We start from the raw sequence: 122,172 nt of genomic DNA on the forward strand, positions 1-122,172 counted from the left end.
GCGAGTGCCGCGGCTCCAGAGGAGCGGCCGGCTCCAAGGAGGGGAGGCAGGATGGGAAGGCCCGCGGAGGGGCGGCGGACCCCGGGGAGGATGCGAGGACCGCGACCAGGGCGACCCGGACGCGAGGGGTGAGCGCGGGCCCGGCGGGAGGGCGGCCGCGCAGCCCAGCCGGGGTGAGTGGTAAAATTCCTGGGTTAAAGCTGGGCAGAAAACAAAACTGGTCTGCTGCAAACTACCAAGAAATGCCTTTATTCCACAAGAGCATCAGAGGACTCTTCTAGACTCTAATTATAAAAGTCCTTAATGGTAGCTGGGGTCTTAACACTACGTGTCTCCAAACCTATTGGTGAAGACAGCGCTCATCTCTAGAGTTGACTCCTCTTCCTAACAACCCCTGGCGGTATTTTTGTTTGTTTGTTTGTTTAAATTCAGCCCCTGGTCCACTTCTTTTTTCCACACACCTGATGTCTTTCTTTATAGGCCGCTAAGACGCTGTGGTGTAGAGTGTAGTCAACCTACGAAATACAATCAACAAAAAATGTCTTATGGAATTAAAATCTACTTCTTAAATTGCCCACAGTGTAGTCATCTTATTAACAATATGATGTTATATATAATAGGTTTAAAAGAGAATGTAGGATGTAGCTATTACAATCTTGTTTATAAATGAGAAAAATAAATGTTACTAAAAGGCCTGGTGATATCCAGATGCAAAAGAATAAAGTTGGGCTTTTAACTTACACCGTATACAAAAATTAATTCAAAATGGATCAAAGCCCTAAATGTAAGAGCTAAAACTATAAAACTCTAAGAAGAAAATATAGGGGGAAATCTTTACGACATTGGATTTGGCAGGGTTGTCTTGGATGTGACAACAAGAGCAGAAGCAGCAGAAGGAAAAAAAATAGATAAATTGGACTTTATCAAAATTAAAACCTCTTGCACATCAAAGGACACTATCAAGAGAGTGAAAAGACAACCCACAGAATTAAAGCAAACATTTGCAAATCATATATCTGATAAGGAATTAATATCCCAAATATGTAAGAGCTCAATAACAACAACAACAAAAAACACAACCCAATTTAAAAAGGGGCAAAGGACTTGTGTCGACATTTCTTTAAAGAAGATATATAACGGCCAATAATCACATGAAAGATGTTAGTCATTAGGGAAACACGAACCACGATTACAATAAGATACTACTTATACTACTTCACACCCATTGGGATGTCTATTATTATTATTATTATTATTTAAGAGATTCATTCTTTTTTTTAATTATTATTTATTTATTTATTTATGGCTGTGTTGGGTCTTCGTTTCTGATACTCTTCAGATTGGTAGAAATTAAATCTGCTAAGTATTGACAAGAATGAAGATTCTTATGGGAAGTTTGGGAGATTTTTTTTTTTTTTTTGTCTGTGCTGGGTCTTCGTTTCTGGGCAAGGGCTTTGTCTAGTTGCAGCAAGCGGGGGCCACTCTTCATCGTGGTGCGCAGGCCTCTCACTATCGCGGCCTCTCTTGTTGCGGAGCACAGGCTCCAGACGTGCAGGCTCAGTAACTGTGGCCCACGGGCCTAGTTGCTCCGCGGCACGTGGGATCTTCCCAGACCAGGGCTCGAACCCGTGTCCCCTGCATTGGCAGGCAGATTCTCAACCACTGCGCCACCAGGGCAGCCCTGGGATGTCTATTATTTTTAAAAGAAGGAAATAGATGTTGGTGAGGATGTGGAGAAATTGGAACTCTCATGCATTGCTGGTGGGAATGTAAAATGGTGCATACTGGAAAACAATATGGCAGTTCCTCAAAAAATTAAACAGAATTATCATAAGATCCAGCAATCCCAATTCTGGGTATATACCTAAAAGAATTGAAAACAGGAACTCAAACAGATACTTATACATCAATTTTCACAGCAGTATTATTCACAATAGCCAAAAGGTAGAAACAATCCAAATGCCCATCAACAGATGAATAAACAAATGTCATATATACATACAATGGAATATTATTCAGCCTTAAAAAGGAATGAAATTCTGATACATGGTACAACATGGATGAACCTTGAAAACATCATGCTAAGTGAAATAAGCCAGACATTTTTTCTTTTGTTTCAATTTGATTAACTGAACAATCCTCCCCATATTAAATAGCCACTTTTATCATATTCCAAATTCTTTTGTTTTAAAATGTATTTCTCTAATTACTATTCAATTTAATTAATCTGTCTATTCATAAGCCATTGCCACAATGTGAAATTATTATTGCTTTATAATATATTTTAATATCTTTTTTTTTCAGAATTGTCTTAGCTTATAAGATAGATTTGAGATGGTCCCTGTTAAGGAATAAATTTCATCTTGTTTATTTCAGCTTGTGAAAATATTTTTGAATCTTAATTCTGAGATACTGTTTTGCTATCTCTCTCTTTGTATGATCATAATATTTGATAACCATGCCTATAGATCTTAATCCAATATAAAATTTTCAATAGAAAAGGGCTAGAACTAGAGGCCTATAGCATTGTCCTAGGCCTTATTACTCTAAGTATGGCCTATGGACCAACCCCACTAATATTGTTTGGGAACTTGCTATCAATTCTGAATCTCAGGCCCTAACCCAGACTTACTAATTCAAAATCTACATTTTAACAAGATTCCCCAAGTGATTTGTACACACGTTAAAGTTTGAGAGCAGTGTACAATAGAGATTTCCCTGTAGGATAGTAATTCACAACCTTCACTGCACATTAAATTCACCTGGGGGAGCTTTTAAAAAATACTGAAGGTTGGACGGTACCCCTAGAGATTGATTTAATTGGTCTAGGGTTGGGACCCTTGGCACTGGTATTTTTAAAAACCCCTAATTGCAGCCAGAGATGAGAAACAGTGCTCTAGAATTACAGCTTGCCATTGTTGGGGTCCTGGTTACTTAAAAACCAGGAAGGATGCCTTTATCATCTGATGCGGTGTCATTAGGAAAAAAAACTGTGATCCAAAAGCATTATCCATGTAACTTGTATCCCCAGAACTTAGTTGTCATGCCTACCTGGCTTGGCTTTTCCCCTCACCATTTCTTTGGTTTCCTTGATAAATGACTCTTGCTTCCGGATAACCACCTCTTCATCTTTCTGTTCTGACACCCAGGAAAGGTTTCTGACTTGTCTGCCATTTCTAATAAGCAGCCATAGATTGATTCCTGCCTGTGTTTCTGTACTACTGCCTTAAGTATTCCTGTTCATGAACCTGATATAATTTGATCCCTGCCTACTAGTTCCAGGTTTGATTTGAGAGATTTTATTTCCTTGTACAGTTAAAATTCCATACTCATGAATGGCTCTCATAGTGGTCAGCTCCTCTTACTGTTCACCCATGGTGATTAGCAAAGGCAGGCTATAGAATTCCCCTGATATACCAACCCAGTAACTTTAGCAAAAGAGGAAAGGGGATTCATTTTGAATTACATTCTGAGAGAATACATTTTAGCTTCTAATAATCACTATGTACTTCCATGTTGCAGGCTATCAGAATCAAGCTTTACGTTGTGTAATTATTGAAATACATACTATTGAAAATTTGAAAAGTGACCAGTCTACAGTTTTCCAGAAACCTGCTCACCCCTATCCCTTATTAATACACTATTTCTCAGAGATTACTAACACTGACACTGAAATCAACGGCCAAATTTTTCCAGCATCTAAATGTGTAATTCTCAGGAGTCCTGGAGTCTTGAACTCTGTTGGAATGGCTAATTCTTATTATTTCTTCACATATTGTGAACTTCTAGTCTGCCTTTAGGTTTGTTCACTTAACATACATGAATGAAGCACCAGTGTGCTGAACTTGGACAAACTTGAACAATCAAGGAGTTTACTCTCCATCTGGAGGTGGCAATATGTATGTCCCCCACCAATACACACTCTTGTGTGAATGCAGTAGATTGGATGGGGTAGATGAAATTCTGTGTGTAGCTGGCCTTAAAGTTCTGAATTTCTGATACTGATATTATGGATTTGCAGATTTTTAAAGCTTGTCCTAGGGGTGTGGATAATGCTCCGAGTTTTATCTTGAAGGGGCTGGAGACCCGTTTCCAAGTAGTATTTTGATTTTTTTCCAGCTTGAAAATATTTCTTTTTGCTTAGAAGATGGAAGCAATATAGTAATCAAGTAGCTCAACTCTCTTTTTTTCAGCTACTAAAATCATATCATTTCCCTCAAGCAGTAGGCCTATTTCTTCTTTGAAGTGTTTCTTCCCACAAGCTCTTGAAGAGAATCTGCAGGTGAAAGATAAAGAAAGAATATTTATTATCAAGACAGAAATTTAACATCTTCAGTATCTTGGGCATACAGCTAGAATGCTAAAGGCAAACTTGGCTCAACAAATATTTATCAACAAGTCAGTCGTAACATATTTTATGATCTGCCTCAAAATCTGCCTTTTCCAACTTCAGAATAGTGGTAGGGGAGAGAGTTAATGATGATGCCTGAATAGCTAATATTTACTCCATGTCAGGTGCCTATTTTATTTGATCCTCAGAACAACCCTCTGAGGAAGGCACTAACTTCCATTATTGATCAGGAAATAGGCACAGGATCAGGAAGTAAACACTGACACACATTGTTTAGTCACAGCTATTAAAGTGCCAGAGTTAGAATTCAAACCCCAGCCTGCCAGACTTCAGGGCATAATTGAGGAACCACCATACAAACTGCTCTCTTATATGCTGTTGTTCTTTGCTACACTAGTGGGTAAAGCCTACCTTCCTGCCTGCCTTCAAGTTGTCAGGGGGATATCGAAGACTCAGATTTGAAATGATGCTTGGAAGCTGCTGACTAAGCAATTTCATCTCTTGTTAATTCCATCCTTATTGTGTGTCTGTGGTGGTGGTTTTTGTTTTTTTGTTTTGCTTTGTTTTAATAAAACACTTTGATTTCCTTCAGGGAAATATGAAAAAAAGAAGGGTGGGGGGATGGTCCTTTTCTAGGTCCTCTGCTCTATTCTTTGAGGAGAGCTTCATGGGCTCAATAGTGCCCAGAGGGCCTATTGAATATAGGCTTTCTCTTCTGTCTTTGACATCCCTGCACACGTCTGAAACAGACAAAAATATGGACATATACCCTCCCCCAAATACTTTATCTATATTATGTTTTCAGATTTTGAACTCAACACCTGATTATAGCCCATATATCAGATTGTGTACAAAGAATAACTGAGAAACAGTAAGAATATGTTTTTCTGCAATAACTTAAAGGTTGAGTAATCTCATCTTTTCTAATAAAAGAGATTAAAAACACATGTATATCTTTACTTCACTGTAACTGACAGTAAATCACCTTACCACTTCAGTATTGGCTCAGCTACTGATTATGGGCAACTTTAATGGAATGTTGAGATTATACTACTGTTTTCCTGTAAGTTACTGGTTTTTAACTGCCAGAAGGAAAAAAACAGTAGAATAAATATAATACATTCACAGCAATATGAAATTCAGCCTATAACTTTCCAACGCCAAAAAAAGGTAATTATTTAAGTATTTCTTAGCTGTTTAGAACTTTTGTTATCTGTAACTGCATTTAGTATTTACAGTTTGACTATTTTGAATACTGCTTGGAATCAACTGTCTAAATACTCCAGCTTATTTGAAAAATTGTGAACTAGGTGAAGTTTTTCTCCATGAATCCTTTATCTCCTTTTCTGTGGCATCTTTCTGCATTCTCCATTCTTCCAGGGACTGCTCCCCAAACTGCCTACTGTCTCCACTGCAGATTCACTAGCCTGGCAGCTGTCCCTTTCTTTCCCTTTCCGCACTGAGCTCCTGTTTCCTGCAAGTCTTACTCGGGTTGGTAACGGATAAACTGATTCAAACTAACACGTCAGTGGCTAACAGCTGCCTTGGGAATCTAGGGAAGAGGTTTGAGAAAGGCCTCTCTCTATGGCTTTCAAATCCCACCTGGGAAACAGATTAATTAGCTTATCTCCAAGAGTGGTCTTGTTCCTAACCAAATTAATTGACAAGTACTTACATTTGGAAAGGATGTATTGTTTAAATAGAAAATAGTTCTTTATCATGGGGCTATTGCTTAGCTTTCGTTGTGTCTTCCGTGTGGGAATTTTTTTTTTTTAACATCCAGATTTGAAGTAAGAATTAGGAAACTGATGCCAAAATCACATAGCAGAAACTCATCTTTTTCCTGGCCTTGTTACTATTAGATATCCTATATGCATTCTTATATTAATCTTTTATAAAATAGGAATAAAATGTGGTCATATTCATAGGAATGTAATGGCAATTAATGATTATTCATTACATTATAAATATAAAATAAATAATAATTATGAGATTAAAATCATAATCTTGTGGTTTTCTACAATACTACCATTTATAAAAGTACACAGATTTAAATATAGCATTATAAATTTCTAATTTAAAACATGTATAATATGTTAATTCATATCAATATTAAATCAGAGTGGATAAAACTTTGGAAGTGTTAGACACTCAAAATGAATTTGCTATAGAATTTAACTTTTGTGTGTGTGAAATTTTTCCCTACTTATCAAGTCAATAAAATAAGAAAGCGATTGGCACTTTACATTAGTGCTAATTATAGGTTTTAAATCAATACTGCTGATTGATATAAACTGAGTTATAATTTTAAATTTCATACACAGTATATATATCAGTTGTAGACCTCATGAATCTGGTTTTAAACTATAGTACCTAATTTGGGTTTCTCCCTGAGGGAGAAATTGGGGAAAAAATTGACATAGCTTTGAAAGCAGAGTTGTTTTCAGTAATTACGTTGGAGGGTTCTTGTATATGTTTACCATCATCCAGATAGTTCAATTAACCTTCAGTACTTTTGTAGACAATTTGAATCATACGCATTTCTTTCAGTTAAATAAAATTATTTTTGTATTTTCCCATGAGCATGATTAAATATTGTGCATCATTTTAACATTATATTTGCTCATTTATTTTGCTCGTATGAATGCTGAATCATAACTTTATGACTAATCAGTAATATAGACTTAAATGTGAACACAGTGATGTTGCTTTTTCATTATTGCATCAAATTGTAAAAATTAAAGTGGATCTATATTTCAGAACTGAATAAATCAGAGATAAAACTCAGAGGTAATTTGTGAACTCTGCTTATTCTTTCTGATCCACTTTAAGCAGATTTTTCTGTTTACCTGTGAATTCTTCAAACATTTGCTGTACAATAATCATTCAGTTATTTAACATGGATTTATTAGGTATCTTTTATAGGCGTAGCACTCGGCTAAATGATATTTGAGTATAATGATCCTATTTTCTAAACCAAAAAAATAGGACACATGCTCTGGCAAATATATCTTTGGTGACTGTGCTTCTGAATCATAGAAATGAGGACTATCCTGGACAATCTAAAACACAATGTTGCCAAATACAAGTTACTTGAAAAAAAAAAAAAGACACCATATAAGGCAATAATAAAAAGTGATTTATTGACTATCTATTATATGTCAGGCACTTTATATACAGTGTAGTAGTATACCTAACTGTTACAGCAACCCTGCATGATAGGTGCTATTATTTCCATTTTATACTCGTAGAAGCTGAGGTTTGGGGGTGGGAGTGAGGTGGTTATGTAATTTGTCTAAGATCGAATGGCTGGTCAGTGCCACAGCTGAGTCTCAAAGTCAGAGCTGGTCTAACATAGCCTATGATGTCCTAGTACCTCTTAGTATACTGATATTCGTGGTTAAGAAATGATGGGGAAAGGAATCAGGAGTCAGACAGATCTGGGTTGACTATTGGCTATATGGCCTCTACCACTTAGTAGCTGTCTGACTGAGCAAGTCAACTTAACTTCTCTGAGCCTTAATTTTCTCATGAGTAAAATGGGTTTAATAATACCTATATCGAGGGTATTATGAAGATTAAATGAGATAATACATATATAGCACTTAACACAGTGCCTGCACATAGTAAGCATTCAATAAATGTCATGTTATTTTTATTATTATTTCATAGTAACAGTTCAAAGGAGAGAGTGACATTGATATGTGCTAGTAAAAATGTTATTGCTGGTGAAAATTTTTGTAACATAAATCTTCTGATCTCATGTAATTCTGTATTATCAGATTTAATAATTAAACTAATAAAATTATTTCTGGAAAGTGATTTCATTTTTTAGGATTCTGCTTTTCAAAATCTTTATTTATTACTTTAGTGCGGTGGTAAATCTAGATGAAACATTAATAGAATAGAATTAACAAGTATTTATTGAGCATCTATGTGCCAGACACTGTTTAGGAGCTGGGACTCTAATGGTGAACAAATGGTGCCCTCATGGAGTATACAGTCTAGTGGGAGAAGCAGAAGGATCAAATAATCACTCAAATAAATATAAAGCTGTCCTTGTGGTAAGGGCTATGAAGAGACGCACATGGTGCTCTGAGAAATTATAGAAAACAGATTTAATTTAGTTAAGGAAGTCGTGCTAGGCTTCCATGAGGAAGAGACAGATGAGCTCTGAAGGATGAGTACAAGTAACTAGCAAAAAACAGTGGGAAAAATATTCCCAGCAGAGAAAGCAGCACCAGGAAAGATCAGGAGTACCAGGGAATGAAAGAAGGTGAGTTTGGCAAAGAAGGGCGCCTGAGCAGTGATTGGAATAGGAACCTGGAGTAGGTGAGGGACCAGGATGACCAGGATTTCGAAGGCTGCGCTAAGGAGTGTGGGCTTTAAGGACAATGGGAAGACACTGAAGGCTGTAGAGTTGAAAGTGACATGATTAGGTCTTATTTAAAAAACAAAAAATCTGTAGCATGGAGAGCTGCTAGAGAGAAGGAAGAATAACTACAAGTAGAGTAAGAGGGCATGGAACTATTTCAGCCCAGAGATGATTGGTTTGCGTTTGGATGGTGATCATGGTGATAAGTAGGAAAGTTAAATTTGATTTGAGTGATATTTAAAAGAAAAGTATTTTTATGGATTGGATCATGGGAATTGAGGGACAATGAAGTGGTTTTACTATGAAATATTGGCATGCTTTAGAGATAAAGTAATTTGGGAGCTAACTGTGTTAACAACCACCTCAGCAATAAATCAAAACAAAAACCCTCCTAAAATGTAGCTGAACATTAAGTTCTGTTAACAAAGATAAAATATTTTACCCAGAAGTCATTGACTATAAAAAGCATTAGTAAAAATCTAAATTATTTCTATTTTTGGTGGTAGCTGTGATGTGGCACGTTTACATGTCTTCTTACAAAATTTGAAATGGTATTTTAGATGTACTTTCAAATTTGTGCGTGTAGATTGTGGTTGCCCTGTTGCTAATGATGCATTAGTCTTGATTGTCTTTTATCCCAGCATGGTAAAAGCCTTTGCAGATATTAAGATTCACAACCCCTCTGACAAACAGTTAATAGGTAATTAAATTCTGTGCTCTACCCACTTGATATATGAATCAGTTCCTGGTTAATAAGCTCTCTTACATATTTAAAGTGAAATTAAAAAATTTAAATAACAATAACGGCACAAGCCACAGAGAAATACAAAGGAGTTTAAAATAACCATGAATACTCCTAAATTCAAAAATAGAGCTCCTTTAGAAATATGTGAAACCTTATGCTTGCACTAGTTCAAGGTGGACCTAAGATATTGAAAATTAATTCATTCTTCCAGAAATATTTGTAGAGGCCCACTGTGCATCAGACATGTGCTGGAGGGGGTAATACAAGGATGCATAAGATATAGCAGCACTGGCCCCTCTCCTTGAGGAGCTAGCTGTCTAATGATGGAAACTATCAAGGAGGCAAATAATTATATTGGGTTGGCCAAAAAGTTCGTTCGGGTTTTTCCATACGCTCTTACAGTGAAAAGTGCTATAACAGGGGTATTTACAAAAGTGCTATTCTACTAATGCACAAGGACAATGTCATGTGAAAAGACAAAATACCTTCCTATAATTAATAACAATCACTCCAAAGACTGTTAATAACACCAATTTCTCTAAAGCACAAAGCTACATTTTTGTACTATGGAATAATGAGGGACCTCACAAAATCTATGAATCAGCTAGTTCTGTGACAAGCATCTGATTTAAACCTCTTATTTGATGGATTTGTTAACCCACCTCCAGAAGTTTGGTGAATAGAGTTAACGGAAGAGACTAAATCTCTTGGCTTCCATTGGTGTTCTTTCCATCCCACCTTTAACATGTATTTATTCCAACCTTGTTCATAATTCAAGAAAGGAAAAACTATTTCAAATTCTCTATAAATTCGTACAATAGAGATGCAAAAATACAGTCCAGATTCTTCATAGCATTCATTCATTTGTATTCCTTCCTTCAGGATCCATTAAGTAAGGGACTACAGTATGTCAGGTCTTGTTTTAGAGGAGGAAGGCACGGTCCCTGCCCACCCCTATCCCAGGATGACTGGCATATAAACAAATGGATACAATGTGTCATAGGAGGTCTGTAGGGGAGTAAGGGCAACAGGAGTATTATGTATGTTTGAGGGTGGAGGTACAGCAAGTGCTTCCTTGAGAAGATAGTGCTTAGTCTAATACATTTTCTTAATCTGTACTTGCAAAACAAGGGCTTGGGCTATGGAAGTATATCTGACTTGTACAAAATTTAGACGCAATAGTAGTTTTTATTCAGGCCAATTAAAGTTATGTAAGAACTTTCCTAGGTCCTGATTATTTTGGAAATTTTAGCCCTACTTATTTCAATTTATGTTTTCTCTGACTGTTGAGACATACTAATGAGCTTTTGTTCTTGAACAGACTGGTTGCAACAGCTTTGGAATGTGTTTGTAAAATTAAAAGGCAAACAAAAACACTACAGTTCAAAATTTGCTTTTTATTAGACCTGCTACTTTGCTTCAAGCTTTAAACTGTACACAGATAATGCAAAAAACAGATAAGTGCAAGTTGCAGAGAACCTTCTGTGCTGATTGCCTCTTGGGAATCTTAACATTTGAATATACTTCCCAAGGTCCAAACATACAGTAGGAGTAGACTCCAGAAGATACAGGAGCCTACATAGTTGAGAAACCCCATTATTATGAAGAACAGAGTTACAGCAAAATTACAGCAAAATTTTAGGCTGTCCTTGAGGACACGCATGGAAAGTTATGCTACTAATAGATGATTTGTAAGCCTGAAACCATTCAAAAGACAGAGAAGCAATATTCAGGCTAAAACAAAACCTCCTACTTTGTTAGAATAGAGAGAATATGCTTTTTGTTGGGAAGCTAAATCCTGGGAGAGTCGGAGACTAAATAAATACTCCACAGAGAGCAAGTCCCAAAGAATCTTACTTTTAAAGTGAGTAGCATTGAGCTACCATGTGACCCAAGGACCTTCCTAGAAAAGTAAAGTTTTGCTATTGCTGTAGCATAGAGGCGTCAGAGCAGGTGTTCTTAGTGAGTTAGATCAGGGGGCCTACAGGAACTCTGAGGAAGAACAGAAACAGCATAGGAATAGAGGTGAAATGTGTGAGTGCAGCTGTAACTTTGAGGGGAGGACACTAGGACCATTTCTAGAGAGGGCTGGGCCCAGATCGTGTTGAACTGGGTGCCTGCCCAACATTTTTTTTTTTTTTGCCCAGCATTTTTTAAAAGGTAAAATCAAGTTAAAATGAACATGAAACCCTAAAAGTAGAAAAGAGATCTTTCAGGTTGCAGAGATAAGGCATGAGTAGTTCCTCTCTTGGTGGGAGGGCAAATAAAAACATTGACCACTTTGAGTTTGCTGCTATGTAGAAAGGGTGGTCTATCTATCTCAGCGTGTTTGTTTTTAAGTCCCATTTTTCTCTGGAAAAAACATCCTAGGTGAGTCCGGTAAGGGTCTGGTATACCACAGACTCTAGCAGTTCATTTTCTTAGCTTCCACTTGTGGGCTGTGTAACATCTTAAACTTTTTATTTTGAAATTATGGTAGAGTCACAGGAAGTTGTTTAAAAAAATGCCAGAGAGATTCCATGTACCTTCATCCTCAGTTCCCTTATATTTTCCAAATGTTACTGCTACTATATAGGAAAATTTTCTTGTAACCAAATATCTTTCTGAACCTCTCTTGTTAGTAGTAATAGTCTTTTAGTTGACTCTTCGTCTTCTGGACAATTAGATCATCTACACATAGTGATAAATTTCTCTCTCTTTTTTTAAGACTTATACCTCTTATTTATTTTTCTTGTCTTATTTATTAGCTAGCTTCCTGAACAGATATGAAGAATAACAACAATAGTGGGGATTTTTTATTGTTCTTGATTTTGGTGGAAATGTAACTAAAGTTTTAATGTTAAGTTTGAAATTTGTTGTATAAAGCATAAGCCTTATTGTGTCTTCATTTACACTTTTGTTTGTTTACAAACCAGGAACAGACATTGAATTTGATCAAGTTCTCTTTTGTTCTCTCTCAAAGCACTCTTGGATTTTTACTCTTTTGATCCATTAATGTGTTGAAATTAATTTATTGATCTCCTAATGTTGAACAATCTATTCTTTCTCACAATAAGCCCTCATGGTTAGTGTGTGTTATTCTGTTAATATACTACTGAATTTGGTTGCAAATATTTTATTTGGGATTTTTTTGCATCAGTTTTCATAAATGGTGTTAATCTGTGGTTTTCTTTGTGTGTGTGTGCTATGTGCCTCAGAGTTTGTTCTCAAGTTATGCTAACTTTATAAAATGAGTAATAATAAAGCTTTCCATAGCATTCTATTTTCTATAATAGATTAGATATTATTGATTATAATGTATGTATGCCTCAAAGTTTTGATTGAATTTGCACAGAAACATTTATGAGCCTGGAATCTACCTCTACGCTTTATAGATGAGGAAACTTCATTTCCCAAGGCTTTAGGTGCCAAATGGAAATTTAAAACCCCAGTCTTACCAAGGCATTTGGTTTCTGCAACAGCCTATTGCTTCTCTAGCATAATTAATTAGCCTTAACTATTATAGGGACATCTGGCAAATAAGGGATTCTTCTCATCTGATAGAGCAGAATTTACCAAAATCTTCAATAATCTGACGTGGAAGGGAAATGAAACTTCTGTATTTGTGAATTTCCCATATATGATCACCCAGTGGTTAGCTGTCCCTCCCATCCCAGCCTCCACCGCAGCTTCACTTTTAGCCTATGGGGGAGGACCAGTCAGGCTTATACTCTCTCTTGAAAATATTCTTTCTGGTTATGAGACTCTCTGCTGCTACCGAAAGCCACTAGAAACTGGTTGAAGTCCATTCTTTAAGCTAATGCCTTCTCTCTCCTCAGGCCTACAAGGGGATATGACAAGAGTAGTATCTCTATGGCTGCAGCCTCCTTGTCCTTTTAGACTCCACAAAACTTACAAATGAAGCTTTGAAACATAGTTAAATTTCTCTAAAGCCTGTTGAGAAAATAATATTTTCTTTATATTTGCTGGCCTCAAGCTCAGTCAATGGAAACAATGACTCTCCTTTGTTGTACAGAGCAACTTTTGGTCTTTTCTTGCCTTGCTCAGAGAGACCAGTAGCAAAACTAAAGCACTTTAATGGCTGTTTTTTGTCCCTGTTCCACCTAACAAAATTTATTGTTTATTACCACCTAATATAAAAATCTTTTAAAATGTAAAAAGGGTATTCCAAAGAAAAATCTAAATGGCCAATAAACATATAAAAAGATAACCTCATTAGCAATCAGGAAAATGCAAATTTAAGCTACAGTGAGGTATTACCACATACTCACCAGAATGGCTGAAAAGAGAGCCAATACTAAGTATTAGTGAGGATATGCAGTTACTAGAACTTATATAATGCTGCTGGTGAGAGTGCCGATTTGTATGACCACTTTGGGAGAGTTTGACTATCTATTAAAGCTAAAAATATGCATATCCTATGACCCAACAATTTCACTCTTGTCTATACATTCACGTGTCCAAGAGACATGCACAAGAATATTCATAGGCAAAAACTGCAAACTAATATTCATCAACAGAAGAATGGATAAATTATGGTGAATGCATATGCTAGAATGCCACACAGTAATGAAAATGAATAAACTACAGCTATGTGTAACAACATAGATGAATCTCATAAACATTAGAGTACAGGCTATATTCTCTTTCTTTACCTGGGTAGTGTTTGTGTGTGTGTGTGATAATTCATTGAGCTGTGTATTTATTTTGTGCGCTGTTCCATGTAATTCACAATAGAAAGGATTTTTTTTTAAAGTGTGTGTGTATATATAGTATATATACATATATATAGTATATATAGTATATACACGCTCAGACTCTTGAATAGTATGTTAAATATAATTTTATCTTTTCTTAATGATTTAGAGGCACTAAATTGTTGGTATTACTGGGCTAGAATACACTTGATTTATGTGGAACTTTTTGTCCTACCATTAAATGACTCCAAATCCATGCTTCTTAAGTTCTTGTATCTGGTTCTGAGTGTGCACCTTGAGTCAGAAGCAGTCTGAGTCACCTTCTGAGTGGTAGAAATGAAATCTGACTTTTATACTAGCTTGTAGTTATCTCTACTTTCCAATGAAATACATGATACAATAAATATGAATTTGTATCTTCTTGTTTGTATTAGAAAGCTCTTAAAAATGTGAAAGGACAGGGAGATCAGCTCGGTGCTTTGTGACCACCTAGAGGGGTGGGATAAGGAGGGTGGGAGGGAGACGCAAGAGGAAAGAGATATGGGGATATATGTATACGTATAGCTGATTCACTTTGTTATAAAGTGGAAACTAACATACCATTGTAAAGCAATTATACTCCAATAAAGATGTTTAAAAAAATGTGAAAGGAAAAATTCCTCTAGTTGATTTCAAGAAAAAAATTCGCCAATTTTCTGACTTATTCAACATCTTACTGCGATGACAGTATTCACAGGAGATGGTCCTGTTCCTTTCTTAAAGATACTCTTATGGATGTAGAAATACAATTCTTTTAAAGCCAGGATAAGGTGACTTCTCATCAATCACGGAAGGACTTTTCAGGAGTGGTCAGAATGGCATGAGGACTGTAAACAACCTTTCGAAGGAAAATGAGGTAGCAGACGGTTAGAAGAGTGCTGTGGAATATGGGGTATGGTGTGGAGCGAGAAAAAGGAATGGAAATAGGGACAAGTAGAGTCATTTTTCAAGACGAGACCCGTGTATTTAATGTAGTTGGATGGGTCCAGTGGAAGAGACAATAATTAAGCCAGGTTTCAAAGGAGACTTGCGATAAAGGTGATAAAATCAACAACTTCGGTGGAAGGGTTAATCTTGGGAAAGTAAATTCGTCTTTACCTGTGTAGATGGGCGGCAGGGGAGAAGACAGAGGAGTTGTCAGCTAACAAATGTAGACACCAAGAATGCAGGGATCTTCTGTCTTCTTCCCTGATGTAGCCCAAGTCTCCAGAACAGTATCTAACATATAAAAGGCACTCAGAAGTATTTGTTGAATATATAGACTTTGATGGCTAATCAATCTGAATTCGAATCCCAGCTCTTCCACTTGCACAGTGTGGGGTCTTGGACGATTTCTTTACCCTGATATACCTCAGCTTTATTATCTCTAAGACAAGAATAATAATATAGAATGTAGTTCTCCGATACATATTTGTAACATAGACTTTTAATCTGAGCCATTATGACTTTATTTTTTTTGAATTTTTGAATTTTATTTTATTATTTTTTATACAGCAGGTTCTTATTAGTTATCTATTTTATACATATTAGTGTATATATGCATTATGACTTTCTTATATTATACTTAAATATTAAGCTCAGTGAGTGCTTGGCAAAGTGCTTTATACCTAGCAGTTGCTCTCTAAATGATTTTTAATTGAATTTTTATACTTAATTATAAGGAATAAACTTGCTTTATTATAGATCATAATATCTTTAGATATTTTTCAGAAGTTTTCTAGCTGCGGGGCCTTAATTTTGTTGAGATAACATAAAATACATATTTTATTGTTGTAAAATTATAAAAATAACTTTTTCTAAAAGATGGTTATACAAATTAATTAGTTTTTACATAGCTCATTCTTTAGCTCTTAAATCCCAAATACTTAGCAATACATTCTGGCATTTTCTCTAACTTCATCAACAATTAGGAAGGCAGCTATAGTGGACCAGGGTGAAAAGGTAGCTTTTTATGATAGAAGGAGAAACGTAGGTGTATGTGTAGCATACAGAGGGGAAGGCACTGTCAACTTTCCTGCTAGAAAGTTCTAAAACATAAATAACTTCTATGAAGTAAGATTAATTGTATCTAAATTAATAGTGGAAAAAAATTAGTGTTCTCAAGGTGCCTACTAGGTTTAAAACTTGACTGCCCACTTCTTATGCTAACTTCTACATTTGTTGCCGTAAGGATTACCCAAGACTCTTGCTTACAGCCTTGAATGAGTATAATTGCTATTGTTATAGACATCAGAAAAATCCTGACTTATGACTAAGAGATAACCATCACATGACAACTCTAAGTGCATTTACAATTTTAACTCCTTCGAAACAGATAAAGGCAAAGTAGTATTATATTATTTATTGTTTCTCAGAAGTCAGCATCCCAAATCTCTCACAACTATTTCTTGATTAGTCATAACTAAAAATATTTTATGATTAATTTATCACATGATTTCTGCCCTACTGAAACTTACATTTTGGAGACTATGACACAAACATATAGGACATACTCACATAAGTAAAACTGCTCCAGCAAGAATTCAAACACTATCAAGATGACATATAGTGGTAAAGTTTATATTACTTAGTAACACCAAAAAGGAGGAATAAGATGGTAGCTCTGAGGAAATCAAATTGAAGGAAAAAAGGTTTTTTACGGATAAGGTGGGCTTGAATTTGTTAGTAGGCAAAAAAAAAAAAAAAAAAAAAAAAAGAGCAACTGAAGTGGGGAGATACAAGAGAAAGAAGTCATGGAATAAGCACCTAGAGGTTGAAAGAAATATGATCAAAGGCACAGCTGTAGCCCTGGAAAGGTGAAGACAATAGTGAAGGAAAAGAAGGTGGGGTGAAAAGAAAATTTGGGTTGAGAAAAGAAGTTGTTCTCAATCTGAATGGCCCAGATTTTGTAAATAAATTAGGAGGCAAGGTGTGGCTAAGAAAGGAAGATCAGGTGAGAGGCTTGAGAAAAATGAAAAGAGGTTTAGAAAAACTGTTGTAGGGTATTCAATAGAATGTCAACGTGAGATGACTTTAAAGGAGGTTAGCGTGTCTGTGAGGCCCTAAAATGTGTCTGTGAGGCCCTAAGATTAGAGAGCACGTTTTGTAGTACCTTCCAGTGATCAATCAGGAAGAGGCAACAGAAAGCAAATGCCAGGGGTTACCCATGGTGGGAACAGGAGTGCTGGTGAGTGTCTAGAACATCCTGTTACTTGAGCTGAGCACTTGAGTAGAGGAAAGAATATCAAGAGGTTTATTTATTGAGCAAGGATTAACTATTTACTGTATACCCATCAACTTTAGTAGCTTTTAAAATCATATTTCTGGGAACAGTTCCCTAATCTATATCCTCAATCCTGATTTCTCTTTTGATTTCAGAGCCCAGTCTTCCAACTGCTTTGCTATTCCGTATCTAAAATCCAATGCTTCATCTTCCTCCCAAACCTATTTCTATACCCGATTACCCCAATTTTGTTAATGTTATTACCTTTCCAGTCTCCCAGATCTGAAATTTTTGAGTCATCTCTGACCTTTCCTCTCCTTTCTTTAATGTGTCATCAAGTTCTGTCACTAAATATGTCCACTGAAATATTTCCCCTGGCTTTAATTCAGCCTGGCAATAATTCAGGCTGTTGTCATTCCACACTCGTACTTTTCCTGTGTCTTCTCAATTGGTTTCCCTGCCTCCAGGTTCTACCCAATACAGTCAGTCTTACATACCACACCCAGTTTAATCTTTATAAAATGTCAGTTTGATGACTCATTCCTCATCTCAAAAAATCTTCAAGAAGCTGTGGTAGAGTCCCCGAGGAAACAAGAAGACCCTAGAAGAGCTCATATTCCATTGAGAATAGGGGCAGTTAATGTAGTCAGGAGGAGATACTGGTTTAGAACAGGTTTCCCTGAGGAGTGACGGGAGATGAGAAAGGATGGAAGAAAGCTGGGAAACACCAGGGTTTAGGGAAATAGGCTGAGGAGGAAGAGGTGATGCGAAAGAGACTCGGGGCAGTTCAGAGAGGTAGGAGGAAAACCAGGGGAGAGCGTGTCACAAAGGCCAAGGTAGGAGAGGATGTCAAGGAACAGAATGAATAAGGTGGACTCTTCCTTCGTTAGAGTCTATTGGATTTGGCAATTAGGGATTCAGGAATCAAAAGCAGCTTTAGGGGAGGATGGGGAGGATACAGAGGGTTAAGAAATAAAAAAGTAGAAACAAGGAGCATAGGTTTCCTTTTTTAAATGTTGGTTGAGAAGAGAAGAGAAATAGTGCTGAAGATAAAGAAAGATGTACTTAATCCTCCACCCCCCCCACCCCCATGAAAGAAACTTGCACTAGATCACAGCCTAAGGGCAGAGATCTCAATGGTGAAGGAAAGCCTGATATTGGATAGAAGGAAGATTGATGGAGCAAGATCCCTTTGGAGGTCTGAGGAGATAGAATCTAATGAGGGAAAAAAGTCTTTGTCTGTTTATAATCATCCTCTTACCATATACATGCTCATTCTGACTCTATATATGGTATGGTTGTATATGGTTAAGGTGAAGATGCATTATGAAATGACTAGATGAATTTTTTGCAATTTGGAGGAGTAGCAGTTGGATGAATCATGACAGAAAACTCTAGAAATAGGAGTTGCTAATAACCTCAGCTTGAAAAATCTAAATCTTTCATTAAAGTTCAAAGATATCATTCTTTATGATTTTCATTGCTATGAAAATCGGTTGAGAATTAAGAATATTTTCATGCTGGATGTATTCCTTTTCTATTGCGACTTTAACAAATTACCAGAAACTTAGTGGTAGGTCAGAAGTCCAACACAGGTCTCACTGGGCAAAAATAAAGGTGTAGGCAGGTTCATGTTCCTTTCTGGAGGCTTCTAGGAGAGAATCCGTTCCCTTGCCTCTTCCAGCTTCTAGAGACCACCACATTCTCTGGTTTGTGGCCTCCTTTCTCCATTCCAAATCAGCAACATCCTATCCCTCTAACCTTTATTCAATCCTCCCATCTATTTCTGACCACACCCAGAAAACGTTCTCTACATTTGAGCACTCATGCGATTAGATTGGGTCCACCTGGATAATCCAGGCAGCTTGCCCCATCTCGGGGTCCTTAACCTTAATCACATCTGAAAGTTTCTTTTGCCATGTATGATAACTATTCACAGACTCTGGGGATTAGGCTGTGGACATCTTTGGGGGCTATTATTCTGCCTACCACACCGGAACTGAGAGTGAGGTCTTTATTTTAAGAGGGAAGTTTGAAATGGTAAAAAGAGAGGTGTTTAGTATTGGGGAATTTGGTTTTTGTACTTGAAATAGGCAAGATGCTTGTTCTGGTAGGTAAACTAGTTCCTAGACGCCAGGTATGTGGTTTCTAGATGCTAAAAAGTTACTGAGAAAGAGTTTAGCTGGTAGCTAAAAAAGCTTTTTCAGCTGAAAAAGATAAATTTCAGTTGTGTCAAGACACAGTGCCAAGATACACCCAAAGATGTTTATTGACCTAAACATTTAGACTAGAGAAAATAGGATAGTAGCATGACTCCTGGGTTCTAGGTATGATGATGGCAACAGAGGTAAAAGGGAGAAAACCCTAAATATTTTATCTTATACTGCCTGTAGCATTAGCACGTGTTTCACCAGGAACTCTTAGATTAGAATTTAGCGGTAATATGTTCAGAACTGGTTTCTGAATTTTAACTGTCGTAATTCTGTCTCTTCATCCATAATTGCCAGGTAGTCCATGTATGCATTACAATATGGGGCTAGTTATCAGTGTCACACTTGCAGTATACCATGAATACCATGCTTCAACCACTTGAGCTAACTGGTAAAAAAAGACATGGTCCTAATTATAAATATTATAAATTTAATATTATAAATAATATTTATTTAAATATTATAAGAAAATAAGAAAAAGGAAAGAACTTAGTACTTTTCTATAATAGGTTTTGAGTGCCTACTGTGTTCCAGGCATGGTAGTAAATCTTTTTTAAAGGATTTAAAAAATTATATAGTAATATCTAAAATAATATCTGATAATAGGTTATAGCCTGAACACTAAAGAAAAAGAGGAACAAAGTAGTATATACCAGTATTTTATACTCAGTATTAACAGAAATTAGTAAATGAGATGGTAAATATTAGTGCAACTTTTATCTGGTAGCTATTTTACCAGATAAACTAAAACTTAAAAATTAGTTTTGCAGTTGATAAAAATAAGAAAAAGAACCCTATACTTCAAATTTTAAAACCTTCTACTTGTTCCTTGTATGTCTTATTTTAAAAAATAATAATAAATCTATTTAGCTGAATATAGTATGACTTGTTCTGTAAATTGGTATATAGCTAATAATTAACATAAACAGTCTAGAGGGAGTTTCTTGGAAATGTGTAATCTAAATTCTATTTCTAGGTTAAGATGAAATCAGCCACCCATATGACTCTGTTTCTTTTACTATAATCAAATTAAGTTTGTATTTTATATATCCATCTAAACATTCATCCATCCAACAAATTTGTATTGAACTCCTGTCATGGGAAGAGCACTATGCTAGGCCCTGTAAAATATTTAACAGACATTTTTACTTTTTATTTGCAGTTCTAAACTTATTTCCAATTGTTGCATTGAGGACTTTATTATATCAGCTATCTGTCCTGACCTGCCGCTTTAGCATCTAATCTCTGTATCTTAAAAATTTTTATCCATCTTTCTACGAAGTGAAAAGTCTTCCTTTGATCCCTGTCCCCTAGCAACTCTTTCTCCAGAGGCAACAAATGTGTTATTTTCCAACATATCTTTCCAGGTCCATTTAATATATCAAGCAAATATGTATATATATTAAGCCCCCCATACATATTTTAATGAACTTTTTTTAACTTTCTCATTCTTTCTTATGTCTGCATACCATTCCATTGTATGAACACACCATAATTTTGTTTAATCATAGACATTTCCATTAATTTTAACATTATGCCATTCCTAACAAAGCCAAACTAAAGTTTTTGTGGGGTTTTTTGTTTTGTTTTGTGAATTTTTGGCTGCGTTGGGTCTTCGTTGCAGCGCGCAGGCTACTCTTTGTTTCTGTGCGCGGGCTTCTCATTGCTGTGGCTTCTCTTGTTGCGGAGCATCGGCTCTAGGCGCGCGCGCTTCAGTAGTTGTGGCTCGCGGCCTCTAGAGCGCAGGTTCAGTAGTTGTGGCGCATGGGCTTAGTTGCTTCGCGGCATGTGGGATCTTCGCGGACCAGGGCTCGAACCCGTGTCCCCTGCACTGGCAGGAGGGTTCTTAACCACTGCGCCACCAGGGAAGTTCCTAAAGAGCCTTATATTCAAATATACTTGTGGGATATCTTCCTAGAGATAGAACGTTTATGTACATTTGTAATTTTGGATAAATATCACCAATTTGCCCTTAATAGAGATTGTGCCTGTTTCTCCGGACTTACCAACATATGATGGTGATCTTTGCAAATCTGAAGGATGAAATGTGTCATCTCAGTGTAGTTTTTTTTTTTTTTTTTTTTTTTTAAAGTATTTATTTATTTATTTTTGGCTGTGTTGGGTCCTCGCTTTTCTGTGCGAGGGCTTTCCCTAGTTGTGGCAAGCGGGGGCCACTCCTCATCGCGGTGCGCGGGCCTCTCACTATCGCGGCCTCTCTTGTTGCGGAGCACAGGCTCCAGACGCGCAGGCTCAGTAATTGTGGCTCACGGGCCCAGCTGCTCCGCGGCATGCGGGATCCTCCCAGACCAGGGCTCGAACCTGTGTCCCCTGCATTGGCAGGCAGATTCTCAACCACTGCACCACCAGGGAAGCCCTCAGTGTAGTTTTAATTTGCTTTTCTCTTATTATGAGTGAGGCTGAGAATCTTTTCATATGTTTAAAAGCCATTTATATTTCTTTTTCTGTGTCTCTTAGGTTATTGTGATTTATTAGTAGATGATAGGGAAATAGGAAATTATATATTAGGGAAATTATCCCTTTGTCAGTGAGTTGCAAATAATTATTTTCCCAGTTTGATATTCATCTTCCAACTTTGTGGTAGCTTTTGTCGTGCAGAAATTTTTAATTTTTATTTTATAGAATTATCTTTATGGATTCTGGGCTTTGTGTTATGGTACTTAGGCTTTCCCCACTCTGAGATAATTTTTTAAATTCTCCATGGTTTCCTCTAACAAACATTCTTGATCATTACAAGTTCTAAACCGTTTAGTGCATTGGCTCAAGTTTCCTGTTTCAATTTATATCTGAGCTAGATTAGCAAATCAGTCCCATGGAAATATACAGTAGTACAATAGTAAGGAGCTTGGACTCCAGAGTTGATAATTTTGGCTTTTCTGCTTCTGGGCTGTATGACCTTGGGCAAACTACTTAATTAACCTCTCTGTGCCTCAATGGCTTCATCTGTAAAATGGAAGTGATAAATAGTACTTTGTTGTAAGAATTGCATGAGATGATTCACTTAAAGCCCTTAGCACAATGCTTGACAAGCTGGAAGCATTCATTAAATGTAAACTATTACTGTGATAATGATGATGGCCATAGACATTCTTTCAACCCCTCCTACCATCCCATAATTCATGACTATCCAAGTGGTTGGATAAAAAATGAATTCCAAATTTGCCAACATTACTACTTCAGCATTAACAATCCAATCTCCTCTAAGCATAGTAGTTCTCAGCCTTGGCAGTACATTAGAATCATCTGAGTAGATTTTTAAACCCCAGATGCCTGGGTCCCTACCCCAGAAATTGTTTTAATTAGTCTAGGGTATGACCCAAGCATCAGTATCTTTCAAAAACCCCTCTGGTGATTTCAATGGGCAGCTAAGGTCTAGCACCACTATCCTAATACTAGGCCAACGGTTTCAGATATTCATTGCTTCTAAAGAACAATATATATAAATCTTTTATAGGCAAAATGCCATGAATTAGAAAGACATTAAAAAGAGATCATAGAAGAGTTGAGACAGGTGTCAGGTAAGGATACTAAGGAAAGGAGTTACGAAGTTGAAGATACTCCTTGTATATATTTATAAGACACCTTTCTCAGCTATACTCTAAATACTTGTATCACTGCTACTTAGAGGTAAGGGACATGAAGTGTTTATATTTGTTAGATGTGTTAACTGAAGCATGGAGATAGGATTTGTCAGCTCTTCAACTGGACAAATTTAAGATTCGTATTACTCCTATTGCTTTTCTGGATAATTCTCAAAAACTATTATTTCTGATCATGCGTAATATATCTTATCCCCATACACATTTTAGCAGTTCAGGAGGGATTTGTAATAGTATTTTAGCTCATTTACAGATACAGTGCAAGTAGGGTATACAAGAAAATTAGATATTATCAAATCTACAGAAAGAGCAGTGTGGTCTAAAGAGACTAGACAAGGAGTCAGGAGGCCTAGATTTCAGTTCCTGAGCTTCCATTTCCTCAGCTGCAAAATGAGAGAATTAAGAGTTCCCAAAGGTTTCTTTCGGTTCTAAGTAATTACTGTCTCACCAAACCACCTAAGTAAAGCCTTTCTTAATCAGTCAATAGAAGACAGGAAAAGTATACTAGCTCAAGCTTTTACAAATATATATATTTCATAGTCTTCTTTTATCTTTACCTATCCAAGGCAGTATACCTTCTCAAATATTAAACTAGGTCTTGATGATATTAGATTGATATATGCCCTAACTAGTATATTTACATTTTACATTTAAGTGGGGGCTACTGGTGTCTTCACCCAGAGAGGTGACAGAGGGTGGAGGGTTGCATCTTGAGACTGGGGAGGATATGCTGGAACATGAGCTTTATGTTGCCCTTCAAATCATGCCCTGCGGATAACTTCATTTAGGACCGACCCTGGGTCCCGCTTTTATTGTACATTTTCTTTTAATCTTTTCTACTTCTCTTTTTGCATTATATTACTCATGATCATTAGGACTCACACAATCCTTGTATTGTTTGTCTTTACATCATCTCTTACCTACAAGACTGTACATTTTTTGAGGCCAGGATACATTTATATTGTATCCCTTACATGAGCTAGTACAGTGTCTTGGCACATAAATGGAGGACAAATGTTTAACTGAATTAAATTATTAAAAATTTAAATTAATTTGTTTCTCCTTTTTTCCTTTGTGATACCCTAACTTTTATAGTTTCCTTTACAATATTTCCAATTTTTTTTTACACAATGTCCTATTTTATGACAGTATCCTTTACTTTCTGAATACAGCAATGAGCTTTTCACTCTCAAAAGTCTAGAAGTAGTAGTAAAGCAAGGAGGTGATCATGATACCAAAATATGAAATAAATATTAGGTAAGTTTTTAGTAGTAAATATGTAGGATAACTTTAAGAGAAGTGTTACTTTGAGGTAGCTTAGGTATGCTATCAATTTGATGAAACATTATAAACATATAAAAACTAAACCTTTTAATATATTATTTATAATTTACTAAACACGTTCTGAAATAACTATGTATAACATTGGTTAATTATCATAAATTAAAATAAATCCTATGTATGTAACTCAGAGAACCGAGTTATGATGGTATTGAAATCTGAGTATGGTAGTAGGGACATTGAGATGATAGTATTTTGAAGTAGAATAAAATTTCCATTTTAGGTTAGTATAAAAAAAAGAATCCAGTTGTTAAAAAATTTGTATTTAATAAAAGTAAAATCAACATTACTATTTTTGATGGTGATTCTAACAAGATTATTTTAGCAGCTTAGCAAATAATGAGATCTAAGAAAGATAAATACTATATAATCAAATAAAATTTCATCTATTTTTAGCTTAACAGTTAAGGTGGGATTTTGAATTGTGAGAGTGATGCTTCAATATCAGTTGAAAATTATCTATCCTCCTTGTCCCCATTTTTTGTAGGCTCTAAGTTTTTCACCTGGGAAATTACTTTCTATGAAGGGAATTCTATATTGTCACTCAGTGTACTAGTTGGAGGCCAGTTTAAAACACCAAATCTTTGCATGCATAATTTTTTGAAGACCTTATCCAGGCTAAGGAATATACTTGCTACTCAGAGCATTTCCAAGCCTCTTTGACTTCTGTATCTGTACACTAAGGTGCATTAATTTTATTAATGATTTTTGAATCACAAAATTTTATTTTGCTAGCCACCATAGAAGTATCTTAAAAGAAGTTTAAAAATAATAACTCTTGAGATTGGGATAGATTCCTTACACTTTCTGCTCCAATGTACATATGTACTTAATTTGAAGATACAAAGATGATCCCACATTGTTTTTACAACTGAGATCATTTCATAGTATTAGTAATTAGTTACATCCTTTGTTGAAGGACTTCTTCAAACTTATTGTCTTTTAGACCCATTCTTACAGGTTAGTCTGCAAATAAGCAAATGTCAAGGGCAGTAGCAAAAATGACCATTTAATACAAAGCTGGCAAACATTTGGAGTTATTTGTAGTTTTGAAAACTTTTTACTTCAAAAGTCACACGTATTATATGCATTAAAATTAGTTCCACAAATGGAAATCATAGATATGGGACAGTTGTTTTAGGGGAAATTTCACTAGTAAATTCATAATCTTTAAAATTCTGAGTGATTGAATTAAATACTGATCCCTTGCATAATATATTCAGCGGCGTATTCTAAATATTACTTTTTAAAGGTGTGGTTTTTAGTTTTAAATATGAGCGGGTCCTATAGGCATGATGACATTTTCTGACGTATACTTTCTTGGTCTTTTCCTGTGCTAAGACTTTGAATTGTCCTAAGTATTAAAGAGCACGGTGTCAAGAAAGGTATTTTCAAGACGAATGTTTACACAAGCAAAGTATTTTTTTTAGACAGGTGAATTCTAATTCTGAAGAAGAAAATTTCAAAATACTGTTCACTTCTTATTCCTCATCTCTCTTCCCATCCTTAAAATACAAGTTAAATCTTAATTGGAATCCTTTTCCCATTGTGGAACCAAGCGCTGGTGTCAGACTTGAAGAGGAAGGCTTTACTTTGTTAGCTATTTGTTTGAAACCCCAGCGCTCTTCCCAGATCTTTGGGCTGATAATCGCAAACATGGAGGATGCTTCTGATTCTTCACAAGGGGTTGCTTCATTAATTAATAATGTAGCTCTCCCAGGCTCTCCGCCGTCTCTTCCTGTATCAGTGACAGGCTGTAAAAGTCATCGAGTAGCCAATAAAAAGGTAGAAGCGAGAAGTGAAAAGCTCCTCCCAACAGCTCTTCCTCCTTCTGAGCCGAAAGTAGATCAGAAACTTCCCAGGAGCTCCGAGAGGCGGGGAAGTGGCGGTGGGACGCGATCCCCCGCGAGGAGCCAGGCCGTGGCAGCTGGAGAAGCGGCGGCCGGCGGCGCGGCGGGGCCGGCGAGAAGCGACCCCCCGGGGGGACAGAGCCTCCCCTCGCCGCCTTTGTAGTTGAGAAGGTGGAGAAGTGGCAGCCGGCGTGCTCGCAGGTGAGGGGCTTGGTGTGGTCGCTCGGGAGCCGGCCGGCGCCGGCAGAGAAGTGTAGGCGAGCGGGCGAACAAAGCGGAGCGGCGCCGGGGTCCGCCCGCAGCGAGCTCCCTCGCGGCGTCGGGCCGGCCGGCTGCGCGCCGAGCACGTTGTGAGCCCCGCGGCCGCTGCGGCGGCGGGCAGGGAGCGGGCGCTGGGGGAGGGGGCCGCTGCCGCTCACGCACCGCCTGCGCGCGGCGGGGCGTTCGGTCCCATTGTGAGCCGGCAGCCGGGCGTGCGGAGGTGGGGCGGCTCCGCTGGCTCAATACCCCGACCGCGACAGGAGCGACCTCGGCTCGGGTGGCAGCCGCGGCGCGTCAATCACACAAAAGGCAGTCGAGCTTCCCCCGGCGCGCGGACCGGCCCACGCCGCCGCCGCCGAGCGCTCCCCACCTTACCGGTTTTCCTTTCCCTCCAATTTTGATAGGGAAGCGGGGCCGGCGCGGGCGGCCGAGGGTCCGGGTGAGCCCGCGGCCGGAGACGAGATGCCGCTGCTACACCGAAAGCCGTTTGTGAGACAGAAGCCGCCCGCGGACTTGCGGCCCGACGAGGAAGTTTTCTACTGTAAAGTCACCAACGAGATCTTCCGCCACTACGAGTAAGGGCCGGGCCGGGCGCGGGGGGTGCGAGGGAGTGTGGGGACTCCCTCCCCAGCGTCCTTTTGTCTCTCTCCTTTTCCAAGCCCCGGGTTTCTGGCGGGGCGACTGGAAAGTGACGGGTGGCCGCGGGCCCGCGTTTCTCTGGCCCCCGCGTCCGACACGGTGACTGCGCGGGGCCCCCGGGAGGCCTGATCGGTCGAGGCGTGCGTGGGGAGAGCCGGCCGGGGCAGAGGAGGCTGGGGTCCCTGGCCGGCCGCGGGGACAGCTTCTAGTCGCGGCAGCCGCCCGGCCGCCGAGCGGCGGAAACTCCCCGCCTCGCCCCTCCCCGCCGCGGCCACACGCGCGCTCCGGGGCCAGTTCCGGGATCCCCGCCTGGCGGCCGAGGGGATCCCCGCTCGGGTCAGCGGCATGGAGTCGCGGTCCCCCGGTCCGGGGAGGGAATCCCTGCCCCCGGGGGCAGGAAACGGCCGGGCTGGGCGTCGTTTCCTCGGTCGGGAGTGGAGCCTGACGTTGGAGCTGCCCGGGGTAGGGGCGGGGGTGGGGTGGGAGCGGAGTTGAGATTCCGGGGAGGGGGCTCCCCGGCAAGCCCGGGACGCTAGAGCCTCCGCCGGCCGCCTCTGGTCCGGTGCGGCTAGGCCTCGGAGTGTGCGAAGCGAGCCGTGCGCTCTGTCACCGCCTCTTCTCGGTGACTAACTCCTGGCCCTGGGGAACTCGGCGTCTCCGCCCCCGGGAGACCGGGTGAGGAAGAAGTCGGGACTGGGCGGGGGAAAAGGAGGGGGAGAGAGCAGGGCCCTGGGCGCCCCCTCGTTTTCACTTTTGCGTAGCCCGGAGCGCGGCGGTGGGAGTTGGGGGAGGGGGCTAAGACAAGTTCAACTCCAACCCCAGCCAGCCTCCTCTTTATCCCCCTGCGCTTGGGGCCGCCTGACATGTGCCACTCGCTTTTGTTTTGACAAGAATCCGGAGCTGCTGCCTGTGTAGTTTCAACCCCTCAATTTTTAGTCCCTTGCCTGGTTTATCCCGAGAGATCCCCTTGTCCCGTGACACCAAATAACGGGGCGTTTTAGAGCTCTGTGTTTAAACAGGATCTCCAAGTGAGAACCTGAATTGATCAATCGCTGAAACAGCCTGATCCTCCCTTTTTCTTACGCTTTATCCTCTCCACTCAGAAGGAGTCCCTTTGTGGCTTAGAAACCAAGTGTTACAGCAACCAAATAAATTGGGTGTAGGAGGCACCTTTTCTGAGTGGGGGCTTGCTAGAGGGAGGGCGTTAAGCAAACTCTGCACCTGTCTGAGAAATGACTAGTGAAGTTAGAAAGGACAGTTCCTTTGAGCTTTTATTTTAAGCAAGCCTTCTTTTTTTTTCGGCTCCACAGAAGGAGTTACACGTAAACGTGTCATATCTAGAGAAGTTTTTCAGCAGACAGTACTTTTAAATAGGAGTGCACATCTTACTCTGCTCCTGTACAGACTTGTTTTGTTACTCAAATAGAGTTCAGTCCTATAACTACCTAAGTGAATTTGGATTAAGTAACTTGACAAGGATGATGTCTTATTTTTAAAGAAGATTTAGGTTAAAATCCTTGGTAATTCTGAATTTTTTCAAGAAGTTGTATTTAAAAGTGCCAACAAGATAGGAAATGGGCTTAAATTTAAACTTTTCTGCTTTTATGTAAGCAGTCTTATCTCTTTGAGACACTCCTCTCACTTTAGAAGGGAGCATAAATATGGCCCCTAGCCTCTTTGAATTTGAACACTTTTCAGATACTTAGGTTCTTGATGATAAAGGAAGAGATTTTTGGTATTCCAAACCTACCTTCCATTAATGTTAAGGAACTGTGTCCCCTGTAGTCTTATGACATTAAAATTTAAATGTTTTGTTTTCTCTTTGCTCTGTGCTGAAGCGTTTGGGTTTTTGGAAATTACAAGCAGTTTAGGAGAGGTGATTGGTTTGGGAGCAAAGCTATTTAATCATTTACCCTGACCAAAGCAGAACTACTGATGTTCTTAGCTATTAACGTTTATGACTTGGAATTGGCATAAAACTGGAAGAAGACTGCCATTTAATTGTGTTAAAATTTGGATTACTTTCTCTTAGATGATTACAAAGAGATCTTTCTAAAAATGCATTCATGGTGGATGGTATATGGTGGTCTGCAGATGATGGTAATCTGACCCTTGCCACAAGTCTGGAGAAACTATGAAGGAAACATCTGTTTTCACTAATTCGTTGAATCACAAATTGGTTTATGTGAATTTGTTTGAAGATTATCCTTTAAGTACATTATTTTGAATATTTTTCTTTTGTATTTGTCTGAAGATCACTATGCTCACCTATTTGCTCATGTTTTTGATTTCTTGAATATAACTTTCTCTAATCAGTCTCAAAGAGTTTTACTACACCTCCGCACCTTTTTCACTTCCCAGCATAATGCAAAGTAACTGCCTCTAACTCTGGTTAGTACAGGTTGCCAGTGACCTTTTAATTGCTAAATAGTGTTTTGTGTGTCTTACCTGATATTATAGCCTAACACTTCCTCCTTTGTCCTTCTAGCAGCAACGGTCACCCTCCATTTTATCTAGTGTAACATCTGCAGTTATTGCATGGTAATACAATGTATTTGTTGCATCACATTTTCTCTTTTCCTAGACCCTGAATTCTTTGAGACAGGGACTATGACAAAGATGGTTACTTGGTGATTATACAGTTCAAACTCCTTCATTTTGTTTTTGTTTTTTTTAACTATATGCTCTTTAACTAATTGCTAGCTCTTGTTTGACCTGCTTTCCATAAATAAAGAAGACTTATTAAAAATAGCACATTAAGTGTAGGTGAATGCATAAAGTGCAAAAGAATGAAACTGGGCCACTGTCTTACACCATACACAAAAATTAACTCCAAATGGATTAAAGACTTGAACATAAGACCTGAAACCATAAAACTCCTAGAAGAAAACATAGGTGGTAAGCTCCTTGACATACGTCTTGGCAATGATTTTTTTTTTTAATTTGACACCAAAAGCAATAAAAGCAAAAATAAACTAGTGGGTGGGACTACGTCAAACTAAAAAGTTTCTTCACAGCAAAGGAAACCATTAATAAAATGAAAAGGCAGCCTACGAAATGGAAGAAAATATTTGTAAATCTTATATCTGACAAGGGACTAATATTCAAAATACATAAAGAGCTCATATAACTCAATAGCAAAAAAAAACAAAACAACTTGTTTTAAAAATGGACAGAAGATCTGAACAGATATTTTTCCAGAGAAGATATTCAGAGAGCCAACAGGTGCTCTACGTCATTAATCATCAAGGAAAGGCAAATCAAAGCCATAATGAGATATCACTTCACACATGTTAGAATGGCTGTTATCAAAAAGACTAGAAATAACAAGTATTGGGGAGGATGTGGAGAAAAACAAACCCTCATGCGCTATTGATAAGAATATAAATTGGTGCAGCCATTATGGGAAATAGTATGGGGGTTCCTCAAAAAATTACAAACAGAACTGCCATATTGATCCAGCAATTCTATTTCTGGGTATTTATCCAAAGAAAATGAAAACACTAATTCGAAAAGATATATGCACCCCCATGTTCATTGCAGCATTATTTATAATAGCCAAGATGTGGAAACAACCTAAGTGTCCATTGATGGATAAATGGGTGAAGAAGATGTGGTACATATACACAATGGAATATTATTCAGTCTTAAAAAAGAATGAAATCTTGCCATTTACAGCAATACCTATGGACCTCAAGGGCATTATGCTAAGTGAAATGTTGGACAGAGAAAAGCAAATACCGTATGATCTCACTTATATATGGAACCTAGGGGAAAAAATATAAGAAAAACAAAGCTCGTAGATAAAGAGAACAGAATAAAGTGCATAGTTTAATCTTTTAAAGGAAATAAAAATTTATTCTGTAATTTAGTTAGCAGACAACAATTTTGTTTAAAAAATTTTTTTTTCTTTTTTTGTCTGTGGATTGTTCAAATAAGGAGTAGTCAAGTCTGAATACCAGAAATTCTAGATTTGTGGGCTAGGAAAATGGTTTGTATTACCTAGTGACTTTAATCTCCTTAATAAAATGACTTCTTTTTTTAGGCATTTAGACTCTTGGAATTGGAATGTATTTCCCATCTGTGAGTGAATCACACTTTTCATATACAGTGTAGGAGTCTCTTCCACAACATCACTGACAGACCAGCTTATGTTTCAACCTGGCTGTCCAGTGAAAAGTGTTTGACTAATTTATAAAGCATCCTGTTTTCATTGTTCATCAGCTCCTCACTTGTTAATTCAGTCCTTTCAACTGTCCTCTTTTTACAGATGAGGAGGTTGGGATTGAGGAAGGAAGAGTAAGTCCAAGATCAGTTCAAAAACTACCTATCTAGCAATTGGCGACACTGGAGTTCTCACTCACATACCTAAGACTCTAGAGTTTGTGTTCATATTTACCATCACGTAGTGCTTATTATAGAGTATTCTTCCTAATATTTGTTAAAGTTTGCATAAGTATGCACCAAAAACATAGGGGCATTGCTTGGAATTCAAGCTGGCTGCCTAGATCTTTGTGTAGGTACCATTATCTACAGTCTGCTCAGACATTTGACTTTTTTTACTACACTCCCAAGTGATTAAATTCTAGATACTATATGTAAAAACCAGAATGCCATTAATTTATAGTAGGGAAAAATGCCCTTCACATAGACCAGTCCCCAAACTGATAATCAGCTATGTATGAAATCTAGTTATTATCAGAAGGCCCTTTCGTGAGAATAGGGTTTTCAAGGAGAGTAGGATAATCTTAATAGCTAGCGTCTTCAAATTAGATGTTCAGCTCCTCTTTAGGAATAAGTCTGCCACATGGCCCAGGTATTTGGGTCTATGAGTCCTTTTTCTGTGGATGGTATAACAGAGATTCCTAAATACTTTTTTTTTTTTTTTTTTGCGTTTTAACCTTTTATCTGCTTAGCAGGCTACCATGTTTCTTTTCTGCAGACGGAATATATCTTATCAGTTATCTATAACACGCCACTCTAAAACTTAGTGGTTCAGACAGCCATGCATTTTGTTTGCCCACTATTCTTTGGGTTGCCACTGTGGTTTCTGCTCGTCTCTCTGTGCTCTTTCATTTAGGTGAAGTCAGATGAAGTCAGGCTTGGCTGAGGCTAGATGGAGTAAGAGGTGGCCTCAGTCATATGTCAGGGACCTCAGCTGGGATGGCTTTTCTTTGTGTGTGTGTGTTTTCCAGCTTCATTCAGGTATAATTGACAAATAGAATTGTAAGATATTTAAAGTGTACTATGTGATAATTTAATATACTGGGATGGCATTTCTCACCATGTGGTCTTTCATCCTCAGAAAGCTAACTTGGGCTTCTTCTTCCTGAGACCTTGGTCTCAGGGTTCCAGGAGGGTGAGAGTAGACATCTGTCAATGTCATTTCTGTATTTTGTTGGTCAAAGCCAGTCTCAGGTCCAGCCCAGATTCAAGGGGTGGTGAAATAGACTCTACCTCTTGTGAGAAGAGTATGAAAGTCATTTCTTAGGAGCCTGCACACCTTCAACCCTCTTTGCAAATAGTCTACCACTATGCAACTGATAAGATTTTACACTTGGGTCATCCAGATTGGATTTTGGATGTTCACTGATAATCCGTCTACAGTTAATTCCTTTTCCTACCCTCCTTCCCAATGCCAAACTTTCTCTTCAAAGATTCTCAGGTCTTATATGTGTTCTTCTGACATTGTTGCTCTACCATACGGGTTATTCTTCTGTGTATTCTTCTAGGATCTCTCTGTGAATAGGGTACCTAAACGGTAAGAATTGATATGTTTATTGAGTGCACATATAGTATGTTGGGCATACTGTATTATTTAATTTTCATATTAACTGTTTATGGAACACATTGTCCCCATTTTACAGAAGGGGAACCAGGTTCAGTGAAGTTTGTATAAATTACCCAAGTCATATTGTACAAGTGACAAAGCTGAGATTCAGATTCTTTCCTTTCTTCTTCCCATTCACATGTGTACTTTCTCTTTTTAGATACACATAAAAGTAAATGTGGACTGCCAATGAGAATATATTTGCTTATTCTTGACACTGTACTTTGGAAAGTCTTTGGAGATGCTGAGATAATTTGTCCCCCTCTAGTGAGAAGTAAATGTATGTCTATAACACAGTGGCATAAATCACATATGTGCTGAGGAGCCAGTGTAATGGAAACATAGAAAATGGAACTGATAACTGCTGGGGAATTGAGGAAGCCCTCAGATAGGAGATAACGTCTGAGTTGGGTCCTGAAAGATGGAGCTATGTTTCACCTTTGTTGATTTCTACTTAAGGCTTCAGTGTCTAGATTTTAAAAATCTGTATTGCTATTCCTCACCTTAATGTCACCTGCAGATTTTAAGAGCCTGCCTTGTATGTCACTATCTAAGTTTGTCTGAGGCAGCACTAAGTAAAGTGCAAAGTAATAGTAAAATGTTTTTTTAAACTAAGCTTTATAATTGAACTTTCCCCCTCACCATTTATGAATAAATGTAATAAATGTAATTTTCATCTAGCAGTTATTTCTCCCTATAAGGCATGTGTAGTCTGCCATGCCCATGATCACCTAATCTCCTGCTCTTGTAACCCCTTCAGTGAAGGAAATTGTTAGAACAACCCATGCTGTCTTTTAGCAATTACTACTTTTCTAAGCTTATAAACCATACTTCCCTTCTCTTGCATACCATATGCTGTTTTAGTCAGGAATTGTGTTAGTTTTTAACCTATGGCTGCATTTCTCAGTTACTAATTATTTTGTAGACAGAGGAGTTTGCTTATGTCCCTTAGATCTTTTCTGCAGTATTGGGCTGTATCTTTCTTACCTTGTTTTACCTCTAGTTAATACATTTTGGGGCATTTAAGTAAATAGAGTATGCTTTGCATTTATCTTTTCTGAATTGTATTTGGTTTCTGGTTTTTATGTCACTTCATTCTTAATCTTTTTCTCTTAGGTTTTTAGTTTTCCAAATACCCAGCAAGTTAACAGTATGTTGCCCTTTGTTCCTTAATTTGTTGACTTTATTTTAGAAGTGTGTTCTTACCAGTACTTGACCTGGTAACTCAGAAGCAATTTTTCCTTAAGAAATAATGGCAAAGGGCAGAGGTCATCAAACTTGTTCTTAAAGGGCCAGATTGTCAATATTTTAGGCTTTTCAGGCCATTAGATGTGTGCTGCACCGACCCAACTCTACAGATGTAGTGAGGAGGCAGTCATAGGCAATACCTAAAGATGTGGGTGTGGCTGTGTTCCAATAAAACTCGAAAAACAGGTGGAAGTCTGGATTTGACCTCCGGGCCAGTAGTACGCCCATCTCTAGTAAAGAGGATTGTTGAAGGAATGTAGCAATAAATTGGAGACATAATAACCTGTATTAGTCTAAACTGATGTAAAATAGTACTTTGTATTTTATTAAGTTTTACTCACAATAATAAAAGTGTGCTTCTTGTAAAATTTTCGTTATTTATATTCTTATAATATTGAAATTGAAGAGGCACTGTAACCTATCCCCTAGAGTTCAGCATTATTAACAAAATCCTACACATTTGAATGTGTATGATGAATGGGTGAAGAGCAGAATATAGAAGTGGAAGTAAGTGAAGGTATATAATGTTAGAGATGGTGCCATGATGAATAGGGAGTGATGAATAGGGAGAAGTAGCCTTGGGCTTTAAAATGGCCACTGTGAAAGAAAATTCCAATAAAAATTAATTTTAAAAAATGGCCACTGTGGTAGTGTGTCCTGCCTCCCTCCTCCTGAGGGTGGATCTTTGTGCACAGCAGGGCTATAATGTAAGGCCTTGTAGGGTGGATAGACACAAAGGAAGCATACAGAACAAACACTTTGCAGGAGGCTATGGGAACCTGGGTGAAGAAGGGTAGCTGTACTGTCGCTGGTTACTGTCTATCCACATGTTTAGTGGAGGTTTGTGGCACTTGTACCATTCTTCTCCTTGGTATTTTGAACAATGGTAACAAATCTAAATAGTGTTTATTGCAGCTCAGTCTAAAGTCTGTCCGCCTGCCATGGCACCAAATACCTCAGGCTATCAAATACCCACCTGCTATGGCTAGAGCTGTGCTGTCCAATGCAGGAGCCATTGGTCCTTAAGAACTTGAAATGTGACTAGTCAGAATTAAGATGTGCCGTAAATGTAAAATACATACTGGATTTTGAAGACTTGGTACCAAAAAAAAAAAAGTAAACTATTTCAATATTGATTACATATTGAACTATTTTGGAATATATTGGGTTAAATAAAATATATTAATTTCATTAGTATTTCTTTAAAAATTTTTACATGTGGTACTTTTCTTGATATTTTGTGCCTGCCTCTCCTCCTTCCCTTCCTCTGAATTCCCGAAGGATATCTGCCTCTGTTTTGTAAAGATAATCACTTTTTACTTTGTATTTTAATGACATACACCCATTATCTCCATTACTAAAGGGTACATACTTCAAAAGGATTGCCCTTGTACTGAATTAGTCATGTAAGTTGGCATATGTATATTATCTCTTTAGATCTCATTTATGTTAAGGTATGATTAGTTTCTCTTTACTTCCATAGATTTCAGTTTTTGTTGTTCTCGTAGAATCTACAGACAAATTTGCAAATGAAACTATCTTAATGGAATTACTCCAAATCTTATTTGGAGATCAGACTACTACAGGGGTAACCTGTACAGATATACTAACAAGGAAATAAACATGTAACAGTTTTAATAATTTTTAGAACGATGAGAAGGAAAGGGGTATTTCAGGAAGGAGAAAAAGTTAGAGAATAGTGAATTATGTTGGTTACATATAACTGTTGAAAAGTAGACTGAAATATAGAGGCAGGCAAAATATTTACCCATATCTTAACCACTTAGAGGCAACTACTGTTAATCTTTTTGCATATGTCTAACCTTTTCTGTTTAAAAAATATTTTTATTATAAAAACAATATGAATACATGCTCATTATAAAAATTCAAACAATATGGAAATATTTAGAATAACAAATTTTCCTCTTTCTTCCTTCCCAGTCCCTCCCTTTCTCCATAGGGAACATCTGTTTATGGTATTTGTATAAATACGAACATTTGCACATTTTTGCTATTATTATAATTAATGCATATGGAATTATGTCATTCAGTGATTTTTTTTCTCTTTAATATACCTTAGAAATCTTTCCATATAGTAGGTCTCTCGCATTTTAAAAATAACTGAATAGAGTTTTTGAAAAGAAATTAGGGCTTATAGTAAGAAATCCCAACAGTGCAGAAAAGCACTGGGTAGAATGGTCCCTAAGTCCCATCCCCATTCTGTAGCTGTTACCTTGATTTTTGTATAACATTCCAGGAATATTTTATGCTTCCTTATCTTTCTCTACTTTCCTTCCTTCCTTCCTTCTTTCCTTCCTTCTACCCTTTCTTTTTCTTCCTTTCTCTTTTTTAATTTTAACACAGGTGGGACCGTATTATATATATTGTTTGGATAAGCTTTTACTCTGAAAAAATATAGGAGGGAAGCAGACTGGAAAGTTGTTTTCCCTGTTTACATTATTTAAGAACTCTCCTTATGTTTCATGACTGTGATTTTTCATTATATGAAGTACTATAATTTATTTAACTTTTCTCTTATTGTTTGATGCTTAGATGTCCCAGTTTTTCACTATTATGTTAAAGCCTTTCAAAATTCATAGTTAAGTGCTTGAATTGACAATGTTTTGACTGCTTTGGAACAAAAAGCTTAAAAATTAGAAGGAAAAAAGAAAGGTTGAGTTTATTTTCTTTCACTTCAGTTTCAAAACTGATAGAAATCAACGTCCAATTTTGGCTGAATGTACCCGTAAATTGCAAAATATAAATGTCTAGTTTAAATATACTTTTTCTTATGTTTGTAATATTAATGTGTAAGTTGACCAGTTACTGAACTTTTGTTTGAGTTCTATGATTCTGTGTAAAATTTTGCAATAAAGGAACAATCCTTTATCAGCTTTTAATGTAAAATTTGTGAAATGATAGGTAATGGATTTTTGTTTTTGTTTTTTCATCAGTGACTTTTTTGAACGAACCATTCTGTGCAACAGTCTGGTGTGGAGTTGTGCTGTGACGGGTAGACCTGGACTGACCTATCAGGAAGCACTTGAGTCCGAAAAAAAAGCAAGACAGAATCTTCAGAGTTTTCCAGAACCACTAATTATTCCAGTTTTATACTTGACCAACCTTACCCATCGTTCACGCTTACATGAAATTTGTGATGATATTTTTGCGTATGTCAAGGATCGATATTTTGTTGAAGAAACTGTGGAAGTCATTAGGAACAATGGTGCAAGGTAAAGTACTTTTAATTTTTTCTTTTGTTATACATACATTCACATTGATCAAATTCAAAGTACACACAGGGATGAACTGAGGAAAAGCTTACCTTTTACTATTTTCCACCTACCATGTTACCCTTCCCCAAGATAGCCCTTGTGTTAACAGTTTCTTATGTATTTTTCCAAAGCTAATTTTTATAGAGACCACCAAAAACATGTACATATGCGCGCGTGCACACACACACACACACAATCTCCTGCTCCTTTCAACGCGAAAGGTAACATACTGTAGTTTATACCTTTTTTCACTCAACATCTCTTGAAGATTAGTCCATTACTTTATAAACCACCTTCCTTCTCTTTTTTATTTACTGTATGTTCTATTATATCGAAGTTTCACCTCTGTTTAAGAGTAAAAAATCTTAAAGATATCTACTGTGTTCTCATTACGTTACCTATTAGTTTAAATATGCCTGTATTTCTTGCTGGGTTTTAGTAGTTCTTTGATAAGATGAAAACTGAATTTTATATACTCTACTAAGTTCTCTTCTCTTTTACCCAGGTCTTCAAGAAAAAAGTGGGGTTTTCATATTGCAGAGTTAAATTGAGTTTATCTATGGCACTAAATTAAAAAGTATCATTGCTTTCCTGAAATCTTAAGCATTTATGATTGGCTAGTCACTGATATTTATTACAGTAATCCTTATTTGCATTAAAACTTTTTATAGCCTCCTGACTTTTGAGGCAGTGACTATTTTGGGATACTTTTTCCCCTTTGTTAGCCTGAATGAAAATTTTTTTCTTTTTGAATTTTATTTTTTAAATATTTATTTATTTATTTATTTATTTATTTATTTATGTGGCTGCATTGGGTCTTAGTTGCAGCATGTGGGCTCTTTCGTTGTGGCGCATGGGCTCTTCTTTGCGGTGCGCGGGCTCAGTAGTTGTGGCACACAGGCTTAGTTGTCCCGCAGCATGTGGGATCTTAGTTTCCAGACCAGGTATCGAACCCACGTCCCCTGCATTGGAAGGCTGATTCTTAACCACTGGACCACCAGGGAAGTCCCTCTTTTTGAATTTTAAACTTTAGCAGTCAAAAGTTACTATATATGTTCTTTTTTTTAAATTTATTTTTGGCTGTGTTGGGTCTTCGTTTCTGTGCAAGGGCTTTCTCTAGTTGCGGCAAGTGGGGGCCACTCTTCACTGTGGTGTGCGGGGCTCTCACTATCGCGGCCTCTCTTGTTGCGGAGCACAGGCTCCAGATGCGCAGGCTCAGTAGTTGTGGCTCACGGGCCTAGTTGCTCCGTGGCATGTGGGATCCTCCCAGACCAGGGCTCGAACCCGTGTCCCCTGCACTGGCAGGCAGATTCTCAACCACTGCGCCACCAGGGAAGCCCCACTATATATGTTCTTAATTATATGTCAATAATTATGTTCTTTATTATCTTATTTTGGAGAATCATCATGAGTTTTTATGTAATTTCAGAATAATGTCTTTAATATAATCCATTTTAGTTATTAAATGCTACTCTGCATGAATCTTAAAAAGCCAGGAGGTGTTTATATTAAGATCTGAATTCGCTTGGATTTGATTTTGGTGAAGAGTTGAAGAAGTTCTTTTTTTAATTGTAAAAGCAACAAATGGTAAAAATTGAAGGATTTTTCATTTGTCTCATGACTTTTGGGAAAAAAAATCTTTATTTTCAAGAGGAAAGATTGATATGTCACCAGTAATCCCACCGAGAACATACCAATCTGTATCACCAAAAGGAATAATAGGGCCTGTTTGGGGACCAGGACAATTTTTTTTCTCCTTATAGTCATTGTTTTATTTGACTTATGCCAAAAGTGTTTTCTAACTTAAAAATCATTGGGATACGTTAACCTTTAACATTAGGTTAAATATTGCTTACATCTAGAAATATAGTTGTTCAGTGTTTTTTGTATAGCTTTTTTTGGTTGTACCTTAAAAATGGGCTTCAGATAGTTGTAGCTTTAATGACAGTAGTAAACTAGGGTACATTGTAGAAATGGGAAATCTGAGAGTCACAGTTTTATTGATTATTCATTAGAAACATACTTCTTGGGACTTCCTTGGTGGCACAGAGGTTAAGAACACTCCTACCAATGCAGGGGACATGGGTTGGATCCCTGGTCCGGGAAGATCCAACATGCTGCGGAGCAACTAAGCCTGTGCGCCACAACTACTGAGCCTGCACTCTAGAGCTGGTGAGCCACAACTACTGAGCCCTCTTGCCACAACTACTGAAGCCCATGCGCTTAGAGCCTGTGCTCCGCAACAAGGGAAGCCACTGCAGTGGGAAGCCCGTGCACTGCAACGAAGAATAGCCCCCGCTCGCTGCAACTAGAGAAAGCCCGCGTGCACCAATGAAGACTCAACGCAGCCAAAAATAAAATTAATTAATTAATTTTCAAAAAAGAATCCTATAGTGGATTCAATGGGAACCTCAAAAAGAAAACACACTTCTTCTGGCTTATGAAGCTTTTAAATTGTAAAGTATAAGAAATTGGTACTTTTCTGAAAAAATTTTAAGGCTTAATTATCATGGTACATACTGGCCATTCTTAATCTTTGTGCGGGAAAGGAGAAATCTTGGATGGCTCATTGACTTTTTTGCCTTCAGCAGCTGGGTAGATGGTAAGATGCAGAGGCCTCAAAAAGTAATACTATCAGAGTCTAGCCATCTTTGCTCTCATCTCAGACCCAGATATTTATGATTGCTCTGATTTTGCCTTTCACAGACATGTTGCTTAGGTGATTCATGAGTGTCACTTAGAGGCTAGACACTAGTTACTAGGGATATAACAAGGATTAAGATGTCCTTAAAGAGTTCAGTGAAGGGAGAGACAAACATGTCAACTTGCCGGGTATTAAAATAAACGAATGAATGAGGTAATTCAGGAGCATCCAGGTCCAGAGTGCCATAGAGGCTAGACCTGGGTTCCCTACACTCACACTAACACTGGTTATTTTAGTCTTTTCATCTTTGCCAAATCTGATGATATCTCAGTGTTTATTTGCTTTTCAGGTCCTTTGCTCATTTTTCTTTTGGCTTTTTTGTCATCAGTAGATTTATGAAAGGTCTTTGTTAAATACTAGGCATATTAAACTCTTTGTCACTTTGTTGCAAATATTTTTGTTTCATTTTTTGCTTTTTCTTAAATGTGTGGTAAATGTAAAAAGGGCTTAAAAATATGTATGAAGAATAATGATAGAATTAAGGAATAATGGATAAAACTTCAATAAATACACATTCAACACTTGGTTTTAATAGAATACCTTTATCTTTGATGTTTGTTTATAGTTTGAGAAAAGTTTTTTAGTTTTATGGGAAGCAGAATTGTGTGGTAGTGAAGGGTTTAGGCTTTGGAGTCAGACTGACCTTGTTGGACAATGACATCCTTTCAGCTTATTGTGAGACTAAAATGAGTGTGTGTGTGTGTGTGTGTGTGGGGTGCACATTTTTGAATTGCTATATAAGTAGAATATAGTGGCATTTTACTAGGGGAATAATGCTCCTGTTGACCCAAGAGGGTTATATGGAAGTTAGTATTTTTCTTCTATTATTGGCTAGGTTTTCTATTATTTTATATTATAATTAAGTTTCAAGCCTGACTTGAGATTTCTGCAACTTTCGATACTAGTTCCTGCATACACCTTTATCCTTCCACCTTTTTAACTTAAATTTCAGTTAAAATAACTTTAATATATAAACTTGACTAGATTTCCTTTGGTTGGAATTGTACCTCTCCCATCTGTGTACTACTTGTGTAACTTTTGGGGAAGTTATTTAACATCACTTATCTCTTCTTTGTGTATGTAGTAGAATTATTGTGAAGATTGACTGAGATGCTGTACGTGATGTTCCATGCACACAGCAAGTATTCAATAAATGACAAGTAAAAAGAGTCCATCTTTTTCCATTTTGATTTTTTTGGTTCTCTGTCATGCTTGTAAACTCTTATTCTATTACACTGATACGAGGAGAGGACTTGGCATGATGTTTTTCATTTGGAAAGTGCTCTAGACCCCAAGGAACATGTGTCCCTTATGGCTTCACATCTGCTTGTGTAACTTTGGGATTCAGTTCAGTTTTGAGGTGATGATGCTAGTGATAAGGTTCTGGCGTCCTCAGGGGGTCAACCAGGGCAAATCCAGCTTCAGTGATGAGAGACGCTCCAGGTTGAGTTTCCTCAACATCCCTGTTGACTTTCATCTGCAGGCTCCTGTGGCCTTTGTATCTGACTGTGGCTTGAGGCTTATCCTTACAGGGCTTATTTAGAGAATTCAGTGGATTTCTCCCAGTGGCTGAGAAATAGCAGGCACTTACTATCTTCATGGGATCCACAGGATCCACAGTATGAGATGTCTGTGCTCCTACTCCCACTTTCCACTCTTTGAAAGTTAGAATGTGACGTTACAAGAATTTGCTTCCACAGGACATACATCTCCCTCTGCTTTTTAAGTTAAATGTGCTTTATTGAGATATGATTGACACACTGTAAAATTCGCCCATTTAAAGTGTACAGTTCAGTGGGTTTTAGTTATGTGCTGATTTCCACTAATTCCAGAATATTTTCATAACCCCAGTAAGTCCTGTACCAGTTAGCAGGCCCTCCCCACTGCACTCTCCCCTCAGCCCCTGGCAACCGCTAATCTGTTTTCTGTCTCTGTGGATTTGCCTATTCTGGACATTTCATATATGTGGAATCATAAAGTATGTACCTTTCTGTGTTTGGTTTCTTTCACTTAACTATAATGTTTTCAAGGTTCATCGGGGTTGTAGCATGTATCAGTATTTCATTTCTTTTTATTGAGAAACAAATTCTACTGTATGGATCTATCACATTTTGTTTATCCATTTGTCAGTTAATAGATATTTGAGCTTCCACTTTTGGACAATTATAAATAATGCTGTTACAAACATTCCTGTACAAGTTTTTGTGTGAACATATGTTTACAGTTCTCTTGGGTATATACCTAGAAGTAGAATTGCTAAGTCATTTGGTAACTATGTTTAGCATTTGAGGAATCTCCAAACTTTTCCAAAGCAGTTGCATCATTTTACATTCCTACTAGCAATGTATGAGAGTTCCAGTTTGTCCACATCCTCACCAAGCCATATGTATGAACAATTTATTATTGTCTGTCTTTTTTATTTTGCCATCCTAGTGGGTGTGAAGTGGTATCTCATTGTAGTTTTGATTTGCATTTCCCTAGTGACTAATAACGTTGAGCATCATTTTATGTACTTACTGATCATTTGTGTATCTTCTTTGGAGAAATGTCTTCTCTGGTCCTTTACTCATCTTTAAATTGGGTTATTTATCTTTTTATTACCGAGTTGTAAGAGTTCTTTGTGATTTGGGGTATAAGTCCCTTGGCAGATACATGATTTGCAGATATTTGCTCCCATTCTGTGAGTTGTCTTTTCACATTCTTTATGGTACCATTTGCAGTACCATCTCCCTTTGCTTTTTTTTTAAATGAAGCTAATATCTCTGGTGATCTTTTATTATTTATTTATTTATTTATTTATTTATTTATGGCTGTGTTGGGTCTTTGTTTCTGCGTGAGGGCCCTCTCCAGCCACGGCAAGCGGTCTCCCTTTGCTTTTAACTTTTGTGCTACTTGTCAATCACATCTACCTTTTGTTTCTATCTATGTTGGCAGAACTTAGCAGTGGTCCGGTCCTAAAGACTTCCTCATCCATTAGAATTACTGGATTAGATTTACTGGAAAGAACGTGCTGTGTTACAGAGAAGTGGATGGGCCCGTTCTTAGGCTGAATTATTTCAGTATGGGTACTCCGGATCTTCTCACTTCAGTATTCTTATTGTCTCATTTACCTTTAGAGATCCCTTCTTCTTTTCTTTTTGCACCTTACAAGTATAGATTAGGTGCTTCCCTCCCCACCAAGACTTTCTGTTTTGAAATTGGCAATCCGAAGACAGATTCTTCTAGAAGATCCTTTGTCATTGGTATTGCAGATGAAGTAAAGAGAACAGCAGACTACTTGACTGAACCACACCGGTTTAGTTCTTTACATGCCCCATCCTGATTACCACCAGCTTGCCTGCCAATCATGCTGCCATTTGTTTTCTGCTGCTTCCTTGGAGCCTATGGGAAAAGTGAGAGGATGGCTGGTCTTGTGAAGAAAACACTAAACTGGTAGTCAGGTCTGTTAATTCTTAAATAACTACCAGATGCTTTGTATATACATTATATCAGCAGATATGAGACAAGGGCTTACGGTTTCTATTTACAGATGAGGAAACAGAGATCCAAAGAAGCTGTGTTTTTTTTGATAGTTGTTTACCATGTATTTAATGATACCTGCTATTTATTGATACTTGCACTGTTCCAGACACTGGAGATACAACAGTGAACAAAGCAAAGTCGTGGAGCGTCCATTCTAATCTTACAAGTAGTAAATTGTAGGATTAAATTCAGATAGGGCTGACTTACAAAATCATTTCTTTCTCAGTATCACTGTGTCCTTGGTTTTGGATTCTGCCATTTGTGATTAGCTGTATGGTTCTTTGCAAGTAATTTAAACTCTTAAGTGTTAGTCTTTTTTCATGTGTTAAATGGACCCCCGCCTTACAGGGTTGCCTCACAGGGTAAAATGACATAATGAATGTGAATTTTTAAAAGCTGTATTATATAATATTGCCTTTTTAAAAAATATTTATTTGGTTGCGCCGGATCTTAGTTGCTGCAAGCAGGCTCCTTAGTTGCGGCGTGCAAACTCCTAGTTGCAGCATGGGTGTGGGATCCAGTTCCCTGACCAGGGATCAAACCCGGGCCCCCTGCACTGGGAGCACGGAGTCCCATCCACTGCGCCACCAGGGAAGTCCCGATATTGCCTTTTGATGTAGGTGTCTTGTTAGTATTTGAATCTGTTTATTGGTGGTCATGCAGTTTTGTTTTGTTTTTGTTTGTTTGTTGGGATATGCCAGTAGTGATGTGAGGCTGCAGTAGCTGCCTGGGACACTGTAACTTGGAATCAAATTTCTCTGTTGCAACTCTGAGCGGAAACCCCATAGTTAACAATATCAGTGTCTTAGAAAGAAATAGTTGTTTGTTTTTGAAGACAATCATCCCTCATTTGTATGTGATCTTCTAAAAATGCTACACAAACAGATTTCAAGACATCCAAGTTTCAAGTAACTTTATCTTTTTTTTTTTTTTTTTTTGATGAGCCTGATAACCATTGTTTAATAAAGGATTGGGAGGATGGTGAGCTAGAACTCAAATAATTGCGTGATAAACTCATCTTCTCTCCCCAGCCCTAGAACTGGTGAATTGAATCAGGAAAAAGGAGGTAGAAATCACACAACAAAAAACATTTTGGACTGTTGAGTCATCATTCAGTGTAAAGAAAGGACTAGAGTTTTGAAAGAATTTTTAAAAATGAGTCAGAATATAATTGTATATTTGGTAATTTTTTTTAGTTAAAGTAGGCTTTGGGCAACTTGTTTTCAGACATTTTATAAGCACAGTCAAGATGTCCTGGGAGCTGAAAGATTCATAGGAAATGTGAAGCAGCAGGTGAGAAGGGACTTCTAAAAGTATTGGGTTGGCCAAAAAGTTCATTCGGGTTGTCCTGTAAGATGTTACGAACTTTTTGGCCAACCCAACAGATACACTGACAGAAGCAAGAAGTGGGACCTTATAGCAAAGGAGGACATGGAGTAAACATTAACTACAAAGTATACTGGCCTGGCTCAGTATATAATTTGGTAACGTTAGAAAACGTTGCAGAATAAAAATATGCTAGCATTTATTGAACTTTTCCTATATGCTAGGCAGTGTGCTAGATGCTTTCATTTTAATTCTCATGATATTGATGGGTGACCCAGAATTTTTGAAAAGGTTATTTGTTTGTTGGTATTTACCTGAAAGAGTTGAAAACTTAATGTCCACACAAAACCTGCACACGAATGTTTATAGCAGCTTTATTAATAATTGCCAAAAGTTGGAAGCACCAAGATATCCTTTAGTAGATGAACGAATAAATAAACAGCAGTACATCCAGACAATGGAATATTATTCAGTGCTAAAAAGAAATGAGCCTTCAAGCATGAAAAGACATGGACAAACCTTAAATGCATATTACTAAGTGAAAAAAGCCAATCTGAAAAGGATATGTGTGGTATGATTCTTACTATATGGCTTTCCAGAAAAGGCAAAACTATGGAGACAATGAAAAGATCGGTGGTTGCCAGGGGTTGAATGGGGTAGAGGGGAGATGAATAGGTTGAGCACAGAGGATGTTTAAAGCAGTAAAAATACCCGGTGGTACTGGATACTTTTGTCCAAACCCATAGAATGTACAACACCGATAGTGAGACTTAATGTAAACTATGAACTTCAGGTGATAATGATGTGTTAATGTAGGTGCATTGATTGTTAACAAGTGTTACTCCTCTGGTGTGGGATATTGATAGAGGGATTATGCATGTGGCAGGGGCAGGGAGTATATGGGAGATCTCTGTCTTCCTCTCAATTTTGCTGTGAATCTAAAGCTGCTCTAAAATACCAAAGTTTTTAAATTAAAAAAAAATTATATGCTCTGCTTATCAAGGCTGAAGTTTATAATTTTTAAAAAATCTGCTTTTTTTTTTCGTATAAAAATTTATATACGAGAGAAAAGTAAAAGGTGAAGGCCTGGAGTGCATTTCCCAAATGCTCCTTTCAGAGATAACCACAGTCAAAAAATTAGTGCATAGTTCTCTTTTTTTCTATACTACACTAAATTAAAAAAAAAAAAGTAGCTTTTTCACTTAGTAATGATTTGGATGTCTTCTTACATTAGAAAACCACATGCACCACTTCTAATTGGTTTTGCATAAACTCGCTAAACTGTGTGTTTCTAAAAAGCTTACTTGGAATATTGCCTTTTTCTGAGGATGGAGAAAGTTAGTCCTTTTGTTAGCCCTGTGTGAATTTGCTCTTTGAAAATAATGAACTGCATTTTCTTCCACATAATCTCTGACCTATGACTTAATGACAGACCTTTTCTCCAATGTAGGTTAAATCAATACAATAGCAGAATTGGATTTGCACCGGAGTTTCACTGATAGCTAGATTTTCCCAAATATTATCCCCATACTATTTAGATTTAACATTTAGAAATGCTATCTAGTCAAGAAGCATAAGAGACTACAGTTCAGTATTGTTTTTAGAACTGCCTTGTAAAATGAAGATTATGAAATTCTTTTTAATCTTACAAACTGATATCAATTTTGGCATCAAATAGAGACCAGCCACCTAGAGCTCTTATCTATTCAGATATCAAGGTGTATTCCCTGTGGCTTTCTATGTTGCATTGGTGGAATGCTTCAAGCACTTTAGTCTAATGAATAAAAGAAAATTAGCATAAAAGCCTAAAATATAGAGAGTAGGTACTTATTATATATTAGACTTGGAAATGAGAAAATGGACTTTTTAATCTTTGAGCTCCTTTTTGTATTGCTAACCTAAATTATATTAGTGCATCATAATTAATTAAAATGCATTAATGTTGAGGACAAAGGGAAATACTAAATATATTGAGGAGATAAGATGAACATAAAAGGTGTAAGTGAGGAACAATACAGTTATTTTGATTTAAACATACATGCTTGGATATCAGTGAGTGGATCCAGGTGGGATTAATCCAAGGAGAAGTTTTTGGAAAAGGGTTATTTGACTAGAAATTTGAAGACAGAGAAAAATATAAATTAGTAGAAAGGATTGAGGAGGAAGGCTTCTTATTTAGGTGCAGATATAGTATATAACTTTTAACAACGTATATTAATTAAGTTTATTGTAGTTCTTTCAAATAGAAGGCTTTCTGTTGGTCAGCTTATACTACTGCCCTTTTAAGGTCAAAATTCCTGGTTCTTAGCCAAGGAGAGTCCTAAGGAACATCCTCAAATTGTTGTTTCAGTCTTTAGTGCCTGATGACCCTAGTATGCTGATGATATAATTATTAATAGAAATAAAAAGGCTATTTGGGACAGCTGTTCTTTCTTTGGAATTCCTAGTTAGAGTCTTCTTTAGATATATATTGTTGTATGTATCGGAGACCCAGACTTGCAGCCTGACTGACTGCTGGATTGTTGTTGCAAGTTGAACAGTTAAAATTTAGAATCCTTATTTACTTGTATAATAATATAAATTGGAGGCCATCCTGGGAAACCCTTTTTATATCCTAAAAATCCCTATTAAGTAGTCACAAAAATAAATGAAAATGAATTTGTTTTTCTAAACGTGTTTAATTCAAATAACATATAAAGCTTCTGTTGTAAAATGTCTGTATGGATTCAACTGCTCGATTCTTAACAAAATAGTTCAGTGAAGTTTAGACTGATCATACAAATGTATTCATTTTCTTCAGTGTTCTAAGGACTTTCAAATTTGCATTGGCCATTAGGAGGATCTGCCTAATGCCTCTCAAAAGTTTTTGAATGGTAAATGTTGGAGGAGGGTGGTTGGTTTCTCTGGCAACCTCTTTATTGATCCTCTGTACTAATACCAAGTGCAAAGAGTCAGCTGAGTCTCCACAAGGACTTAAGGTCTTTATTGTGGGAGTCTTACTGTAGTAAGAAAAGTGATAAAAATGGGGGATGGCAAGTAAATTGAGGTTCACCTCTTTTCTATTATAAAAGGAAAACAATGTTTACTTCAATTTGTGTCTCATTGAACTGGTTAGCAGCAGGATGGTGAAGTAGACTAGTAGTAGTCCTGAAGTTCTTAGTTCACTATGGCAGGAGAATATTAGAGACGAATCTCACAAAAGAGAGAAGACTATGTATAGCTACTTCTGTCCTGAAATCCCTGTTAGGAATAAAAGGGAAGTCCATTTCTACGTGGTTATTACACAGGTTCCGGTCTGGGAAGTTAGAGGTCTTCTGAATAAAATCTCTCTCCTACATCATCTTCTACCTCCTTTATGGTCTGTTCCATTCAGCCAATATAAGATCACAGTGGTTCTGAATAACCATTTTTAAAATGGGGTTATCTGGAGCAGAAATAGAGACACAGATGTAGAGAACAAACATATGGACACCAAGGGGGGAAAGCGGCAGGGGGGGTGGTGGTGGGATGAATTGGGAGATTGGGATTGACATGTATACACTAAAGTGCATAAAATGGATAACTAATAAGAATCTGCTGTATAAAAAAATAAATAAAAATGGGGTTATCTGCCTTTCTTAGACAAATTCAGAGATTGTCCAAAGATAAAAGTTAAAAGAGAACTAAGAGAAATGACATAAGCTAAAATAATTTTCAATGAAAGGAAAAGGAGAGATAAAAGTACAAAAAAAGTCTGCTCATCACTAAAGGCCAGGCAAAATCCTTTGTTTAACTCAAAAACATATGCCAAGAGAATAATTCCGAGTAGAGGCTGGCACACTTTTTAAAAAATAAAGGACCAGATAGGAAATATTATAGACTTCGATGTCCATATGGTCTCTGTCACAGCCAGCCAACTCTGCTGTTACAGTGCAAAAGCAGCCATAGACAATAAATGAGTGAGCATGGTTGTATTCTAGTAATTCTTTATTTATAAACACTGAAATTTGAATTCCATGTTATTTTCACATGTCACAAAATATTCTTATTTTTATTTTAAGCCATTTAAAAATGTAAAAGCCATTCTTTGCTCGTAGACCACACAAAACAGGCAGTGAGTTGAATCTGGCCCATTGGCCATAGTGTGCTGACTCCTGGTAGAGAGGAAAGATTACTGCTGAAACAAGGGTTAAAGAATAAAGTCCCCAGAGATACCCTTTTAATCTAGAACCTCAGAGTATGGCATGTAGATGTGGCTTGGTATGGTGGAAAAAGCCTTTGGAACCAAACTGAGTTACTAGTTCTGGGAATCTTCTTTACTAATCTGTAAAGCAAGTAATATCTACATTCATATAGCGGTTGTATTAGTTAGCTTTTGCTGCATAACAGACCACCCCCAAAACTTAGTGGCCTAAATCAATAAACAGTCTTATGATTCCGTAGTGGGCTGGAATGTTCTTATTGTCTGGGGCTGTATTGTCTAGGTCGCTTACTCTAGCCTTACTCACATGTCTGAGGCCTCAGACTGGGGTGGGTATTCTCATGTGGCCTCTTATCCTTCAGGAGGCCAATCCGAACTTGTTGCCAGGGTAGGAATAGAGTTCCCAGCAGCAAGAGAAGGCAAAGCTCCAATGTGCAAGCACATATCAAGCCTCAGCTTGCTCCATGTTTGCTAGTGTTCCATTGACCAAAGCAAGTCACATGAGCAAATCCAGAGTTAATGTGTGGGCAGGGGGATCAAGGAGGCCTGTGACTCAGTGGGGGCCATAACTGTAACAGTCTGTCACAGTGGTTAATATTTTTTAGGAGCCCAGCATAGTGCCTGGCACATAAAGCACTCAGTAAATGTTAGATCCTTCCTGTGCTTGTCAGGGACAAGTGAAGAGCCTGCCAGCTGTGATGACTCATCTTTTTTTGTAGCCAGTCCCTAATTTTCTTACATCACAGTCACTGTTCTTCAGAGTTCACTGTATGTCATTTTAGGGAAATGATGACAATACCAGTAAACTTTTGAGAGCTTATTATATGCCAGGCACTGTTCTAAGCTTTTCACTTATACTATCTTATTTAATTTCCACAACAGCCATATGTGGTAGGTGCTCATTTGCTCATTTTACAGTTGAGGAGTTCATACACAGAGCTTAATTAACTAAAACTTGCCCAAGGTCACAAGTGATGAAGTTATCAAGCACAGGCAGTGCTTCTGTGTGGGCGGAATGAGTGTGAAAGAAATACTAGAAGATAGCCCTTAAGCAGGATTGAAAGATTATACATTGAATGTACTTATTGATTACTCACTATTTACTTTTCACTTTATTTGCGCATTTTATAATTTCTGTCAAAGTGTGAAGCAAATAGGATTGTATATAATGTGGTTAGATTAAGCTTTTGATCATTCACTCTGAGTGATCCATATTGTTGAGTGTGTGAAAATCAGCATCATTTTATGATCATTGATTCAAAGGGAAAAAAGCTCCTTCATTTAAACAGGTTCTCCTGCTATTTATATTTTTAACCGCTGTACTCATCAGAGGGTGCCTTAATTATTTTACTTCTGCATTCTGAGCTGATTAAGCTTTCTTCTTTTCAAATATTTTGCTTGCAGGTGAAAGAATGCTATCTAGTGGCAACAAAAGGTGACTGCAAGCATGGGGAAAATAGAAATTTTTAATGTAGTTTTTTGATAGGATTTTTTAAGTATTTATTTTTATTTATTTATTTGGCTGCATCGGGTCTCAGTTGCGGCACGCCAAGATCTTTGTTGGGGCGCTCGGGTTTCTCTCTAGTTGTGGCGCGGGGACTCCAGAGCACACGGGCTCAGTAGTTGTGGCACACAGGCTTAGTTGCCCCACGGCATATTCCCCGACCAGGGATCGAACCTGCGTCCCCTGCTTTGGAAGGTGGGTTCTTGACTACTGTGGACCACTAGGGAAGTCCCAGCACTTTTATTTATTTATTGTTTTTCTATCTTTTGGCACAGTTTCCAGGGATGAAAAATGCAATTACTTATGACTTTCTCTTAGAGGTGGTAGGGAATATTCTGATTTAGTACTTAAAGTATACACAAAGCCAATTTTTTGTGATTCATTCAATAAACATTGTGTGCTCAGTGCTATTGTAGGTATTGGGAAGAGGGTAGTGAATAAGATAAGGACTAGGGACTTATATTCAAGTGCAAGAGAGAAAAACACAAATCAGGATAATTTCAGATACTGATTAGTGCTGTAAAGAAAATAAAGCTTGATGGGATAGTTTTGAGTCATTTTTTGTTTTAGCCAATTAAATTCAGTATCTTCTCTGAAAAACCACTGTGTTAGATGCAAGCAGATAATCAAATATGAGAAAAGCATTAGTGCTTATTGTTCTCAAACATTATATAGTCTGTTGGTAGTAGGAATAGAATTTGTAGGGCAAAGATAAGTAAAATACATATGAATGACTAATGAAGGACTAAATAAGATAAATACATTAAGAGGACATAGAGGGGAGGGGAATTGGAGGAAGGGTAGTCAAAAGGTACAAACTTCCAGTTATAAGTAAGTCCTAGGGATGTAATGTACAACATGATGACTATAGTTAACACTGCTACATGATATATAGGAAAGTTGTTGAGATTAAATCCTAAGAATACTCATCACAAGGAGAATTTTTTTTCTTTTCTTTCTTTTTTTTTTTAACTATATGAGTTGCTGGATGTTAGCTGAACCTATTGTGGTAATCATTTCACAATATGTATAAATCAAACCATCATGCTGTTTGCCTTAAGCTTATACAGTGATATATGTCAATTATTTCTCAATAAAACTGGCAAAAAAGGGCATAGGTAAGTCTTACTTGGCTAGTGAATATATCACTAACATTGAAATAGAATGAATAAAAAGTACTGTAATGCTAAATTAATTTAGTGCTCCATTAATAATTTGCTGTGATTGGCCATTAGAATGGGCTGATGTTTACCGTTTATCTTTATAAAGATGTTTTTGTATCTTTCTTTATCTACTTCTAGTCAGTCAGTCAGTCAGCATGTTGATTTCATTGTTGTCATATTAAGAATGCTTATTGACCATAAGGATAATAGATAATATTCGGGTTATTTTGTTTGAGCTTCCAGCTCAAAAAATTCGAGAATGCAGGAAGTAATAAGTATAATTTTGTCATCTTAATTTGTTAGTTATATAATAATTTCTTTGCAAATTCTTGTAGTTATTTTTTGTGCACTGTATTTTTTTTTTATAAATTTATTTATTTAATTTATTTACTTTTGGCCGTGTTGGGTCTTCGTTGCTGTGCGCGGGCTTTCTCTAGCTGCGGTGGCTTCTCTTGTTGCGGAGCACGGGCTCTAGGCGTGCGGGCTTCAGTAGTTGTGGCTCGCGGGCTCTAGAGCACAAGCTCAGTAGTTGTGGCGCATGGGCTTAGTTGCTCCGCGGCATGTGGGCTCTTCCCGGACCAGGGCTCAAACCGGTGTCCCCTGCATTGGCAGGCGGATTCTTAACCACTGCACCACCAGGGAAGCCCTATGCACTGTATTTTGATGTACAGAAATCATCTGACTTTATTTGATTTGGTTATCTCACGTTGTAAGAGAGAACACCAATATATTGAACTTCTTCCATGAAAAATAGGGATTTTAAGATGAATTGTTATTATGTTTATAGTTGAAATGGAAACAAATTATAGAAAAGGACTCCCTTTATGGAGTTTTTGCATTACAAAGAACTCTCTGGCTAGTCTTCTGATAAGTATAGCAGGACCCATCTATACTTCAATAAGTTCTAACAAGTAGACCTACTTCAGTTAGCCATTTTCGTATATATTGTTTTAAGAAAAGGAATAAATGTTTTACTTTTAAGTTAAGGGATAATTTAAATTAAATAACTTACATTCAGATAGGTCTTTACCCTAAGTAATCTAAATTAATAAAGCTTAATTAAAGTACATTACTTTCTTATGATATAATTTATCCTTTTTATTGTATAGCTCTGACTCTGACTTTTGATGCATAGTCGTGTAACCCATCACACATTTTTACTATGGCTTGCAGGGTCTTAGTTCCCCAACCAGGGATCGAACCCATACTCCCTCCAGTGACCTTTGTGCCTCTTTGTAGTCACCCCTTGCCCTCACCTTCTAGACTCTAGCAACCACTGATCTGTTTACTGTCCTTATAATTTTGACCCTTCCAGAATATGAATATAAATGGAATTTTGGGTCTATTTCTGGACTCCCTTCTATTGAGCTGTATGGCTATCCTGCCAAAACTACAGTGTCATTATTTACTGTAGCTTTTTAGTGATACATATACATTACTTTCGTCTTTTTATTGATTTTTTTCCCCCGTGATGTGAAATGTATGCTTTTAATTGGAGTTAATATTTTCCTAATGTTTATCATTAGCATTTTTAAACTAAACTTTCTATTTTGAGATAACTAGAATCACATAGAGTTGTAAAATAATACAGAATTTCCCCCAGTGGTACAGTATCACAACCAGGATATTGACATTAATATAGTCATGGTACAGAATATTTCTGTCACTGCGGGGATCCCTCATATTGCTCTTTTATGCCACACCCACAAATCATAGATTGTTAAATTTATTTTTCTACTTCAGACTTTGTTTTCTGAAACAAATATGACTTGAAAAATCTGTATTGCCAGTGACTTGGTAACTTTCAAGTTTGAAAATCTTATTCAGCATTTTTGGCTGAGTTGAAGAATGCAGTACTCTGACTCAAAATAAATTTAACATAGATCAGGTTATAAACTGATTACTGTTTAATAAAAATACCTAGTATACCTAATAGATTGCTTATATTGCTTTTCCTCAGCTGGAATTTGACTTGGGTGCCTATAATAGGAAAAATTTTAGGGACATTAACAAAATAGAAATTTCTCTCATGTAGAACTAAGTACTTAAGTTGTAGTATTAGGGCAGGTCTACAGAGTTGTCAGGAACCCAGGCTTTTTCCTGTTTTCTGCTCTGTCATCCCAGGGTTGTGACCATTGTTTTCCTTGTTCAGGATGGCAGCAAGATAGAGGAAAGGCAAGAAAGCCTGCTTCTCTTCCTTTCCTATCCATCCTTCACATTGAGGCAAGTTAAGTGTTCTGAAATACTATTATCATTTTGAAACAGAAGTCACTTGCTGCTAAGTCTGTGGTGGCTTTTCATTATATTTAATGTTTTGTTTTCTCTGATCTGCGTGTGTTTGTCTTGCCTCCTCACGAGGTTATCATCTCTGTTGGCATCAGTATGTCAGATCAACATAAAGCTGAGCCCACAAACACTTTGAATGTCTATTAATTTGAATACACTAATTGGAATTTTAAAGTATTTTGGTGAGGCTTTCATTAATTTGGTTGATACCTTAACCAAACTAACTCATGTAGCTTTAAGATGATAATTTTGAATACTAAAGAGTTTAAACAGTATACTGATAATATCCAGAAGTTTGAAGTTTTAGAGATATGTAGGATTTAACTCATATATCTTATATCTAGAATTTTCTTTCCAAAGATTTTTATTTGTATTATGTATACCTTTTAATAACAGATTTAGTTTTTAGCAAGAATCTAATGATTCTAGTTGTCTTATGATATTTAGGCTTATAATAGGTCAAATGCCAACTGGAGAAATAATATGTGGTTCTCTGGTCCATAAAGAGTCTCAGAACAGTTCAAAATGAAACATTCTTTGAGCTGCTCTGATCAGTTTGTCTAAAAAGTGAGAGGTTACAAACAAAGCAACGTTTTCTGACTGCTTCTTCCCCACTGACAAGTAATCAACATAATTCACAGTCTTTTTGTTTGAAGTAGGCAGACTTGTTGAGCGGTCTAGTTTCCTCCACTTAAAATGAGGTATCACTTAACCTCCTTAACTTGAATTTTTTTTAACTCTAAACTTCAAATTAAGCAGGTTTACTCTGTTTCTACCTATAAAGTTGAAGTAATTATTCAAGCATAGCATTTTAAAAATAAATGTTCTTGGCACCTGTATTACAAGAAAATAAAAGGTTAATGAGGCAGCACAGGTGAGCAGGTGTGAAGCATGCCATAGATTCAGCATATTCTATTTTTAGAGACCCAAACAGAGAGGGGCAGTCCTTTTATGTCAAGTAGGTCTCCCCAGGTTTCTGTTCTTCTTTCCTTTTGCTGTTAATTATTTATCTTCTACCCCAATACCTTGTAAATATTCTGCATATGTTTCAATTCTAGAATTTGCTTTTGTTTTAATGAATTTGTATTTTGAGATATAAATTGAACTATAACTATTGTTAAATGACTATTAAAACAAAAACAGCTTTTGGGGGGAGATATATATATACCATTCCAGAATATTCTCATAGAAGGCTCTTTCCATGTTTAGCTGGTCACTGTTAGAAGTTTATGGCGAACTTCCACTCTAGCCTCATTCTGTGCTTGCTGCTGCTCCACAGACTTGCTTTCACTCTGAAATATGTTTAAGTTTGAAATGTGTTTCGGAGAGGCTCCAAAAGTGCCTCTTGACTACCTGGACTTAAAGCTCTGAAATACCCTTGGGTCAATATAGTGTTGTGTTACCCCTCAACTCCAGTAGTAGAGTGGAAGATTAGAAAACATGGGCTTCAGAGTCAAATAGTTAAAGTTTTGGCTGTACCGTTACTGGTTGTGTGACCATAAACAAATGCTTTAACTTCTCTGACCCTGAATTTCATCTACTGAAAAACGTGTACCTTGCAGAGTTGATACGACGAGAGAAATATGTGAAAGTGATATACTTATCTGGCACACAGGAACGCTAATAATAATAAGGACCTTTCTTTGATTGTCAGCCTCCACTCTGTCCTCAAAGAATGGAGCATAACATTAATTTAGAGTTTCTGTACTCTCCAAGACCCACTAGCTGGGTTTTAATTCGTGATTCTTTAACCTTTTTTACACCCCAATCTTCTTTGGACTCCCTAGAACCAAGAAATTGCAGCAAGTGGATTTGAAAGACATAGACTAAGTCTCTTTGGAAATCTGTTAGAACGTGTTGACCTGACATCTTGCGGTTAACTGAAGTTTAGCTAAGCACCAGTGAGAGGCCTAGCCTTGATTAGATTAGCAAGAATTGACCTGTGGTTTGGGTGTGGTACAAAGTTAATAGTAGCATTGAAAATAACTAGGATAATTTATATATAAAACATTTACTACATTATAGACAATGTCTCTAAGCTGTACTGGTTTCCTTCTCCCTTATTCCTCTATCAGAGAATTGTATTTCTGTTAATTTTCTGTTAGTTTTAAATGAATTCTTAAATTATTGTAGCTCTGTGGGCCCTACTGGGATCATAGACTATTCCCTTCAATGGATTGTCAGACCATTTTAGGCACCACACCAACCATTCCTGTGCCCAGCGTAGACCCGTTTACTTTTTCTCTGATGACAAGCACTACTGCCACTTAGGGGCACTCACCTGGACTCTGCCAAGTGAAAACTATCTCTTTTTCTAACTTGAAGAACCTTGTCACAGGTTCACTGAAAAGCTTCCTTTATCACCTCCTGGAACCCTGAGCCATATGATCCCTGGATGTCATACCTAGGCCCTTCAAAAGTGGGTCCATTTGATTCCTTCCTTATTTTCGTGCAGTTCATGTCACTAAATTACAGAACCTTTTAACCATTAGACTACATAATTGCCTGATATAATTTCCTATAGTTGTTCCTCTTTAGAAACACTGGTTTATTTCTATCAGCCAGTGGCGAAAGTTAGCCTGCAGTTCTTTTGACACCATTTCCATTTGCTACCAATGTAGGCTTGGTAATTGGGCCTTCTTCAGCTTTACTCTTAGGACAAAAAAAAATTTTTTTTTTAATTGTGGTAAATAAACATGAACTTTACCATTGTAGTCATTTTTAAGTGTATAATTAAGTGGCAGTAAGTACATTCACAGTGTTGTGTAACCATCACTACTATTTCAAGAACTTTTTCATCATCCCAAACAGAAACTCTGTACCCATTAAGCAATAACTCCCCATTTCTCCCTCCTTCCTGCCCCTGGTAACCTTTATTCTACTTTACGTCTCCATGAATTTGCCTATTCTAGATACCTCATGTAAGTGGATTCATACAATATTTGTTTTTTTGTGTGTTTGGCTTATTTCACTGAGTATAATGTTTTCAAGGTTCATCTGTATTGTAGCATGTATCAGAATTTCATCCCTTTTTATGGTTGAATACTATTCCATTGTATGTGTATATACCACATTTTTTAGTCTATTCATTTGTTGATAGATACTTGAGTTGTTTCTGCGTTCTGGCTATTGTGAATAATGTCATTATGAACATTGGTGTACAAGTGTCTGTTGAGTTCCTATTTTCAGTTCTTTTGGATATATACATAGAAGGGGAATTGCTGAGTCATATGATAATTGTGTGTTTAATTTTTTTTAGGAACTGCCATATTGTTTTCCACAGCAGCTGCACCATTTTACATCCCCACCAGTAATGCATGAGGGTTCCAATATCTATATCCTCCCCAACACTCTTTATTTTCCATATTTTTTAATAATAGCCATCTTAGTGGGTATGAAATGGTATTTCATTGCAGTTTTGATTTTGCATTCCCTTTATGACTAATGACGCTGAGCATTTTTTTCATGTGCTTATTGCCATTTGTATCCTTTTTGGAGAAGTGTCTATTTAGGTCCTTTGCCCATTTTTGAATTGGATTTTTTTCTCTTTTTTTTGAGTTTTAAGAGTTCTTTATATGTGTTGCCATATCTTTGTCTGGTCTGTGTATCAGGGTAATGCTGGCCTTATGAGTTAAGAACTGTTCTCTCCTTTTCAATCTTTTGGAAGATTTTTAAGAAAAATTAGTATTAATTCTTTAGAAGTTTGGTAGAACTCACCAATGAAGCCATCTGGTCCTGGACTTTTCTTTGTTGGGATATTTTTGATTACTGATTCAACCCTCTTAATAGTTACAGATCCATTTAGATTTTCTATTTCTTCTTGAGTCAATTTGTGTGTTTCTAAGAATTTGTCCATTTCATCTAGGTTATCCAGTTTGTCAGCATATAGTTGTCCATGGTATTCTCTTATAATCTTTTCCAACTTTACTTCTGGTTTTAGTAATTTGAGTCTTTTCTCTCTTTTCTCAATTCTTTTTTTAGGAGCAAATTATTAAGGAGTCATATATGATACTTTTTTAAAAAATTAATTAATTAATTTATTTATTTTTGGCTGCATTGGGTCTTCGTTGCTGCACGCGGGCTTTCTCTAGTTGCGGTGAGCGGGGGCTTCTCTTTGTTGCGGTGCGCGGGCTTCTCATTGCGGTGGCTTCTCTTTGTTGCAGAGCATGGGCTCTAGAGCGCAGGCTCAGCAGTTGTGGCACACGGGCTTTGTTGCTCCGCGGCATGTGGGATCTTCCTGGACCAGGGCTCGAACCCGTGTCCCCTGCATTGGCAGGCAGATTCTTAACCACTGCGTCACCAGGGAAGTCCCCACATATGATACTTTTAATTGAATGTTTATAAGTCTCAGAGTGAGAGGAAGTGAGTTGAGGGGGGAGGATAAGATGCTTTGAGAGTTTTAGATTCACCCACATAGTCTACATTTTGTTGATTCTTAAACCTCAGGGTGCTGTGGAACCAGTTGGTTTCTTCTATTTGTGTATAGTGCAAAGTTCCTAGCAGGAAATCCATGGTCCTGATTTTCTCTGTGCCTAATAGCAATATTAGACTTTGTTGGGGATACTAAAGGTGTTCTCCTAAAGGAGAATATAAGCAAGCATACGCTAAAATGTACACTAATGAAAATAAGTGCAATTACCTTGTAAAAATTCACCAGCTTCCCAAAATGAATCAGCTCTAAGTATACTGTTTGTCTTTCTGGAATTGTATGATTCTGTTTTGGCTGTAAATGCAAAAATTTATTTTGAAAACATGTAGGCAAAAGAGCAAACTACTTGTAACCACTCGTCTACTTTCTGTCTCTATGGATTTCCCTATTCTGGATATTTCATATAAATGGAATCTTTTTTTTTTAATTTTTAAAAATTTATTTATTGATCGATTTTTGGCTGCGTTGGGTCTTCGTTGCTGCATTCCGACTTTCTCTAGTTGCGGCGACCGGGGGGCTACTCTTCATTGCAGTGCATGGGCTTCTTATTGCTGTGGCTTCTCTTGTTGTGGAGCATGGGCTCTAGGCGCGTGAGCTTCAGTAGTTGCAGCATGCAGGCTCAGTAGTTGTGGCTCGTGGGCTCTAGAGCTCAGGCTCGGTAGTTGTGGCACAGGGGCTTAGTTGCTCCATGGCATGTGGGATCTTCCTGGACCAGGGATCGAACCCATGTCCCCTGCATTGGCAGGCGGATTCTTAACCACTGTGCCACCAGGGAAGTTCCTGGAGTCATATATTATATGGCCTTTTCCATCTGGTTTCTTTAATTTACCATTATGTTTTAAAGGTTCATCCATACTATAGAGTGCATCAGTATTTCATTCCTGTTTTTTGCTGAATAATGTTCCATTGTATGGCTATAGCAAATTTAAATTATTTATCAATTGAAAATCGGCACAGTAAAAATGAGATTGGGAAATATTTCAGTTGTGGTGAGTGAGTCTGAAATTGCAGCCTATAAAATCCAGACACAACAGGCAGAGGTAAGGGAAGCCAAAATAGGGTAGAGTTAGTGAATAGGAAGCTTCCCAGAGATCAGAAATCACAATATAAGTTACAAAGAGAATAAAAAAGGTTACGATCAGGAGAATTTGAGAATTTAAAATATTGAATGCTTTGAAAAACTCTTGTAAGGCCTAATCTGTATAATGAGATATTATGCCAGTATTTGATTTCTAAATAGTAACTTTAGTGATGAATATAATTGCTAAGAATCGTGATAAATTGATTTTTAAAATAGTCTTGTATTGTGTTAAATCATAGCTAACCTTTACTTAAATTGGATGTTACAGATTTTCTCTTTTATTAAATTGGTTATAGTAATCAGCCATAGTTTCTACGAAATTGCTTTTCATTTGTTCAAAATAGATTGCTCTGAAATGTTTGATTATAAAATATCAAATGATTTGCATTTTTAAATGTATCATTTTCTTTCAGGTTACAGTGTAGGATTTTGGAAGTCCTCCCTCCATCACACCAAAATGGTTTTGCTAATGGACATGTCAGCAATATAGATGGAGAAACTATTATCATCAGTGATAGTGATGATTCAGAAACACAAAACAGTTCTTTTCAAAATGGGTAAGTGATTTTTAATAATTTTTAAAATGTATGAATTCCCTGGCTGTCCACGCTTTCACTGCCAAAGGCCCGGGTTCCATCCCTGGTCGGGGAACTGAGATCCCACAAGCCATGTGGCACAGCCTAAATAAATAAGTATGTATGTATGTATGTATTTATTTATTTAAGTAAGTATGTATGTATGTCAGATTGGGTACTGATATCCCATTGAAATAATTTTTTCTCTTCCTTTCTAGTCATACACTGGTATACTATGCATCTAAACAATATGGTTCAACAACACCTTAGAATTTGCAAAAACTGAAACTTACCTAGTTAATTCTAGTCAGCTGCTCAAGAACAATTGAAGCTCACTTCATTCAGTTATACATTCCACTTTTGTTTACCTGGGAAAATTCATTCTGTCCTTTATTATTCACTTTATGGTGCATATAGTAAAGAAACTGTAAGTTTCTGAGATTTAGTCAATTGACAGCTTTGGTCAGCTGAGTGCTCTTGGAGAAAAATCATATAAATCCATGTAGATTGGCACTGTCTGCAGTGTGTGTACTGTATTTATATCACTTGGACTGTATATTACTTTCATTACCCAATTGCCCAATGCTTCTCTTTATCATCCTTTATATCATTTTCTTCTCTATAACCCCCACTTATATCCCCTTTACATATACGATTGCATTCACAGAGGCAGCTTTTCCAGAATCTAACCACTTTTCTCTACTGCCACCACTACCCTCTTAGTCTGTACTGCCAACATTTTTCTCACTTAGTTTTATTGCATTAGCTTTCTAACTGGTATCCCTGTTTGCACTCTGTTCCCCTCATCCCAGCCAGAATGATCCTTCTGAAGTGTAAGTTAAATCATTATCACCCCATTATTCAGAATCCTCTGATGTCTTTTTTCTTTTTTTTTTAAATTAATTTATTTATTTTTGGTTGTGTTGGGTCTTCACTGCTGCGTGAGGGCTTTCTCTAGTTGCAGCGAGCGGGGACCGCTCTTTGTTATGGTGTGCGGACTCCTCATTGTGGTGGCCTCTGTAGTTGCGGAGCATGGGCTCTAGGCGCGCGAGCCTCAGTAGTTGCACTACTTGAGCTGGACTACTTGAGCTCAGTAGTTGCACTACTTGAGTTGGACTGCTTGAGCTCAGTAGTTGTGGTGCGCGGGCTCTGTAGTTGTGGCACATGGGCTTAGTTGCTCTGAGGCATGTGGGATCTTCCCGGACTAGGGATCAAACCCATGTCCCCTGCATTGGCAGGTGGATTCCCAACCACTGCGCCACCAGGGAAGTCCCTCCTCTGGTGTCTTTACTCAGAGTAAAATTGAAAGCCCTTAATGGTAACCCGTAGTCTGGCCCTGCTGCTGCCTGTCTGACTGAACCTTCCTCTTTTTCTCCCTGTTTATTCTGCTTCTTGTGCAAACCATGCATGCTTCCCCCTCAGGACCTTTACACACTCTTTTCTTTCTTCCTTTAAAAACTCATTTCCCGGGGCTTCCCTGGTGGCGCAGTGGTTGAGAATCTGCCTGCCAATGCAGGGGACACGGGTTCGAGCCCTGGTCTGGGAAGATCCCACATGCCGCGGAGCGACTGGGCCCGTGAGCCATAATTGCTGAGCCTGCGCGTCTGGAGCCTGTGCTCCGCAACAAGAGAGGCCGCGATAGTGAGAGGCCCGCGCACCGCGATGAAGAGTGGCCCCCACTTGCCGCAACTGGAGAAAGCCCTCACACAGAAACGAAGACCCAACACAGCCCTAAATAAATAAATAAATAAATAAAATAAAATTAAAAAAAAAAAAAAAAAAAAAAGAAGTAAAAACTCATTTCCCCAAGAGTTTCTTCATGGGTTGCTCCCACATTTTTTTCAGATCTCTGCTTAAATGTCAACTTCTTGGAAGGCCTACCTGGTCAATTTATCAGGGATCATCACCCTATATGAAATAGAGACCTTTCACTCTGCACTCTATTCCCTTCATAGCACTTACCACCTACCCTGTTGTCTGTTTTGTTTGTCTCCCCACTGTATTTCTATTTTGTTCACCAGTGAATCCTTATTCTTTAGTATTTGGCACATTGTAGGCTCTTAACTATTTAGTGAATGGATGGATGAATGAATGAATATACCCTCAAAAGAGAAGAAAAAATGAGAAATTGGTAGGGGTGGAAATTAAATGTGTAGCCTCTTTGCTAGTTCTTGAAACAGGGTAAGCTACATTATCTCCACTTTTGCTTTTGGATTACATAGCTAAAAAAGGTTTAAAAGTAAATCCAAGAGCTATTTGTTTGTTTATAAATTTATCTAACCTAAACTGGATAGTCTGCTTATTCATCTGGAGTTAATTTCTTCACCCAAGGAAAATTTATTGAATGAGTAATTAAAGTAGCTACCAAACATAAAATAGTGCTTTGTACTATTTTGGCTAATAAAATAGTGAGGCATATCAGTAACTTATAAAATCATAATTAAAATTAAAATGCATTAGATTCTGTTATAGTATCTCCTTAGAAACTAGATTTCATGTAAAATATCATGTTTCCAAACAAATTTTTGTTTTACATTTTTAGTTTATTTTTGGCTGTGTTGGGTCTCTGTTGCTGCGTGCGGGCTTTCTCTAGTTGCAGAGCTACTCTTCGTTGCGGTGCGTGGGCTTCTCATTACGGTGGCTTCTCTTGTTGCAGAGCATGGGCTCTAGGCACGTGGGCTTCAGTAATTGTAGCGCGTGGGCTCTGTAGTTGCAGTGCATGGGCTCCAGGGTGCAGGCTCAGTAGTTGTGGCACACGGGCTTAGTTGCTCTGCAGCATGTGGGATCTTCCTGGACTAGGGATCGAACCCATGTCCCCTGCATTGGCAGGCGGATTCTTAACCACTGCACCACCAGGGAAGTCCCCCAAACAAATTATTAATTTATTTTGTGTCTTTGCTCTTTTTAGGAAGAAGAAAGATACAATCGATCCCTTATTATTCAAGTACAAGGTGCAACCCACTAAAAAAGAATTGTATGAGTGTGCTATTGTTAAAGCAACACAAATCAGGTAAAATTCCATATCTTCTGTATGGTGGTTTAAAGTAGAATAATTATGTTCAGTTAAGAAGATTTGCTCTAGAACAAATGGGTAGTAGCGAGTGATTGCTTCTCTTTTTAAAATACATGTATATTTATATGCTCATAGACTGATAATGTGATTCCTAATGAACCATGAGCCCTTTGTCTAGTTTAGTAACTAACTCCAAATAGTCTTCACATCTAAAAAATTAAGAAGGATTCTATTTATGAAGCACTTCTCATGAGAGAACTCAGTTTTCAAAGCTGAGAAACCTGGTGCTCAGAAATACATCACATTTGTAAAATTATGTTCATTAGACACAAACATCTGATCAGTCTCTGCCCATTTCTGAGGAAGTTAACTAATAAAAAATGAGTATGTTTAAAAATTCCTGTTTGTGACCTAATCAAAAGATAGAGGTAGTCATGAAACAACCTAAATGTCCTCTGACAGATGAATGGATAAAGCAGATGTGGTATATATATATATATATATATATATATATACACAATGGAATACTACTCAGCCATAAAAAAGAATGAAATAATGCCATTTGCAGCAACATGGATGGACCTAGAAATTATCATACTAAGTGAATTGTCAGACAGAGAAAGACAAACATCATGTGATATCTCTTATATGTGGAATCTAAAATATGACACAAATGAACTTGTCTACAAAACAAAAACAGACTCAGACATAGAGAACAGACTTGTGGTTGCCAAGGGGGAGGGGGATGGGGGAGGGATGGATTGGGAGTTTGGGATAAGTAGATGCTTTGCATTCTATACATCTGTTATGTATAGAATGGGTAAACAACAAGGTCCTACTGTATAGCACAGGGAAATATATTCAATATCCTGTGATAAACCATAATGGAAAAGAATATGAAAAAGAATGTATATATATGTATAACCAAATCACTTTGCTGTACAGCAGAAATTAACACAACATTGTAAATCAACTATACTTCAATAAAATTTAAAAAATAAAAAAATAAAAAGAGAGAGAGAAGTACTGAATGGTTAATATTTAAAAGAACTGGCTCTACGTTACATTGATATATTTTAGGAAAATCCCTGTTGTTGCCTGTTGAGGTTAGTCTCTTAGTCACCTGAAAGTAAGTAGTTGACATCGTCAGCCAACTATCAACTTGCCACCTAGGAATCAGTCTTGCATTTTGTTTTATGTAAAATAATTTTATTTATTCTCTCATCCCTTTTGCCCCCCCCCCCGCCCATATACTCATGAGTCCAAAGAAAAGTGATAACAATATTATAAATATTGAGTGGATCCTGAGTCAGGTATATTACTTTCTATAAACTGTATGGGTCTGTGCAGTTTTTTGTTTGTTTTTGGGGGCCTATCATTAATGTAAGATCTCTGGAGCATTCTCCACTTTATTGTATATTGAAAAATAGCATTTCCAAGATAATGCTCATGAATTATTCAAACTTTTGAATTTATTCAGTTTATGGGCTAATGAATAGCATAGATGAGACAACCAATGTTTTCCTAATTCACTGTTGAGTTTTTTCCTTTTTTTTTTTTGGTTTTAGTTCAAGATATGTTTTTTATGTAATGTAATTCCCTATTTAATATTTTTCACTTTTCTATTCACTTTTTGACTTACACTGTAAATATAATTCTGCTAGATCTTGGTTTCAGTTGTATTAACTCATTTTCTTCTTAATTGGTGAGGCAAAGAATTATAAGGTGGAAAGTTATACTTGATAATAGAAGACTTAAATGATTTGCAGCTCTTTGTTAACACCAAAAGATAATACTGTTCCATAGATGCAAAACTCCTCAACAGAGTACTAGCAAACAGAATGCAACAGAACATTAAAAGGATCATACACCATGATCAAGTGGGGTTTATCCCAGGAATGCAAGGATTCTTCAGTATATGCAAATCAATCAATGTGATACACCATATTAACAAATCGAAGGAGAAAAACCATATGATCATCTCAATAGATGCAGAGAAAGCTTTCAACAAAATTCAACACCCATTTATGATAAAAACCCTCCAGAAAGTAGGCATAGAGGGAACTGACCACAACATAATAAAGGCCATATATGACAAACCCACAGCCAACATCATCCTCAATGGTGAAAAACTGAAACCATTTCCACTAAGATCAGGAACAAGACAAGGTTGCCCACTCTCACCACTATTATTCAACATAGTTTTGGAAGTTTTAGCCACAGCAGTCAGAGAAGAAAAAGAAATAAAAGGAATCCAAATCGGAAAAGAAGAAGTAAAGCTGTCACTGTTTGCAGATGACATGATACTATACATAGAGAATCCTAAAGATGCTACCAGAAAACTACTAGAGCTAATCAATGAATTTAGTAAAGTAGCAGGATACAAAATTCATGCACAGAAATATCTTGCATTCCTACACACTAATGATGAAAAATCTGAAAGAGAAATTAAGGAAACACTCCCATTTACCATTGCAAAAAAAAGAATAAAATACCTAGGAATAAACCTACCTAAGGAGACAAAAGACCTGTATGCAGAAAATTATGACACTGATGAAAGAAATTAAAGATGATACAAATAGATGGAGAGATATACCATGCTCTTGGATTGGAAGAATCAACATTGTGAAAATGACTATACCACCCAAAGCAATCTGCAGGTTCAATGCAATCCCTATCAAACTACCACTGACATTTGTCACAGAACTGGAACAAAAAATTTCACGATTTGTATGGAAACACAAAAGACCCCGAATAGCCAAAGCAATCTTCAGAAAGAAAAATGGAGCTGGAGGAATCAGGCTCCCGGACTTCAGACTATACCACAAAGCTACAGTAATCAAGACAGTATAGTACTGGCACAAAAACAGAAATACAGATCAATGGAACAGGATAGAAAACCCAGAGATAAACCCATGCACATATGGTCACCTTATCTTTGATAAAGGAGGCAAGGATATACAATGGAGAAAAGACAGCTTCTTCAATAAGTGGTGCTGGGAAAACTGGACAGCTACATGTAAAAGAATGAAATTAGAACACTCCCTAACACCATATACAAAAATAAACTCAAAATGGATTAAAGACTTAAATGTAAGGCCAGACACTATCAAACCCTTGGAGGAAAACATAGGCAGAACAGTCTATGACATAAATCACAGCAAGACCCTTTTTGACCCACCTCCTGGAAAAATGGAAGTAAAAACAAAAATAAACAAATGGGACCTAATGAAACTTAAAAGCTTTTGCACAGCAAAGGAAACCATAAATAAGACGAAAAGACAACCCTCAGAATGGGAGAAAATATTTTCAAATGAAGCAACTGACAAAGGATTAATCTCCAAAATTTACAAGCAGCTCATGCAGCTCAGTATCAAAAAAACAAACAACCCAATCCAAAAATGGGCAGAAGACCTAAGTAGACATTTCTCCAAAGAAGATGTACAGATTGCCAACAAACACATGAAAGAATGCTCAACATCATTAATCATTAGAGAAATGCAAGTCAAAACTACAATGCAGTATCATCTCACACTGGTCAGAATGGCCATGACCAAAAAATCTACAAATAATAAATGCTGGAGAGGGTGTGGAGAAAAGGGAACCCTCTTCCACTGTTGGTGGGAATGTAAATTGATACAGCCACTATGGAGAACAGTATGGAGGTTCCTTAAAAAACTAAAAATAGAACTACCATACGACCCAGCAATCCCACTACTGGGCATATACCCTGAGAAAACCATAATTCAAAAAGAGTCATGTACCACAATGTTCACTGCAGCTCTATTTACAATAGCCAGGACATGGAAGCAACCTAAATGTCCATCGACAGATGAATGGATAAAGAAGATGTGGCACATATATGCAATGGAATATTACTCAGCCATAAAGAGAAGTGAAATTGAGTTATTTGTAGTGAGGTGGATGGACCTAGAGTCTGTCATACGGAGTGAAGTAAGTCAGATAGAGAAAAACAAATACCATATGCTAACACATATATATGGAATCTAAAAGAAAAAAAAAATGGTCATGAAGAACCTAGGGGCAAGACAGGAATAAAGATGCAGACCTACCAGAGAATGGACTTGAGGACACAGTGAGGAGGAAGGGTAAGCTGGGACAAAGTGAGAGAGTGGCATGGACATATATACACTACCAAATGTAAAATAGATAGCTAGTGGGAAGCAGTCGCATAGCACAGGGAGATCAGCTCGGTGCTTTGTGACCAGCTAGAAGGGTGGGGTAAGGAGGGTGGGAGGGAGGGAGACACAAGAGGGAAGAGATATGGGGATATATGTATATGTATAACTGATTCACTTTGTTATAAAGCAGAAACTAACACACCATTGTAAAGCAATTATACTCCAATAAAAACGTTAAAAAAAAAAAAAAGAGGTAGAGGGGAACCTTCAGAGACAGATCAACCCATCATAATATGCAGACCTTATATGGATCTTGATTCAAATATACTAACTGTACAAACGAAGCAAAACAACTAAATCTGAACACTGAAAGGACATTTGATGATATTAAGGAATTATTGTTACTAATTTATAATATTTTACATAATGCTTTGGTGGTTATATTTTTTAAAGAGCTACTCTCTTTTAAAGATACATACTGAAAAACTTACAGATGAAGTAATACGGTGTCTGGAATATGCTTCACATAATATGGAAAAGAGGAAGTATTTGAGTTATGGATGCCAAAAAAAAAAAAAGATAATACTGTTCCTATAATAAAGAAATGTTAATATTCCTGTAAGGAAGACTTGATATGATAGAGTAGCTCTGACAAGTAGCACTTTATGCAATGATAGAAAGGTTATATGTGTGGTGTCCAGTATGGTGGAAATGTGGCTAGTAATAGTGAGGAACTGAAGTTTTAATTTTAATTTCATTTATTAAAAAAAAACAAAAAAAACAAAAGAGGGACTTTCCCTGGTGGTCCAGCAGTTAAAACTTCACCTTCCAATGCAGGGGGTGCGGGTTCAATCCCTGGTCCAGGAGCTAAGATCCCACAAGCCTCTTGGCCAAAAAAAACAAAAATATAAAACAGAAGCAATATAGTAACAAATTCAGTAAAGACTTTAAAAACTGTCCACATCAAAAAAGTCTTTAAAAATATATATATATGGCTAATACGTGCCAGGTAGGACAATACATTTCTTGAGGACTAGTATATTTAGTCAATAGTCAAAAGATAATTATCTTCTCAGCTGCTGTATGGTGCTGGGATCCTTTTTCAGATCCTTTTATTCGTATAGTCCTTCCTGTAGTTTAGGAAAAGAATATATATTTGGGGGAGGGCTACTACTTAAAAACTCCTATACTGTTTGTTTACTCATAGAAGCTTTTAACCTGGCTTTTTCTTGAAAGGAATACTTTAAATTCAGTTGAAACATTTGCTTTCTTTCCAGAACCTTTCCAGAAATACTTGTGTGTTATTTTTTTGTTCTGCTCTGTGTATGGTGGTGGTTCTGTTTTTTAATTTGGGAGCAAGGGAAAATGAAAAGGTGTATTTTTAGAATCATAATAACTCTAACTCTCTTTAATTTTAATCCCATGAATTTGTTGGCTGCCATATGATGTTTAAATACAAAATATTTTAGAATTTGATAAAAACCCATGTTCAGTTCTATTCACAATATCCTTTTGAATGTTGATTTACATAGTATTATGTGATAATATATGGTAATCTACGAATTTTTATTATGTTAAGAATTTTAATGGTGATACTTGTAGGAATGATCATCTAATTTTATAAAATTTGGTTTACTCTGTGTGGTATATTTTCCTTGAGGTTTATTTGATTTCTGAGTGGTTCCTAAGCAACAAATGCATATACTGTTTTTTTTTTCTTTTTTAAAGGTCAAAGTGCTGTGGCGGGGAGTGGGGGAAGGAAAGTTTTGTTGTTGTTGTTTTTAATTTATTAATTAATTTATTTATTTTTGGCTGTGTTGGGTCTTCGTTTCTGTGCGAGGGCGTCCTCTAGTTGCGGCGAGCGGGGGCCACTCTTCAGCACGGTGCGCGGACCTCTCACTGTCGCGGCCTCTCATTACGGAGCACAGGCTGCAGACGCGCAGGCTCAGTAGTTGTGGCTCACGGGCCCAGTTGCTCCGCGGCATGTGGGATCTTCCCAGACCAGGGCTCGAACCCGTGTCCCCTGCATTGGCAGGCAGATTCTCAACCACTGCGCCACCAGGGAAGCCCCATATGCTGTTTTTGTAATGGACTTTTATGGTAGATCCACTCAAGCTGATTTTATAACATTCTACATAAATACTTCTATATGAAGTTTCTCGTAACTTCTACATAACTACTATCGGAAAATGAAATTTTCTTCTTTTCCTAGGCTTGAAATTGAGGTTATGCATTCAAAAGAGATGATGGAGTTCAGATTGAATTCTTTGATACTAACGCTTTCTTCTTTCTCCTCCTTTTCCCCTTGTAGCCGGAGAAAACACCTATTTTCTCGTGATAAACTAAAGCTTTTTCTGAAGCAACACTGTGAACCACAAGATGGAGTCATTAAAATTAAGGTAATCAGAACAGTGATATTATTTGTTGGAAAGAAGGGGAAAAAAGAGAAAAATGAGCGGTGTTATAAAGTTGTAACATTGCAGAAATGTTACTCCAAATTTGGTTGAAAATAGCTCTCTTTTTATCTGGAGCCAGTTTTAGTAATTTTCATTGGATTAAATACTGTTTTTTGCAATTGCTAGAATAGCTAAGTGGGTCAGGTACTTCCACTTTTTTCCGTGTATAAAAAAGATCAACCAAGACAGATGAGAATAGAGGGAAAACTTGGAGAAAGAAAAGTTATGGGGAGAATTCCCTGGTGGTCCAGTGGGTAGGACTCCACCTTTCCACTGCAGGGAGTGTGGGTTCAATCCCCGGTTGGGGAACTAAGATCCCGCAAGCCGCGCGGCTGAAAAAAAAAAAAAGTTATGCGTGTAGGGCAACTAGTGCTTTCTAATAGTGTAGTACTGGCTCACAAAAACAGAGTCAAAGAACAATGCTAAAATAGATCCTACTAGTTAGGAAAACAATATATATGTAATAAAAAGAATCTCAGAGACCAATACTAAGCAGATAGATTATATTTTATTCATAACCATTCAGAGGGAAAAAATCAAGTTTAGATACCTCACATTGTATACTAAGTAAAAAGTTAAATGGTGAAACTAAAACTGATTTTTTTAAATGAGAAATATTTAACTCATACTGGGAGAGAGACACTAAGTAAAAAAGCAAAAGAATGGGTTAGAGAGATGTATGCATGTGTCAAAAATCAGCTACTGTATGCTTAAGATTTGTGCATTTCATCATATGTAAATGTTACATCAAAAGAAAAGATATGAAGTAAAAGAATAGATGTATTTACTCTATGTGAAAAGTAGCATTTCAAATCTAGAGACCAAGATAGATTATTTAATAAATAGAACTGGGACCCTTGGTTAACTATTTGAAAAAATAAAGTTGGGTCTAACTCAAAAAAAAAAAGACATGAGATAACTCTTAATGTCATTTATGCTGAAGTACTTAGAAGGAGCAGTAGAAAAGAAGTACCAAAGATGAGATTGATTTGACAGTATAAACTTATGTAGGTTTAAAAATGTCATGAATATATTTCAAGGGCAAGTGCTGGAGGAAAAATACTTTCAGTGAATACAGTGAGGAGCTCAAATCAATTATAAAACATAAACACCCCATTAGAAAAATAGACAGACATGATCAAAATTCACAGTGGATGAAGTATTAAAACTTGAAAACACATAAGGTAGAATCATCTGAAAGAAAAATTTCTAAAATATTTGTCTTTGATAAGAGAACATAATTTAAGCATTCTGTCTATATAGTATTGAACAGGTAGCCATGTAGAATGATGCTTGCAAAAAGTTGATTTAGATACTTGTGATAAGTGGCTAGAACAGTGCCTGACAATTGATAGGCAGTCAGTGAATATGTGAATAGTTGCATATGTGTATCATAAATAGCCAGTTGGCTAATTCACCTAACTTTCTAAGATCTCTTACACATCAGTGAACAAAAACAACCTAATTAGGGAAAAAATGTCGAAGGACATCAGCAGTTATTCACCAAGGAAAACAAAGTCAGTAAACATGAAAAGAAATTCAACTTTACTTAATAAATATTGAAAGTTAAGGTGACAGTAAACATTTTTCTCTTAGAGTATAATGAAAGACGGTTAGTGGATATTCTAGTGTACTTGCACACATGCACACACCCCCTCAAAACAACAAAGTTTGGGGACTTCCTTGGTGGTCCAGTGGTAAAGAATCCGTCTTCCAATGCAGGGGACGCGGTGCTATCCCTGGTCGGGGAACTAAGATCCCACATGCCGCAGGGCAACTTAAGCCTGTGTGCCACAACTCCTGAGCCTGTGTGCTCTGGAGTCCGCGAGCCACAACTAGAGAGCCTGTGCACTGCAATGAAAGATTCTGCATGCCACAACTAAGACCCGACGCAGCCAAATAAATAAATAAATAAATAACAACAACAACAAAGTTTGATACCCTGTGTGTGAGTGTAGACTGTTGTTACGAGTACCTGCAAGAACACAAAGATGTGGTATTTTTGTTTATTGTGTGTGTTGTGTGTGTGAATGAGGACACCTTGGCAATTAATATATTAAAACCTATTTTGACCTTTTTTGGGTATGTATTTGAGAAGAAACCACCCATTCATACTTAAAGGGCAGTTCTCTGCATTCACAGGTTATTTAAGTGGGATAGTAGACAGCCATCTTAATGGAATTTACTTTAATGTAAAATCTTAATGGACTCTAGATTTACTCTGATGGCCAGAACTGATTGACTTTTAGGTGTTAAAAGCTATGTTCTACCAAAAGTAAAAATATTATATAGAAAATTGAATTCCAAGTAGAAGCATTCCTATTTTGTTAATAACTTAAAATTTTGTATCATCACATTTTCTGTATTTCTGTAAATGGCATTTTTTTTTTTGGAGAGAAAGAAAGAGTGATGATCTTGGCCGTTAGACCAAAAGTAATCTTCAGAATTGCTTAATCAAAATTAAGAAGTTTAGGGACTTCCCTGGTTGTCCAGTGGTTAAGAATCCACCTTCTACTTCCCTGGTGGTGCAGTGGTTAAGAATCCGCCTGCCAATTCAGGGGACATGGGTTTGAGCCCTGGTCCGGGAAGATCCTACATGCCACGGAGCAACTAAGCCCGTGCACCACAACTAATGAAGCCCGCGCGCCTAGAGCCGGTGCTCTGCAGCAAGAGAGGCCACCGCAATGAGAAGCCCATGCACCGCAACGAAGAGTAGCCCCCACTTGCCGCAACTAGAGAAAGCCCGCGTGCAGCAACGAAGACCCAATGCAGCCAAAAATAAATAAATAAATACATAAATTTATTTATTTATTTTAAAAAAGAATCCGCCTTCCAATGCAGGGGATGCGGGTTCGATCCCTGGTCGGGGAACTAAGATCCCACATGCCACGGGGCAACTAAGCCTGCGCACCCTAGAGCCCACACGCCACAACTAGAGAGCCCGCGCTCTGGAGCCTGCACACCGCAACTAAAGATCCCGTATGCCGCACCGAAGATCCCGCGTGCCACACCTAAGACCTGATGCAGCCAATTAAATAAATAAATATTTTTTAAAAAGAAGAAGTTTAGAGTTGGACATAGATGAAAGGTGAACAAGTTCCGAATATGAAGTAGAAGGAGAGAAACTCTTGATTTTAGCAAATTATCCTAGAACCACACCACTCATGGTAAAGATGAGGTTGACTTCTCTGAACTTAAATTTTGAGTTGAAACTTTATAGGAATTGATCAATATTTCTGCTTTTATCCAGACCAACTTTAAAATTTGATACATAAAGTATCTAAGTTATCACTCCAAACTGGGGGGGGAATCTAAATGTTCAGCAGTTAGAAATGGCTAAGAATGTATTGGTTTAATACAGTGGATTTTTTAATATTAAATATATGGATTATTTATTTACATAGAAAATCTCATACAAAATTAGTCAAAAGCAAACAAAAAAGATTATTGTATAAATGTAATTTTGAGATAGTTTTAGAATTCAGGAAACTGTTGAAGCATTCTTGAGTACTTTATGGTGAAGCAATCCTTTGAATTGTTGTTTTCTTTATGGTAAATCTGATTAATTATATAGTTTTTAAAAGGATCAAGAAATAAAATATATGTTACTGCATAATACACATAAAATTCTAATGGTTTTGACCTGGTCTTTAACAGTAATCATATGACATGTTAGCGCTTATCTGTATATGGTTTACTAATGTGTTATTATTGTACCCTGTGTCTTTTTTTAATGAAGGCATCATCTCTTTCAACATATAAAATAGCAGAACAAGATTTTTCTTATTTTTTCCCTGATGATCCACCCACATTTATCTTCAGTCTGGCTAACAGAAGAAGAGGGAGACCTCCCAAACGAGTATCTGTTAGTCAGGTAAGTAGAGAATAGATAAAAACTACATTGTAGTTCTTAATAAAACTAACCAAAATTAAGAGTGGGATTTGGCTCCCTTCACCTCTGTAGCCTGTAAGAAGGAACACATTCCTTCACACACAAAAAAGGTGGGTACTGTATGTTAATAACTGCTTAGCAATGAGGCTTGTAGAAGTTTCAAGTGTGAATTAGACATGATTCTCATGCCACAGGGATTTTATACTGAAGTGGAAGCAAGCCTATAAGCAATCACTAAAATGTAAAGCAGAATCAAATACAGGGAATAAGTTATGGAATTGAAATGTAAAGATCATTTAAAAGATACGAGATAATGGTATCCCAATTAAGCAGGCTAGAGACCTTAATCTCCCAAGAAATAAAGTAAAAATAAACTTTTGACATGTTTAATATTGGCTACAAAAATGTCTCTGACATGTCTTTTCTCTGTCTCTTTCTTATTTGACGTCTACACCATCTAGTTTACCCTGGAAGATTTTTGTTTGTTTGTTTTTCTAATGCATATTTTTAAGGCTCCTCTTATATATTACTGGTTGTTTTTCCTGGGAGGTTTTTGTACTAATTTATAGAACTATAGGATTAACTCATATTCTGTATGTTACTATGATTAGAGTTAATAAATGTTCAGTTAAACTTTAGAATAAAACCTTAGTATAAAGTATAATTGAATTTTTTGTTTTTTATTTTTACTGTAAGAACAAAGCAGACGATTAGTTTACAACTTTAGTGGTTCTACAACTTTCGTTTTCTGGGTTTTTGTTTTTGGTTTTTTTTTTTTAGGAGGACAGCATTGCTAATAAACAGACTGTTGCAGGTTATAGGAACAGAGCTACTAAAGAAAGAGACAAACTTTTGAAACAAGAAGAAATGAAGTCACTGGGTGAGTTTTAATGTAAAGGATATACCAAAGATCTTGGCAAACAGAACAGGCTTAATAAATGTTAGTTCTCCAATTCCTTCAACTTCATTTGTTGTCTGCCTTCTTAACACCTTGTTTCTCTCCAAAAACTGTTAGTTATAGGAAAGAATATTTCTCTGTGCCCAGGCAGGGGGTGTTTCTAAAATGGCATATTTCTGTTTTGGTTTTTCTTAAACATAGTTTTTTCCCTCAGATTATAATTAATTTCTTTACTAAATGAGACCTCTGTTTATCTCTTAAAACAGTATTTCAGGGTATAACATATCCCCTGTTAAACTGACCTAACGCTAGATTAAGCACAAGTTGGCAAGTTTCTAGGGCTTTCAAACTGTTTTGGTCCATTTTTGTTTGATTCCTACAGCCTTATAAAACATTGCTTCCCAAATGTGACTGTACACAGGAATCTTAGAAATCTTACTAAAATGAAGATTCTAAATTAGTAGGCCTGGGTGGGAGAAGAGATTCTGCATTTGCAACAAGGTGATACCTTGCTGCTGGTCTTAGGACCACACTTTGAATAGCAGGGCTTTCAAAGGCAGGTATATGTTTGTCCCAGGGCAGTAGTTTGTCTTAAACACAGCCAACTTGCTCTTCCCATTTTAATCACTTGCTGACTCCCTCCAGTAATTTACAACCCCTGGGAGTCTCTCTTGATTTAACCTTAAGATATTTCAGGGATTCTTTTGTTACATTAAAAAAATGTGTTATTTTCTGTCTGTGTACTTTTCTAAGTTTGACCTTCTCCACAGCTTTTGAAAAGGCTAAATTAAAAAGAGAAAAAGCAGATGCCCTAGAGGCAAAGAAAAAAGAAAAGGAAGATAAAGAGAAAAAGAAGGAAGAATTGAAGAAAATTGTTGAAGAAGAGAGACTGAAGAAGAAAGAAGAAAAAGAGAGGCTTAAAATAGAAAGAGAAAAGGTATACTCAAGTATATTAGTTACGCCCTCCACAGATAGTTAATAGCACTTTATATATTTAAATTCATGGTTAATTTTCAAATGCTTTTATCACTTTCATTTACATTTATAGTTGTGCATAGAGCACTGATAAGCAGTACTGGTTTATCTCCCTTTTGCTTTGGAAGATTTAATGAATGATTTAAGGTTCAACATATATGCATGCCTTTACACCTCAAAGCCTCTTCTAAAGTACAATTCTAAAGTTGATTTTCTTCATTATTTAGACTTCCATATTTAGGGAAGACAATATATGTAAAACTTTCAAAAGTAAAATACATCGTTAGAAAAGTACAATAAAATGCGTGATTAATAAGAATTAGTGCAGTGTTCTTATTCTCCTTAAAGAATAAGGTATCTGTGATAATAGGTATTTCAGCAAATCTTTGATTATAACCTTCAGCGGTAGATATTCCTTAGAGAATTCTATAGCTGGTTTCTTCTAAAGTCAGTCATTGTCATTGGTTTCCTGGGATATTCACAAGTAGCCTAGGTGTTACACATTGTGCTCATTTAAATTGCATGTGTTTCTTGAATTATTTCTTATAGCCCCTTGGGTGGGAGTAGGGAGTGTCTGATACATGTTTACTCCAGAAAAAAATAGAAAACAAGAAAAAAAAAAAACCACTTGTAATCTAAATGGTAACATTTAGAGATAGCATTAATGCTTTGATTAATTTATTTCTAGTCTTTATTCTGGGCCTTAAAGAATAAGATCCAGTATTTATAATTTTGTATATATATTTTTTGTTTAACATTATGAACATTCCATCATGGTATTAAATAAACTAAATAAGTGAGGTGGAATTTTTAGTGACTGCATATAATCGTTAATCAAATAGATATAGGTAAACATTTAAAAATTTTTGCTCATAAATAATGATACTTTGTTCAAATTTATGAACAAAAGTCTTTCCTCTTTTTGGATTGTGTCTGGATAAATTTGTAGAACTGAAATAATAGGTCAAGGGTAAGAACATTTTTAAAACTTTCTATACATCGTGGACATAGATATTTGTTTGCCAGATGTACTTATGTATATTCACTTAGCAACAGTGAATGAAAATACCCATCTCATTACATCCTGCAAGAATTATTTGGGGGGAGGGGGAGTTTATTTCAGCAGACCGCTCGAAGCACAGTTAATAAATTCTGTAACTATCTAGTTGTTTCATGTTAAATTTGATAAGTGTATATCTGTTTACTTTCAGTGTTACTAAATTTCAAAGAAAGAATATTAACATATATTAAACATATATATTATTACATACATTAACATATATTTATTGGAAATAATTATAATAAAATATTTTGTTTACATTTTGCTTTATTAGAGACTTTTTAGGGTCAGTATTTATCTTGCAGTTTCAAATACCAGAAACAAGAAGTAAGGGTTTCAAAAGACCAAGTGAGCGAAAAGTTCACCAATTGTATACTGTCCCCTCTGTGTGCCTCTAGGCAGTTAGTCAGGTTTAAATGAATCTTGAAAACAAATGTATTACAAATATAAGGGGAGGTTTTATTTTAGGTACTCTAATAACTTCTTACCTCTTTAGTTAAGATCTAATTGATTTAAAGTAGAGGGAGAGCTGCTATAGACAGGGTTGGATTGAATTAATATTTATCCAGGAGCTGCTATGTGTTGAACATTTTTCGTCTTTGTAGCAGTTCTGTCAGGCAGGCATTGTTTTCATCAGTGGTTTTAACACTTTAATGTGCATCAGAATCACCAGAAGTGCTTATTAAAACATCAATTGCTGGGTCCCAACCCCGGAGTTCATGGTTCAATAAGTCTAGGTAGGGCTCAAGTAATTGTATTTCTTACTAGTTCTGAGGTGATGCTGATGCTGCCTTATAAATTTCTTATAAGAATTTTTATTAACCTTTTGTTTTAGGAAAGAGAGAAATTGCGTGAAGAAAAGAAAAAGTATATGGAATACTTAAAGCAGTGGAGTAAACCTAGAGAAGATATGGAATGTGATGATCTTAAGGTATGAGCTTGTTCTGTGATGTTTCACACATCTGTGTAACAGAGGAAGTAGCCAGTTAAGCAAATGCTTATATTTAGAGTTCCAAAGTAACATTGTTAGTATTTTATAACAAGCTTTGATAATGATTCTTAGTCTGTGGAAGTAGTTGGTCATCTGTGCTATCCTTGGTAGTCCAGTAACCACTGGGGCCAGGCATACATTTAGTTTGATTGCTAGACAAAGATTCTGCTCATCTCCAGAAATAACCAAAGTATCCAAACCAAACTTGTTCATCTCAGTTTATAAGGAACCATTTCTAAGTCAATAGATGATGGATTAATTCTGTTCCATATCCTAAGGAAAATACTGCATTGAAGATCATATTGACACGGCTAATGCCTTGACCTCAGAATCTAGGTTAGGAGTCCTTCTTAACTAGGAAAGGTAGTCAGAAGTATAGTTCAGCCTAAAGTTATGTTCTTAGTTTGATGAAGGAAAAAGTCCCTAGAGACTGTGATTTAGTAAAGTTGGAATAAAGCCACAGCATCTATAATTTTTAAAGTTCCAAAGGGGATTATGATAAACATCCAGTGTTGAGAACCACATGAAATAATTCTTCACGTGAAATTATTCTTTTAGGTAAAGAGTATATCATATCTGTCTTTTACAATTTCCTGTACTTGGTTCAAATAGTTATATAAATTGTTTAATCTTGCAGGAACTTCCAGAACCAACTCCAGTGAAAACTAGACTACCTCCTGAAATCTTTGGTGATGCTCTGATGGTTTTGGAGTTCCTTAATGCATTTGGGGAGCTTTTTGATCTTCAAGATGAGTTTCCTGAGGGAGTTACCCTAGGCAAGTGCTATTGCTGTGTTGTAGTTCACGCAAAATTAGTGGCTTAAAGGAACAAGTTATTCTCTCTCAAAGTTCTGTGGAGTCACTGGACCCAGCTGTCCAGTCCTTTCTTGGGGTCCTTCATGTGATTACAGTCAGACAGTGGCTGGGACTGGAGCCATCTGAAGGCTCACCTGGCTAGATGTTCAAGACGGCTTCTTCACACACGTGCCTGATGCCTTGGTGCTCCCCCACATGGTGTCCCACTCCATCAGAGTAGCCTGCACTTCTTATGTGGCCGCTGAGTGCTCCAAGAGGCTGGAAGCAGAAACTGCCAGTTTTCTTAAAGGCCAGGCCTGGAACTAGCAAACCTTACTTCTGCCATATTCCATTAGTTAGGCCTGCTGGGATTCAAGGAGGCAAAGGAATAGACTCTACTTCTTGAGGGTGGCATGGTATGTAAGTGCAGGGAGGGGAGAAATTGACAGCCGTATTTGGAGACAAGTTATTGCCTAACTTTAATTTATGATTCTGTTTTGCCTCTGCACTTACATACTATTACTTTTTATTTACATCATTTATAAGAGCTAAATTAGTATGAGAAGGGCTTTGGATCCCATTTTAGATTTTTAGCTGACCAATAGCAAAATAATTTTCTTAAGATCCAAATAAAGATTCTCAAAGACAGAATTATAATGCCACTCTTATTTTAATAAGAGTAAATTCTTCAGGAGGGCTTTCACATTCCCTCAGTTTTTCTTTATGAGCTAGGTGAAGCATGAATCATTGTGCCTTACAGATCAAGAAGGTCTAAACAACGCTGGTTTAGGTAAGAAGTTTAGGTTAGATGAATTAGATGAGAAACATTTATGACTTGAACACAATTTTAGGATTACACCTAATGCTGATGATTACCTCTTACGTGCACTATTTGGTAAACAGTAATGTCCCACATAGCTCTTCAGAACAGTGGGACAACAATAATAAATCTTTGGCATTGTTATTCAAATTAGAGTAAAATTATAATTTTTAATATATGCCTTAATTTGCGTCTCAAATTTAAACTTAGATGAAATACTGTATCAATCTACTGAGACTAATTTGGCTTTCTTTGAATGCAGTGATTTTGGCTTTTGATTTTATTGTATTTTATTGTAATCATTATAAATTATTTTTGATTTTGGCTTGAATAATACTTGGCTCTACTTTGATAAATGGGCAGTTAAGAAAATAGTTACACAGGCTATTGTTGATTAAAATGTTTATTATTCCAATGGAGTTGTTTTTTTCAGTACATGACCAGAACTTTAAATTCATTTTAAACATTTTATTCGCAGAAGTGTTAGAGGAAGCTCTTGTAGGAAATGACAGTGAAGGCCCACTATGTGAATTGCTTTTTTTCTTCCTGACTGCCATCTTCCAGGCGATAGCTGAAGAAGAAGAGGAAGTAGCCAAAGAGCAAATAACTGATGCTGACACCAAAGGTCAGAATTCAGTGTTATTGCTTGCTGATAGTAGCTTTGTAGTGAAACTAATTTTTGATTAGTTAATTTTTAACTTTACTTGGCTTTTACAGTTATAAAATTACTTGATTTTTGAGTCATATACTAGCAACACATCATCAGTTGTCTTAGAACAACTTTGTTTTAATGTATCCTGTTTCTGATGGCCTTAAAAATGCTGCAGCCCCCACCCCAACAATCTGTCTTGCTTTTTACTCCTTTAGATTTCTCCTGCTATTTAGGAGCATTACAGATTTCATTGACTAGTATCTAATTCCAAGAAATTCTACTAAATAGCATGATTTTTTTTCCCCACCTAAGGAATTACTTCAATTGTTGTTATTAATACTTTAAATTGAAAATATTACCACTGATTTCATTTCCTATCTGACAATTTTTAGACCAGAGTTAAGTAAAATTTAGTTTTTAAATTTCAGTAATTGGTTTGAACTAGAAATTTTGCTCTTTAAATTCTATACAGTTAAGTATCTAGAGTCAGCGTGTGGTACATATTAATGTAGGAATAATTCTTGGGGAAAACCCTTTTTTATTTTTAATACAGAGTAGAGTATGTTCACTGTTTTATTTAGGATTTACCTCAATCAGGGGAATTGTTAAGCATTTATATTAAAAGGTTGATTTGACTTCCTGAATAATACTCTCTGTGAATTTTGCCACATTATGAGATGGGACTATTAAACAATACTTTAGTGTATTCCATAAAAATTTACAATAAGAGATAACTATTTGGAGACATCTTGATAGCAGAATCTTGGTAGAAAAAAAATGGGACATTCCTCCATTCAGATAGCATGGTTGGCCATAGATAATTTGAGCTAATTTCCTTTATGCCTGGTCGATGAAGCAATAGGATAATTATGAGTATGTAGCCAATGTCAGCTGCCTTTTGATTTTACAGGCTGAGTTCAAGCAAAATACATTCTCTAGCTTGAGTGCTAATCACCATAGGTCCCTTATCAAGGCCATTTTAGCAATGTGGTCCTCATTGTCATCTCAGATGATTTAGTCAATTAAATGAAACTCTACTAAAGGGAAGACAAAAGGGTAAATCCATTTATAAAACACCTAAAGATTTTCTAGTGACAAGCACTAAAGATGGATTATCTAAGAGAGACAATGTAACATATATTCGTTCTTTTAGCCTTTAGGTTTTCTTAATGACCAATAACATCACAGGGTTATTGACCAAATTCTGACCTTAATACAAGACAAAAAGCTTTTTTTAATTCAGGATTTGAAGCAGGTGAATTTTGTAGTTTTGGAAATCCTGATGACAAACAGTGGAGTCAAAAGGAAATTGTATTGGAAAATCAGCTAATGTAAAGGAAAAATATATGTAATATTGACGTTTGTATTGCCATTATATTTTCTATTCATGATTTGTTTGATCTGCAATTTTTATAGCTCTACTCCTATACAGAACTGTCTATAAAGTCTACCTCTGACCATTAAATAAAGGTTTTAATGCTCTTTTTGAAACTATTTAAATGTTAGGGAGGGAGAAAAAAATACTCAAGGAATTTCACCCTTCTCTCACTTGTGTATTATTATTGGCCACATTTTAAATGGTTATTTCAGTTTCATTAAGGGCCCTAGGCTGTTCCCCCGGATATTTTTCATATGTTCTCCCATCTCAGTAACAAAAAAGCTCTTCTATAGTCTTCCTGAAAGCCACTGAATAATCAAATGGGATTGAATATTCTTTTACTTCCTCTTTAGCTGGTCTTATTATGTAAGGTGTTTCTTGCTGTTTTTAGAAATCGGGAAATTGGGCAGAAGATAAAAGCATGAATTTATCTTAGTGATGAAAAAACTGAGGTTCAGGGAGGTTATTTGCTGAAGATCACAAAGATAGTAAGTGACCACAAAGCTAGTAAGACACTATATATGCGTTGTTTCATTTAATCCTCATACCACCCTTGTGAGGAAGATGTTAAGTATTTTCTGCCTTTTACACACAAAGAAACTTAGTCTTAAGGAGTCTAATTAACTTGCCCAAAGACATTTGGCTAATAAGAAAGTGACAGGATTAAAAACTCAGGCACTCTGGCCTAGAGCCTCATAATGACTGTTATATTACCTTATTATATGGCAAAGAAGTAATTATCTGTCTTCCAGAACATCTGATTTCTTTGGTCTTTGGTCTCCCTGTTTTTATACCAAATCTTGGAAATTTTGACCAGCAATTTTTTAACTCTTCTATTAAAAATATCAATTCCTCTCGTTAGTCTTACATCATGAACTTAGTGCCTTTCAAAGTACAGGAAAAAGAGCATTCTCCTTATATAGAATAGTTTTGTGTATTTGCTGAGATGTTATTGTTTAGTGTTGAAATTGTGTGCACCTAATTCTAGATTATGATGGTGATAAATGTATCTGTTTCACATAGTCAAGCCATATACAGTTCAGCTATATTCTCTTGGTATGATGTACCTGAGTGACTGTCTCGGCAAATCCTAGAATGATATTTACAGTTTCTTGAGAGTGCAATTTGGTAGATAACTGAGTTAAAGAATACATATTTTAACATGTTAAACACAACTAAAAGTAAGCTGTCATTTTGTTGGTTGTCCATTTCCTAAGGCCTTTGTCCTAGGAAAATTATAACTTACTATAGATAAAATAGGTTGAATTGCTGCAAAGGAAGAGAACCAGTACACTTATACAGCTCTGTAACTAGGACTGTTGTTAATTTTAGACTGCCTGTATTAATTTTAAGTTTGTTTGGCTTTATATGTAAAATGAAAATTGAAAAAGTTTTAGGTCTAGTATTTCCCTGTTGAGGAAGAATATAATGTCTGTCATTTTGACTAGATTCATGGCCTGGTAGGAATAACTTATGCATATATGTAACATTTAGTCAGATAACTTCTCCTGTGTGGTAGTGTTTATGCTTTAAAATGCCATGAAATTGTCAATGACTGTAATCAGACATAATCCCAGAGCCGCCTTTTTCCTTTAGTAAAGGACAGCACTTCTGTTCTCTAAGGTTCATTTTTTCAGCTTGTGCACTTTGGGGAGGGAATCATATAGTGGAAAGTTAAGGAACCACTGTGGTTAGCCCAGTGGTTAGCCCAGTGATTTTCCAGCTCTAATCCATGGAACTCTACAAATTGTACGGGGATTCCTCTGTGCTACTGCAGCAGAGTTGGAAAAATGAATGGGCAGGATTGTCATCTCTATTCCCTACTTTAACAAGGGCATCTTTTATCTCTTTTATATTGTACTTCCAAGAAATACTTGAAGAATTTGAAAACTGCTGATCTAGACTTACCCCTGTAAGAAAAATGAAGCCAATTAAGTGACTGGTCTAAAGCCTACGTAACTAGGAACTAGGGATTGGCAGAGTTAAGACTAGAATATACATTATCTGACTCTTAGTCTGAAGCTGTGTCTGCTGTACTTTGGTATAACAGAAGGGCTTTTTATCAGCTTAAAGTTTTTTCATAGGTGACATTTTAATTTTATTATCTATGTAAGGAATAATTATATATCCTAATGGTTTAAATACATTTGTGCCAGTAGATTTGCTCTTTAGTCCTATTTGTAGGCTAAGCACTGTTTTCAAAGCTAAAGGAATTTACTTAGAAAATACAGGGATATCTTCCTATTGTTTCATGGATCGGCAAGTTTTCAAAATAAAAACAAGCAATTTAAATGAAGAGGATAAATCTCTGGTTAAGTGACAGCAGTACTGTCTTTAAGTTCTTTTAGCTCTTTTTCTGTGCTGGTTTTGTGATGATTACAACTTATACTTTGTTATGATTCAACCTTAAAATATTTATAAAAGATTTGGGTATCTTCAAACAGATTCTGATTTTCAAAGTAGACTTTTCTAAAGTTATGGTTGAGCAAGGAGATTTGTTTTTCATTCTAAAGTGTATTTTACCTTTTTTTTTTTTTTTGGAATGTGTACGTGCATCTTGTTGGTAACTTGGAAATTGTCTTCTCTCTGTTAAGTAAGGGAAAAATTAGTGTGTAGTGCATGTCTTAGGATTTATAGTTTTAGTTGGATACTAGGCAGAATGTGAAGGATGCTTGTTGTACCTAGTGTTGGTTCTTTTGAGGTTCCTGAATGTTAAGCTGTTTGCTGTTTCTTTCATCATTTTAAAAGGGTATTATTCCCAAATATTCAAGCTTTGATTTGCACTAGAATGAAGTATTTATTTCCTTAAAGATTTAACGGAGGCTTTGGATGAAGATGCAGACCCCACAAAATCTGCACTGTCTGCAGTTGCAACTTTGGCAGCTGCATGGCCGCAGTTGCACCAGGGTATGTGTAGGTTTTATTTTTTGTTTGCTTTTTTATTTTTATAAAGGTATATTTTACATTGCTGAGGACTTATTGTTTATATTCTAAATGACTATATCATTTTTAACAACTATAGGCTGCAGTTTGAAAAGCTTGGATCTTGATAGCTGCACACTTTCTGAAATCCTCAGACTACACATCTTAGCTTCAGGTGCTGATGTAACATCAGCAAATGCAAAGTACAGGTATCAAAAACGAGGAGGATTTGATGCTACAGATGATGCCTGTATGGAGCTTCGTTTGAGCAACCCCAGTCTAGTGAAGAAACTGTCAAGCACTTCAGTGTATGATTTGACACCAGGTAAACTTTGCAAGTTAGAATTTGTATAATCTGCCTACTTCCTACCCTCTTATCCTCTTACGCCCAAAAAACTTGGTAGCTGATGAGAAAATTTTAGGTGATATTCAGTTTTAAAAGAGAAGGAGAGGGATTTGCCTGGTGACACAGTGGTTAAGAATCCACCTGCCAATGCAGGGGACACGGGTTCGAGCCCTGATCCGGGAAGATCCCACATGCTGCGGAGCAACTAAGCCCGTGCGCCACAACTACTGAGCCCGCGTGCCACAGCTACTGAAGCCTGCATGCCTAGAGCCCATGCTCCACAACAAGAGAAGCCACCCCAATGAGAAGCCCACGCACCGCAACGAAAAGTAGCTTCCACTCGCCGCAACTAGAGAAAGCCTGTGCACAGCAACGAAGACCCAACACAGCCAAAAATAAATAGATAAATTTATTTAAAAAAAAAAAAAAAAGAGAGAAAGCAGTCTTTAAAAAAAAATTGTTGGAATACAGTGATGTAAATTAACTACTGTTGTTATTCATATTAGCTTTAATTATTTATGATTTTTTTCTTTTTCTATTTGGATTTTCTATTACTTTAAAAATTTATGGGGACTTCCCTGGCAGTCCAGTGGTTAGGGCTCCGCGCTGCCACTGCGGGGGGCGTGGGTTCAATCCCTGGTTGGGGACTAGGATCCCACATGCTGCGTGGTGAGGCCAAAAAAAAAAAACCAAACAAATTGTGGTTAGTTTACTACATCTACTAAGTTTAGACGGATAAGTGAGAAGTAGCTAGCTTTCACTTTTACTTATTAGTATATCAGAAATTTAAGCTGTAGCTGCAAAATTCTAATATTCATTTGAGTGTTTGTGCCTCAATTTTACATATGAGGCACAATATGTAAAAATAAGATGAAGTTATTTTTCCCTTTTTCTAAATAAAAAATTATAATGTACAAATATATAGAATTGAATTTAATATGCTTAATAGAACATATAATAAGGGTACCTAATTCCTAAGATTCATATCGTTAAAAAAATTTTTTTTATTGAGATATAGTTGATCTAACATATAATTTTTATAATTTATAGTAGTGTTTTTATGCAGTCTTTTCAGAGTAGCAATTTGCGTATTGCCTTTTTTTGTTTTTAACATGTGGTTATAACTTAGTTTTGATTTGAACTTCATACATGAGCCTGAAAATTAAAACTTGAAAATTAATTCTTTGCAATTAGAAAATTTTTCATGTCTGTTTAATTAGTATATAAGGTAGTCATTAGTATTTGAAATGCCTTGTCTATCACATAACTGTTAATTGGATTCAAAGTTGCTTTTTTTCCATACATGCCATTGGCATGTTTGATCTTAAGAAACTTTTCCCTGGTCTTTATTAAACATTTTCACATTGAGCCACAAATTAAAATTTTTCTTGTCATTGATAATCCAGAAGTTATTTACCAATTTTTGACAGGAGAAAAAATGAAGATACTTCATGCTCTCTGTGGGAAACTACTGACCCTAGTTTCTACTAGGGATTTCATTGAAGATTATGTTGACATATTACGGCAGGCAAAGCAGGAGTTTCGGGAGTTAAAAGCAGAACAACATCGAAAAGAGAGGGAAGAAGCAGCTGCTAGGTAAGAAATAATTATAGTCAGTTGTGCTAATGAAAGCTGTTTATTTCTTTACATCTGAAACCATGTTGGGCTGCAGTGTGGCATTGGCTCACACTGAGAGGTTATGAATAGATTAACTACTTTATGGTTTTGTGATAACATTTGGAGCATTTTCTATAATTTTATGATTAAAGGCAAGATACTAAAAGTTAAAAGTATCAGATAGACTATAATATTTTATTTTAACTTTCAGAATTCGTAAAAGGAAAGAAGAAAAACTTAAGGAGCAAGAACAGAAAATGAAGGAGAAACAAGAAAAACTAAAGGAAGATGAGCAAAGAAATTCAGTTGCAGATATATCTGTTGGGTATGGTTTGAATTACACTGCTTATCTGGATCACATAAAGAACAAAAATCAGCACCTTAAACTCTAAAATGCTTTCAAAAGTTTTAGAAAACATATGATAGTGTCAGCAAGCCTATGAAATTTACATACAGACAGTCCTCAGATATACATGTGTTATGTTTAAAAAGAAAAAAAAAAGCACTTCTAGGGAATCTAGAACTCATTTTCTCATAGAATTAATGTTATAAATTATAATTTCCCAGAAAACTTTCAATAGGCTATTGTTAACCAGTTTCTAGCATTACTAGTAGGATCTCTCCTCTCCACCATCATCATCACAGTTGTACACTGTGTTTACAGAGCTCCTTCAAGCCTTTTGAGGAATAGAGATGAGATTGGAGCTTCTGGTAGAAGGTGTAGGGAGAGGATGTCAGCATCTTAAATAATTTAGTGACTGCCTAATAAGTATTTCATTGCATTTCAGCATATTAGGGATGAAGATTGGCTGTGAAGACAAGCCGGAATTTTTCCCATACTATAGATGGCAAATCATATTCAAATTTAGCAGAAATAATCATTTTTAAATAAAATCTGCCAAGGAAGTTCTAAAAATCTCAGTATTCCAAATTTAGTGTATTGACTTTTGATTATACTTTGATGTAAAAATACCTATTACGTCTTAAGATCATAGGTCACAAACTTGGATCAGTTGTGTTTTATATGGCCATCAGTAATACTTTAAGGAATTTATTTGGATACCTTAAGAAAGTTAATAGATATGACACCTAAAGTACAAGCAACCAAAGAAAACATAGATAGACTTCACCAAATTTGAAAACTTTTGTGCTTCAAAGAACACTATCAAGAAAGTAAAAAAAAGCAACCCAGAGAATGGGACAAAATTTTTGCAAATCATATATCTGATGATGGTCTGACGTCCAGAATATATAAAGAACTCATACAACTCGACAGTAAAAAGGCAGCCCAATTTAAAAAATGGGCAAAGGATTTCAATGGACATTTCTCCAAAGAAGATATACATGAAGCTCATAAAAAGATGCTCAACATCATTAGTCATTAGGGAAACTTATATCAAAACTGCAATGAGATACTACTTCACGCTTACTAGGATGGCTATAATTCAACTGAGGGACAGTAACATACGTTGGTGAGAATATGAAAGAATTAGAACTCTCATACATTGCTCACAGGGATGTGTAAAATGGTGTGGCTGCTTTGGATAAGTTTGGCAGTTTATCAAACAATTTAAACCATATGTTACCATGTGACCAGCAGTTCCACTCCTAGGTATATACCCAAGAGAATTAAGAACATACATTCACTTAAAAATGTATACACGAAAGTTCATAGCAGCGTTATTCTTAATAGCCAAAAAATGGTAACAACCCAAATGTCTATCAGTTGATGAATAGATAAACAAAATGATATATTCCTTCTGTGGTATATCCATATAGCAGAATGTTATTCAGCAATAAAAGGAATGGAATTCTGATACATGCTACAACATGGATGAACATATTACGCTAAGTGAAAGAAGCTAGTCAGTCACAAAAGGCCATGTATTATATGATTCCATTTATAGGAGAAGTCCAGAATAGGCAAATCCATAGCAGAAAGTAAATGAGTGGTTACCAGGGGCATTGGGGGAAGAGGAAATGAAAATGGCTATGTGGTTTTTCTTTTGGGATGGTGAAAATGTTCTGGAATTAGATAGAGGCAATGATTGTATAACTTTGTTAATATTACTAAAAACCACTGAATTGTACACTTTAAAATGGTGATTTTTATGGTATGTGAATTATCTCTCAATTTTTTTTACGTTTTGTAAGCTTTTTCCAATTATATTGAGATGTAATTGACATAAAATATTGTATTCATTTAAGGTGTACAAAACAATGATTTGATAAATGCATACATTGTGAAATGATTACCATAGTTTCATTAATATTCATCACCTCACATAGTTACACATTTTTTTTCCTTGTGATATCTCAAATTATTATTAAAAAGGGAAAATAGGCATGTTACAGATCCCACCACTTCATATTTTTTGTACTCATCTAGCCTCACTTATTTACATTATCTCTCTGGTTCCTGAATACATTTGAGTTTACAAAACTGTCTTTGAATGTAGAACATAAATGGTAGAATTAACTCAGGTTTCATACAACTTTAGTTTTGATTTGGACAATATAGTGGATTAGATAAAACATCCATATTGTGTTCATTCTTCCTACTTATTATATCTGAAGTTTGTCTGCTTTCCTCCTCCACTGTTTGTCTATTTATCTCCTTTATACTCTGAGCCACCATCACCTCCCAGCCAGCTACCTGGACTATTACAGTGACCTCTTTACTGGTCTCCCCTCATCTACTTTCTCTCTCAGATGATTTTCCACATAGCAGCAAAAGTGCCTTCTAATCATGTCATTTCCCTTTTTTAAACTTGTCCACGTTTTTCCCATTGCTTTTTTTTTTTTTTTTTTCCCCATTGCTTTTTGAATGATGCCTTACAAGGCCCAGTATGACCTAGCCCTGCTTTTTCTCATTCATATCTTGAATTACTTCTTTTTTGTTTACACCTTCTCAAAATTATAAGCTCCTTCCTTTTCCTTTGAGCTCAGTGCCTTAGCATGTTGTCCCCTCTGCTAGAAATGAAGATTTCTTCTTACCTGCCGCCTTACCCCTCCCCAGTCTCCATAGTCTCGCAGTTTATATGTCACTTCTTTAAGCAAGCCTCTCTTGATCCCTGAGACTAGATTTGGTTCTCCTGGAAATGCTTTCATAGCATTTTGAACTTCTCCTTTTTTAGTATTTATTAGATATTTTAATTTTACAATGATTTATATAATTATCTGTTTTCTCTGCAAGACTGTAAACTCTGTGTTATCTCGTTCACTACTTCCTAAGCATAATGCCTGGCACTTCATACGCAGGCAATAAATATTTCATGAATGGAATTATATATTCATTAATGAATATAATTTTTGTTTTCATCCTTAAGGGAAGAAGAAAGGGAAGATTTTGATACTAGCACTGAGAGCAAAGAAATAGAGCAAAAGGAACAAGATCAAGACACAGTTACTGAGGATGAAGATGACCCAGGAGCACATAAAAGAAGCAGAAGGGGTAATACAGAATTTCTTTAGGGCATTCTTGCTTGTTTTTAATTGATAAGGCATTTTATTAATTCACTATTCTGAAATATATATTAGATTGCTTCCATTTGAGATTCCAAGGTGTGTTTGTTGAGTTTTCATATTTACTACTTTATATTGACCAAATAGAAATTTTTATTCTATAACATACTCATTCTACATGCATTGAATGCCTCTTAGTTGCTAGAGGTACAAGAGATCAGTAATGCTTGTAATTGGTGTCATATTGCTGGGAATGGATATCTCTGCTGCCGTAAAATAATTTCATAAATTGCTGGATCAAAGGAAATACATTTTTTTGAAAGCTTGGTACAAATTACTTCTGAGGATCTCTAACCGTCTTCATTTGATAACTATTAAGGAGATCCTTAAGTTTATTCTGTGCCTCTAATTTGGATGGTATCTTTTCTTTTTTTGCTTTATTTTCTAAATGGTTATTATAAGTAGACAGAAAATCTCTTGTATCATGGAGGCTGTACTGTCTGATTACAATGTAGTTGATTTAGAAATCCAAAGCAAATAAACCTCATATTTTTAGAGTTTAAAACAAACTTCCAAGTAATGGGTCAAAGGAGAAACCCTAATGGAAATTAGAAAATATTTAAAACCAATTAATACTGCATATTAACACTTGTTGGATACAGTCCCTCTATTTAAAGGAAAGTTTATATAGCTTTAATGCAAATTAGGAAAGAAGAAAGGCAAATTGAGCCTAGGCATTCATTTAAGAAGTTAGAGGTAGAAACTGGAATAATCTCCCCAAATATAAGGAAACAGTAGATATGAGTAGAAATTAATAGAAGATAAAACTGCAATAGAGAAGAACAACAAAGCCAAAAGTTGGTTCTTTGAAAAAGACACAAACTGGATAAACCTTTGTTGAAATTGATTTGGGGGGGGGTGTGGTCACAATAAAAAATTAGGACTAAAAATGGAAGCAACATAACTACAGATGGAGCAGAAATTTAATGATAAGGGGATAACATAACAATTTTATAGCAGTAAATTTGAAAATGGAGGCCAAAAAGGAGCAAAATCCTAGAAAAGTGCAAATTATAAAAATGGATTAAAGAAAAAATTTAAAATGTGAATTGTCCTAAACCATTAAACATCTTGAATTCATATTAAAATCCTTCCTATAAGGAAAACATCAGTCCTAGGCAACTTTATGGTGAATTCTGCCAAATTTTAAAGAAGCAGATAATTCCAACCTTACACAAACTCAGGCAAAAGAAATAGAAAGAAGAAACACTCCCCAACCATTTAAGCAATATGACAATGACTGAAACAAGAGAGAAGTCTAATTCTTCAACACAGCATAAAAGTCCAGGCAGGTCACCAGGAATCCAGGCTCCTTCTGTCTTGTTGGTACTGTCATCCTTAGGGTTTTGCTGCCATCCTCATGTTCCAAAATGATTTATCACCTTGTCTCCATTCTATCTAGTTGGAAGAGGGAAAGAAGAAAAAGAGGCATAACCCAGAGGTTACATATAATGCTTCTGCTCCCACCTCTTTGACCAGTAGTTTCTAATGTAGCCATGTTTACTAGGGAAAGAGGGTCTGGGAAATGTTGTCCTTCTTTTGGATTGCTAGGTGCCTAATAATTAAGGGTTCTGTTACCTTAAAGCAAAGGTTAGTAAACTATAGCCCATTGGCCAAATCTGCCCTGCCCCCTGTTTTAATATTACCCATGAGCTAAAAAGAGTTTTTACAGTTTTAAATAGTTGAAAAAATTTTATGAAGAATGATATTTTGTGATGTGAAAATTACATGAAATTCAGACTCAGTGACCATAAATAAAGTTTTATTGAATATAGCCATGCTCATTCATTTGCATATTGTCTATAGCTGCTTTCATGCTACAGTGGCAGAGTTGAGTAGCTGTGACAAAAACCATATGACCCACACAGCCTAAAATATTTACTAGCTAGCCCTTTACAAAAGTAGTTTGCTAACTCCTGCCTTAGAGGAAGGACTGAATGTATGTTGCAAAATAACTAACAGACTGTGCCCACACTCTCCAGTATGGAGATGGAAGATTTTTGTGTGTCCCTTCATATTTAAGTGTGCCAGTTTCTTATTAACATAGTATATTAGTCTATTCATGCTACCATAACAAAATATTACAGACTGGGTGGCTTAAACAACAAATTTATTTCATCACAGTTCTGGAGGCTGGAAGTACAAGATCAAGGTGCCAGCAGGGTTGATTTCTGATGAGGCCTCTCTCAGCTGGTGATAGCACCTTCTCACTGTGTCCTCACATGACCTTTCCTCTGTGCCCACAAGTGGAGAGGGAGCTCTGGTCTCTCTTCCTTACAGACACCAGTCCTGTCGGATTAGGGCCCTGCCCTTATGATCTCATTTAACCTTAATCACCTCGTTAAAGGCCCTGTCTCCAAATTCAGTCACATTGGGGTTTAGAACTTCAACCTATGAATTGGGGGTATGGGGGGTGGCGCATGCAGTTTAGTCCAAAACGTATAGTAACTTGGGGTAGCTTGTATCGTATTTTTCTAATGAAAATTTAAAGTATGATGATGGTGATCAAAGGTTGTTTCGATTATAGGGAGAAGGGGACAAAATGGATTTAAAGAATGTACAAGGCAAGAAGAGGTCAACTGTGTAACAAGAGAGCCTCTTACTGCTGATGAGGAAGAAGCTTTAAAACAGGAACACCAGCGAAAAGAGAAAGAGCTCTTAGAAAAAATCCAAAGTGCCATAGCATGTACCAATATCTTTCCCTTGGGCCGCGACCGCATGTATAGGCGGTATTGGATTTTCCCTTCTATTCCTGGATTGTTTATTGAAGAGGATTATTCTGGTCTCACTGAAGACATGCTGTTGCCGAGGCCTTCATCATTTCAGGATAATGTACAGTCTCAAGATCCTCAGGTATCCACTAAAACTGGAGATTCTTTGATGTCTGAATCTACCTCCAGCATTGACCAAGGTCCGTGTGATGATTCTGTGCAGCTGCCAAAACCAGTGCATAAGCCAAATCGGTGGTGCTTTTACAGTTCTTGTGAACAGCTGGACCAGCTTATTGAAGCTCTTAATTCTAGAGGACATAGAGAAAGTGCCTTAAAAGAAACTTTGTTGCAAGAGAAATGCAGAATATATGCACAGCTAGCCCGTTTTTCTGAAGAGAAATTTCATTTTTCAGGTAAATTTTCAATGGAACCTATTTCCTTTATTTTTCTTTCCCAATAATCTCTGGCTCAGGATTAAACATTTTTCAAACTATTAGAGCTGTGTTTAAAACAACTTCTCTTTCATTTGGACTATGCTCTCAGTTCCTAAGTTAGGGAAAGTTTGCCAGTTAGAGAAATAAGGTTTTCTAGATTCCACTGGCTTCCGTTTGGATTATGAGAAACACAGCTGACAATGTGAGAAGTTATGTACTCTTCCTGATCTCATTCCTTGACCAGTAGATTGAACACCTGAGGCACTAAGGTTACCATCGGTTTTTGAGATCTAATAGTGAGTGAGGTCACTCACTGAAGGTTTTGGCTGAGGGTCCAGGGACAGGTTCCATTAGTGATCACACCTTTGGAGATGGGCTGCAAGGACAGATCAGGTAGCAGTATTTCTTATTTGATGGCTGGTCTATTGATGACAGATAAGAGAAAGCAGTAAGGCATTTTTAGGTGTAAATTTTAGCAGTAAGGCATTTTTAGGTGAAATTTTCTAGGTAGAGAACTCTTAAATTTAGGGTCATATTATTACCATGACTACTTTAATTCTCTTCAGGATTAAAAACTGTTGATCACAATTCTTTAACAGCTTTAAAGCTGAGATTTTAATTCATAACACTGTACAATTCACCCATTTAAAGCGTACAATTCAGTGGGTTTTTTTGTATATTCTTAGATATGTGCAACCATCACACAGTCAATTTTAGAACATTTTCATCATCTCAGAAAGAAATCCCATACCCTTTAGCTGCCACCCCCGTAGACCTAAGCAACCACAAATCTATTTTCTGTCACTGTAAATTTCCTTGTTTGTATATTTTATGTGACTGGTGTCATATAGTATATGGTCTTTTGTGATTGACTTTCATTTAGCATAATGTTTTCAAGGTTCATTTAAGTTGTACTTCATTCCTTTTTATGGCCAATTAATGTTCATTGTATACTACATTTTATTCATCCATATGTTAGTTGATGGACATTTCTGTTGTTTCCACCTCTTGGCTATTACGGATAATGCTGCTATAAACATTTGTGTACAAATTTTTGCTGACACATGTTTTTATTTCTCTTGGGTATATACCTAAGAGTGAAATTACTGGATCGTATGGTAATTCTGTTTAATCATTTGAGGAACTTCCAGACTGTTTCCTAAAGTGGCTCACCATTTTATTTTGAGGGATAAAATTTCTCCATGTCCCTGTCAACACTTGTTATTATCTGACTTTTTGATTCTAGCCATTCTAGAGGTGTGAAGTGGTATCTCATTGTGGTTTTGATGTGTATTTCCCAAATGACTAATGATCTTGAGCATCTTCTCATGGTCTTATTGGCCATTTGTATATCTTCCTTAAAGAAAAGTGTGTTCAGGGGAATTCCCTGGCGGTCCAGTGGTTAGGACTCAGAGCTTTCGCTGTTGTGGGCCCCTGGTTGGCAAACTAAGATCCCGCGAGCCTCGCAACACAGCCAAAAAAAAAGAAAGAAAGAAAAGTGTGTTCAGATCCTTTGCTCATTTTTTAGTTCTATTCTTTGTCTTTTTATTGAGTTGTAAGAGTTCTTTACATATTCTAGATACAAATCACTTATCAGATAAATGATGTGCAAACATTTTCTCCTTTTTTTTTTTTTCCCCCACACTTGAGGATTTACTGAGTGTTTTTATATCCATTGTCTCACAATCATACAGTCAGATGGGTAACTGTATTTTTTAATGAGAAAATAATAATAAAGATATTTGATAACTATTTCAGACAAACCTCAAACTGATAGCAAACCTACATATAGTCGGGGAAGATCTTCCAATGCATATGATCCATCTCAGATGTCTGCAGAAAGGCAGCTTGAGTTGAGGCTGAGAGATTTTCTTTTGGATATTGAAGACAGAATTTACCAAGGAACATTAGGAGCAATCAAGGTTTGTACCTATTCCCATTTTAAATTTGCCTAATTACCAGAATTTTGGCCATATTTGTTAATTTATTTGATATAGTCAAGGCATGTGTGTTCTGAATAAATACCAGGAAGTGATATATTTTTTATGAAAACTAACTTTATTCCCCTGTATCAAATTGTTTATATATAGATAGAAATCTTTCTTAAATATGCTATATGACTATCTGCTTTCTTAAACAGAATTTAATGAACATAATTGACCTTTTTTAATATTAACTTTTGGTGTTTAAAAAGTATCTGTTTTATGGCATTTTCATCCGAGATGTTGAAATGTGTAAGGATATTTTCTTCTTCCTTGACTAGCTCCTGCCTCCTCTGCTGAGTCTGGTTTGTTTATTGGTTTCTTTGTTACCTTTTTAAAATCTGTAAGTAATTCATGCTTGGTATGTGTGTTCTGTTCATTCCTTTGCTATCATCTGTCACTTTTTTGCTACTGTCAGGTGACCAATCTTAGAATTGTTTATGATTTCACTATATAGAGAGTAAGGTATTAAAGCTTCCATCTATGAATGATATGAATTCCATTTTGGCCACTTAGTAACCTTATTTTTAGATCCCTTTTTGATTCACAATCTGTTCTAGAATATTCATGACTTTTTCATATGTACATTGAACCTCATACTTCTTAGGAACAGTATATGTCATTTTTCAGGGTTAGTAAATTTGGGTTTTGTTACAGGTTACAGACCGAAACGTCTGGAGATCAGCATTAGAAAGTGGGCGGTATGAGCTGTTAAATGAGGAAAACAAGGAAAATGGTATAATTAAAACTGTGAATGAAGATGTAGAGGAGATGGAAATTGATGAGCAAGCAAAGGTCATAGTAAAAGACAGGTACAAAAAGGATTTTCTAAAGTAATCATCACTTTTCCTTGCCATTTTATACTTTTTTTTTAAAGTAAATGTTTCTTTTTCTTCAAAAAATTGTTTTAAAATCTTATTGTGAGGACCTTAATATTTGTAACCACTGAAGATCCTTGTTATATGTGGCTGTAGATATGACAGATTTAAACTGGGAGTATTTTTCAAGTATTCCTTAATTGTCTATTCTTTATTTTGTGGATTCGATTGAAGACTTGCTCTTAACAAAACTTTATGTGTGGTGCTATGGGGAATAAGATAATCCCTGGGCTCACTGTTCAATGTTTTAATTGTAGACTTTTGGGCATAAAAACAGAATCTCCAAGTACTGTCTCAACTAATGCAAGTACACCGCAGTCAGTAAGCAACGTGGTTCATTATCTTGCAATGGCACTCTTTCAAATAGAGCAGGGCATTGAGCGGCGTTTTCTCAAAGCTCCACTTGGTAAGTATCTGTTTTTAATTCAAAATATTAGTTATATTTTAAATGCTTTTGAATTGCCCTTTAATTGATAGAACTTTATTGGCTGACATAATAAAACTGATTGACTAATTTGAAAATTTTAAGATTGCATTTTCATTTTAAAATATGAGTTCTTTCAGGTGAGATTTATTTTTTTAATAATACTTAAATACTTTAAAACATTTTTGTCTAGGTATTCATTCATTTTAATGAATGTCTATTTAACTATTTCTGTCAATCTCTTCTTTTATGAACTTTTCTTCTGAAGAAAGATTACCAAATCCTGTGACTAGCCAGACCCTGAATAATCAAAGACTATACATAAATTCGTTGTTGTTGTTATTTAAAACAGAACCTCAAGGAAGCTACTTAAATGTTCCCCATTAGGGGTATGGTTTAATAATGTGGTCACTCACCTGAGCACTGTGTACGAAGTACCAGATCAGAAATACCAGGTGTTAAAGGGTACACAGATGAGGAAATGCTCTATAATTTATGGTTAGGATGACAGAAATAATTCTATCAGGAATGTGTTTCAGCAATTGTGAAATTAATATGCTTTTAGGGACTAATCTAGGAACATACTCATTATGTCTTTAGGAAAATATATGTGTCAAGTTCCAAATCAGTTTTCATGTCATAACTGCCTCTACTTCCCTGTGGTCTTTCTGAAAAGTGGAATTAATTTATAATTCATCATATTGAGATAGTTTGTATCTCAATAGTGGGGTACTAGAAGAAACAGTTTTTTTAAACCATATCTTTTTGGTCTCGTATTGAGAGAGCAACTTGAGGAGACGAAAATCCTTTAAAAATGATTTGAATGTTACTTTGTTGAGTAGTAAGAACAAAGCTTTCATAAATAGATGGTGCTATCAGAGCAATTTTGGCACGTCAATATATTTGTAAAATGTTATTTTTAAATTGAAGGATTTGTGGCTAGTATCTCATTGTTCTAATAAACCTATCCATATTTTTATATTTTTTATAAATTGATAATTCCACCATGAGCTTAATAACTCACTTTTCACATCAAAAGTAGCACTTGTAAGAAATAAAATACATATGATCATAAAGATATTCAAGTTTGTGTTTGTTGAATCACTGCTATTTTGTCTTCAGTATTTCTTAATATTTTCTGTGTTCAAATCAAATTACGTGTACAAGGGATCTCTGTATTGTTTCTTACAAACACATGTGAATTTACAATTACTTCAATTAGAAGTTATTTGTAAGTTATAGAGCTCTTATAAATGTAAGATGTTATCACTACTCATTAATTCTGTGATTCCTAAAGGGGTGAGGGATAAAATGCAATTCTGCTGATTTTTCCACTTCTGAAATTGCCATAAATTAAAGTTATTTATAAGTTTGGGGGGGGGATCAAATTAATTATTTAGTGTGTTTGTATTTTCTTCAGTACATTTTATTAAATATTTACACAAAGGGAAAAAGTTAACACTGAGAGATGTTCCAACTTACATCTCCTAGGTTATGTAAGAGCAGAGAACTATAGTGTTCCTTATGCTTGTTTGTATACAGCAGCATTAGAACATTCATTTCATCCTGAGACATAGAAACAATTTTAATTGGGGATCTTAAAAAAATAAATGAAATAAGACAAGTTCAACTTACCTTGCTTACTTTGTAAATGTTGGTCAGAGTCAGATGTTGATCATTTGTAATATGGATGTTACCATCTACCATTGCTGCCTCAAAGTTAATAGAAGAACTGGTGTCTGTAACTCTTTGTTTAAGCCTTTGAACCGTCTGTTTTGAATGAGACCACAGAAAATGGAGGTACCTCTAGAGTTTTAAGATAGTCTAAATATTTGGAGCAAGGTAATCAAGAATATCCTTAATCCGGAAGAGAAAAGGGGGTTCCACTTCATGAATGTTTGAGATAGAATATTTATTAAAATCCTCCACTCTCCTGATAATTTTTCAACATAGCAAATTAACTATAGTAGGAATTTTCCCAGTTTAGCTTCAGAAATTATTTGTTTCTTGAGGAACCAAGTAAGAAATAAAATTTCTACTTATGTTCCACCTTCTCTACTATGTCCCTCTTACGCTAGTGATCAATCGCATTGATAAAACTAGGCTTTTTTAACTTGGGGAACATAATCATATTTCAATTAATGATTTTAGGTAACATGTGAGAATTGTTTAAGTTGATAATTTAATCATTTATAAAGTCATCCATATGGTTAAACCCTTAAGCTATGGGGGAAAAAATTGTCAAACTAACTTTATCAATTTGAAATTAGGTAACACAGAAATTAATACAGATCAAAAGGGAGATAGAAAAAAAAAAGACAAGAAAAAGAGAGAGGAAGATCAATCTAGTGTGACAGATGGTAAATTTTTAACTTTTTAAAGAATTCTGTATTTTTAAAGAACTATGATTTTACTTTCTTTACTGCTGAATACTGGTTTACACATTTAGCTTTTGAAGGAAAAACCTTGGATTTGGTTTTTTGGAAGAGAATGGCATTGGGGGGGTAATATCATCTTCCTAACATTTTTCTTTCTACATTTCATACCTCAGCTAATCAAACTCTTTTAAGCTGGTATATAAAAAATTGACATCGTTGAACCTTAGTATACTTAGTTATTAGTTAAAAGAATTAACAGCTATGGAATGTATATTTACTTATTCTACATATAGTATTTATTCACAGCATTTTTTTTTTCCTTTACTAGCATAGGGAGAATTATGGAGTAGGAGATGTTATTGTTTTATCTCCTAGAGAAGCTTACATGGCATGGTGACATGGATTAATGTATAGTGGCAGTTAACAGTATAAAATCTTCCAGTGTGATATTTGATCATATGAATCTACCATTACTTTATATTAGTAAAATATTTTTATAAATTTATTTATTTATTTATTTATGGCTGCATTGGGTCTTCATTGCTGCACGCGGGCTTTCTGTAGTTGCGGCGAGCGGGGGCTACTCTTCGTTGCAGTGCGCAGGCTTCTCATTGCAGTGGCTTCTCTTGTTGCCGAGCATGGGCTCTAGGTGCGCGGGCTTCAGGAGTTGTGGCTCACAGGCTGTAGAGCACAGGCTCAGTAGTTGTGGTGCACGGGCTTAGTTGCTCCACGGCATGTGGGATCTTCCCAGACCAGGGATCAAATCAGTGTCCCCTGCATTTGCAGGCGGATTGTGAACCACTGTGTCACCAGGGAAGTCCCTAGTAAAAAACTTTTAATTAGCAATATCTTGAGGAATTTATCTGTGCTAGCATAATGGAAAATAAAACAAGACATTTCTGCCCTTGAGAGCTGTATAATCTGGAGAAGCAAAGTTTAAGATGAAAAAACAATTAACAGAAAAATGGAATCAATTTTATATACTGTTTTTTATCCTTATTTAAGTACGTATATGAAAATAGAAAAATGTGGACATCCATTTATATCGTATATTTAGAATATTTAAAATGGATAGGAGTAGGTGGGATAAAAATTGGTCCTTGAACTACCACTGGTTTAATTTTCTTAAAGCACCTTTTTGATCAAAACCCATAGTGTTTCACCAGCCTTTGAGTTAAGAACCATTCAAACTGACTTTCTAGGTTCCAAAAGTTCTTCATAATTTTTCTTCCATTGTTCCACATTGGCCTCTGCAACCTTATTTCTTGCCATTACCAATAAGAATGCTCTCTGATTTATACAGAAAGATTTCTTCAAGATCTTTGAACTAGCAATTCTTGTTGCCTTCTTCCTTGGAGGTCCCACTCAGGCCAGAACTTTTCATGAAGACTTATATTAGAAAATCAAGATAAATAGAAAGCTCAAAATGAGAGGGTGGAAATAAATCAAGTGGACTGTATTATTGCATTTATATCCCTCTTTGCTGGTATTTCTCTTTAGCTTTGTCTAAAGAGTCATTTGACCCATTCATTTTTTTTTCCCTCTCTCGTTGAGTTATAAATCTCAATTATCTTTAGAGGTCCAGGTGCTTTTTTAAACAGCTTGGTCATTTACTCATACTTTCAAATGTTTATTTCTTAAGATATATTAAACATAGTTGTTTTTCTTTACAAGTTTGGGGGGGTTTTTTGTTTGTTTGTTTGTTTGTTTGTTTTGGCTGCGTCAGGTCTTAGCTGTGGCACGCAGGATCTTTGTTGAGGCGTGCAGGATCTTTCATTGTGTCACTCAGGCTTCCCTGTAGTTGTGGCGTGCGGATTCTCTCTTGTTGAGGCGCATGGGCTTAGTTGCATGTGGGATCTTAGTTCCCCGACCGGGGATCGTACCCGAATCCCCTACATTGGAAGGCGGATTGTTTACCACTGGACCACCAGGGACGTCCCAAACATAGTTATTTTGTATTGTGTCTAATTCTGCGTCTCTTGTCTTTATGGGTCAGATTCTGCAGGCTCTTGCTTAAAATGTTTCCACATGTGCCTTGTGGGTTTTGACTATTAACTCTCATTCCTCAGAACTTAATCTATGGAAATTTCTTCAGAGAGCATTTGCAAAGATTTGCCCTTGTTTCTGCCATTTACCTGAGGTCACTATGAATCCTGGACCACTTTAAAATCTTAGTTTGTGTTTTTTCAGGTTTTAAACCTGTTCAAGGCTTTGCTTGTAGTTACATAGTAGTAGACTTACTTCCCCTTTCCACCCAACACCAAGGTCCAGATGAGCAGATTTACTTGCTACCTCTTTCTTTGTAGCAGCTGTGTCCACCCTGATGCTTTCAGGTGTAGCCTTTGGGGGTCCTAACTTTTAAGAGAGGACTCACCACATTGAGTGGGCCCTGGGTTTCATGTCCTGTCTCTCCCTCCCTGCCCAATAGTCAGACAGAAGTTTGAGATCCACTAGTGTTTGGCAGGTCTGTTGCTTTATGACTTCAACTCATTGTGTATATCTTCACCCTCCCAGCTATATTAAAATTTTCTTAAAGTCAGGGGCCATAGAATAGATTTGTTTCATATCTTCTAAAGTACTGCATATTGGAGGAACAGTATGATGGAGGAATAATGATAACAACAATAGCATTTACTCCATGACAGACAGTTTACATGTCTTATATGTATTATCTCATTTAATCTTCCCAACAGCCCTCAGAGGCATAAACTAACCACATACTACTGCTGAGGCACCTGAGGCACAGAGGGGTTGAGGAACTTGCCCAGGCTCACATAGGGGAGCCTAGTACTCAACCTCAAGACAGACTGACTCCATAGCCTACATTCTCTTAATTATTATGACACGGCACATGAGGTTTTATTTGAGGATAATAGTAGAAAATATGGTGTGATAGGACCAAACTGTGTGTGGAGTCATATATCTTGCAGAATTTTGACATGATGTGGTAGGCCCTTTATAATTACGTGTAATGTCTTAGGAAAACTAAGGTAGTTGCAGTATTGAAGATCAATCGAAGGTGGATATCACAGGCCAGTGTACAATGATAGACTGCCTAGATTAATGGCATCCAATTAAATGACTCTTATTTTTTTTTTTTTTGGTGGTGGTTTTCATTTTATTTTTGTTAACATCATTATTGGAGTATAATTGCTTTACAATGGTGTGTTAGTTTCTGCTTTATAGCAAAGTGAATCAGCTATACATATACATATATCCCCTTATCTCCTCCCTCTTGTGTCTCCCTTCCACCCTCCCTATCCCACCCCTCTAGGTGGTCACAAAGCACCAAGCTGATCTCCCTGTGCTATGCGGCTGCTTCCCGCTAGCTATCTATTTTACATTTGGTAGTATATATAAGTCCATGCCACTCTCTCACTTCGTCCCAGCTTACCCTTCCCCCTCCCCATATCCTCAAGTCCATTCTCTAGTAGGTCTGTGTCTTTATTCCCATCTTGCCACTAGGTTCTTCATGACCTTTTTTTTCTTTTCCTTAGATTCCATATATATGTGTTAGCATACGGTGTTTGTTTTTCTCTTTCTGACTTACTTCACTCTGTATGACAGACTCTAGGTCCATCCACCTCACTACAAATAACTCAATTTCGTTTCTTTTTATGGCTGAGTAATATTCCATTGCCTATATGTGCCACATCGTCCTTATCCATTCATCTGTCAGTGGACACTTAGGTTGCTTCCATGTCCTGGCTATTGTAAATACAGCTGCAATGAACACTGGTACAAGACTCTTTTTGAATTATGGTTTTCTCAGGGTATATGCCCAGTAGTAGGATTGCTGGGTAATATGGTAGTTCTATTTTTAGTTTTTTAAGGAACCTCCATACTGTTCTCCATAGTGGCTGTATCAATTTACATTCCCACCAACAGTGCAAGAGGGTTCCCTTTTCTCCACACCCTCTCCAGCATTTATTGTTTGTAGATTTTTTGGTCATGGCCATTCTGACCGGTGTGAGGTGATACCTCATTGTAGTTTTGATTTGCATTTCTCTAATGATTAGTAATGTTGAGCATTCTTTCATGTGTTTGTTGGCAATCTGTACATCTTCTTTGGAGAAATGTCTACTTAGGTCTTCTGCCCATTTTTGGATTGGGTTGTTTGTTTTTTTGATATTGAGCTCCATGAGCTGCTTGTAAATTTTGGACATTAATCCTTTGTCAGTTGCTTCATTTGCAAATATTTTCTCCCATTCTGAGGGTTGTCTTTTCATCTTGTTTATGGTTTCCTTTGCTGTGCAAAAGCTTTTAAGTTTCATTAGGTCCCATTTGTTTATTTTTGTTTCTATTTCCATTTCTCTAGGAGGTGGGTCAAAAAGGATATTGCTGTTATTTATGTCATAGCGTGTTCTGCCTGTGTTTTCCTCTAAGAGTTTTATAGTGTCTGGCCTTACATTTAGATCTTTAATCCATTTTGAGTTTACGTTTGTGTATGGTGTTACGGAGTGTTCTAATTTCATTGTTTTACATGTACCTGTCCAGTTTTCCCAGCACCACTTATTGAAGAGGCTGTCTTCTCTCCATTGTATATGCTTGCCTCCTTTATCAAAGATAAGGTGACCATATGTGCGTGGGTTTCTCTCTGGGCTTTCTATCCTGTTCCATTGATCTATATTTCTGTTTTTGTGCCAGTACTATACTGTCTTGATTACTATAGCCTTGTAGTATAGTCTGAAGTCTGGGAGCCTGATTCCTCCAGCTCCGTTTTTCTTTCTCAAGATTGCTTTGGCGGGCTTCCCTGGTGGCGCAGTGGTTGAGAATCTGCCTGCTAATGCAGGCGACACGGGTTCGAGCCCTGGTCTGGGAGGATCCCACATGCCGCGGAGCAGCTGGGCCCGTGAGCCACAACTGCTGAGCCTGCGCGTCTGGAGCCTGTGCCCCGCGACGGGAGGGGCCGCGATAGTGAGAGGCCCGCGCACCGCGATGAAGAGCGGTCCCCGCACCGCGATGAAGAGTGGCCCCCGCTTGCCGCAACTAGAGAAAGCCCTCGCACGAACCGAAGACCCAACACAGCCAAAAATAAAATAAATAAATAAATAAATAAAGTAGCTATTAAAAAAAAAAAAAGATTGCTTTGGCTATTCGCGGTCTTTTGTGTTTCCATACAAATCGTGAAAATTTTTGTTCTAGTTCTGTGACAAATGCCATTGGTAGTTTGATAGGGACTGCATTGAATCTGTAGATTGCTTTGGGTAGAATAGTCATTTTCACAATGTTGATTCTTCCAATCCAAGAACATGGTATATCTCTCCATCTGTTTGTATCATCTTTAATTTCTTTCATCAGTGTCTTATAGTTTTCTGAGTACAAGTCTTTCTCCTCCTTAGGTAGGTTTATTCCTAGGTATTTTATTCTTTTTGTTGAAGTGGTAAATGGGAGTGTTTCCTTAATTTCTCTTTCAGATTTTTCATCATTAGTGTATAGGAATGCAAGAGATTTCTGTGTATTAATTTTGTATCCTGCTACTTTACCAACTGCATTGATTAGCTCTAGTAGTTTTCTGGTAGCATCTTTAGGATTCTCTATGTATAGTATCATGTCATCTGCAAACAGTGACCATTTTACTTCTTCTTTTCCGATTTGGATTCCTTTTATTTCTTTTTCTTCTCTGATTGCTGTGGCTAAAACTTCCAAAACTGTGTTGAATGACAGTGGTGAGAGTGGGCGACCTTGTCTTGTTCCTGATCTTAGTGGAAATGGTTTCGGCTTTTCACCATTGAGAACAATGTTGGCTGTGGGTTTGTTATATATGGCCTTTATATGTTGAGGTAACTTTCCTCTATGCTTACTTTCTGGAGGATTTTTATCATAAATGGGTGGTAAATTTTGTCAAAAGCTTTTTCTGCATCTATTGAGATGATCATATGGTTTTTCTCCTTCAATTTGTTAATATGTTAATCAATATGTTGATTGTTTTGCATATATTGAAGAATCCTTGCATTCCTGGGATAAACCCCACTTGGTCATGGTGTATGATCCTTTTAATGTGCTGTTGGATTCTGTTTGCTAGTATTTTGTTGAGGATTTTTGCATGTATGTTCATCAGTGATATTGGCCTGTAGTTTCCTTTCTTTGTGACATCTTTGTCTGGTTTTGGTATCAGGGTGATGGTGGCCTCGTAGAATGAGTTTGGGAGGGTTCCTCCCTCTGCTATACTTTGGAAGAGTTTGAGAAGGATAGGTGTTAGCTCTTCTCTAAAGGTTTGATAGAATTCACCTGTGAAGCCATCTGGTCCTGGGCTTCTGTTTGTTGGAAGATTTTTAATCACAGTCTCAATTTCAGTGCTTGTGATTGGTCTGTTTATATTTTTATTTCTTCCTGGTTCAGTCTCAGAAGGTTGTGTTTTTCTAAGAATTTGTCCATTTCTTCCAGGTTGTCCATTTTATTGGCATAGAGTTGCTTGTAGTAATCCCTCATGATCCTTTGTATTTCCGCAGTGTCAGTTGTTACTTCTCCTTTTTCATTTCTAATTCTATTGATTTGAGTCTTCTCCCTTTTTTTCTTGATGAGTCTGGCTACTGTTTTATCAATTTTGTTTATCTTCTCAAAGACCCAGCGTTTAGTTTTATTGATCTTTGCTCTTGTTTCCTTCATTTCTTTTTCATTTATTTCTGATCTTTATGATTTCTTTCCTTCTGCTAACTTTGGGGGTATTTTTCTTCTTCTTTCTCTAATTGCTTTAGGTGTAAGGTTAGGTTGTTTATTTGATATGTTTCTTGTTTCTTAAGGTAGGCTTGTATTGATGTAAACTTCCCTCTTAGAACTGCTTTTGCTGCATCCCATAGGTTTTGGGTTGTCGTGTTTTCATTGTCATTTGTTTCTACGTAGTTTTTGATTTCCTCTTTGATTTCTTCAGTGATATCTTGCTTATTTAGTAGTGTATTGTTTAGCCTCCATGTGTTTGTATTTTTTACAGATATTTTCCTGTAATTGCTATCTAGTCTTATAGCATTGTGGTCAGAAAACATACTTGATAACAATTTCAATTTTCTTAAATTTACCAAGGCTTGATTTGTGATCCAAGATATGATCTATCCTAGAGAATGTTCCATGAGTACTTGAGAAGAAAGTGTATTCTGTTGTTTTTGGATGCAATGTCCTATAAATATCAATTAAGTCCATCTTGTTTAATGTGTCATTTAAAGCTTGTGTTTCCTTATTTATTTTCATTTTGGATGATCTGTCCATTGGTGAAAGTGGGGTGTTAAAGTCCCCTACTATGATTGTGTTACTGTTGATTTCCCCTTTTTATGGCTGTTAGCATTTGCCTTATGTATGGAGGTGCTCCTATGTTGGGTGCATAAATATTTACAATTGTTATATCTCCTTCTTGGATTTATCCCTTGATCATTATGTAGTGTCCTTCTTTGTCTCTTGTAATAGTCTTCCTTTTAAAGTCTATTTTGTCTGATTTGAGAGTTGCTACTCCAGCTTTCTTTTGATTTCCATTTGCATGGAATATCTTTTTCCATCCCCTCACTTGCAGTCTGTATGTGTCCCTAGGTCTGAAGTGGGTCTCTTGTAGACAGCATATGTGTGGGTCTTGTTTTTGTATCCATTCAGCCAGTCTGTGTCTTTTGGTTGGAGCATTTAATCCATTTACATTTAAGGTAATTATCGATATGTATGTGCCTGTTACCATTTTCTTAATTGTTTTGGGTTTGTTATTGTAGGTCTTTTCCTTCTCTTGTGTTTTCTGCCTAGAGAAGTTCCTTTAGCATTTGTTGTAAAGCTGGTTTGGTAGTGCTGAATTCTCTTAGCTTTTGCTTGTCTGTAAAGGTTTTAATTTCTCCATCGAATCTGAATGAGATCCTTACTGGGTAGAGTAATCTTGGTTGTAGGTTGTTCCCTTTCATCACTTTAAATATGCCCTGCCACTCCCTTCTGGCTTGCAGAGTTTCTGCTGAAAGATCAGCTGTTAACCTTATGGGAATTACCTTGTATGTTATTTGTTGTTTTTCTCTTGCTGCTTTTAATATTTTTTCTTTGTATTTAATTTTTGATAGTTGGATTAATATGTGTCTTGGAGTGTTTCTCCTTGGATTTATCCTGTATGGGACTCTCTGTGCTTCCTGGACTTGATTGACTATTTCCTTTCCCATATTAGGGAAGTTTTCAAGTTATAATCTCTTCAAATATTTTCTCAGTCCCTTTCTTTTTCTCTTCTTCTTCTGGGACCCCTATAATTCGAATGTTGGTGTGTTTAATGTTGTCCCAGAGGTCTCTGAGACTGTCCTCAATTCTTTTCGTGCTTTTTTCTTTATTCTGCTCTGCGCTAGTTATTTCCACTATTTTATCTTCCAGGTCACTTATCCATTCTTCTGCCTCAGTTATTCTGCTATTGATTCCTTCTACAGAATTTTAAATTTCATTTATTACATTGTTCATCATTGTTTGCTCTTTAATTCTTCTAGGTCGTTGTTAACGTTGTATTTTCTCCGTTCTATTTCCAGGGTTTTGGATCATCTTTACTATCATTACTCTGAATTTTTTTTTCAGGTAGACTGCCTATTTCCTCTTCATTTGTTTGGTCTGGTGAGTTTTTACCTTGCTTCTTCATCTGCTGTGTGTTTCTCTGTCTTCTCATTTTGCTTAACTTACTGTGTTTGGGGTCTCCTTTTCACAGGCTGCAGGTTCGTAGTTCCCATTGTTTTTGGTGTCTGCCCCCAGTGGGTAAGGTTGGTTCAGTGGGTTGTGTAGGCTTCCTGGTGGAGGGGACTAGTGCCTGTGTTCTGGTGAATGAGGCTGGATCTTGTATTTCTGGTGGGCAGGACCACGTCCAGTGGTGTGTTTTGGGGTGTCTGTGACCTTATTGTGATTTTAGGCAGCCTCTCTGCTAATGGGTGGGGTTGTGTTCCTGTCTTGCTAGTTGTTTGGCATATGGTGTCCAGCACTGTAGCTTGCTGGTCGTTGAGTGGGGCTGGGTCTTAGCGTTGAGACGGAGATCTCTGGGAGAGCTTTCGTTGTTTGATATTACGTGGAGCCGGGAGGTCTCTGGTGGACCAATGTCCTAAAGTCGGCTCTCCCACCTCAGAGACACAGGCCTGACTCCTGGCCGTAGCACGAAGACCCTGTCAGCCACACGGCTCAGAAGAAAAGGGAGAAAGAAAAGAAAGAAAGGAAGAAAAAAGTAAAATAAAATAAAGTTATTAAAATAAAAAATAATTGTTAAAAATGAAAAAAAAGTAATTAAGAAAAGAAAAGAAAGAAGAGAGCAACCAAACCAAAAAACAAATCCACCAAGATAACAGTGCTAAAAACTATACTAAAAAAAAAAAAAAAGGACAGACAGAACCCTAGGACAAATGGTAAAAGCAAAGCTATACAGACAAAATCACACAACGAAGCATAGAAGCATACACATACACACTCACAAAAAGAGAAAAAGGAAAAATATATGTATATCGTTGCTCCCAAAGTCCACCTCCTCAATTTGGCATGATTCATTGTCTAATCAGGTATTCCGCAGATGCAGGGTACATCAAGTTGACTCTGGAGATTTAATCCGCTGCTCCTGAGGCTGCTGGGAGAGATTTGCCTTTCTCTTCTTTGTTCGCATAGCTCCTGGGGTTCAGTTTTGGATTTGGCTCCGCCTCTGCGTGTAGGTCGTCTGAGGGCATCTTTTCTTCAGTCAGACAGGACGGGGTTAAAGTAGCAGCTGATTCGGGGGCTCTGGCTCACTCAGGCCAGGGGGAGGGAGGGGTACGGAATGCAGGGCGAGCCTGCGTCAGCAGAGGCCGGCGTGACGTTGCAACAGCCTGAGGCGCGCCGTGCGTTCTCCCAGGGATGTTGTCCCTGGATCACGGGACCCTAGCAGTGGCGGGCTGCATAGGCTCCCGGGAGCGGAGGTGTGGATAGTGACGTGTGCTTGCACACAGGCTTCTTGGTGGCTGCAGCAGCTGCCTTAGCGTCTCATGCCCGTCTCTGGGGTCCGCGCTGATAGCGGCCCCTCACGCCCGTCCCTGGAGCTCCTTTAAGCGGCGCTCTTAATCCCCTCTCCTTGCGCACCAGGAAACAAAGAGGCAAGAAAAAGTCTCTTGCCTCTTTGGCAGCTCCAGACTTTTTCCCGGCCTCCCTCCCGGCTAGCTGTGGCGCACTAGCCCCCTTCAGGCTGTGTTCATGCAGCCAACCCCAGTCCTCTCCCTGCGATCCAACCGAAGCCCGAGCCTCAGCTCCCAGCCCCCGCCCGCCCCGGCGGGTGAGCAGACAAGCCTCTCGGGCTGGTGAGTGCTGCTCGGCACCGATCCGCTGTGCGGGAATCTCTCCGCTCTGCCCTCCGCACCCCTGTGGCTGTGCTTTCCTCTGTGGCTCCGAAGCTCCCCCCTCCGCCACCCGCGGTCTCCGCCCACGAGGGGCTTCCTAGTGTGTGGAAACCTTTCCTCCTTCACAGCTCCCTCCCACTGGTGCAGGTCCCATCCCTATTCTTTTGTCTCTGTTTTTTCTTTTTTCTTTTTCCCTCCCCAGGTACGTGGGGAGTTTCCTGCCTTTTGGAAGGTCTGAGGTCTTCTGCCAGCGTTCAGTAGGTGTTCTGTAGGAGTTGTTCCACATGTAGATGTATTTCTGATGTATTTGTGGGAAGGAAGGTGATCTCCATGTCTTACTCTTCCGCCATCTTGAAAACTTCCTAAATGACTCTTAATAGGTTCAAATGTTTCCGTATAAAAATTGGTGCTGAAAGTTCTTTTTAAGGGGGTATTAACATTTTTTTAATTTACCTTATTTTAAAAATAATACTTTTTTAGGTATAGAAGACAATATCATTGGCATTTATACATAATCGATATTTTTAATAAGTTAGATTGAGATATATTTTGCATATATAAAATTCACCCTTTTAAATTGTACAGTTCAGTGGTTTTTAGTATATTCACAGTTGTACAGCCATCCACCACTATCTAATTTCAGAACATTTTCATTATCCCCAAAAGAAACCTTAAATATGATTTATACTTAGAGAGCAGTCCATCTTTTATCTGAAATGAGGCAGTAACATTCTTGATTCAAATGAATAGTAGCTGACTTGTAATCATATATAGCGAGCTTTCTAAATTACGTCAAGATTTGATACAAAGAACTAGATTACTAGATTGAGAATACATTGCCTAAGTTATTTTTCTCTTTTAACTATTGAAATCCCCCAGCATTTGGTTTACGGATTTAAGTAATTCCTTATGTCATAAATAAGATGTGGCTCAGCAAATTTTCTTTAACACGAGGTTTTTGTTTTTAATATCAACGTGGTCTTTTTGTGAAGTATTAGGAGAGAAGAACTGTGAATTCCAACCTATTTACACTACCAAGAAAATAGTTCTAGGAGATATCTAGGGTTTGCCTAGGAAGTTTAATCACTTTCCCTTTTCATTTAAGATGCCAGTGACAGTGGGCGTTCTTATAAAACAGTCCTGGACCGTTGGAGAGAGTCTCTCCTTTCTTCTGCCAGTCTATCCCAAGTCTTTCTTCATCTCTCCACCTTGGATCGTAGTGTAATATGGTCTAAGTCTATACTGAACGCCCGTTGCAAGATATGCCGAAAGAAGGGTGATGCTGAAAACATGGTACTTTGTGATGGCTGTGATCGGGGTCATCATACCTACTGTGTTCGACCAAAGCTCAAGGTATTTTTTTCTTCTTCTGCTTCTCAGATTAGAATTGAGACACTGAGATTTTGAGTGACAGATGACTAATAATCATTTATGTGATTTATCAGACTGTGCCTGAAGGAGATTGGTTTTGTCCAGAGTGTCGGCCAAAGCAACGTTCTAGAAGACTCTCCTCTAGACAGAGACCATCCTTGGAAAGTGATGACGAGATGGAAGATAGTATGGAAAGTGAGGATGATGAAGTTGATGATGATGATGAAGAGGGTCAAAGTGAGGAGGAAGAGTATGAGGTAGAACAAGATGAAGATGATTCGCAAGAAGAGGAAGATGTCAGGTAAGTCCTACCATGCAATAAAATGAGAGTTCGAGTCTTTAACTAGACAGTCTCTTGACTTTTCAAATGCAAATGGAATGGTTGGGGCCCATAATTTAAAAACAAAAAACTAGTGTGCAATATAGTGTCATAAAGTTCCCCTTGCTTTTTATGTATTATAAACATATGAAATTATTCCCAAGGGAGTATAGTCGCTTTGTGAATTTAGCCAGATCATAAAATCAAGTGTAAGTTTAAGTTTGGTTAGGATGTCAATTCAGAGCCACATCAAGGTTGATATTACTTAGTTTTTTGCTGAAAGCAGCAAATAAGCAGTCCAGAGGATATTCATGAGATAGAGATGAATGCAGCTCCCAATGTCTCTTTTGCTTTTCTCAAGGAGTTATACCCAAATATTGCTGATCTTGGCAGTCTACAGAGAGAGAGAGAGAAATGCCAGGAAGCACATTGTATTTTTATACTCGTACCACATCAGCACCTAGAAACAACTTCTATACTACTGTATAGCCAAGTATTCTGCAGCTTAGCAAGCTGTGTCACCCAGGCCTAATGAATGGCTTTGGTTATTCCTGCCGTGGCAGCACTGGGGCAGTCTCCCTTTATTTGTCCCTAAGACCTCCCCTTGTTTTTAACATTTGAGCTCCATTCTTGTGGAATCAAGAAAATGAATGTGAAGCAAGGGCAACCTAGAACCAACACAGTACAAAAAGGCCAAAGACTGAGGAGGATGAGTAGAGAGAGCCACCCCCTCTACTTTAAACAAGTTGTTCAATAGCTCCAACTAGCAGGAGCCATTTTCCCTGTAGCTTGTAATGACAGTATTGTGTTAAGCATAAGGATGATAAAGAACTTGGAGAATTTTTGGAAATATTTTAAGTAAACTGGAAGTTCAGGTATGGGGGGAGATGGATATAAGGAGGCTTAATGGGGTTGTATCATCCTTGTCTACAACTTAAAGGCAATTAAAGGGTTGAATCTAGTTTTGTATCTTACAGTAAGAATCAAAAGATGGCAAAGAGATTCTTGGCTTAGTGTTGAGGAACAGTAGGTTTAAGGCCTACTTTTGTGGGATCCATTGGCCAAAACTGTAGATTACCTCAGTATCAATAGTAATGAAAAGTGACAGTTTCCTGTAGCATAAGGAGACAAAAGATTTGCATTTTAAGTTTTTCAACATGATTAAGTCCATTTTTTCGGTTCTCCTGAGAATTTTATTACAGTTTATCACAACCTAGGATTTGATTTTCATGATGATGTCCTGGAGTTACCAAGAAATTATTAAACATTGTCTTTGCATTACAAAGAAATATATGAAAGCACATTTTAGATTTCCATGAAGAGTTTGTTGATTCTAAGTTTAAAGAACTGAGTACAGGATAAGTCTCAGTAACACAGAAGTTATGTATGTAGAACTCATTGGCTGAGTAGTAGAACAAGGGGGATAGAAGTAATTCATATGTTCATCATTGGTCTGTACAATAATTGTTTTCTAACACTATTTATAGCCCACCAAAACGAAGAAGAACACAAGTTACATTACCAATTAAAACAAGAGGGAGACTTAGCTCTTCTTTCTCAAGTCGTGGCCAACGACAAGATCCTGGAAGATATACTTCAAGGAGTCAGCAGAGTACACCAAAAACAACTGTTTCTTCTAAAGCTACTGGTAGAAGCCTAAGAAAGATAAAATCTGCTCCTCCTACAGAAACTAAATCTTTAAGAATTGCCAGTCGTTCTACTCGCCAGAGTCATGGCCCACTGCAAGCAGATGTATTCGTGGAACTACTTAGTCCTCGTAGAAAACGCAGAGGCAGGAAAAGTGCTAATAATACACCAGAAAATAGTCCCAACTTCCCTAACTTCAGAGTCATTGCCACAAAGTCAAGTGAGCAGTCAAGATCTCTAAATGTTGCTTCAAAATTTTCTCTCCAAGATAGTGAATCCAAGAGAAGAGGCAGGAAAAGACAATCTACAGGTATGAAGAAGTCTAATTTAAGCTATTCTTACCTAAGAAAATTGAGTAATTTGGAAAGATTGAATGTTGAGATACTTTGTATCATTTTTGAAAGGCTGTCCACTATACAGAGTTATTAGGGAGCAACCTGACCTGAAGCATAATGTTCAAGGAAGGGGCAGGTATTTGGAATAAAGGTAAACTACAGTACTAGTATTTGTACTAGTGTAGTAGGGTAGTTGTAAGAAATTTGCAAACAGTGTTCTGTGTTTAATGGAGAGATTTGGCCTATACTTGAACAGCCTCAGTATACCACATTATAACACGTTTCATTCTCTTCCACCTTTGCTTCCTTCAAAACACATGTACTTATCATCACCTAGACAAGCTGCATTAGGTAATTTGATAAGGTTCCCACCTGACATACTGAATTTCGGGGCAGGGAGAGTTGGGAACAGTAATATTGTTAGGGAGTGATTACCAGCTGTCTTTTTGATTCTGATAATTGTTGTTTTAATATTTATATATATATTATATAAATTGTTTATATATTATATATATTTATGTAAGTTGTTGGTAATATTTATCCATGTAATAATCTCTTTACCCATTTATTTCTAATCCTATCCTCTTTTTTCTTTAATGTCAGTAGTAATAAAACTTTGATATTTCAAAAAATGAAGTTAAACATAAAAAATGCTACTACTGTTCTTTGAAGAATTTTAGACAGTTTGTATTGCATTATTCAAACCCATGACAGGATTAAGGAATTCACTGGTGGAAGAATGGAACATAATGCAGTCGCCAGGTCGTCAGGTTTGGCAGCGGGGTGGGGGTAGTATCAGGTAACTTTGCACCGAGATCTAATTTAGCTTTTCCTATCCCCTTATGTGTTTTGCTCTTCCCCAATCCTGAACTCCAAGCTATTTGGAAAATAGTACACTGAAGCATTTTTGTTTTAAGAAAGAAAAAAAAAAAACACTCTGCTGAAAAAAATATTGTTGTTGTTAACTGATTTGTGAATTTACTAGCCTGGTTCTAAGGACAAATAAAGGGGGAAATGTGTGGATTAACATTTAAGCAGAGAATTTAAACACCTAGATCTATATATGGACTATACTACTCTTTTCTACTAATTCATTCACCTTAGATCTCATTATATACCTTACATTTTATGAGAAAGCATTTTGCTTTAAGAAAATTCTCCATATAAAATTAGTTTTATAAGAATAATCTTTTATTTCATCATTGAGAAATATTTTCTATTATGCAAGGTAATTTATAAAGAAGCCAAGTTTCTAAATCTGAAGAGGTTATTTTCCTAAGGTTGTATTTCAGGAAATGCCAGAGGATTTCATTTTACTGTAGTTAAAAACATATTTTTAATAAAATGGAGTAACAACCCACAAACTTTGTGTTCTAGAATTTCCTTTTGTATTACACTCTTTTTACAATCTGTTCCCAATGAGTGTTTATTTCAATTGGAAATTTTTAAGATCGAAAGGAAATAACGAATACTTGGTCCAGATTTACCTATCTCTCAGAATGTAAGTCAGTTTAACATCTCAGTGTGTAGAGTGTCGATTTTCTGTTTGAATTTAGTTTGTATTTATATGTCCTGATTAGCTTATGGTGATAAAATATTTTGTTTTGTCATCACCTAAAGTTAACATAATTGTTTATTCAGAATCATCTCCTATGACACTTAATCGAAGGAGTTCAGGTCGACAGGGAGGAGTTCATGAATTGTCCGCTTTTGAACAACTTGTTGTGGAATTGGTACGGCATGATGACAGCTGGCCTTTTTTGAAACTCGTTTCTAAAATCCAGGTAATACTACTAGACTTTATAAAATGTATTCATGTGTATTATCTGATTTAGTCTGCATGGCAACTTTAAGGTAGTCAAAATACTTGTTTAGTCACTGTCTATTTAAAAAACAAAACAAATCTTGGAACGTTTGTTCCTATATTGAAAAAAATGGAGCTAGCATAGTCTCCTCAGTCCCTTCTAGTCCTGTGACTGATTCTTTTTTTTTTTTAATTAATTAATTTATTTATTTATCTTTGGCTGCGTTGGGTCTTCGTTGCTGCACGTGGGCTCTCTCTAGTTACGTCGAGCGGGGGCCACTCTTTGTTGTGGTGCACGGGCTTCTCATTGCGGTGACTTCTCTCATTGCGGAGCATGGGCTCTAGGCACGCTGGCTTCAGTAGTTGTGGCACGCGGGCTCAGTGGTTGTGGCTCGCGGGCCCTAGAGCACAGGCTCAGTAGTTGTGGCGCACGGGCTTAGTTGCTCCACGGCATGTGGGATCTTCCCGGACCAGGGCTTGAACCCGTGTCCCCTGCATTGGCAGGTGGATTCTTAACCACTGCACCACCAGGGAAGCCCCTGTGACTGATTCTTATAAATGATGACAATGTGTTGAAATAACCTCACTTTTTATTCTGTGTAATGAATATGAATGGAGTTGATTCAACTGAGTACCATTATTGGCATTTCTATTATGTAAAACAGTGTTTCTTAAACTTTAGCATACACCACAGTCAATGGAGGGCTTGTTAAAACACAGCTGACTGGGCCCCACCCCAGTCTGTTTCACTAGGTCTGGGATGATGCCCAACCATTTGCATTACTGACAAGTCCCCAAATGATGCTGATGGTGCTGGTCCAGGGACAGCATTTTGAGAAACACTGATGTAAAAGATGGGTACTCTTGAATAACGGAGATAGCCTGACCTAACTAAGGGATTTGAGCTGTTATTTATATATAGGTATGGCAGAATGTGATGTGCCATAGCAGAGGTAGGACAGTGTTAGTTATACTAGAAGTTTAATGGTCTTTCAGAAGTAGAGAAGAGAAGGAATTGATTTGAGCATTTCAGGAGGAAGGAATAGCAGGAATTAGAAAGTTTTTTTATGGAAGAACTATTTGATCTGGTCACTGAAGAAAGGTGGAATTTCAACAGTGAGAAATGGAATGAGGACATTTTAGGAAGAGGGGACAACAAGTTAAGACCTAGAAATGAGAATATGGGAATGATGGATGGTTTGAATGGAGCAGAGGGTGTGTTAGAGGGGCTCAGACACAACTAGATTGTAAAGGGCCTCACTTGTCAGTATCAGGTGAAGGTTTCTGAATGAAAAAGTGACATCGTCAGAATTCTACTTTGAGAATTCTAGAACCAGAATGTGAAAGATTAATTAACATTGAATAGCGTCTTATAAAAATTAACTCTCTGGGACTTCCCTGGTGGTCCAGTGGTTAAGAATCCACCTTCCGGGCTTCCCTGGTGGCGCAGTGGTTAAGAGTCTGCCTGCCAATGCAGGGGACACGGGTTCGAGCCCTGGTCTGGGAAGATCCCACATGCCGTGGAGCAACTAGGCCCGTGAGCCACAACTACTGAGCCTGCACGTCTGGAGCCTGTGCTCCGCAACAAGAGAGTCCGTGACAGTGAGAGGCACGCGCACTGCGATGAAGAGTGGCCCCCACTCACCGCAACTAGAGAAAGCCCTTGCGCAGAAACGAAGACCCAACACAGCAATACATAAATAAATAAATATTAAAAAAAAAAAAAAAAAAAGAATCCGCCTTCCAACACAGGGGACACAGGTTCCATCCCTGGACGGGGAACTAAGATCCCACATGCCACGGGGCAACTAAGCCCACGTGGGGCAACTAGAGAGAAGCACACGCGCCACAACAGAAGATCCCACATGCCGCAACTAAGACTCAATGCCGCCAAAAATAAATAAATATTTAACAACAACAAAAAAATTAACTCTCAGTTGGACTGTAACTTATTTTTCCTGAGTAGTTTTGTGCTGAATTAAGTTTTGTTACATGTATTTTATTCTTTATTACAAATTCAGTCATGGTCATTACAGAAATTTCTTTATAAATACATTTATGTATCTATATAGGGAGAGAGACAGAGAAAGGAAGAGAACACACAAGCAAACCCATAATCTGTTTTTCACAATACATTAACATTTTTTATAGTATCAAATAAGCTTTTACAACATTACAATGACTGATATGTATTATGTAATTTTAATGGACTAATAGTATTCAGAAGTTAATATTCATTTGCTTTTAAGGGCAAAACTTGCATGTATTTGACTACTTATCTTCAATAAATTTTCTATAAGAGAGATATATTTGAATTATTTTACAGGTCCCAGACTATTATGACATCATCAAAAAGCCCATTGCCTTAAATATAATTCGTGAAAAAGTGAACAAATGTGAATATAAACTAGCATGTGAGTAATTTATGTTTTTCTCTGATAATTATTTTCCTTTAAGGAGGTAAAGGCTGTTTTTCTTTTTATTTAGATGATGTATATTAACATAATTGTGTAGATGGCATCCCAAGAAATCCCTAAAATGCTTATGTATGCATATATGGAAATGAAAGATGGATGGGGATTGAATGAGTTAAAGATATTTTATAGAATCTCATCTTAATAGATGTTCTTTTCAGTTATATAAAATACATCTAATTAAATGTATAATTTCAATAAAACAGTTTTTTAAAGTATTTATAAACAATTTTAAGCTTCAGTTCTGCCACCTTGTTTCAGAGTCTTCAATTTCTAAAGAAAAATGTGGACTTCTGTTTTCTTAATGACATTTCCAGATATGATACAAAGATTGTATTTATAATTTACTTTCTTTCATTCTAATCTCATTTGGTTTTTTCATTCTAGCTGAGTTTATCGATGATATTGAGTTAATGTTTTCGAACTGCTTTGAGTACAACCCTCGTAACACAAGTGAAGCAAAAGCTGGAACTAGGCTGCAAGCATTTTTTCATATTCAGGCTCAAAAACTTGGACTCAACGTCACACCTGGGAGTGTGGATCAAGTTAGCACACCACCAGCTGCAAAAAAGTCACGAATCTGATTTTGTCTTTCTAAAGGATATATTTGAAGAAAACAAATTGTTCATGAAAATGGAACATTAAACCATGCTCTAAAGCAGACATATATGTATAAAGCAATAACAACTGATTGACCACATTGAAGTGTGGCCTGCACTATATTCTCAACTTTAATATTAAGCACTCAGGAGAATGTAGGAAAGATTTCCTTTGCTACAGTTTTGTTCAGTATCTAATAAATTTGATAGATGTATTGGCTACAGTACTGGTTTACAGAGATTTTTGTGCATTTTGAGATCATTCATGTGTCCCAGTATCTCAAAAAATATTTTTTCACCTATGATTTATTTTGTCATTGACTTTTTTTTAGAAGTGTGGTATTAAGGGAGATTTCTTTACACAGATAAATCTTCCATGATAGCACAGTTTAGAAAAAAGTGTATACGTCTAAGAATTGTTTAATGAGCAGATTCTTTCAACACTATACATGAATGAATCCAACTTTATTCCTTGAAGTGCTGTACCAGTGCTGGCTGGAGGTATTGAGTCTGAGTTTATTAACTAGATATTTATTTAGCATTCAAAGTAATTTGTGAATTTGTTTTGTATTTATAAAATTTGTACCTGGAAAATGTCCTTTAATTTTTTAAACATTTTATTGTGTTTTTGTTTTATTTCTCTAACTTCCGTAATGATCAGTCAATAAAAGGTAACACCCTCCCTTTTCCCTGGCAATTCTTTCAGTTTTACAGAACTGTATTATAAGTTTCTATGTACAACTTAAGTGTACAAGTAAAATGATGCTTTTTTTTTCAAATATTCTGAATTTCTGGAATTTTTTACAAATCAGAATTGGACTTCTACATGTGATAAATAGACCATAGGAACCAATGTTTTATTGTACCTGAGTCTCTATAGCAGTGATTTGCATCTTTTTCTGCCCAAACCCTTGAGGAGTAAGATACCTCCCATCAGTAACAGTAACATTCTATGGCAGGGATTCTCATTAAAAAGAGAAAAGAAAGTTTGGAATACGCCCACAACCCTGAAAATTTTTTTAAAATAAAATAAATGCTCTTTCCTAGGTATGGAAAACATAGGGGCCTCAGTTTTGGAGGAATAGCTGTTCCTTTTTAGGATGCAGAAGGAAGTCAGGTATCCTCTGTAGGGCTTTTAGGGAGTCAGGAAACAGAACCATCCCTCTATTTTCTCATCTAAAATCCTGAGGATTTAACGAGGTTCATTTGGGGACTTCCCTGGTGGCGCAGTGGTTAAGGATCCGCCTGCCAATGCAGGGCACACGGGTTCAAGCCCTGGTCCGGGAAGATCCCACATGCCGCGGAGCAACTACGCCCGCGAGCCACTAAGCCCGCGAGCCACAACTATTTGCCCTCGTGCCACAACTACTGAAGCCCGCGTGCCTAGAGCCCGTGCTGCGCAACAAGAGAAGCCACCACAATGAGAAGCCCGTGCACTGCAACAAAGAGTAGCCCCCGCTCACTGCAACTAGAGAAAGCCTGCATGCAGCAACGAAGACCCAACGCAGCCAAAAATAAATAAATAAATAATTAACTAGGTTCATTTGTTTGGGAAGTTATCCCTCTTTGCTTTCATTTCTTTTTCATATACTCTGAGATGACCAATTCCCTGGCTTCTTTACATGAATATGTTCATATCTGTAACCGTTGGTAAATTTGTAATAATTTCATATGCCAATAACCAAATTTCTTAGAAAGTTTTACTTAATAGCATTTAAGGGAATTCCCTAGTGGTCCAGTGGTTAGGACTCCGTGCTTCCACTGCAGGGGGCACAGGTTCGATACCTGGTCAGGGAACTAGGATCCCATAAGCCATAAGCCACAAGCCATGTGGCCAAAAAGAAAAAAAAAAGCATGTAAATATTCAAAAGAGAATTCTAAAATATAATTACATTTTAATAGTAAATTACCTGATTACTTAATATTCTTCACTCTTTAATAACAAGTAACTTTTATATTTGTTTTTCTTCTAAGACAATAAACATAAAAAGGGGTCATTTCTGATCAACTAATTGTTGAATTATTCAGTCTGAAAGTCAGTCTTAAAACATGCAATTTATCTTATATGTTGCCTTTCTCAGACTCAGTTAAAATAGAACACTGACTTTTTGGGGAGCAGGGGGGCACACAGCTTGCAGGATCTCAGTTCCCCGACCAGGGATTGAGCCCGGGCCATGGCAGTGAAAGCTCAGAATCCTAACCACTAGGCCACCAGGGAACTCCCAGGACATTGCCTTTTAACCTCCCAGCCAGATTGTCTTATATACAAAAAGCAGCATTTATTCCCATACATATCTGCAGTAATTGAAATTTTACAGAGCAACAAGGTTAACACACAAGGATGTATGGTAATGGCTGAGAATGTCACATTGCCGTGATCAAGAAAGCAGTCAGCATTATTTGACTTCTGTTTTGCTTTTACATTTTTATTCAAGGAGAGAGGACTGCATAATGGAACAAGTAGACCAAAAACATGATTGAGAAAACTTAAGACAGTGAAGGAGACATTTCAGTCAGTTGGGTATCTCTTACTGAGTTCAGATGAATTATATTTCTAACAGCACTTGATTTGTAATTGCAAGAGAGTGCCAGAAGGGAAAGGAGTTAACACATCCTGCTACATACCAAGCCCATTAATATAAAAGTTTTTATCCTTTGTATCTAATAACTATGGGAAATGCTTTTTATGTTAAACAAGGCAAGGACTTCCCTGGTGGCGCAGTGGTTAAGAATCCGCCTGCCAATGCAGGGGACACTGGTTCGAGCCCTGGTCTGGGAAGATCCCACATGCCACGGAGAAACTAAGCCTGTGCGCAACAACTACTGAGCCTACGCTCTAGAGCCTGTGCGCCACAAATACTGAGCCCTCATGCTACAACTACTGAAGCCTGCGCGCCTAGAGCCCGTGCTCTGCAGCAAGAGAGGCCACCGCAATGAGAAGCACGCCAACCGCAACGAAGAGTAGCCCCCGCTCGCCGCAACTAGAGAAAAGCCCACGCTCAGCAACGAAGACCCAACGCAGCCAAAAACAAATAAATTTATTTTTAAAATAATAATAAATAAATAAAGCAATTGGTTTTGTTATTATTGTTGTTATTCTCTCCATTTCTCAAATGAGGTTTAGACTCAGATGGATATTGTTTTTCTAAGTACTTGCCCGAGATCACAGAGTAAATGATACCAGGCTGTCAATGTTCCATCTTTCTGGTACACTAGGGTGCCTCCAAGAAGATGAGAAATATGCAGACTTATCTTTGTGAACACTGTAAAAGGGAAAAATAGAGAATGTATATGTACGTTTATTCGTGTCAGATAATAATCTACATCGCATTTTTTGGAGCAATATTCATTGTAAACACATGATTCTTTTCCTTTTTTATTTGTAGTTCTCAGGATCTCTGTCCTAATGTTCTTTATTCATGTACTGAAGGGTGCATTTGTATTGTAAAAGCTGCAGTCTTCCGAACTTTGGATTTAGTTACCATGTATTTTTGGCTACAGGGTCCTTATTAATATTTAAGCATATGCAGAAACGTGTGAGAAGCAGAAATTTAATACCTATGCCAAGCTTTGAAGGTAGCAGTTCTTGCAATATCATTCAGCGTCTTATTTGTTTGCTATTTTTTTCCAGTGTTAGAATATTTTAAAATTTTAGACCTCTTCTTGAGAGAAAAGGAGGTATGGTGAGTTACACACGTGGGTAAGTTGTTTGATTTCAGAAAAATGGGCAGAATGCTTAGGTTAATTTCACTAACAAGAGGAAGATTGTACTTAAGCTGCAAATTCCACATTAGCCTTTATACTCACTGTTGAAGAGAACTTGTAGTATTAAATAAAGATATCAAAGCAAACCTGTAGAAAAAATATGCAGGAACATCAGTGTATAAGTAATTTAATGGTATATAAATGACTGAGCAACCCTTTATAATCTTTCCATTCATTCTTTTTCTCAGTTAAAGTTTTATCTTGGGAACCAGTAACTCTTCCTATCAAAGAAATTTGAGGAAATACATTCAGAGTATTGATGGACAAATCTCTGTGTAAAATTTAAGGTTGTGATTTAAGCCTTTGATTTGGTCAATATTAGAGGTGTATTATTTTTTTCCCCAGTAAAATGAAAAATTTACTTCTTCTAGATATAAAATAAATTAATGGTTATTGTCCGAAAAATAGAAAACAATAAATATATAAGAAATAAATTTGATGTATAATTTTTCAGATTATTTTCTTCAGCAAAAATGGGATCGTGGTATACAAATCATATTTTAAGCAGTTTTTTTCACTTAGTGGAATACATTGTGATACTATATTCATCTGTGTGCTGTCTAGTATTCCACTGTGTCTAGGACTCACCTCATTTGGAACCGTTCTCTCAGATACACCAGTCCTGCATTTACTTAAACAGCTAGTCATTTTCATGTATATAACTGCTTCTGTAATCAGATCATTAAAAATGATCTAATGATCAGAAGAGTGAAAAACTAAAAATTGGATAATGGGGTGGTGTAGCATTTCTACAGCTAATAGACATTTAATCTTAAATATTTTCCTGCCTTGGCTTCTTGTGGTATTTCTTCTTTTGCCTGATCCCATGCACTTTTCACTGTT

General features: G+C 36.9%; 1 protein-coding gene across 8 annotated transcripts; it reads left to right on the forward strand.

Annotated features, from left to right (window-relative positions):
* The first annotated feature begins 24,804 nt into the window (after positions 1–24,804).
* On the forward strand, positions 24,805–118,343 carry BAZ1A (bromodomain adjacent to zinc finger domain 1A). Of its 8 annotated transcripts, none has more exons than XM_082452041.1 (28): positions 24,805–26,628; positions 27,093–27,263; positions 37,360–37,638; positions 60,289–60,432; positions 63,359–63,460; positions 69,917–70,004; positions 73,801–73,935; positions 74,734–74,833; positions 75,622–75,788; positions 77,722–77,817; positions 78,515–78,653; positions 79,970–80,116; positions 84,333–84,428; positions 84,544–84,768; positions 86,220–86,385; positions 86,618–86,731; positions 89,736–89,860; positions 92,459–93,055; positions 94,835–94,998; positions 95,716–95,870; positions 96,194–96,342; positions 98,631–98,720; positions 110,121–110,368; positions 110,461–110,687; positions 112,193–112,662; positions 114,329–114,471; positions 116,818–116,905; positions 117,353–118,343. In XM_082452041.1, exons 2-28 carry the CDS (start codon positions 27,151–27,153, stop codon positions 117,547–117,549), a joined length of 4,764 nt encoding a protein of 1,587 aa, XP_082308167.1. In that variant the 5' UTR covers positions 24,805–26,628; positions 27,093–27,150; the 3' UTR covers positions 117,550–118,343. The 8 variants fall into 8 exon arrangements, with proteins under 8 accessions (XP_082308167.1, XP_082308160.1, XP_082308161.1 ...); XM_082452034.1 differs by lacking the exon at positions 98,631–98,720 and adding an exon at positions 107,253–107,288; XM_082452035.1 differs by lacking the exon at positions 98,631–98,720 and adding an exon at positions 107,253–107,288 and having other exon boundaries at positions 24,805–27,263.
* The last annotated feature ends 3,829 nt before the right edge of the window (positions 118,344–122,172 follow it).

The sequence above is a fragment of the Balaenoptera physalus genome, assembly GCF_965194825.1.
Source record: "Balaenoptera physalus genome assembly, chromosome: 2".
In the NCBI taxonomy this organism is placed as follows: domain Eukaryota; kingdom Metazoa; phylum Chordata; class Mammalia; order Artiodactyla; family Balaenopteridae; genus Balaenoptera; species Balaenoptera physalus.

Coding starts and splice junctions, on each gene's coding strand:
- BAZ1A (XM_082452041.1), top strand. CDS start 27,151: ATGCCGCTGCTACACCGAAAGCCGTTTGTGAGACAGAAGCCGCCCGCG. Junction 84,429..84,543: donor ATGGCCGCAGTTGCACCAGG/GTATGTGTAGGT, acceptor TAACAACTATAG/GCTGCAGTTTGAAAAGCTTG. Junction 86,732..89,735: donor GTTGCAGATATATCTGTTGG/GTATGGTTTGAA, acceptor TTCATCCTTAAG/GGAAGAAGAAAGGGAAGATT.